Below are 133775 nucleotides of genomic sequence, written 5' to 3'. Positions count from 1 at the left end.
AGTCTCGGGCTACATTTTTCAAGCATGCTGAAATTGCATGGAGATGAAAAAGCAGATCTAGAAATGCTATTAAAAATGGAGATAACCTTTTTCTTGCACGGAGGATATGAAGGGTTATTACTGTACAGTTGAACGCAAATGTCTGGGAGGCTGGGGTGCTTAAACAGCAGGTCGTTCCCAGGCTGCCAATACGGGGTCACATGCTTCAGCTTAAGTAAGTAGCCGAGGATAATGGTGATGGAAGATGCCTTTCACAGGGCAGGGGTGCAGGAAAGATATAGCACTCTAGGACACACACACACACACCCTTCCTCCTGCTATTAAGACTTGGCGGAAGGGATTCTCTGAGTTGTTTTGCTGCAGCAGAAGAGGAGTCCCTTGTGTAAAATAAGGCTAATAAATGCACCCCGGTCCACTGAATTCCATACAATACAGCAGCATGGTCTATGAAGCCAAGGCAGAGATGCAAAGCATGAAACCTTTTTCAGGTATAACGCTATGCAAGAGTACATGCAGGTGTAAGTTGGGAAGTCCTTGCACAGAAGATGCTTCGCTTGCTGAGATTCCAAGTCATGTAACTGCCTTAGAGGGAAAGCAAATGGCATTGTTATGCTTGGAAACGAATCAACCCCCTTACCAATATGGAATGAATAGAGCTAAGTGCATAAAACAAGATGAGATTTTCCTTTTAATGTCTCCAATTTATTATACTTTGGCACGAAGTTTAGCTTGCCAACATATGCTCCAATTATATGCATTAAAAAGTGCATCTGAACATCCAAGGTTCAAGTTACAATGTTAGTTCCTTCCAATCAGTAGCCTCTCAAATGTTGCCACATTTTGAGATAACTACCAGACAGTATTATTGAAGACTGGTTGGTGAATTGGTTGGTGAATTGGACAGCTTTTGCTCAAACAGATAAACTGACTTCTTTGATTAGAGGAAAGAATCCCAACCAATTAAAGACTTTTATGGTATGCAAAGGATGCCTTGTTCCTACCTTTTCTACTGGAAAGATCTGTGATAAAATTCTACCTTCTTATTGCATCAGTAGAATAATCTGAGCAAACGCTTCTGATGCAGAGATGCTGGGAGATCATTCTTCATCAACAGATGCGGCACACTGCCTCCCTTCACAAATTACTATTCTGGGAGGGTCTTGCAGGAAGAATCTGTACACAATTTCTGCTACATTATTTTTCATATATAAAATACATGATCCTTTATTACATACTTAATGCATGTAACTCATTAAATACTTCACATACTGGCTTCATATACCCCATTAAGTGGTACTTGGAAATAAAATACAAAATCCTTGTGGTCGTCCTTCAACTGGTGCAGAATGCGGCCGCGCGAGTTGTAATGGGGGTCTCCCGATACTCCCATGTAACACCTCTACTCCGCGAGCTGCATTGGCTTCCGGTTGCCCTCTGGGTGAAATTCAAGGTGCTGGTTATCACCTATAAAGCCCTACATGGCCTGGGTCCGGGGTATTTGAGGGAACACCTGCTGCCGGCATCAAACGCCCTTCGCCCAGTGCGCTCCCACAGGGAGGGTCTGCTCAGGGTCCCGCCGGTAAGAGATTGCCGGCGGGTGACACCCAGGGATAGGGCCTTCTCAGTGGGAGCGCCTGCCCTCTGGAACCAGCTGCCGGTGGAGCTGAGGACTGCCCCCGACCTCCGATCATTCCGCCGGGGCCTGAAGACCTGGCTCTTTGAGCTCTCGGGCCCAGGCTGAGGAGAAATTTATTTTAATTGGGGTTTTTAATAGTACAGGGTTGATTTAATATTTTTTAAATTGGTTTTTAACTTTTGTACGGTTGATTTTTAACTCCCTGTAAACCGCCCTGAGTCCTCAGGGAAAGGGCGGTATATAAATGCAATAAAATAAATAAATAAATAAATAAACTGTTTATTTCAGGTGAATATATCCAAGAAACAGCAGGCCATGTAAAAAAAAGCAGTTCATCCCGAGATGGAGGCCATATTCCTGGCACGCTTTACTGTACTAATCTAAGAGTGGCCTTCTTACCAGATTCTTCTCCCAACGACGAGGTGGGTTTGGCAACTGATTCACAGCCACTAATAGCGATGCAGGTTAAGCCCAAATGCAGAGAGCAGCACGTGAGCCCCAGGAAAGGGCAGGTAGGAGAAAAAGGTGGTTTGCAAGCTGTGAAGGCCCTGAACTCAGAAGAGCAACACAGAATGCAAGAATTCTTGGGGGCTGCTCAGTCACAGAAGGAATATATTCTGTTGCGTTTCTGCTTTGGGTTTGAGTTATATTTCCATTTTAGATTCGGTCTATAGAATCAGTTGAAATCCAGTGAAAAAAGAATACCAGTCCTTCCAAAAAATCAGCCCCCTCCACTCCATTAACTCCACTGAGGCTGTTCAGTTCTTTTAAAACAGCAAAAAATCCTGACCATTATAATTGCTTTATGACAAGAAAACACATTGAAATCTAGCATTGTGGGTATGCCTATGAGGAGGAGATTCAGTATTCTAAGAATACGTGAGTGGCTCCTGCTGAAACTGTGTCTCAGGGAAGAGATCAGAAATAGAAAAAAAACAATTAAAAGTTCTTTCTTTTCCTTCTAGAATGACTCTTGCTATCTGTTTATGTGCAGTGACTATGAAGTGGCCCTACCGTGTATTGGGAAACTGGTGGCTGGTAGGTTTAGAGGAAAAATGCCTACATAATCTTTGTTTTTACAATAGCCAACTATTTTGTTCTTATAGAATTTTGCTCAGGGTGCAAGAATTTTTCTTTTGTTCATTTGAGGAACAGAGACAGAATCAGAATGTAAAGGTTGGGAGGGATTCATCCAGTTTCCGACTTGTAAATTGCCCAAGACACGGAAGTGTTGTCTTATTGCTCTGTAAATTGACACCACTCTTGGTCATTCTAATGAACAGTCTTTCCCTCACAACAGCCTTCCTCCTCCTAATAACATGATTTCTGTTCTCACCCCAGTGAACAGTTTCACGAAAGCTAAGGTGCTGACAAGCACGTCTACACTGAGGTTCACTCCTGAGGAGCTGATCATCTACTGCCGAGATTTCCGGGTTCTAAGGTTCCAGTTCCATGAAAATGGCTTAGAATCCCAGGCCTTCCGGGTAAGTTACGCAGGTAAATTCAGCAGAAAGGCATCTAGTCAAGGGTGAGTCTCAACACACCTTCTGCCAAAAGACAGTCTCACTCTGCTTTCAGAAATCAAATATTTGTGTGACCCACCTTTTCTACAACTAAGAGAATATGCAATTCTTTCCTCCTTCCTAATTCTGGCACTGGGAAATGCAAAATGGCATACACTGGTTCTTCTCATCACGGTATATAATATTTTAGGTACCAGAATCATTGGCTTCACTCATTGGCATACTTTATTAACTTATAATCCTTCTCTTTTTAAAAAAACAGATTATTATTTTTTACCCTCGGCCTGGATGCCACAGATGAGTGGCACAATAGACCTTGCTAGTCCCGCCTTAGACAGGAAGCCAGCTAGATGACCTTGGGTCAGCTAACTCTTCCATAACTTTGCGTTCCAGGTGACAATGGCCATTGTGCAAGCTCAGGAGAACAGTGGCAGGGATACCTGCTATGAGTACTTAGCTCTGAAGAATTTGGGTAAGTAGACACAGAACCCCTTGGGGGTCTTCAAGTCCAATGCCCTGCCCAAGGCAGGAGTCTTTACACCATCTCAGAGAGATGGTTATCTAATCTTTTCTTGAAAATCTCCAGCGATGAAGCACCTGCAACATCAAAGAAACAGGGAGATTTTATTGGAATACACATCTCAACACACTGACCTCTGTGTTGTAGAGAGCAGCTGCCTGGGCAGACAGGACACACAGCCACAGGAAGAATTCTCAGTAGTGCTTTTTGAGACCCTCTGTGACTGGGAGGAGGAGCTGAAGCGGCTCGGTGCCGCTAGCTGGCGAGTCAGCCCAGTCAATGAGCGCTTCGATATGTCTACCAGGTAAAGATCAGTTGCTTTTCAGGAGAATGGGAGGTACTTGCCCACCAACACGAAATGTTGCCTCGAGGGCAGATGATGGCGATGGAGAAATAACAGTGGAAAGAGGTGAAGCCAGGATGAATGGGAGAGACAAGTTGGAACCGAGTCCTTCTGTTGCTTAAGGCTTAAGCCAAGGAGCCTAGATCTGGAAGCTCTTGCAGCAATGGTAAAAAACTAGTTAGTATTAGTGCTGTAGTTACAAGTATTTGTCTCTTTTTTTAGTAGTATCTTCTTAAAGCCCAGTTATTTTAAAAGTATGCAGTCAGGTTCTAATGAATTTATATATGATGCTGACATGCTGCACCAAGAATCAGGCATGGAATTAACTAAGTGAAGGGTGTAGCGGTGAATACTTGATTATCCTTTCTGAACATGTACATTAAAAATCTGTTATCTGGCAACTGGGTTCCTTTCACACGTGTTAAACTAAGCCCTACCCTGCCTATCCTAGCTGGGGATGACGGAGTATAACTAAAAGGTGCCAGGTTGCAGAGATGTACTTTTAAAGATTTGATTTCAAATGTATTTGTTTCCTTTTAACAGCCTTCCCAAATACTTGTGGGTCCCCAGTCGATTTCTGGACAATGAGCTGAAAAGAGCCTTTGTGCATTTCAACGAAAGACGAATACCAGTTGAGTATAAGGCTGTGATGACAGTGTGCTGTGCTAGCCGCGCACAAGAACAAGAGGGCAAACGAGGGAGCCGTGGGAGGGGGCCTTTATCCCCCACAAAGGCTGGACACAGAATGCTTCCAATTTCCCACAACCTGAAAGGCTAGGTTAAAATGGAGTCAGGTTATTAGTGATTCAGTATACTGAGGAAACTCACCTATGATATTAGTATATTGTGTGAATCAGGCTAACATATTAAACCACAACAGAATTTATTTCTAAGAGCACAGCATGTTCTATGAAAATATAAGTTGTGCTTTGTTAACCTGTATTTAGCATCATATGCAAATCCACTCCGTGAGCATGAAAGAGGAAATGTTTGCATGTTAGAATACCTTCCTAAATAACGTGAAACCACTTAGAACAAAAAGAGAGAAGTCTGAATTTGAAGATCAGAAAATTCTTGTTTAGAACTCAGGATTTTTTCCTCTACTATGACCAGAGGCTCTGCTGGCATCACCCAAGAGGCAGTGATCTTCTTAGAGCAGCTAACTTCCACACTAACTCAGATCCAGAGAAGGAAGATATAAGGTACATGACAAAGAGAAACTCATAGCTAACAGTATGATGTGGAATTTTCTGGTCTTGAGAAACTGCTTGGGTGAAAGGCAGGGATGGCTGGGAATGGTGGGATGAATTATGCCAAAGGGTGGATTACCAAAAATTGTGGGACAGCTTGAGGGGAGGTGGAAAATGGGGACAGGACATCAGCAAAAACATGGGAGAAATTATTACTTCTACAGCTCAAAAACACTCTCCTGATTCCAATGTATGTATCACGTGGTTAATCTTGAGTAGGTCTTGACAAAAAACAACAACCAGGCTTGTATTTCAATATGGTACTGAATTCCATTCCATCTTTTTCACGGGAACCATATGTGAATTGCAGACACAAAGGATCCAGAGTGATATAATCACAGCACCTTTAGAGTTTCATTTTCACACAGCCAAAGCTCAAAAATATGTTAAATTTTGGCAGTGTTAAAATTGTGCAGTACCTTAGACTACTTTTTTTAAAGTCTCATTTTGTGGAGCATTACCTTCACCCTATTTCTCTCTGAAGGGCAATAGAAACACTACTGTTTGCTGGGCATTCTCAGTGTGTAATTGTAGAAGCAACTGCTGATCTTCCCAGCCTTCCCGAGATCTACCAGTCTTACTCCAAGCTGTGGAACCTGAGCTTCTGCCTGACCGGTAAGCAGAATCGGAAGACAAGTCTGTGCCACACATAAATATTAGCACTAGCAAGAACAGACCAGGATGTCGGAATGCCTATATGTGTGACTGAGAGATACAAGATGACAAGTGCTCTTCCAACATCAGACCATTAAGCAATTTTGTCAGGCGAGAAAAGTGTAAAATATCCCCTTTTCACAAAAAAATGGTGTCAGATTTAACTTCAGTGATACTTCTTGCTTCTCCTAGATACGTCTCTTGCGCCGTCTGATGAGAAATGGCTCTCAAGTCTGGAAAGTACACGGTGGCTGGATCACGTAAGGTAAGAGATCTCAGGCTTCTAGGGCAGCTGCCTGGACCAGAAGCTGTTATCCTGTGATTAACTCTCAATCACTGATTAGTAAAATTAAGAAACAGGTTAATTCTATTTTCAAATATGAAGCCTATATATACAGAAAATACGGTGGGAAAGTTCTGTTTCTTGCTTTCTTCCTGTCTCTTTTGAAAATGTAGTTTACAAAATGACTTCTAGCTTCCTTATGAATTTGAGAACTAGATCTTGCAAGATGAACCCTCCTAATTATTTCATTTTGTGTTTTAGGGGCTGTTTTTAGTTGAGAGATAATTTTACATTAGCCAAAGATCTGCTATGAAGAGACTGCAGGGAAGAACCACAATGCTGCCATTTTTACTTCATTTTTTAAACACTAATGTTAGCATACAGATATAAAAATCTTTCTAATGATTTATATTAAATATGATTAGTTATTCAGTATATAAAAAATTGCCACACAAAGCGTATTCTTCAGAAAGGCAGGAGGACAATTAGAAAAATAGGAAAGGCTACGTGAGACTTGTACTTTTTGCTTCCAACATCTTGAGAAGTTCTACCTTCCCCATCTAGATTATGCTTGAAGAAAGCCAGTGAAGTGACTCTGCTGTTAACAGAGAGGAGTCGATCAGTTATACTGCAAGGTAAAGGAAGTTCCTTGGTCTTTAATTCCATTTTCAAATAATTGCTTGAAAATTGTTGGACCATTGTTTACAAACTGTAATATATGGGTTCACACAATATGCTAAACCATAACTTCACAAACCATACCACAATTTGGAGCATCCTTCCTTGAAGATAATCAAGAAAACCACGCTGTTTTAGATTTTTGTTAGTAGTGTTTATATCAGGCACGTGTCGATATGGGAACTAGACAGAAGTCTCCAAGGACCCGAGTAATTGTCTTCTGTAAAAGCTGTAATAATTTCCAGATTTCAATGAATTTATCACTCTTTGTTATCTACAATCTGTTATGCAGCATCTGTTCCTTTATTCACAACTTTGTGGGGAGTGGTTTCTTTTCCCAGTACAGTGTTGCAATACAGGCAAACAGAACTGCCTACTTCGGAGAAAACACACTTCCCGACCTCATTTGATTCCTCTTACAAACAGGATTAGATAGCTGGATGACCAGGGTCAAAGTGAAGCTACAAGGAAAATTATTCAGATAAGCTGATCAATACTCCCCCACAAGCCCTATATAGTAAAGTTAAAAACAAAAACAAAACAGGTCACTAGCTACAAAGTCACTACAAAGCCCAGTGCAAGGAATTAAAACCAAGGAGATAAGGGGAAATCTTGTTGACAGGAAACTGACCCTTTCTCAAGGTCATGATACTAATTTGGGAGCGGTGTCAAAATCTCACATGGAAGTACCTTCAATCAGATTTCACTATATTATGTTTACCCGTGAGCTTTTAAACAAGATCTATGGTATGTTTCCTATTACATCTTCGTGAATATTATAATTTTTGTCTTCCTGCTATTCCTAGTAAGTAAAATCCACTTCTCTGCATATTAATAATTATGCAAAAATACCATAGCACACAACAGTCTTTTATCTGCTCCATTTCCTCCCAGAATCAGATGACAGAGATCTGAATTGCTTGCTGGCTTCCCTAGTGCAAGTTCTTTCAGATCCACATACGAGGACAATACCTGGATTCCAGAGCCTGATCCAGAAAGAATGGGTAGCAGCAGGCCATCCTTTCCTGCAGCGTCTCAATGTACTCCAGAAAAATGACCAGGACGAGGTAGGGTTCTTGTTCTGTGAGACAAGATGAAATTGTGCCTTTAGCTATTTGAAATAAAATGTGTATATATAAAATAAAACGAGAGCCATTTTGGTGTTGTAGCTAAGGTGCTGGCCCAGAAACCAGGAAGCTGCGAGTTCTAGGCCTCCCTTAGGCATGGAAGCCAGCTGGGGGGTGACTTCAGGCAGTTACTCCCTCTCAACCGTACCCACCTCACAGGACTGGTGATGTAGGAAAAATAGGAAGCAGGAATATCAGGTACGTTTGCAGCCTTCAGTGGACCAATCAGCAAAACAGGATAAAAATCTAATAAAAATAAATGAAATGGATTCACAAGGAATCCAAGAAGAGGCAGCCTGAACCACTTTCTGCTTTTTAAAAAACATGGCGTTAGTACCCACTGTTAAGCATTCATTTTACTTTAAAACTCATCCTCTTTTCAGAAAAAATGTTACATGCAAAAAAGGGACAAGTATTAGAGGAGGACAGAATCACTTCATTGTTTAATCTGTTCTAATCCTTTTTTTATAGTCACCAGTATTTTTTCTGTTCCTGGATTCTGTATGGCAACTGCTGCAGCAGTTCCCACAATCCTTTGAGTTTACGGAGGCCTACTTGATGGCCGTATACGATAGCTGCTTCATCCCATTTTCTAGCACTTTCCTTTTCAACTGCCAGTGGGAACGAAGTCGAAAGAATGAGGTGAGCTAAGACGGGGGGTTGTGAAAAATAATGGGAGTCAAGATTGTTGTCCTAATTCCTTGAATTTAAAAATCTATGAAAACAGGGGAGAGAAACATATATTGGACATTATTAGCTTCTCTTTCTTTGTATCCAGAATCGTTTTCTCAATCAAATTTACACTCCTATCAATGGCTGGCAAGAAAATCTCTGCTTAGAAATCCGGCAAAAGGGAGGCTGCCCTACGAAGAGTGTAGGGCACACAAATTTGTCTACAATTTGGAACTGGCCACTCAGATTCAACCCCTGGCAGACAGCACAGTTCAGGAACCCCTGGTACAATGAGAACAACTTCAGCAATGGAGGCACTTTAAATAAAAAATTTCTACTCACAAATAGTGACAAGGTGTGTATTAATAAACATAAGGTGTTATTTTTTAACCTTTGGCTTCCTAGATTCAAAGCCAACTATGTTTTCTACATTCTTTTCCTCTAGATGGAAAACGCTTCTTCAGAAAAATGGACCTTGTACATTTTTTCAAAAGGCTCTCTCAGTTTGCAAACCCACATTTTTCCTTGGAAATATGGGACCCTCTCCAAAAAGAGTTTTCATCGTGTTCAGGCACTGGAGACTTCTAGAGAACAAGAAAGGTCTTGGAAGGCCAAATCCAACGGCAGCTTCATTTATCATAATGGACTGCTGCTTCTCCCATCACATACAGGGACTTCAATACGTTTATGGAAAAGGTGTTATCTTCGGGGGAATCCAGAAGTTCAGGTACAAAAAAAATCCAACAGAAAAAAGACTCAGTTGAAATAATCAATTGCCAAATATAGCTTCTGAACTGTGAATTATTGATGGTCTGTAATAGCCTGTTTAACATCTCATTACTGGCTCAGTTCCAAACATTCCACAGTAATGAAAATTATTTTTCAAGTGGCCAATGCTACTAATTTGCACATTGTTCCTAAATCTTTTTAGCCCATTCAATTGTATGCCCAAAGCAATTAAAATCTAAACATGCACTAAGGCCTCAAAGATCTTGCACAATGTTAAAGGAGGACAGATGTGTGCTGCAGGAATTATTTGTGATTTAGTTCTATGTCTTGGTGCCACCCACAATCTGTTTCAGACATGTATGTCTCCTTCTGTCCTCTGGTTCAGCAGATGAGCCAATTTATTGCTGGTTCAGCCCTGATGTATATGAAAATTATTTATTAAAGGTTATACACTGCATACTCTTCTGATTCTGGTGAACTGGAGATATGGTAAAAGTTCCCATTCCATTTGAAACACTGAAGCTCCAGTGTTTGTAGGCAAACCATTGCTCTTGCCTCATCCTGCTTCCTGGCTCACAATGACTTTTCTTAAGCAGCTCCCCCAAAGAATTGCTCTAAGGGTAACAGTTGCCCCTCCCAAAAATGTTGGTGGGAAAGGAAATACTATCAACTTTTCCTTTGGTTGTGATAGGGGGATTTTTGTAGAAGTCAAGGACAGGCCTAGCCTCAACTGTGAAAACTAAAGTATATTTTCTGTCTTATGAAATTTTAAACTGCAGAAATTTTAACTGATTACAGTATTTGGATTAAAAGCGTATTTCTAGAAATCCTTCGTGTTGCATCCTCTTGGTGAGGAATTCGTGTCTATTGTTGAACACACACATGAAGTATAAGTGCAAAATATGATTAAAAATGGCATATATAGTAGCAGCAACTATTTTGTAACTTCAGTTTTTAATATCAATGTATGTCACCCTTCAGGTTGGCCTCTTTGCTTCCAACGTTGTTAAACTCAGCGAAGAACTGGATCTTCTTCAAAAGCGACTAACCTATTTGCAAGCAAGAGGAAGCTATAGCATAGCTCTGGAAAATGCGTAAGGCGGCACAACAGCTCATTAAAAATACAACCTTCATTTTTACTCTCCCATTGGTAATGGATGGGCTTCCTGAATATTCATGGCAAATGTGAACTATTGCTTCTCCTTCATATGAAACCACCTGCAGCAAGCTGGGTTTTAGAAACTTCTTAAATGAGGCACTGTACTTTATATAATTAGTGCAGGTTCGAGTCCCACCAGGCTCAAGGTTGACTCAGCCTTCCATCCTTCCGAGGTAGGTAAAATGAGGACCCAGATTGTTGGGGGCAATTAAGCTGACTTTGTAATAATGCCGCTTGGGGTGTGTGTGAAAGCCCTAATAAGCAGGCATATACATAGAATGAAGGCTACTGCTAAGCTTGTAAGCTGCCCTGAGTCTTCGGAGAAGGGCGGGATATAAATGGAATTAAAATAAAATAAATAAATAAATAAATATATTCCCATTCATATTTTTTCTAAAATGAACATCCTGCCAAATGAACTAATGTTCTTATGCTGCAGAGACAATGGCATGCTATCTATTTACAGCCCTGGAACACAGAAAAAAAAATCAATAGGAACTTTTTTTCTTATTGCCTAAGAGGTAACCTGCACAGTAAATATATTAATAATTGTTAAATAACACCAAAAGCTGATTATACATTCAGTAGACAAAAATAATCAAACCTGGAGCCACAGACACAACATGCCTGATAAACTGGTGCACAAAAACACAATCCTTTTAGCTTCCCTCTTCATGTATCAAGTTTACCGTTTATTCATTCAATGTCTACTATCCGCTGTGTGTGCATGTGTACTCTATATGCAAGTTTGTGTGTGTACAGACAGAGAAAGAAAAAAACCCCTCTTCCCTATCTCTATAAAGACAGAAGTTTGCTGTAACTTCAATTATATACTATTTCAGAAGCTTTGATTCAGAAGCCTTAACAGCAAACAGGAAATTGCCAATTTTGAACTAATGGCTTTTTAAATAAAATGAAAACCTCTGTAAACAGAATACAATAAAACTGTGGTTTGGGACATTTGTGCATTTGATGAAATGGGGATTGTTTTTTTCTTTGTCACAATGTTACAAGGACAGACTAGCTTGCCACAATCACAAGAACTTTATGCAAATTTCACTCTGTCAAACTGCAATCCAGAGTATATAGGATTCGTGCCATTATTTCATACTCTTCATTTGCTTGCTTGTGTGCTATTTACACCCTTTGCTCTTTACTGTCTTTCTTTGCACCTAGCCCAAAAAGAAAAGGGCAAAGCTTGTTTCACCCACCTTGGGCTAAATCACGATTTGCTGTCTGAGGTCGCCTTTCTTAGCCAGGTTTTGAAGCAACTGCAGATCCTTCATCCCTTCTCTGCCAGTGGCTTTTCCTTGGCCAGACTGGCATTGTACAAACACATAAGTGTGATCGCTGGAAAAAAAAGTGTAAAGGGTTACTATCTACATAAAGGCCTCCCACAGGAGCATTTGGGGTCTAAATAAAACACTCTGCATGAAGCACGTCAGCAACCCGCCTCTCCCAGTCGTGTGTTTGACGGAGGACTTCGATGCAAGGCTCGACCCCGTTCCCCGAGGGGCCCACAGGCCTTCCTCCCCTTTGCCCAGCCAGGCCGGCCCCCTGCGGGAAGGGGGGGAGGAGGCGCCCGCTTGCTGCTGCGACCCCAGCCGCGCTCCGCCTATGCTCAGAAGCACCTCCTGCGCTAGGCAAGCCGCAAAGCGCGGGAAGCAATTACTTTGCACTTTCTTCCCTGCCTGGCGATTCCGAGGAGGCCCCTGGCAGAGTCCTGCCCCGGAGAGGCCAAAGGCGGCCCGGAGAGAGCGGCTCCCTCCCTCCTTCCGCCTCCTTCCGAAAGGCAACGAAAGAATCGGCGCGTGAGTCGCTACTGCGCCTGCCTGGCGAAAGAAAAAAAGCGGGAAAGGGAGAAGAGGAGGAGTTTGGAAAAGGTTCGCGCTGATTGGCCAGACTCAGTTTGTCGCTTCTGGGCGGAAGTAGCATGACTGGTGGACGCCGGAAGTTCTGGTTTTATGCCACGTGATTGCTGTCGAAATGATGCACCTACGCAGTTGCGTCGTTGCGTCCGGGCTCTTAATGCGATTTATTTTTTTAATCTGAAGACCGACTTCCGCGAGGAGATGATGATGCGCGTGAGTTGCCCGGTAGCCCTTAAAGCCCAGTGCCTTTAACGGCGAGGCCTCCGAGCGTCCGCCCGGGAGCATAATGGCCGCGCCCAACCTAATTTCCGGCTAGGATCGGAAGTGCGAGAGAAAACCGGGGAGCGCCTGGGTCAAGATGGCGGCGGGCCCCATCTCGGAGCGGAACCAAGGTAACGGCGGCGGGCGCGGGGCGGCGCGGGGCGGCCGCTGCTCAGGCCCGAGCGAGGCGCGGCGCCTCCGTCCGCAGGAGGGGCCTCCCGGAGGGCTGGATTCTAGCCGCCCTCCTCTCTCTGCGCTCGCTCGGTCCGGAAGGGGTCGGAAGAGGGGCTGGAGGCCGTCCGGAGCCCCGCAAGGGCTGCCGCCGCCTGACCCCCATCCCCCCCGCTCCTCCCCCCCCAGATGCCACCGTCTACGTGGGCGGCCTGGACGAGAAGGTCAGCGAGCCGCTGCTGTGGGAGCTCTTCCTCCAGGCGGGCCCCGTGGTCAACACCCACATGCCCAAAGACCGCGTCACGGGCCAGCACCAAGGTGAGCGGGGGCGCCCCGGCCGGGCCCGGAGGGGGGAGCTAGCTTGGCCAGGAGGCCAGCCGCTGCTGGGGCGGGGAGGTGGCAGAGTGGAAACCGAGGCACAGCGGAGGGCCGCGGCCGGCTGCGAGCCCCTCTCCCGGTCGTGTCCTTTCAGGCTACGGGTTCGTGGAGTTCCTCAGTGAGGAGGATGCCGACTACGCTATCAAGATCATGAACATGATCAAACTCTACGGGAAGCCCATCCGGGTCAACAAGGCCTCAGCCCACAACAAAAACCTGGATGTGGGTGCCAACATCTTCATTGGCAACCTGGATCCGGAAATTGATGAGAAGCTGCTGTACGACACATTTAGCGCCTTCGGGGTCATCCTGCAGACTCCGAAGATCATGCGTGACCCTGACACGGGCAACTCCAAGGGTTATGCCTTCATCAATTTTGCCAGCTTTGATGCTTCAGATGCCGCCATTGAGGCGATGAATGGACAGTATCTGTGCAACCGCCCCATCACCGTCTCCTACGCCTTCAAGAAGGATTCCAAGGGGGAGAGGCACGGCTCCGCCGCTGAACGCCTCCTCGCGGCACAGAATCCCCTCTCCCAGGCCGACCGGCCACACCAACTCTTTGCAGATGCACCACCACCACCTTCGGTGCCTACGCCAGTGGTCACCACCTTGGGACCAGGAGTTACTCCTCCAGGTACACCAGCGCTGGGGCTGGTAGCTCCTTAGTTCTGGTTCCTTTCTGCCTTTTGCCTTCTGATGATTGTTTTTTCTCACTGCTTGAGTTCTTAATGTCTGAAAAGGTTGACGAGTGACTCAGCAACCAGCGGGTCATTGGGTGCTTTCCCCAATATTTCAGAGTGTTCTGTGATTTTCCATTGCAGGCATCCCCCCACCTGGATCGTTTCCTCCACCAGTACCCCCTCCAGGAGCTTTGCCACCAGGATTGCCTCCAGCCATGCCACCTCCACCCATGCCACCAGGGGCAGGTGCCCCAGGACCTCCTTCCACAGGAGCCCCCGGGGGGGCGCATCCTCCCCACCCACATCCTTTCCCTCCTGGTGGGATGCATCCAGGTATGTTCTGTGATTTGGACAACTTCATTCTCAGCAGAAGACAGGTTCTGCCTTTGTCACTATGAGAAATCTCAGTACTGGGGGCTGCGGGAGAGTTTGGGAAGAGTGGGATCCAGCTGTGGCCCCTGTAAACCAGTTGTATGATGTGGGTGAGGTCTTCCTGACAGTCTGTGTCTTTGGAACTGTGTGAATGCATGCATGAGAAATCCGTGCCTTTTGTTACTTTCCCAGGCATGCCGCAAATGCAAGTCCATCATGGAATGCCCGGGATGGGCCCACATCACCCTGGACCCCCAGGGGCAGGGGGGCAGCCACCTCCACGCCCACCCCCAGGCATGCCCCATCCTGGGCCACCCCCCATGGGCATGCCACCTAGGGGACCTCACTTTGGATCACCAATGGGTAAGTGTAAGGGTTTGGGGTATTCTCTCCTCTTCTGGTTTCGTGCCAAAAAGCCCACTGGAGTGTGAGGGCTATTGACTTTCCTAGAAATGGCTTCAAGCCAAAGAAGGGAAACGCAAGCAATTTTTATCAAATTCCCCCAACAGTCCTGCAGTTCTGATTCCTTTGTGCCTGAAGCAACTTATCTTCACAGCTTGATGCGGTCTTGGGCACCTTCTGGGTGCTGTTCTAATGCCCATGTGTTTTATTTCCCCAGGTCATCCTGGTCCCATGCCACCTCATGGGATGCGTGGGCCGCCTCCCTTGATGCCACCCCATGGATACAACGGCCCCCCTCGGCCCCCTCCCTACAGCTACCAGCGCATCCCTCTGCCGCCTCGTCCTGCCCAACGGCCCATGGTGCCTCCACGGGGACCTATGCGGGGGCCTCTCCCTCCCTAGGCCACAATAGGTCACTCGCCTGCCTGAAAAAACCACTTCCTGTGGGTCTCCCCTTTTCTGGGTTTTGTTTTGCGGGGGGGGGGGGGGAAACATTCCAGCAAGCAGCATCTCTCTCTTTAGTGAAAAACATACTCGTGTCTTTGACAGGATTGAGGGTTTGCTCATCCTATTATTAGGTTTTTCCCTTTTCCCTTTTTTTAATAATCCTTTTGTGAAATGCAACTGAAAAACTTGTTTTGAAATAAAAAATGAGAAGGTTTTCTGTAACTTTCTTCGTGGTCCTCCTGCCCTCACGGAGTTGGAAGAGGATTCGCTCCTTCCAGCAGGGAGGTAACCGAATTGGGTAGGGAGAGTCACACGGGGACTTAAGCATCCAGTTTAGTAGGGCCCTCCCTGAAAGCCAGCGTGATCATCACAAGCTGTATTATATGGATAAATATTTTAACGGTAGGTATGCTGCATTCTGCCATGGCAAGAGGCTGGCTGGTAATACTTCAGAGCCATGCTCAAAATAAGATGGCTGAGAAACCAGCTTATCAGTCAGATGCCGTTCCTGGAAATTCCTCATTGCCTACACCTGGCGTGCCCTCAGCTTGCATTCCCAAAAAACAGTTTGTGCCTCTTGGTACTTTTATAGTAAAGGTTCGTGCACTGGTTAAACATGGTGTTAGTTTGGTCCAGAGTCTATAGGATTGTCCTTCTCTTTATGGCCCCTGGGAGGAGGGGACCTGTGCAAAACAACTCATTTTGTACAACTAGATCTTGTGTCTCCCAAGTCAGTTTGCAGAGTGACATCCCCTCCCACAGGTAGCTATGAATCACCCCTTGAACCCAACCACAGAGCACTTTCCACGAGGCCTTAACCAAGGTGCCAAGCCTGAACGTCTCCCCCAGAGACGGATGAGCTGCATCTCATTGGAAACCGACGCCAAGCGCAGAACGTTAGAATTTTGCAGCCACTAGAGGGCGCCCGCTCCGACAAACTCCGCAGCGCTCGCCGAGGCTGCTGCTGAGAGCGTCGCGTGTGCCCAGCAGCCGCGCAGGCACCTAGCAGCTCATTTCGGCAGCAGGCGCAGAGGGCTCCCCCGGGGAGCAAAGCGGCAGCTTCCGGGTCCTCTGTTAGAGGAAAGTCTTCGTATGGGCTCACAACACCAACGCTGAAAGATATTTTGTGTGTGAATTAGGTTTGTCCTGGAAGAGGAGAGAAGAGAAGGGGACTCTGCTGCCTTGCCAAGAGACCCTCTGGAGCTCCTCAGGGCGGGAGATGAGCAGGCCAAGATGGGGGAGGGAGAAGCACAGCGCCTGATGGGAAGCAGGAGCTCCTGGGCAGCCCAGAGGGCGAATTGTGCGGCAATCCACACTCTTCTTGGGTTAGGCCTTGAAAGGGGCAGGGCAGAAGACGGTGAGCCCTTTCCTAGACAAAAACCACAAGGCTTCAGCTGGCTGGCATCCCGGAATCTCTCTCTGAAAGTGCTGGCTTTCCTTTGGCCACAGTTTGGGAACACCATGGAAGGAATTACAGCCAGACGCACTCTGGCTTTAAAGCATTCTCCTTCCTCCTGGCTTCTGACCTTGGGTTTCCTTTGGCTCACTCCCCCTTCCACTAAGCTGCACTTCACTTCTGGGTAGCAAGACCACCCCGGGAGACCCAAGCCCCGGCTCTCCCAGAGTTTTGCTATCTGAGCTCCTCCGAGACCCTTCAGCCAGCCTTGGCCCTCTCCTGGCACCACTATCAAACATGCCCCCCCCAGTCAAGCTGCCCGCCTGAGAGGGGAGCTGTGATCTGCTCCAGACAAAGCCCAGGTGCTCTGGGCATCCACACTAAGGGAAGGATGGCCGAAGCCCTTCCACACTGCTGGGTTGGGGTTACAGAGCCCAGAAATCAGTGGGCCATTCGCTTATGGGGTGGGTGGGTGTTGAATTGGTCTTTGGCCAGAAACTGGGGATGTAAAGAAAAAGAGGGTTGCGACAGAGACCCCCGCAAGGGAGATCATCGCTGCTGTTCCAGGCTTGCTGATGTGACTAGGGTCACTGGCCTCGCGGCTGCTTTTTTAAAAAGCCTGCTTCGAACAAGCGCCGCGGAAAAGACAGCGCAAGCGAGGACTTGGTAAGTCGTCTCTTCTGCGCTCCTGTTCCCGCGGGAGAGGCAGCCGCTTCCTCCTCGGACCGCTTTGCCTCTCTCGGTGCGCTGTGCTGGGATGCGGGGAAAGCGAGACTTGGGCGCAGCCCCCTCCTCGCGGAGCCACGGCCCGCTCCGGCCGGCTCGTCCCCCCGAGCGGGCTGTCATCCCCGTCCCCTTCCCCTCCGTGCCACAATGGACTCTCCCGTGACTGGAGGGGCGCAGCAACCTCTGCGCTCTGGCTCCGCCGCCGCTGCTCCCCCTGCGTCTCTCTGGCGGTTGCGGCGGCGGCGTGCGGCGGCGGCGGGAGCGAGCGCCTGCCTGCCTGCCTGCCGGCGAACGGGCTGGGTACCGCGGGAGCGAGGTGAGCCAAAGACAGACCTGGGGATGTGCAGGCCGGCCGCGGTGGATGCCAGCGCCGTTTCTCCCTTCGTGTAGCCATTTTGTCCTGGGAAAGCTTGGCCTTCCTCCCCGCCTTCGCGCACCGCGTCTTGTAGCCCCTTCCCCCCGCGGGCTCGCATTGCCGGCCTTGGCTGGTGAAGGACTGCGGGACGGTCCCTGAGGCGATGCTCCGCCGCCGCCGGGGCTGCACAGAGGAAGAAAACCGTAAGGGGGTGGCGTTGGTGGGAGAGAAAATGACCTTGGATGCCGGGGTGGGGGCGCGAGCCGGGGGAGGGGGCTGGGGCTCTTAACCTTTCGCTCATCATCATGTAGCCGGCTTTTTTTAGGCCGACTGAATAATTGGGGGGGCAAGCGGGCTCCCCCCCCCAAAGCGCACGAAGTCTGTTGTCTCTCTGGAGCAGCCAACGCGGAGAATGGGTTCCGTCGGGGCTGTAAATTAAAAATAGGTTCCGCGCGGGGAGGGGGGAGGGGAATGATGGTTATGAAAGAAGCCTCTCTCTGGTCTTCGAGGCCCCCACCCAAGGACGGAAAGGAAGAGATGGGCTCGGGAGTCCCAAATTTCCTCAGATCAGCCGATCGCTTGCTCGCCCCGAAAGGATTCCAGCCCCAATCAACTGGACTACACTCCCCATAGCTCACAGCCAGCGTGATCCCCGTTCGGAATCATGGGACCCGAGACGTAGCCCAACGTCTTTGCGTATTTAGATAGATTTGATCAGCTAATCAAGTGGGTTTTCGAGCGGACAAGGGCTTCCCGCCGCGCTGGTGAGGCAGCTGTCGCGCCGGATCGCTCGGGCTCTGCGAGAGGCTGTGGCTGGGCTGGCAACGAGGGTCCCTCTTTCTCCGGGGTTGGCGGCGAGGAACGCGGGCGCGGCTTCCCCAGCTATAGGTCTGCAGTTCCGGGGGAGGAGGGGGTTCCTTCCCTGCCAGGTTGGTACACCGGAGCTCCCTCCGCGCCCGGCTCGCGTGTTTGGTTCATTGTTGGGGGCAAACATTTGAAGGAGGCCGTGAAAATGCCAGGGCGGGAGGTGACCTTGCCCGAGTCCGGGGGCCGGGCTGTGCGCGAGCCTCAGGTTGCGCGAATGAGGCGAGGGATCCTGAGCCCCGCGCAAGGGCGAACAAGCGTTCCTCTTCGCTTAGGAGCGGCCCCTGGAATCCGGCCCGAGTCGTGTGGACAACGGCGCTCTGTACACGCTCAGAATGCGGCTACTAGGTAAAATAAGCCCCGGCATGGTACTGGAAGGGGGAGGGGGTCGGTCGGGTGGAAACGGCGTTGAAAGAAATGGTTCCTCCCTTCCCCCCTTTTGGAAAAATCTGCTCACCTAGGTGGAGCTATGCAAATGCCGATGCCGTTCCCGACCCTTTCGGTCAACTGCAGGGAACCAGAAAACGGGCGGAAATCGGGGGCCTTTCGGGAGCCGAAGTGCGCGCTGTGGCTGAAGGTTTCCCGGCCTGGAGGGAGCCAGTTCCCTTCCCCTTTATAGGTTGATAAAGGGTCCTCGTGGCGTGCCGGTTGCATGGCTGCTTCAGTGCTCCCCCCGCCCCGGCGCTCCTTCTTGGGCGAGAAAGAAGAAGGGGCCTGGGGGATGCTTCCACCTCCCTCCTCTGTGTTGGGGGCAGATTGGACACCCACCCCCGGCTGGTTCATGCCAGGCCCTGGAGGTCTCTCTGGGAGAGAGAGAGAGAGAGAGAACCTTTATTTTCCTGTGGGCACAATGGCATACATTAAAAATGAAATTTAGTTGCTTTCTCTCAAAGTGTACACATACATAACACATGTAAAGGATACTATATTTAACATATGTATAGACCTACACCCTTACATATAAGTAACATATAAATAATCCAGGATCCACTAAAGGAAGCCCAAGCTCCCCTTTGAAGGGCAATGCCGTAAGGCGGAGGCAAAAGAGATGGCATCCCATGGGAAATGTGCATTGTTTGTTTTTCAATCACAAACTGATGCAAAAGCAAATAAAAAAATCTGGACTGGAAAGATACGAAAGTGAGGCAAAATAAGTGAGGCTCACTTGCCCTCTGAGCCTCACAAATTAGGAAGAGGATCTCTGCTGATCCCTGGGCTTGTCAGATAGGAGCCTTGGGGAACCGTTGCCTTTCGCCCCCTGGTTCTCAGCCTCTCTCCTGCTTCCAGAGATTAAAAATAGCCTGCTGTGGAGAGGAGAGCACTTGGCAAGGAGACCGGGTTTTTCTTCCTTCTCCCCCCCACCAAGCCCCCTTTTACTCCTGTTCTTCCAAAGGCCCCTGGAGCAAGAAGTGGCTCTGTCCCGGGGTGTGTGTGTGTGTGTATGCTTCTGGAGGGTGCCAGCTTGGACAACTAGGATCCATTGCAAGGCCCCTCAACTTTGAGTTTCCTTATCTGGAAGTGGAGAGGGAAGAAGGACACGGGGCTCATTTGGGAGCAGCAGGGGGAGGTCACCAACTGATCACCTCAACTACCTGCATTTAACAAGAGTTTCAATCGGTGGCCCTTGTTTGTGGGGCTCATTTGGGAGCAGCAGGGGGAGGTCACCAACTGATCACCTCAACTACCTGCATTTAACAAGAGTTTCAATCGGTGGCCCTTGTTTGTTTGTTTAAACGTGTGCCTTCAAGTCACTCTTGATTCCTGGCAGTGCCTGGAGAAGCCTCTGCAGTTTTCTTGGCACCATTTTAAAAAAAGATTTCCCCTTTCCCCCCCCCCCCCGCCTTCCCAGGGTCGAGTGAGGGGACTGGCCTAGGGCCTTCAATCATCTCCCCCCCACAAAGCTGGCTCTCTCATTCATAAATACTGCGGCTTTAACTGCATGGAAGGATTACCCTCCGTGCAACTACCACAACTTCAGTGAACAGGGGAGAGGTTCTTGCAGCCCCTCCTGGCAGGTAAACTCAATAAAGACTCCAGGGAAAAAGTGTGCCAGTCTTCCTCTGCTCCTGGCCCTCTGACTTCTGGGCCTGCCAGGCTGAGAGGGCGCATGGTCTGGCACTCCTCCTGGGAACTGATCTGAAGGAAGCTGCTTCTTGCTTCTGACAGGGATACAATCTTCCCTTCCTCCTTGGGACGTGGAACTCCAGTGCCGCCCTCAGCCTCTCGGTGAGCAGGAAAGATGCAGGCCGTCCCTGCCAGGCTGGCCGCAGTTGGCGCAAGGGGGCTTTTCTCCACCTCATCTCCTTATCCTGCCAGCCAGTTCATGGCTGCAGAAACTGCGCCTAAGTTATGCCTTATAGCAGCCTAGGAATAAGTCACCTATTAAAGCATATATACAAAAGCACGGCAGCAGGTTTATTTCTCGCCTCAGGCTTTATTCCAAGAGCTTTTTAATGGTGGGGAAATGCCCTCGGATTTCTTTCTGCCAGCTTCTCTCCCTCTCTTTCTGTGCATGTGTTGGAGGGGGATGTACCTTGAACCTCGAGAAAGGAAGTGCTTAGTGAAGGGGCAGCTTTTGGTTCTGATCTTCCAAACTCCCTTCTTAACCTCTTGGCTGAGGCTTGGACAAACCGGCTGCAAATTCTGGCTCGGGAAAGCCTTGGGGTTTCCAAGTGGGACGTGTGGCACAAGCTCCCACATTGCACATGTGTGTGATTGCTGAGCAGGTGAGATATTATCCAAGCAAAACTGGGCCAGTCTCGGTATCCACCAGTTGCGATCAGAGAGAAAAATCTGTCTGGCTTAGAAGAGAATCAAAGAGGGGGTAAGAAGGTGGGAGGTCTGGATAAGATGGCAATGCCTGCACAGGACTCCCCTCTCACCCAGAATAGTCCCACCCAAGAGGGAGGGCTGGCTGTGCAGGGGGTGAGAGAAGCCGGAGACTGGGGGTGGGGTGGGGGTGGGTCAGCTAGAAAGACATCCAAGGCAGCGCTGGGGGGCAACCCTCCCTTTCCATTGGCTGGTTCTGTCCTCAAGTGGCTCGACTTCTTTTACTCTCTTCCACTGAATCTTGTCCCCATCTTGCCTGTTGGGTCAGCTGAGCTGCCCTTTGATGGCTGGGCTTCTACCTGACCGTATGTCTCCTTCCTTTGCAGGGCTGCATTGCTCCCCTTGGCAGGCACCGCCGCCTCCTCCAGAGCAGAAGCCAGGGCTCAGGCACATGGGTTGCCCCCCTCGAAGAGCTGGTCCTTGAAGGGGGAGTGTCTGCCAAAAGGAGGAGCTGCCTGCCTTGTCGGTGGGTGCTGAATACGGTGCCTCCCGCCCAGCCACCCACGCCTTCCTTCTCCTCTCATCTCCAGGCCCAAAGGGCTGGTGGGAACCATGGACGAAGGCTTTAGAGACCGGACCGCCTTCATCCGTGGCGCAAAGGACATCGCCAAGGAGGTGAAGAAGCAGGCGGCCAAGAAGGTGGGCAAGGGGGTGGACCGCGTGCAAGACGAGTACACCAAGCGCGCCTACGCTCGCTTTGAGGAAGAGGACGATGATGACTATCAGCCCCAAGATGGATACTACCGTGGGGAGCCCTCGGCCGAAGAGGAAGGGGCCTCCAGTGACGCCACGGAAGGCCACGATGAAGACGACGAGGTCTATGAGGGGGAGTACCAGGGGATCCCCCGGAACGATTCCCTGAAGGGTGGAGACCGGCTGACGGCCAGCCCGGAGGCAGCCAGCGAGTTCAGAGACTTCGATGACCTGGAAGGAGAGAAGAAGAAGGAGAAGGAGGAGCTTTCCCAGCAGTATGAGCTGATTCTGCAAGAGTGCGGACACGGGAGATTCCAGTGGACGCTCTACTTTGTGCTTGGACTGGCCCTCATGGCTGATGGAGTGGAGATTTTTGTGGTCGGCTTTGTCCTCCCTAGCGCTGAGAAGGACATGTGCTTGTCAGACTCCAATAAAGGCATGCTGGGTGAGTCCCCAGGGAGGCCTGATTTTCCTCTTGGGGTAATCTGGCAAAGGAGGCATGACCTTGGGAGGGGGGGCGGGGCTGGCCCGATAATGTGTTTGTGGTTGGAGATCCAGGTTTTTTTTAAAGTTTAAAGTTTCAGAAGACAGTAACTTTCCCAACCCCCTCTTGGAGTCCTAGAGCTTCACAGAGGATTGTAAAAAAAAAGAGGCTTTCTGGTAGTTGAGATGAAATAGGTTTTTAAAAAACAACAACAAAAAAATCCAGCTTAGAAAAGAGGCATAATAATTTTAGCAAGAAATTTGCAGCCCTGAAGGAAGTCACACCAGTTCACGTGGAATGAGTTGTGGAGTTGGTACTGCTGATTTTTCGGCAACAGAAAGTACTTGTAGCAAACTTTAATATTGCATAGTGCTCTCTTGCCACCGGTACAGTCTTTATGGGATCAGACAGATTGGGAGCACAGTTAAGGGTTTGACCACGTGGTGCGCAGGCGTCTCGGGAGAGAGCTGAGATTCTATAGAAACTGAGCTGCTGGGTTTGCACTGCTTTGGACTTTGGGATTGTATGACTGCTCTGCGTTGGATGCAAGCAGACAAATTCCATGCCCATGAAAAAGTAACAGAGCAGGGAGGACAATGCTGTAAGTTTTCATTTTTTCCTGAAATACTAGCTCTTGGCATTTAGGGATTCCTTAATTTTACTAAACCATGCCATTAGGGCCACCAGATGGTTTTGGGGGGAGAAAAAGTTGAATATATTCATGGAGGAAATGACTGCTCTCTGCACACAGGCCAAGATCAAGGTGATCAGGGTCCAGCCATCCAGCTGGCTGAGCTCCCACCGGTGCTCTGGGCCGGTGGCACCCTTGGCCTGATCCAGCAGGTTCTGCTCTGCTTAGCATTGTACATTTCCGGCCATCTCTCTGTTGAGGTAATCTGTGGGCCAAAGAGAGGATTCTGTGTCCATTTTAACAAAGAACACACTAAAGAAAGGCAGCAACTCTCCCCCAGGCAGTGAAAGTACGGGGGGGGGGGGGGAGATATCATCTCCTGAAAGGAGCGGAAGCCCCTTGGCTGCTGCAGGAACAGCAGCTCCCTGGCCGCTCTGTGACTCAGTCGGGGACGCGGCTGCTGCTGCTGCTGCTGGCTGACTCATCTTCCCCTTCTCCATCTTAGCGGCTCGTTGCAGAGAGACCAGCCCCCTCCCCAGCTTATCTCCTTGCTGCTTTGGGGCGCTGCAAGGAGGCCAGCGGGGGCGGGCAGGAGGAGAGAGAGCACAGCAGAATTAAATTCCCCAGAAAGGAAGAGCGGTGCCTGGGTGGAGGAAGCCTGGTGTGTGTGTGTGTGTGTGTGTGTGTGTGTGTGTGTGAGAGAGAGAGAGAGAGAGAGAGAGAGAGAGAGAGAGAAATCGGGGGAGGGGGAGCTTTTGAGGGAATAGCAGGGCCAGCTTTCCATGCGACACCACTGCAGTGCGGCAAAGCCAGCCTGCCTCCCCATTTCTGGTGGGGAAAGTCCGGGCAGGAATGGGGCAGCGAAAGCTCCACTTCCTTCTAGTTTGGGCCTTGCAGGTGTGCCAGGCCCTTTTCCACTGCTGTGGGTCTCCTACGTTTTGCCACTGATGAGGCTGCTTTCTGAAGGCCTTGGCCGGGACTCTCCAACAGCCAGGGTGGTTGGAGAAGATGGGCACTGAGGCCTCAGCAAAGGGTGGGAGAGGCTGCCCAGAGGGCGCATTGGCCCAGTAAGCAGAGCAAGGCCTGTCCGGGACCACATGGGGGCTCCTTGATGGCTGGTGCCTCCAGTGAACATGCAAATAGCCCATCAAGGAGCTCATGGGGGGGGGGTGTCTCCTAGCTCTTGGTCACTCCAACACTGGTTCAAGCCTGGGGCCCTTTGGTCAGCTGTCTGACAGCTCTAATTTTTGCTCTTATTTATTTGAGCAATCCGGCCTGGTTTGATGGGTTAACGGCTGGGTTTTTAACATGGTTTTAATTACTGTTTATATCGGGCATAATATTTAATTGTTTTTTTAATTTTTGTACTTCGTATTTATTTATTGCCCTGTACACCGCCTTGAGTCCTTCGGGAGAAGGGCGGTATAAAAATTTAATAAATATAATATAAATATAATAATATAAAAGCCAGAAACCCTCTCCCCCCCCCGCCAAGTCAAGTTCCTCCCAGAAAAGTGCAGGTGAAGCCACGGAGGAGCAGGGGTGCCTCTCCAGCAGGGAGCAGCGTACAGATCCACCCCAAGGGTGAGACGGAGCCATTGGAAATCTCCACAGCCCCCTCTTGCCTCACAGCAATGGAGATGCTGCCAGAAGCCTCCTGGCTCTCAGAGCCCAGGCCAGGCCAGCCGGGTGTCGGGCAGGAGGCACAATTGGCTGGTGTTGGAGAGGTTAATTCTGGACCACCAGCAGGTGGAAAGAGTCCCCACCCACTGAGCTTGCTTTGGAAGCCACGGGGCACCTTCCCCTCCTGGCCCTCAGCCTGGGTCACCAGCTGGGTTGGTGTTAATGCAAGCCCCTCCGTCCCCCAATAGCGCCAGGCTCTATCTGACTGCCAGTCCTTTCCCCAAGAATAAACAGAGGGTTGCCAAGCGCCCTCTAGAACCTGGCTGCTCTGCTATAACTCCTCCTCCTGTCTCTCTCCTCCAGGCCTGATCGTCTACCTGGGAATGATGGTGGGTGCCTTCCTGTGGGGCGGCCTGGCAGACCGGCTGGGGCGCAGGCAATGCCTGCTGATATCACTCTCGGTCAACAGCGTCTTTGCCTTCTTCTCCTCCTTCGTGCAGGGCTACGGCACTTTCCTCTTCTGCCGGCTGCTCTCTGGTGTGGGGTAAGGGGACCCCGGGGGCTTTAGTCTGGGGACAGCCTGCCTGTTCTCCCACCCTGAGGCCTTCCAGGGCGAGGGTGCAGTGGGCATCCACCTCCTCCCCCAGCAGAACAGAGCAGTGTGTCCGAGATCAGGCAGGGCCGGCTAAGGTTTGCAAAGACAGCGAGATGCAACTGGAAGGCATCTCCATTGGCCCCAGCGCAGGGGCTCTGAGAAAGGGACGGGGCTGCCCGAGTTGTTTTGGCCAGGAGGGTGGCGGGGTCTCCCCGTCCGTCTTCTGAAATTGCTCTCTCTCCCCCCCCCAGCATTGGGGGGTCCATCCCCATCGTTTTCTCCTACTACTCGGAGTTCCTGGCCCAGGAGAAGCGTGGTGAGCACCTCAGCTGGCTCTGCATGTTCTGGATGATCGGCGGCATCTACGCCTCCGCCATGGCCTGGGCCATCATCCCCCATTATGGTGAGTCCCAGAGGGCAGGGGGAAAGGAAGGATCAGGACGTCCACAGGCCGAAGGAGACCCACGTGGGGCTGAGCCCTTTCCAGATCAGCTGCAGGCCCCTGGCTGGCTGGCTGGCTGGCTTTCCAGCCCTGCAGCAAGGCAGTGGGATTTCCTCTTGGGCCCACGGAAATTGGCCCTCTTTTATACACGTTGACCCATTTGTCCTCCCAAGTCGGGCAGCCTCCGACCCAGCAAGCAGGAGGGTTTGTCCCTCCTTCCCAATCCATAGGGGTCTGCCATGTGTGCCCTCATGGGGCTTGGAAGCTCGGGAGGAGAGCCAGGGTTCAGCCATTCTTCTCCCAATAGGCTGGACCTAGAGGCTTGGGGGGGGGAAGAGAGTTTTCATAGGCAGTGAAGAAGACATTCCCCTTTTGTAAAGCCCTCTTCTCCATCACACACACACACAACCTCCCCCCGTCACACAGGGTGGAGCTTCCAAATGGGATCTGCCTACCAGTTCCACAGCTGGCGCGTCTTTGTCTTGGTCTGCGCCTTTCCGTCGGTTTTTGCCATCGGAGCACTTACCAGCATGCCGGAAAGCCCCCGCTTCTTCCTGGAGGTAAGAAGACCCCAGTGCCCCCTTTCAAGGGACGGAGAGGGCTGCTAGATGCCCACAGAGCGAGCCCTAGGCCGGTGTTGGGCCAACTCTGCTTCCCCGTTGCCTGTCCCCCAGCAGCTGATGCGGGAAGGGCCCAAGAGCTGAGCCTCCGAGGGGTGAGGGGCAGAGGAAGACCCTCAGGGAGCAAGTGGGTGGACACCTCCCTGTTTCTCTCTTTCTAGAACGGCAAGCATGACGAGGCCTGGATGGTTCTGAAGCAGGTCCATGACACCAACATGAGGGCAAAAGGCCACCCTGAACGGGTCTTCTCGGTAGGACCTTTCCTCCTTCTCCCCATCCCCCTCTTCCTGGCGACCCGCCCACCACCAGGTCTCTTTGCATCTGTTAGCAGGGACCCTCCCTGTTACCCTCTTGGCTGGGGGGGGGGCTCTGCATGACTTTCAAGCTGGGAAGGCTGAGGACCCTCACTGCTCCTTGCACGTTCCATTGGCAGGTGACTCACATCAAGACAATCAAACAGGAGGACGAATTGGTCGAGATCCAGTCGGACACAGGGACCTGGTACCGGCGCTGGATGGTCCGCTTCCTGAATCTTTCTCAGCAGGTCAGTTGTCCAGGGTGGGGGGTGGGGGCTGGGGGCAGGGTTTCTTGGACTGCTGGGTTCCCTTCATGGGAGCCGTGCTGGGCAACCACACCAGCCGGGGGAGGCTGCAATTCAACCGCGGCCTCCCCAAAAGGCTTTTGGGCCAGGGACCACCTCCCAAAGGATGCGCGGGAGAAGCCGCCCAAGTCCCTTGTGCCCCTTGCTGCGTCCCAGACCTGGGAAGCTCCAAGCGCCTCCCCTCCGCTTCCACAGGTCTGGGCAAATTTTCACCAGTGCTTTGCTCCCGAGTATCGTCGGGTCACGTTGATGATGATGGCAGTTTGGTTCACCATGTCCTTCAGGTGAGCCATGCTGGGGGAGAGCCAAGCGACCTGGTGCTGGATCCACAGATCTCCCGGGAGGGAGGGAGGGATGTGCATTGGTCCCTTCTCTGAAAAACAAGAGGAGCCCAAACCCCTCTGGGCTGGGCTGACAATGGAAAAGCCCCCCCATTTCCCCTGGCCTAAAATCCCTGGGTTATTTCCTCTTCCATCACAAGCCCCCCGAGATGATTGGCAGAGAAGAGCCCAGGGCTCCTATAATGAAATGTTGAATTGACATTCATGGAGCCATGAGGATCGAGCCCCTGGTCTATGCGGGGATGCAAAGAGGAATAACGTTGAGCCTTTAAGTAACAAAGAGCAAACCTCGCATCGCTCCTGCCCACGAGCAACGCCACCAAAGACAGTACAAGCCACAGCCACGTTGTAGCCGAGGGTCCCAGCATTTCCCTCAGTTGGAGTTGGAAGGACCAGCACCCTGACAGGAGGAGCTGTGGGCTGGGCAGCTGGACTTAGGGAGGCTGCTTGGACCCACGGCCTCCTTGCCCCACCAGGGTCCTTGCCCAGTGAGGAATTCTGGGAGTCGGTGCCCCAACGCCCCAGGTGTCATCAAGTTGGGAAGAAGGGTGTTCTGGAAAACCAGCCCTTCTCTCTAGTTGAAGGTCCTCCAAACCTTTCTGGTTCTTTCTCTCCCCTCTTCCTCCACCTGCCTTGGCCATTGGGCAGCTACTACGGTCTGACCGTCTGGTTCCCAGACATGATTAAACACCTCCAGAATGTGGAATACGCCTCCCGCACAAAGGTCTTTAAGAACGAGACGTTCAGACACATCACCTTCAACTTCACCCTGGAGAACCAGGTCCATCGCCAGGGGGAATACTTCAATGACAAGTAGGTGTCAACCCGGCTCTGCTTCAGAGGCTGGCCCTGTGACGAGCCCAGTGGGGCTTCAGTTGGGGCAGAGATGAGATGCTTCCTTGAGCAGCGTCGTCTCTGGGCTGTCCCCTTCTGGGTTTTTTTCATGACAAGGAAAGGGCTGGGCTATCTCAACACCCCACACTGCAAAGTCTCCCAAAGCAGAGATACTTTTCAGGTGGATTTTTGTAGCCTGGCCGAGCATGGCCTGCAACCCACTGTAGGCAGAGAGCCGCGTCATGCCGAGTCTGAAGGAGCCACCTTAGAGGGCTCAGCAGCCTGCATGAATTAAGCAGTGGACCTTCAACCTCCTCTCTCTCCCCCTGGACAGGTTTATTGGCCTCAAGATGAAGTCAGTCACCTTCATCGACTCTTTGTTTGAAGAGTGCTACTTTGAGGACGTCACATCGAGCAATACTTTCTTCAGGAACTGCACTTTTCTGGCCACTGTCTTCTACAACACAGGTAACATGTCTGAGGCGGCCGGAGCTGCTCCCGGGCACCTCTGGGTGGGTGGGTGTCCTTGGGGAGTCTCCGTCATCCCTCCCGCCTCAGCTGGGCTTTCTCAAAGACCTCTGAGCGCTTGCCTGCTGCTGAGCCCACCTCACGTCCCCCGTGAAGAAGTCACAGCCTTTGCAGTTCCTGACTTCAGACCAACTGAAGACAGAAAAAGGAGGCTCCAAAGCAGCTCTCGGCCTTGGAAGACACCGGCAGGCAGGCCCAGTCGGGTGGGGGGAGCGGTTAGCACCGAGGAGCCTGCAACAGGCCATTCAGAAAAAGGGCTGTCCTGAGACAGCAGCCATAACCAGACGGTTCCTGGGTGGGCTCCTGGCTTGAGCAGACGGAGGGGAGGGGGGGCTTAAGGGTTGGGACCCGGCCCCTATGGGGGGATCTGCCTGGTTTCTTTAGGGAATGGGCCTAAGCCCTGCCTCTCGCCCCCAGACCTCTTTGAATACAAGTTCATCGACAGCCGGATCGTCAACAGCACCTTCCTGCACTACAAAGAAGGCTGCCAGCTGGATTTCAGTGACGACAACAATGCTTACATGATCTACTTTGTCAGCTTCCTGGGCACCCTGGCAGTGCTGCCGGGCAACATCGTCTCTGCGCTCCTGATGGACAAGATCGGGCGTCTTCGCATGTTGGGTGAGGGGGCCCCCCTTTTGGCAAGTGCTTGGCAGGGATCAGCCCCCCATCTCAGCAGGTCGTCCTGGGAGACGGGGAGTGGAAGCCGCCCGAGAGACGTGGGTGGCCCCTTTTCAGCCCTGGGACTGGCTGTCAAGGGGCCGGTTTAGGATCTGGTGTGGCGCTGGACCCCTTCTGAGCTCTGCATTGCTCTGACTCTGGATGCCCGATGCCCTGGTGGGATCTGTCTGGATCAGAGGCTTTGAAACCAGCCACGGGGATTCCTGGTCTGGGCAGGACTTCATAGTGGAGGCAAAAAGGTTTCTGAGCCTGCCCGTTTTTCACAATGAGGTCTAGAAACGGACCACGGTGAGCTAATGCTTGTCTTCCTCCTTCGCTGCTCCTCCGACCAACGCAGCCGGCTCGAGTGTCATGTCTTGCATCAGCTGCTTCTTTTTGTCCTTCGGCAAAAGTGAGTCAGCCATGATTGCCCTCCTCTGCTTGTTTGGCGGGGTCAGCATTGCCTCCTGGAACGCCCTGGACGTCCTCACGGTGGAGCTGTACCCTTCGGACAGAAGGTGAGACTCTCCCGACTTGCCTTCCAGGTGGGGGGAGCAACGGGATAGCTGGGCAATGGGTCTCGCCTACACAGTGTGTGTGTGTGTGTGTGTACACAAGGGTTGTCTTGGTGAAAATAACTGCCCCCGTGAGCCTGTTTGGGGAGCCGGCTCCTTCGGGCATCTTCTGTGCTTCTGCCCCTGATGGGCTCCTGGTGGCCTCGCTCTTGAATGGATGGTGATCCCGCCCAGCCACTGAAACCAGAAGGGATGGGGGGACTCGGTCAGAGCTCTGCACCCACAAAAGCTTCCCACTGTCCCTTCCTCCTCCTCCTTCTCCTCATGGCCTCCCCCTCACTGCTTCCAGGACCACCGCGTTTGGGTTCCTCAATGCTCTCTGCAAGCTGGCGGCGGTTTTGGGCATCAGCATCTTCACGTCGTTTGTGGGCATCACAAAAGCCGTGCCCATTTTACTGGCATCAGTGGCCCTGGCCGTGGGCAGCTCTCTGGCCCTGAAGCTGCCGGAGACCAGGGGGCAGGTGCTGCAATGAGAGTGAGCCCCCCGGCTCTTCTGCCCCCGCTCCTGCCTGGGGGAGATTTAGCGTTGTAGACACTGTGACTGTCTTGTTGTACCATTTCAATGGGAAATCTGTCTTCGCTTGGGTTTTCTTCTGCAAGCTCACTTGTTCTTTGAGTTCTCCTCACGCTCCTTTCTCCCACGGTGCTGAGGTGGACATGAAGGTGGGGAGGCCAGAGAAGCCGGAGGAGGGCAGGCCAAGCCGTGGGAGATGGGTGGCATTTACAAGTTAGGCATTAGCAAACATAACCCCAAATCTTGTATTCTGCAATCTATTTTCCTGCTTCTAGATCATGGTTTCCGCAAGTCTGTGAATATGTGAATATGTCTTCTATTTGTCCAGTAAACTAAGACTACAACTCCCAGCAGCCATAGCTAGCTAGCAGTGAGAGCTAGAAGCAGGGATCCACATAGTACAAGCACACAAGCAGACAGATTGGGGCTCTGCTGGCATTTGAATTGGAGGTGTAACCTCGCTTTCCTCAAACCTGGTGGGCATGAGCCCCCCATAGCACAATTGTCTTTGGAAAAGATTTTATAAGGAGTTCTTTAACTTGCAACTGTTTGCAATGGTGCTTTTGAAGGGGTGGCCCCTCCCTCGGGGCTTATCTAGGACCCCCTTGGGCCTTGGCCATTCCTGGCTGTGGGTGAGTCAACCCAGTGGGGAGGGGGAGGGGAGGGCGAATACAACAGTTTTAATTCCTGAAGGAAAGGAGGAAGCTCTTCCTTCTTTCTTCCCCCTGAACATTGAAACTTGGATTTTGTGCATCCGAGTGCAATTTGTGAGGAGTTAACCAGAAATGCCTAATTGCATTTGTCATGAACAGCCCAAAAGAGCACAACATAAGCGGCTGGGTGCCGGAGCAAAGAGCGACAGGCAGATCTTGGACCAAATGAAGCAAGTTTTTATGTGGCCTCTGATATTTTGCCATCTTGTACCAAAAAGGGAGCCCCCCTCCTTGCACCCTAACCCTTCTCTCCCCTAATTGATGGCGGGACCACTGGGGGGGCGGCCCCATTTCCTTTTGCCCCTGTAGCAATGATGATGGTTCCTCCTTTATTGGGAAGAATGGCTGGGTGTCTTGTCTTCCTCTTCCTTGAATCTCTCCAGATGGAGAAAGCCACATTTTCTTGCAGGGTGAGGAAACTGACAGCCCCCCACCCCCACCCACGCTGAAGAAACCTTAGCGGGTGAAATGGCATCCTCCCTGCTGCTTCCAGACCTCGACCTGCCCCGGCTTTAGTTCCCCTCCCTCGTTTTGGTGCAGGTGGGCTTCTGAACAAAACCAAGACACAAACCATATGTAGCTCTATCTGTGTGCAAAACCAACTGACAAACACTTTGTGCTGTGGTGTAGTTTTTAGATGTTTGTAAAGAACAATTTAAAAAAACCTGGAAAAAAAACAACCCATCTCAACTGTAGTCTCTGGGTCATTTCATTTTGTATAAACAGAAAAGCCAAGAATGATGATTAGACAGGAGTTATTTTAAATGTCATTGTGAGAAACAGTGATTTTTTAAAAAAAGATGCTTTGGCTAATGTGTACAGATTGTTCAGCAGGAAAAGGAAATCTGGATGTTTGGCTGAATTGAGCCGTGTTCCCAAGACCACCATAATGAACTTGTAGTTAACAATAATCCATGTAAAAAATGGAGGGAAATAAAAGTTTGAAAAATTTAATGATTTTTCCTGCTTGAACTGTGCTTTTTAATAACCTGAGATTAACGTCCATTCCACAGGCCACCTTTTTTGTGGGAGCTGCAAGACCTTTTTAAAGAAAGCCAAATCAGTTTGGGGGGAGGGGGTGTGTGAGGGGTGTGAGACCGGAAGGGAGCCTCCCCCTGCAGGCAGGGTCTCTCTGATGGGGGGTGGCAAGCGGCAGGCAGTAAGGCTGGGGTTCGGGCTCTCCTGTCATCTGGGGGGGGTTTCCCAGTGCCAGCCGAGTGGGGGCCCCTCTAAGGGTCGATTGAGCCCCTCCTACCTGATGAGGGATGCTGTTTTTAGCGCACGCTATGGCCTCCCTGCCAACCTGGCAGCGTCCTGGGGTGGAGCCTGGCTTGAGCTGCAATCTCCACTGGAGGCCATTTAGCCAACATGTCCGCCAGGGCGAGTGCCAGGAGCAAATGGACATTTGACCCTGCTGTCATTTCAGCCAATGCTCTTTCCTCTGAATCCTTTGCCGAGGGGAGGGGAAGAAATTGCGGCCCTCTTTTCTTCATCTGCCCCACCCCCCCAGCTATCTTCCTTCCCCCCAAAGTGAGCAGACACAGGGAGGAAAGCCCAAGGCATTTAATACACTTCAGCAGACACCAGGCAGAGGAGCAAGCTGGAGGGGCACCAAGGGCTGCTCTGGGCAGCTCAAACCGGAAGGAGGTCTGGAGGTCAGGGCCCACCCGCACCGGCTTGCGTGAGCCCCGTCTTCCCCAACTTGCCAGCCGCGGGCGGGTCGTGCTTGGCCCCTCCCAGGCACCGGGGGCTCTGGCCGACGTGCGAGCCCTTCTCCCACTGCTGCGGGGTCTTGGCCTGGATGGAGAGCGAGTGGACGGGGCCGGCCAGCTCTTCCTGGAGAAGGTCGTTGACCAGGCGGTGCCGATGGATGAGCGAGAGGCCCTCGAAGCGCCGGCTGGCCACCACCACCCGGAAGTGGGTCTCCGCGCCGCGCGGCACGGCGTGCAGGTGGCTGTCGTTGATGACCTCCAGGTGGAGGGGCTCGAGGGCCGCCTGCAGCTTGGCCCGGATGCCCGACTCCACGGGCTTCTCCATGGCCGACCCGCTCAGCGCCGCGCGTCCGGCGGCGGAGGCTGGGCAGCGGAGGGCACGGCCGAGCACCAGCAGGCTGGAGGAGAGCATCGGAGAGCCGGCTGGTAGAGCTGTAACACAAACGCCGGGGAGGGGGGAGTCTCGGCGCCCGGGTTCCCCACCGCCCGGGGCGCGCGGGCATCGAGGCCCTCGTCCCTGTGGGCAGCCCGAGGCTGGAAGGACCGCGAGCGGAGAGCGGACCGAAGGTTTGCAGCCCCCCCTCCCCGGCTTCGGAAGGGCAAGGGGGCTCTGCGCCGGCCCGGCGCCTCCCGAGGACTCACCTGCCGCGCCCGACCTCCGAGATCGACCCCCCAAACCGCGCCCCTCCCTGGGCTGCGCGCCGACCGCCTTCCTTAGCTCGCCCAGTTGCCGCCGGCCCGGCTGTCGGGAAAGCGAGACCCTGCCAGCCCGAGGGAAGCCAGCGGCATTACACTTCCCGGCAGCCGCGAGGACCCTTCTCGTCTTTTCGCGCTGTTGCATTCTGGGAGCCGTAGTCTTTGCGCGCCGTACGCGATTTTGCAAACGGTCGCTGCCGGGCGCGGTGGGGAAAAGCAGGTTTCTGGCCGCGGAGGCCCCGGTCCTCTCGCGGCCGCCCAGAGTGGGTCAATGGGAACCCCACACCGCGTAGCCTTTGCGGCCGGCTGCCGCGAACTACATCTCCCATCATGCTCAGCCAGCTATAGGGCTGTCTCTCCCTTCCCTTTGTCTCACCTGTGTCGGAAGCGCGGGTCCGCCGCTCTTTTCTTCCTGAGCGCGCGGCGTCTCCGCGAAGGGGCAATTATGACCTCACCGCGCAGCCTCCTCCAGCGGGAAGCGCCTAGCTAGCATCCGCCCCTAGTCTCCAGGTGTGCGGCAGGTAGATTTTCCTTCTACCCCGGCTGTCAGCGCGCCTCCTGGTCCTGAGCAGCAGATTCCCGCACCGAGGGATCCTGAGCCGGCGCGGGCCCGGATTTGCCCACCAGGTGGCGGGCGAGCCATTCTTCCGCTTTCGGCCAGGCTGGTGGGACCAAACGGCTTGTCCGGCAGGAGAAAAGGGGTGATTCCTTCCTGCTCCTGCCCCCCCCCAGCCTGGATTTCCAGGGCTCCTTTTATCAAGGTGGTCTGTTTTTCACTTCACTGGCTGGGGTGTGTGTGTGTGATGGTGCTCTGTGCAAAGAGATCAAGACCTTTCTTTCCACATAGCTGGTGCTGGACTCCTCACTTGTCCTAGTCGTGGTGTGGGAACTCCTTTCGGAGCCCACCCAGCTTGGCCTCCATTCCAGCCTCCATATGCTGTGCCCACCCCCTGCCCCCTTTTGGCTGCCCCCTCACCCAGGCCAGGTGTAATCCCTTTGGCCCCTGGCCCTATTGGATCCTCTGCTGTCAGTGGGGCCCAGTGGTTGGGGGTACATGGGGATTGTGGGGGAAAGAAGGTGGGTGCTTCCGGTTGGCCCAGCTTCTCGTCCAGCAAAGGCATCAGAGCAAGCCGCTCTCCCGCTCTGGGCCTCTCAGTCTCCCAAGACTCCTGAGGAGGAGAAAATGAATGCCCTCTTTCTGTTCTTTTAATATGCTCTTCAAGGGTTTGAGCTAGGATGCCTTCGGCTTTTCCAGCTGGCCTTCTCGGGTGCTGAAGTGAGTGAGGATGGCACTGCAGATGTCCTCCAGCTCCTTCTTCCGCTCCTCATAGGCCTTCTTGGGCGCAAGCTGGTTGTCATCCATCCACGCGGCTGTCTCCTCACACATTTCCAGCAGCCTCCGCTTGGCCCGGTCGTCCAGGGACTTCTCTGCCGCCGTCCTCTTGAGCTGGAGGGTGCTGGCCTCCAGGGCGTTGAGGGCTTCCAGCTTCTCCTCCTGCAGTTTCTCCTGCACTCGATGCTCCTCCTCCTCCTGGAGGATCCTCTCCATCTCTTCCCGATCCAGCCGGGCCCGGGTGTCGATGACGGTGAGCTCTTCCTTCTTGCCCGTGTTTCTCTCCATGGCTGAAACAGTAAGGATGTTGTTGTGGTCAATCTGAAAGGTGACCACAATAATTGGGACACCCCGTGGTGCTGGTTGAAGGCCGCTCAGGGTGATAGTGCCCAGGAGACGGTTGTGCTTGGTCAGCATCCGCTCCCCTTCGTAGATCTGCAGGAAGAGGCTCCCCTGGTTGTCCTCCGTGGTGGAGAAGTTCCTGCTTTCTTTTGTGGGAATGGGAGAGTTGCGCTTGACCAGTACATCCATCACGCCTCCCACCGTCTCCAGCCCCAAGGAGACAGGGGTCACGTCCAGGAGGAGAAGGTTCTGCAGGTTTTGGTATCGGTGGCCTGTCAGAATGGCGGCTTGGATGGCTGCCCCATGGGCCACCACCTCCTCGGGGCTGATGCTTTTGCACAACCGCTGTCCATCAAAGAATTTGGACAGGAGCCTCTGGATCATGGGGATGTGTGTGGAGCCTCCCCCGAGGCCAATCTCGTGCACCTGGCTCTTCTTGAGCCCTGCTTCCTCCAGCACCTGCTGCACCTGAACAAGGGTTGCCTGAAAGAGGTCACCACACAAATCTTCAAAGCAGGCCCGTGTGACCGTGGTGTGGAAGTCAATTCCCTTGTAGAGCGAGTCAATGGAGACTGTGGCTGTCATGCTCGAACTCAGGCTCTGCTTGGCCTTCTTGCAGGCCTCCTTCAGCCTCTGCATGGCCTTCCTGCTCTCGGTGGGATCCTCCTGGAATTTGTTCCTGAACTCTTGGGCGAGCTGGTTGGCCAGCCTTTGGTCAAAATCCTCTCCCCCCAAGTGGGTATCCCCTGCTGTAGCGACAACTTCAAAGACGCCATCCTGTGCGGTGAGGATGGAGACATCAAAGGTGCCACCACCCAGATCAAAGATGAGGATGTTTCTCTTCCCCTTGCGTTGGTGGGTCTCCTTGAGCCCATAAGCCACTGCAGCTGCAGTGGGTTCGCTGACTAAACTCAGGACGCGGAGCCCTGCAATTGCCCCCGCATCAATAGTGGCCTGGCGCTGAGCATCATTGAAGTACGCTGGGACCGTGATGACGGCCTGGGTGACCGGGCGGCCTAAGGAAGTCTCAGCTACCTGCTTCAGCTTGTAGAGCACCATGGCGGAGATCTCCTCAGGGTACAACTCCTTCTCCACCCCTCGGTAGGACACCCGGATCTTTGCCTTGCCATTGCCAGCCTCCACCAGGTGGTTCGGCCTGTTCTTCAGGTCCGACTGCACTGAGGGGTCGTCGTACCTGCGGCCGATCAGCCGCTTCACGTTATAGACGGTGTTTTCTGGGTTGAGGCTGGCCTGGAGCTCTGCTGGTTCCCCCACTAGGCGCTCCCTGTGGGTGAAAGCCACGCAGCTGGGAGTGGTGCGGCTGTTGTGGTCATTGGCCAGGATCTCCACCCTCCCCCTCTGGCAGACTGCCACGCAGGATTTTGTGGTGCCCAGGTCAATTCCCACGGCTGGACCTTTGGGGCAAATTCTGGCCGTGTCTGGTCTCAGTGTGGAGGGAGTGTCTGGTCTGGAGGTGGGCCCGGGCGCGTCTGCATGGCTGAGGTCAGCTCCCATAGGTGGCTCTTTTCCTGAGCAGCCCTGGCCTTCTGCCAAAGATGGAAAATTGGCAATCCCAGGGGGTAGCTCTCTTAGGTCTGCGCCCCCCACTTCTCCTTCTGGCCTTTTCTTCAGAGGACAGACACCCCTCCCCCATCACTGTGCATGTCACAATGGGCCCCTGGGACCTGTTGGGAGGCTCGGCGTCCCCAGCAGACGGCAGGCCCTTTCCTCTTCTGTGTCCCAGTGGAGATTCTGCTGCAGAGCCCACCACTGTTTCCACCTGGAGAAGATGGGGCGAGGGGCTTTTCTCTTGGGACAGCATCTTGACCTCCTGCTTCCAGCCACGTTTGGGGAAGCAGACAGTGCTGGGCCTCCTGGGTAAGTGCAGATTGCCTTTGGGCAGGCTGTCTGGTTTTATTTTTTGTCCCTGATCTAGATCCCTTTTATGGTGGGTTTCAGAGCCGGACAAACCAACAGAAGCCTTAAACAGGATAGAGAACCCAGCCCATAACTGGAGAATGTGAACACTGTTCAAATAAATCTAGAGAAAATAAGGATTCTCTGACATAAAGTAAGACTTTTGAAAGTCCAGATGGGCTTCATCCTTGAGCTCTGGTGGCTGTCATCCAAGGACCACCTCTGAGTCATTAACTTCTCCATGGCCTTCTAGACCGTGTCAAGAGCCAGACAAGGGGCGAGCAGGCCGAGCTGTGTGGCTCTTGTGTTCCTGCACTTTTGAGAATGCGCCTTGTGGTGCTCAAAAGAGGTTACAAGAGGGAGAAGCCACCTTGGAGCTGACGGCCACTCAGATGATCCCGGCCTGGTCTGCCCTTAACGCCTCTTCTCTTTAGTCGTCCTGCTAAGCCTTAACTTGTATTTGGACTCTGGCCATGTGACTTGCTCATGGGCTGGTCGGGGCCTAAAAACCATTAGTGAAACTAAATGGTTGTAATCAGAGAAGGACTCATTTTTTACCCATAGTTTTAATGTGCCCTTTGGGTGGAACAGTGTACTCTGGCACTCAGCCGATTCACTCCATGTCTTCCTTTGGCTCGGCGGCCTCAGCGTCTCCTTCCGCCCGCTCTTCTGCCAGCTCGCCTGGGCTGAGACGGGTGTAGACTGAGTCCCAGGCTTCCTCCAGGTCCTTCTGCTGCTTCTGGTACTCTTCTTTCTCTGCCAGGGGGTTCTCCTCTAGCCAAGAGGCAGCACCGTCGCACATTTCCAACATCCTCCGTTTGGCCTTCCCGTCCAGGAGCTGCTCTTCCGCCACCCTCTTGAGCTCCAGGGTGCAGGATTCCAAGGAGTTCATGGCTTCAATCTTCTCCTGCAGGCTCAGGTCGTTTGCCCGGAATTCCTCTGCTGTCTGCACGATTGTCTCTATTTCCTCCTTGCCCAGACGTCCGCGTGTGTCCGAGATGGTCAGGTGGCCTGTGTTGCCTGTTTCCACATCCTTGGCTGAGACGGTCAGAATATTGTTCTCGTCAATGGAGAAGGTGACCAGAATGACCGGGACCCCACAGGGGGCTGGGGGGATGCCTTTCAAGGTGAACATGCCCAAGAGGTGGTTGTGTTTGGTCAGGGCCCGCTCTCCTTCATACACCATGAACAAGATGGTGTCTTGGTCATCCTCAGTCGTGGTGAACTCCATGACCTCTTTTGTTGGGACAGGTGAGTTGCGTTTTATGATGGTTGCCATGACACCTCCTTGAGTATTGATCCCCAGAGACAAAGGGGTGACGTCCAGAAGAAACATATTCTGCATCTTGGGCGTTCGGTTGCCCGTCAAGATGGCAGCCTGGATAGCTGCCCCATAGGCCACAGCTTCATCAGGGTTAATGCCTTTGTTCAGCTCCTTGCCATTGAAGAAGTCCTTCAGCAACTTCTGGATCTTGGGGATGCGGGTGGAGCCCCCAACCAAAATAATGTCCTCGATGTCCCCTTTGCTCATCTTGGCGTCTCTCAAGGCTCGCTCGAGGGGCTTCAGGGTGGCTCGGAACAGGTCGGAGCACAGGTCCTCGAACCGTGCCCGGGTGAGGGTGGTGTGGAAGTCAATCCCTTGGAAGAGGGAATCCACAGAGATGCTGGCACTAGTGGAGGAACTCAAGGTGCATTTGGCCCGCTCGGCGGCCGTCTTCAACCTCTGCAGAGACTTCTTGTCCTGATGGAGGTCTCTCCTGTGCTTTTTCTTGAACTCCTCTGCAAGGTGGGCCACCAACCTCTTGTCAAAGTCCTCCCCGCCCAAGTGGGTATCACCTGCGGTGGCCTTGACTTCAAAGATGCCGTCTTCCATGGAAAGGATAGAAACATCAAAGGTGCCCCCACCCAGGTCAAAAATGAGGATGTTTCGGCTGCCAGCCTCTTGATTCCTGGCATCCAGGCCATAGGCAATGGCAGCTGCTGTGGGCTCATTCAGGAGCTTTAGGATCTGGAGGCCCGCAATGACTCCAGCATCAATGGTGGCCTGCCGCTGGGCATCGCTGAAGTAGGCGGGCACCGTGACAATGGCTTGGGAGATGGAGGAGCCCAGGTAGGCCTCAGCTGTTTGCTTCATCTTAGCCAGGACCATGGCAGAGATCTCCTCCGGGTAGAAGGTCCGTTGTTTACCTTTGTGGGAGACTTGGACCTTTAGCTTCTCCTCACGGCACACCACAGTAAATGGCCAGTGTTTCATGTCCTCCTGTACAGCGGCATCCTCATACTTGCGGCCAATCAGGCGCTTGGCATCAAACACCGTGTTCTGGGGGTTGAGAGAAGCCTGGCTCTTGGCTGGGTCTCCAATCAGGTGTTCTGTGTTGGTGAAGGCCACGTAGCTGGGTGTGGTCCGCTTCCCTTGGTCATTGGCAATGATCTCTACTTTGTCATGTTGACAGACGGCCACGCAGGAGAAGGTGGTTCCAAGGTCAATCCCAATAGCCAGGTCATTTTGCTTAGGCATGGTGATGTCCCAGAGGGTGACCGACTCAGGAGTGGAAGGAGGTGACCGTTCTCATGAGAGATGCAGGTGTCTCCCCTTTTCTTTTGCCCCTTTTCCTCTTCTAGGACCAAGCAGCTGGACGACCAGGGCTTAGATTTTCCTCAGGGATCACGGCATCATCTTCCTTGCCTAGAGCTGGGCACTTGGGCCTGTCCTTGATCTGAGGGGCCCAGCCTTCCTTTCCTACCAACGCGATGACTTCACTGTCAGACATCACAATGGGGTTTGAACTGACAGCACTTCTTAAGCCTGAGCCATCTCCTTCTATGGCTCACCTGCTTCCTGGGTGGGATCCAAGGCCCCATTGATCTCAGGCTCTGGCTTCCAGAGGAATCAGCTGCAGAGGTGCTGGGGAAGCCCTAGGACTGGATACGGGGATACCAGTGTCCTCCTCGCAGCCAGTCCTTTGTCCTATGTTGCTTGGCCGGGGAAAGAAAGCGCTCTGGATGGGGAGGATCGGCAGCCAGGGGACGAGGCAAATCCTGTAAAGCAAAGGCTGAAGGAAAGGTATTTCCCCAGGCATTCGATGCACACTCAGTGGCCCTGCCGGTCCTCAGTGAAGAGCCCGCTCAGGCCATTGGTTCTGTGCTCCCGCTGGAAGCCGTTCAAGCTGAGCAACAATCCGGAGGCTCCAGCTTTGCAGTAATGCTGACTACGGAGTTCCTGTGTCAGTCGTGACCTCTGGGGTGGAAAAGGAACGGTTTCCCAGGAGTGGCCTTGATGGAGACGTCTTCAGTGGGAGAGGGGCCTCTACAGAGGCTCAGCCCTTGCCATTGGAATTTGGGGCAGACCCCCTCCAAGCCGAGAGGGAGAAACAAACTCCTCCGGATGGGACCACAGAGGCTACGTGGCAGTGCAAGGCTGCATGTGCGTTTGCGTGTGTGCCTGAGGTTGGAAAAACCCTTGTTCTGACCATTTCCTCCTTTGAATACAGGCCTCAGCCCCATAGTGGAAACTCAGTGTTCCTCTTCGGAAGAAGATCGGGCTATGCATGGCGGTGCACCACCTGCTCAGCCCTCGGGAGCTGGCCGGGACGGTTCTCCAGAGACACCGGGTGGCTGCCGTGTGCCCGAATCTCAGCCTGGCTCCATCGACACAGTCTTTTTTCGGCTCTCTCCTCGCCCACCCCCACCCCCAGGGCTTGGGCTGCCCCCACCCAGGGACGCCAGCCACAGAGGAACAGGTGCGCCTGTCTCTTGATTTATCTGTTGCAGCCCCCTCCTCTCAAAAGTGAGGGGGGTGGAGGGTCATGTGGGTTTGCAGCCGGCTTTCACAAGTTCTGCAAAAACTTTCTAGCCAGGGGTGTGAACCAGCTCCTGCCCCACATCTTTGGTGAATGGAAAGGACCACCGAGGGTTGGGGGAGGGTCTCTGTCATTTGACGCCCAACCAAGAACTCTGGGCTGCCTGCGACCTCCAGAGCGTCCTGCCCACCCTCTCCAAAACATCCTTTCGCCTTGAGAGGAAGTGCTGGGTGACGATGGCCTGAAGGGGGATCCCCAAACTCCACGCTGCTCAGAAGAAGAACTCGAGGTTCGCCACTAGGTAAGAAGACTCCAGCCTCCGGCCATTTTGCGACCCAGAAGCAGACAAATCCTTTCCTGGCCAGATCTCATCCCTTCTTGGGGAGAGCTGATGGGGAGATTGGGTCCGGGGCTGGGTGGGTCGGTGGCAGGAAGGAGAGCTGCAGTCACACACAAAATGGGCATCAGAGGATTGTGCGCTCTGCTTGCCTGCAGTCAGCCCTGTGACCGAGGGAAGAAGAGGTTCCCCCCCCAGCTTCTCCATTGAAGTAGTTTCTGTTTCAAATGCTTAAATCCCATCGGTGTCTTCTAGTCAAATCGAACCTCGTCTCTCACTGTCCCAAAGGTAGTTTGGGGGAGACAATCTACCTGAGGATGGGCGGTCCCCTCCTTTCATCGCGTGACCCAGATGCCCGGAAACGCACACCCAGAGCAGAAGAAAACTCTGCTTAAGGGCACAATGGAGTTCCTGAGAGCATTCACTTCCTCATGTGTATTCTGCACACACCTATCCGCATATGTGCAAATATGCAAGAGGGTTTGGCCTAAAATACCCCCCCCCATTCCTCTTAGGGGATCTGAAATAGCAAGGCCTATTTACAGCCTCTGCCTCGGTTGCTGCCTGTGGAGGACGGATCGGGTTGCAGGGCCTGCAGCCACTGCCAAAGGTCCTTCTCTCTCCCTTCCACAAAATGCCCATAGCCGGAGCTCTGAGGAAGACGCAAGGTGCCCGCGCAGGAGGCTGGCCGAGGCACTGTCCAGAGAAGGGCTGGGATCCTCCCGCTGCTCTCTGATGTTCTGGACCAGGTGCGGGGAAGGCCTTCCTGGCAATCGGGGTCTTTTCCGGTGTGGGCGAGCAGATTCCCTCCAAGGCCGTATGGATTGGAGTGGGGGACCCCCTTGCTTGCCAAGGCTGCCACACCTCCCGGGCACAGGCTTCCTCCTCAAGACTCTCTTCCTCCTCCTGTGCTGCAGATACGGTAAGAGAAGGCGGGAGGGGTGGGGTCTTTGCCACTCCTGGGGGGCTTTATTGCAGGAGGCACATGGGTGCCTGGCCCTGTGCACTCACTCACCCCAGCTGCTCTTTGCTCCGCACAGTGCAAGCCCGCTGCAGGATCCTGCGCTGCAACTCGGAGTATGTGGCCTCCACCCTCCCCCTGAGGGGTCCTGGCAGGAGGGCAGCCCACTGCCTGGCCTTGCGCGCCTATGCCCGCTGCACCCGCCACAAAGCCCGCGCCTGCCGCGGAGACCTAGCCTTCCACCTGGCCGTCCATGGCATTGAGGACCTCATGGCCCAACACAACTGCTCCAAGGAGGGGCCCAGCCCGGCAGCCCATCACCCCCTTCCTCCCAGGGCTGGGTCCCCAGACTTCTGTGACTATGAAAAGGCCTTTGCCCACAAGCGCAGCAGGCCACCCGCCTATCAGCACTGCGCTTCCTTCGGGGACCCCCACATCCGGACCTTCACGGACGAATTCCACACCTGCCGTGTGGAGGGCTCGTGGCCATTGCTTGACAACTACTACTTGTTTGCCCAGGCCACCAACTCTCCCATGGCCAAAGGATCGAACGCTACAGCCACGAGCAAGGTGACCTGGGGGCTGCTGCTGCTCTGGAAGGGGTGGGGTGGGAGAAGGGGGAACCTGGAGGCTGGAGGGAACTGCCCAAGAGAGTTTGGGGCTTGGGCCTGCAGTCTGAAAAGGCTTCAAGCAGCTGAATTGGGAGACCCTCGGGGTAACATCCAGGAGTCCCAAGGGTGGAGATGGATGTCCAGGGATCGGGGCCTTTGGGACAAGCTGGAGGGGTTGAGGGAAGCCTCCCTCTGCTCAGCCAAATGCGGCTCTTCCTGACTCCAGGGAAGGGGTGCTGTGGGCCGTCTCCTGCTGCTGCTGACCTTCCCCTTTTTCCAGATCACCATCATCTTCAAGAACATGAAGGAGTGCATTGATCAGAAAGTCTACCAAGCCGAGGCGGACAACCTCCCGGCGGCATTTGTGGATGGCTCCGTGAACGGGGGGGAGCGGCCTGGCGGGGACAGCCTCAGCATCCTTGAGCGGGCTCCCGGGCAGCATGTGGAGATCCGGGCGGCCTACATTGGCACCATCATTGCGGTACGCCGGGCAGGGAAGCAACTGTCCTTCTCCATCCGTGTGGCTGAGGAGGTGGCCAGCTCCTTCACCGAGGAGCAGGACCTGCAGCTGTGTGTGGGCGGCTGTCCTCCCAGCCAGCGCATCTCCCGGCAGCATGGCTGCTGCGGCCGTGGCACTGTCACTACCGAGAAGGCCTACCAGCTGTGCAAGGAGAAGCTGCCGGTGGAGGACGTCTACTTCCAGTCGTGCGTCTTCGATGTGGTGGCCTCGGGGGACAGCAACTTCACCCTTGCGGCACAAGGCGCCTTGGAGGATGCCAGGCTCTTCCATCCAGATGCCAAGAAGCTTCACCTCTTCCAGCGTGATGCTGCCCGCCAGGCCACCGCTAGCCCCTTCCCCTGCCTCACCCTGGCATTGATTCTGGTGCTTGCCTGGGAGATCCGAATTCTGCCAGCATTGGCTGCATCTGGAGCGTTTTCCTCCTGAGGCGCCAGATACGAAGGCCGGGGGGGGGGGGCTCCCTGGGGGTGGCAGAGCCCAAACCAGCCGCTGCAGCAACTGAGACTGCTGGGCGGCTGGTGATATCCGTGGTTTGTTTTTTTTAAAAAGTGCTTAATATATGAAGTGGGAGACTTTGAAGAGAAGGCCTTGATGCTGCAAATGTTTTTCCCTGGAGGCAGAGAGAGGGGCCTGCTCCTTCCCCCCCCCCCGGCCCTCTGGGTGGGAGGCAGCGACGTGTCCAGGCTCAAGCTGCCTTCAGTCACCAGGGCTCTTGGCCCCTGGCGGGGAGGGTGCCTGAAGTGCAGAAGTGCCCTTTGAGAACAAAGGACTGAAATTCAACTGGGACCTTTACCTGCACATGAGAATGCAGTTAGGGAGACCAAGTTGCCCTTAGCCAGCCTCTGGCCCACCACCATCACTCTGGCCTGGGCAGCTTCCCCTGCTGAGCGGCCTTTCCATCCTCACCTGCAGAGCTCGGTTAATCTGCCACTCATGCTCAGCATCTATTTCTGCAGAAACCACACACACACACACAAACATACCCCCGCCCCCCCCCCCCGCCAGGCCCTGTCATTTGTTTCTCATGCAGCTTTGCTGCTTCTCAACAGGTGAAGCTCAAAATAACGGAGCGGCCTTCCCCAAGAATTGCAAAGACCAAGCCTGGTGTGTGTGTGTGTGGGGGGGGGGGAGTCACATTGATCCTGCCCCCTCCCAGTCCCTGGTTGGGGGCCAGGCTGTTGCGCCCCCTTGTGGCAACTGACTGCATCTGACTGAGAAGCTGCATCTGGCTGGAAGGATGGATTCAGTGAAATCTTGGGGAGAACAGGCTGGGGAACTTCAGGGTTCCCAGCCCCCCCCCCCCGAACATGCAGGTCCCCCCTACCTCCCATCTGGCTCCTGGGAAGGGGCTTCTTCAGAAAGAGCAGCTGTGCCTCCGGCTGCCGCTTGAGGTCACCCGACACAAAAATTTGGTGCTGGGATTTTGCTCTCTGCTTTGGGTCCAGATTGCGAGAAGGAAGGCCATTTGCTCGCTCCTTCCCAGGCAGCCGTTTTCAAACCTTTGGGGTGAGTGCGGATGCCATCAAATGCACTGGAGGGAGGGTCATCCCTGCCAAGGAGACTTGCCGTTTCCTCCGGCACGACATCCGGTCTTCTATCAGCTGCAATTCCTGCATTAAATGGTGAGATGGGATGTCTTCGCCTTGATTTTTAGTTCTGTAGAAACTGGACTATGCACAGAATGATGTCCCTTCAGAAGATGGATGTTTGTATCTGACTGTGGTCTGAGAAAGCAGAGTCACGACCTAGGATCGCCTGAGTAAACAACCTTGGCAGAGTCGCTAATATGTCTAAAGAAAATATGCATTAAGTACCTCTTCCATTCTGTTCTTCTCCCCTCCTTCCTCCTGTTGCCTTTGGCTGTGTGTTCTTCTATGAAAAGAGAAAACATCTTACTAGGGTTTCTATGCATTCTTCCCAGAATATTTGCATCGGTATAGTTATCCAAATGCAACTGAGGAATAAAATTATAATAAATAAATGCTTTTCCTTCATTTTTAAAAAATATTTTGCTAAAGCAAAAGCTTTGGGTTGTTCCTATCATCCTTGTAGAAACATCTAGACTATTTGCAAACCAAGAAGTCCCAGGGAAGCATGTGAGGAGTTTGGACAGCCACCTTCTCCATGTGTGGCAACCCTCTGGCTTGCCTAGAAATCAGCCCCTGGATACGTGGGAGGATCCTGAGCTGCTTGGCCTGTGAGGTAAACTAGCACAGAGGAAAGGGAAGGCATGTTTTCTTTAACTGCAAACACCGGCCAAGCCTGTCAACCATCTGGAGAGGCCGCTGTGCAAGTGCTCTTACGGCATTCTTCTTTTGTGTCTGGGGAAGGACTTCCTTTTACAACTTTTGGCATAGTTTAACATGAATTTATGGCATCTCTCTCTCTCTCTCTCTCTCTCTCTCTCTCTCTCTCTCTGTGTGTGTGTGTGTGTGTGTGTGTGTGTGTGTGTACGCTTGTGTGAGATTCTCAAACCAGCTGGCATGTTTCTGGATGTAAGCAACTTGCAGATGGGAAGTAATGAGAGCCATTCACATCAAGATGCCAATGGAAGTCCTTCAGCCTCCTTGCTGGGCATGTATTCAGCTCAAAATGTACCTTGCCAAGCCGCCTTTTCAGGGTAAATGCATTAACTCACCCATGTTTTGCAAGAAAAAGATACACAGAGAGAACAAAGTGTGTCAAACTATTTGCCAACTCATTTTACTGTGAATTTGCATGAAGATATCTATTTTTTTAAAGGAAGAGAGATGCCTGCAGGAAAAAGGGTGGGATTGATGAAAGGGGGAAAGGAATGAGGCAGGGGCTTGTGTCCCCTTTTTCTCCCCAAATCCCCATTCCAGGAACAGAAGTTGATTCACGCCAGAATGTCTTCCCTAGCCCCCAGGGGAGCTAAGGGCCACAGACGGTCCCTCACGGAGGAATTTTACTCTTGAGTCCTGCCAGCTTTGGATCTAATCATTGTTTAATCAGGGAATGATGGTTTACCTTCCCTGGGAGTGAGTCCTGGAGGATCTGTCTGCCTCCAGAGCTTTCCTTCAAAGGCAGCTTTCAAGAGATCCAGCACTGCCATCAAACAAATAAGGAAAAACTGGAATGGCTGAAGGCTGTTTTTCTCTAACAATAAAATTAGGGATTTGTTTAGCAGAAGGGAACTGCCTGCCCCTTAGGGTTCAAGTGACATCTTTTCTCCCTCAGCCCTGGACAGGCACGCAAGTTCTCTTCCGCCATGTGATTTTAAAATACATGTGCGCGCGCGCACGCACACGCATGCCCACCAAGCGTGGACTTTATAGTCTTTCCACACCTGAATGTTGTGATGTCTCTTTGTTCTTCTGCTGCCCTGAATTGCCTGCCTACAGCCATTGGCCGACTCGCCACAGGACAGCAGGCTGCCTGGGTGCTTCCCCTGCCTCTATCCAACAGCCACAAGGGAACCACGTTCCGAGCCCTGGAATGGCATTTTCTGCAAAGGGCCTCTCCAAGCTAGCAGGACACAAGCCAACAGAGTGGCCCAGGGGTGCCACAAATGCTGCCCCTTCCTCCTTTGCCTCCTCTGGAACCACACAACGGATCCCGCAGCAGATGATGGAGCTGGGGGGCCCTTCCACGGCCAGCCCAAAGCACCCACTCCTCCCGAGGGGTCCCTCTTGTGCAGGAGATGGCAATCGCCTCTCCCCAGGCCTCTGAGCAGAGGCTCTCTGGCCCGGCCTCTCCCGCCCTCCTCTGGCCCTGCCACGGCCTCTTTAGCACCAGCTCTGCGAGGCTCCGGGATCCACCTGCTTAATTAAAAGGAGCCTCTGTTTCTGCACGACTGAAATCCTGAGAGAGAGGGGATAATTAAATGAAAAATGTGTCCTCTAAGAGTCCTAAATAAATAAGAGGCCACACTAAGTCAGACTCGCCCAACAGACTCGCCCAACAAATTCATTTGGTAGCGATTTGGGGCAAGAACTCAGCAAGACCAAAGATGCAGACGTCTCCCTCCCACTCCCCAAAGAGGGGGCAACCTTCAGCCAGTGCCCAAATGCCCAGAGGCGCTTCTTTCATCCCCAGCCCAAATCTCCTCCAGGAGCAAAGGGGCTCCTTCTCTGTTGGGCAGCAGACTGAAAGCCTTCACTTGGGGGTTCGTCTGCAGTGCTGGAGACTGGCTGCTGCATGCAAAATCTCCCTCTCCTTTAGGAAGGAGGGTGGCCAGGAGCTGTCATCTTACGAGGCCCCACCTGCTTTCAGACAACCACAGACCGTCCCTGGGCCCTCTTGCAGGAAATAAGGGGAAGAGCTGCTGAAGGCACCTTTTGAGGGTCATTTCTTCAAATAATTCAGTGTTTAAACTATTGTAGCACACATGACAACAAGGTCAAACATGGTTACAAAAAGTACCGATTGCAGTTACTACCAAGATGTTTCCCTTCATTTAAACTCTATCGCAAAACTATGTAGCAGAAACTAGGTAAACAAAAGTGAAAAGAAGAGGAAAAACGGGAAAGGGAGAATTCAAGGCCTTGAACTGCTCAGGGCTGGACTACTGCAAAGCAAGAGAGCGGCTTCTCCCTTGGCCCCGTCTGCGAGCCTGCAGAACCGCTTCGCCCCATCCGGGTGGCCATGGAGAAAAGCAGCCCAGGCACCCGGGGAGAGGCAGACACCGAGGCCGGCACAGATTTGGCATCCTCGGCTTGAGCTAATGAAGGTGTTGCGTTAATGCGGATTCAGAATTATGCAGTGATAATCTACGGATGTTGCAGAAAAGAAAACGTTCATTTGATAATCTTCTTTGCAACATGGGGTGGGGAGAGGCATTTAATGGCCTCTTGATGTGAGCTGTCCTGTGATTTAATTAAACTGCTATCCTTCAGCGCTGGTGCTTCACGCTCCAAAAATAGGTGACATTGAGGTTTGTGAGAAAAAGGCTATTCCTTTTGCATAAAAAAATTGTTCTGATCAGCAAAAGCCATGCTCAGCAAATAAAAGCGCCTATTTGCTCACAATAGGAAAATGTAAAAAGGAAAGAGGGAAAAAAAATTCACCGTACGTCAGAGTCCTGCAGGGATGGATGACAGGGACCTGCCTCTAAACACGGCCACAGACTTTCTCCCAGCCGGGAATGCCAGAAAAGGCTCCCTGAGGCTCCACTTTTGGGCAGGAGTGCCGTTCGTGCAGAGGGGAGGAGGGGGCCTTGCTTCCCCCTAAACCGGCTCCCTCTGAAAGATCAATAACAGTTTGCTTCATTCCCAACCTGCAAGCCTTCCCTGCTTTGGGCAGTTTCCTTGGCCTTCCCGTGGGTGTTTCTTTCAAACATCTCCCAAAATAAGGGCAGCGATTCTGCTCTTCCTCCCCAGCTGCTCCAACAATAGAGCAGAGTGAAGGAATGAAAGAGGTTTGAGGGAGGAGAGAGGGAAGTGGTGCATGTGGAAGGCCAGCCTCCCTTTGGCCCGAAGGGAGGGACGGGAGGCTGCAGACGGCCCCCAAAATGGCAGCTGTGAATGGGAGGGGGAGTTTCTACACTATGTTATAATAGCAACTACAGTAACGGGCCACTTCCTTAGTATTCAGATTAGGCTCCTCACCCACATTCTGCAGGTTAAATCACAAGTCAAAATATCAGCAACGGAATGTCCTGCAGCCGAGGGCTGTGTCTGCCTATGCTGGACCAAGGCATGTGGGCCGGTGCCGGGTGAGGCCGGGCAGGTGCCAGGAAGCGGCCACGCTTGGTGAGCTGCAACATCCAGCAAGGCTGCTTAGAGGGTGCCCAGCGCCAAGCCAGTCCCCACTTCCCAGAGGCTCCCAGGTGTATCTTTAGCTGCTTTATTGGAAAGGAAATCAAATCACACTTTATCATCACTGCCACCAGCGTGAAGAGAGCAAGATTAGCCTCTACCCAACCTGCTGCAGCTACAATATTGCTGATTATCAGCCTCGCAAAGCCATAAATCACAGTGGTGCCACTGCTTGGTGGGCTTCTCTCCCCTCTCCCGTTCTCACAAAAACAGCAAGGTGACAAAGGGGCAGCTCAGTTTCCTCCATTTTGGCCCTTTGGCCTCTTCACGCTCCTCAGCTCTGGCCAACTGGTCCAGAGTGGAAGGAGAAGCAGCATTTTCAAGACGCCGTTCCACAACCTCCCTCGCCTGGTGCTGGCGTTGCTCCCATTGCTCCTGAGCCTTAAAAGGGAGGCACGCAGGGGCCCTTGCCCCCCCAAATGAAGAAAGGGCTGGAGTCACCCCCCCTCCTCCTAAAAGCAGAGGGAATTGAAGGTAATGTGAAGGAGGCTTATAATGGGGGCGCTTGAGAAAAAAAAGCAAAGCAGCACCTTGAACCATTTTGCAAAGGAAGTTTTAATTCATGCTATCCAGATCAAAGCCCCCCCCCCCCGTTCCTCCTGCATTCAGATCACACACACACACACACACACACACACACACCAGTTCCTCCTGCATTCAGGGTAACCTGCTGTCCTTCTCTGGCAGATGCTGGGTTGGCTGCTCTCAGCCACCTCGAACTTTGTACCACACAGTTTGTATCAAAAGAGAGGAGAACACGTCCCATTTTTTTAAACATTTATCTTTATATATATAAAAATTAAATATATATTTATATATAATATATTGTGTTTTGAGACTAAAAATATAGTACATATTTTTTAAGAATGAGAAAAGGAACATTTTTTTCTTAAAAAATGAGGCGAGGGAAGGAAGTTATCAATCACGAATGTATGTCTCGGGGGGGGGGAGAGAGAAAACACGCTGGGGGCACCCTCTCCCCCAAGCCATTACCTGGTGCCCAAAGATTCAGAGGGGCCCATGCGCTCTGATTGCAAAGCCCATTTTGGAGCTGTAATTAGTTATTGCTCAAATTCTGGATGTCCATGAAGTGGGTGGTGGTGGTGGAAGAGAGCAGGGAGGGAGGCACCTTCTCCTTTTGAATGATGGCTGAGACTACCTGCGTTCACACGACCGTTGAGGATCCAGCAGTTGCATTCATACATGGCAAGCTTGGCTAATGTTAATGCTGATTTGCTTGCAAGCAATTTGTACGAACCCAGGCTGTTGGGCCTTTCAAACTGACAATGGGAATGGGCTCATTCAGGAATGAGGCTATGCGCATGGCGGGTTGTGTGAATGCAGCCACGGGCTTAGAATTGGTGGGCTATCTTGTTGCTTTTGGCGCAGAGCCCTGTCCCCCCTCTTCAACTCTCCTATCTCCCCGCTTCCTGGTGAGCAGAGGGCAGATGCTGCAGGAGCTCCATTCCTGGCACCTCTGGCGAAAAAGGGAGGTGGGGCGGATGGCTCAGGTGCCCAACTCAGCATACAGCAACTTCCCTGCAAGTTGCAACGTGAGACCGATCTGCACCTCCCTCACCCTCTCCAGGAGAGATGGGAGAAGTGCAACATGAGCAGCAGTTCTGGTAGATTTTGCACCCTGAACCACCAATCTCACTTCTCTTGTTCCCCGAGGAGAGCAGAGCAGAAGGTGCCTCTAAAGGGGGCACCCTGATAATCTTAGAAAGAAGCACTGCAAACACCCCTTGGAAAGTGCCCTTAAATCCAACGGAGGCATTTCCTGGATTTTCCAGCCCCATTGCACTGGGGGTGGCAGGGGACTGATGAAGCGGGACCCCAAATAGCACCAACATCCACTAGGCTGCAGCAAGAGACACTTCCCAGAATCAGCCAGAAGAGGGCGCTCTCTCAACGCACTTCTTCAGAGAGATGTTCCCAGGCCAGTGCAGAGGGCTCCAGAGTACCAGAATAGGCAGCATGCAAAGGAGATTGGTACCATTGATTTGGAAAGGGGGGAGGGGGGGGAGAGGTGGATTCCTAGTTATGTGTCCTACTATACACCTGAGATATGAACTGTGCCAAGGAGCCCCCTCCTCCGACTTGCTTTGCCTTCTTAGTGGGTGCACCAGAGCAAGTTTTAAGGCACAGGAGACCGAAGGGCTTGCAGTCACCCCCTAGCAAGGAGGACAGGACAATGCCGGTGGGGGTGAAATGTCTGCACAGACACACAACGGCCCACAGAATGCTTTTACCAGCCCTCTGCAGCAGCTGGGGGTCCAGGCCAGAGACGGAAAGAAGCCATGAGCCCTCCTGCCGGGGATGAGACAGGCCTCTAAGATCTTGCCACTCAGGATGTGGCCATGTGGGAGAACGGAGGGTGTGCCCAGCACTGCCCTCCCACCCAAAGGCCAGTCTCCAGCAGGGGCCTCCTCCTTCTCCTGCAACCAGGCTGCCCCAGAGGAGGGGGCTCAAGCAAGAGGGTGGGGGGAGGGTGCAGAAGAGGCTTCCTCCAGGCTTGGGGGAGGGACCCACAGTGCCACATCTTGAAAAGGCCTCCTGACTGGCAGGCAGGTTCGCTTGGGGCTGAGACCCTCTTGTGGGTGGGTGGGTGGGGGCACCTGAGAGCAGCCCCATCCTTCCCCCTCATAACTGCCTGTCCAGGAGCCACACAGGGTGCAGGTTTTATGAACACCTTCCTGAAAGTGGAAGGGGGGGAGGAATCGCTCCCAAGGAGTCCATTTCGTACCAAAATTTGCACAATGCACAGCTATGGTCCAGCTGGGCAACACTTTCACTCCATCAGCCTTCAGCAAAAGGGGGTCCAGAAGGGATGCGGACTTCAGTTTTGATCATTCCCAGCCAGCGTCACCCCAAGTGCAAACCAGTTCTCTTAAGAGGGGGTTTAAGGAGGCAGCTGTTGCACCCAAGGCCGGCCTGATCCTGGCTTCTCCAAAAAAACAGGGCTGAAACTCAACCGATGCCCCCTATTTGGTGGCTACCTCCAACCGCTAGGCCTTACTGTACCGAATTGGGCTGGCCTCCTGTTAATGCAATGAGTGGAAGGCTGCCCGCTGTTTTTGCCTGGGGTTGCCAATGGATGCCTCTTCTGTGGGTAAGATGGAGAATGAGTTTCAACAGAGGCAGGATGGAGATAATTACTGCTCTGTGGGGGCTCCACTGCCCTCCCCACTTATCTCTCTTTTGCAAAGAGGAAAGGGGGAGCCCTTGAGGATGAGGCATCTGGAGAATCTGTAGCCTCATAAAAGAACCATCAGAGAGTTAAAGCAGCAAGGAAGAAACTGCAAAAGAGCAGCTGGACCGGTGGCCACCGCATTATCCTCAACTGGGCAGCAGGTGCCACGCTCTGCATTGTCCACAAGTCGAGCCTGGAAAGAGGCTGGGGAGGGGGAGAGGGAAAGAGCCCCCTGAATATCAGGGGGCAGTCACGAGGTACCTGCACCCATCAGGATGCAACACTTCAGACATGAGTCTGCATGCGCTGCTGGAAACGCTGCCCATAGTCTGAGGAGCTGTACGAAAAGCGGGTTGATGTGGTGTACTTTCCCAGGGGGTCGTATGTGTCATAGGCTGCCCGGTCCAGGGTGGGCGGTGGAGGCTGGCTGTAGCCTAGGCGGTAGGTGGCATAGCTGGCACTTGGGGGAAAGCCCGAATGACCCCCATAGTTTTCGTACGACAGCTGGCTGGCCGTGTCGGCAGTGGCCGTGCCCGGTGTGGGTCCCGGGACCGGGTCTCCACTGTAGTCAGAGGCAGGGCCGCGGCCGTAGCTGCTAAGTTGAGCGTAGCCACTGGAATGGGAGAGGCGTGAAGACGGCCGCCCATCGTAGCGAGCAGGGCCAGGGGCGCGGTAGTCTGTATAGAGCACCGTGCGGGAAGACGGCCTGTCCTCGTGGGCACGGACGTTGTAGTAGCCATTGGTGGGATCCTGGAGGACCAACCGGGAGAGAAATACAGCAGCTGTTTACATGGCAGCTTCACAATCACTGCCGAACACAAAGAATGAAAAGAGGAAAGGAAAACCCCTCCAGAAGCAAAGCTCTGCCTGGCAGTGGGAGCCCCCCCTCAAGCATTTGACTGCTGCTGTAGATGCCACTGGCTGGAGGGAGGGCCTCTGAGGTGACCCCTTCAGTGGAGCTCTTCTGCCTCACAGCAACAAGGGCCCTGGGAGCCCAAAGAAAAGGCCCAAACTCTTCCAGGTTCCACCGCAGGCAATGGACTGCAGCCCCCCCCCCCGTACAAACACTCCTGGGCTGCCCCATGGCAGAGCGCCTGGCTCCCTCCCTGCAAGGCAGGCCTCCCTCTCACCTTCAGCTCGTATTCTTCCCGTGTGTCCACCGTGTCACAACGCAAGTCCTGCTTCAGGTCCACGTCGTCCTTGAAGGACTGCAGGAGGCAGATGGGGGGACAGGGAAAGACCCAAACTTCAGCCAGGCAATACCTGGTTGTCGTGCTTTGCAACATCCCAAAGTACCATTCTGTCCCTATGACTCTCTTGTGGGCATCCTGAGGAAATCCTACAGCCCAGCAGTTTCCCAGGGAGTTTGTGTTAGGTCATCAGCCTGTCAGGCTCACCACGTCTCTTTGCTCCATTGATCTCTCTCTCTCTCTGATACCACCTCCCACAGCTCACCCATAACCCTCAACACATTCCCAGCCACAAACACTCCCACCGTCTCCTCAATCTGAGCCATAATGTCAAAAGGGCCAAGAGAAAAACATGACTTGCATGCCTTCTGACCCAGCCAGTAGTTGAGCTAAAGAAGGAATGGCAGTGAGCAGGTCCCCCCTCAGGCTTTTGGGTGTGGAGGCCCCCTCACCGAGTAAATGGCTTTCATAACCCGCGTTGCGGTGGAGACGCTGGCCGTGTCCTCCTCGCGGTCCGTGTGCAGCGTCAGGGGTTCCCGGTTCACTGTCTCCACCTTGATGTCTAGCTTACGCAGGGTCACGTCCTTTCGGCCTGGGCAAGAGAGAAAATTCAGGGCATTTTTGATTCCCGGCAGGAGGAGAACCCCAGGGATTTCTCGGGCTGAGCCACCAGCGCTAAGCTATGCTTCCCTCAAGGACAGTTCTTGTGCCGAGGGACCGGAAGAGTTCCCAACCAATTTTCCTAGGGGAATAAAAAGTCCAAGGTCTCATCTGATGTGCCCCGGAAAGAGCTTAGGAAGAGCTTAGGAAGCAGATAGTCCTCCCTGGGCTCGGCTTGAAAAGGCAGTGTAGGAAACTGAGTTTCAGCCAAATGAGTAAATGGAGCTTCCCCAGCTAGGAGCAGTACCCTGCTTAATAAATACCAGTTGGCCCTCTGTAAAGCAGATCATGCCCCAATTATCCCATGCACACCAGACACTCACTCCCTTTGCGACGTCGGTACAGGAAACAGCCCAGCGCGATGAAGCAGAAGATGAGCAAAATAGCAGCTCCAATGGTGGCACCGGCAATTATGCCCACGGGCAGAACTTCTGCAAAAGGGGAAAATGGCTCTCTCCAAGGATCAGTCAAGCTTTGACACGTTGAGACTTTGTCCTTTTACCTCTGAGTCAAAGCCATGCCATCTCCTTGCGGGGGGTGGGGAACAGCAAGCAAAGAGGGGCAGCCCCAGCCCCATTAGCGAGAAACCCAAGAGGAACCTCCTGGCTGTCAGAATTGGCAGCAGCCTTCAAACCCAGCAGCACCCCCAACGGGCAGGAGGTTACCTGGAACTGGAATGGGCAGAGGACCGCAGAATTTGCACACTCAACCCCCACTTCTGCCCGCCCCCCCCCACACACACTGGCCTTCCCTGGGGCACAAGGGCAGCCGCTGGCCATGAAAGCTAGTGAGAGGCCTTCCTGGCACTTGCCAGCTCCCCCCTTCTGACTGCCCACCTTTCTCCTCCAACTGAATGATGGCTGTCCGTGGCCCGAAGGCATTCCAGGCGGTGCAGTTGTAGCGTGTCTGGAAATCCACCTCCATCACGTTGTTGATGGTGAGGGTGGAGAGCACCCCGTCACGCGTGTTGCTCCGCTCGACGGTGTAGCGCTCCAAGGTCCCCGTCTCCAAGATGTTCTCCTTCCAGCCCCAGGCCTTCGAGAGAGAAGAGGAAACAGCTCTTGACATCCACCCATCCGCCAGCCAGGCGGGTCTCCTTCAAGAGCCATAAATACATCCTGCGCCAAGCCAGTATCTTCACGCTGCCCTCAGGACTCACGATTCGGTCGGGGAGGGGCGTGCTCCCAATGAAGCATTCCACTTTCCCTCGGTCTCCCCGCACAGCGTACTGGATGGAATCGCTGGAGATGATCGGCGGACCTGGAAAGACATGGAGGAAGGACAGAAAAGGTGTTAGGAGACCAAGACAGACAAAGACCCAGGAGGGCCAGCTGAAGTGGTCAGCAGCCTCCCCTCTTCTCTGGGAAGGCCCAGACAAAGCAGCTGCCACCTGCAGCTGGGCCCAGTTGGTGAGGGGGTTTCCCTGCTTTCGCTCACCATTGACAACAAGGGCCACTTCGCGCTCGCCCACCCCGATCCGTGGCACGATGGCCTTGCAGACGTACAGCCCTGCATCTGCCTGCGTGACAGACTTGAGGTACAGCTGATTGCTGTTGCCGAGTATCTGGGGGTGAAAAAAGATGCAGGATGACTTTGGAGGGGGGAGAGAGAGCAGTCCAACATGGAGCAGCACTTTCCCTCCCTTCCTCCTGAGAAAACCCAGTCAAGACATGGGTGCAACGCCCCATCCCAAAGTGGAGCTGAAGATTGCTGGCCACACACACACACACACCAATCTGGTCCACTAGGGCAAGGAGGGAACACACCATGTTGGATTCCTTCTTGGCCCAGGTGAGGGTCAGCGGAGGATTCCCAGTCCATACACAGGTCAAGGTGACATCCGAGCCAATATCAGTGGTCAGGGGCTTTGGATCCACCACGATGCGAGGAGCGACTGGCAGAGGAGAGCAGGGTAAGAGATGGTACGGAAGTGGCCCCTCTTCCCTCAAGGGCCCCAGGTGGCGACCAAAGGCTTTGGGGTCCTCTCATCTCAGCCTTGGCAGCTATGCCCCCCACTCACAATGGACGTCCACCAGGGTGCTGACGTTGGTGCTGCCCACGTCGTTGCGCACTTCGCAAGAGACAGGCTCTGTGAAGAAGGTGTAATCCACCTGCGTCTCATATTTGCTCTCCTTGGCGTCCTCGATAATCATTCCGCCTTTGGCCCACCTGGCAGGATTCGAGAAGAGATATCCCATCAGGCCAAGCATGGGGGGAGTCAGAGGAACCACCGTGCAAGAGCAGGTGAGGGTCCGGAGGTCCATCGTTCCCACCTGGTCAGTGCCTAGCTCACCTGTAGCCTTTGATCTCTGGATTGGCACTGGCCAAGCAGGTGAAGGTGACTCTTTCTCCTTCCTGCACCGTCTGTGGCTGAATGGACAGCGTCACCGTTGGAGGATCTGCCACGCAGAAGGAACGGTTAACAGCCATGTAGCCGATGGCTACTTCTTTTCTTTGAACTGACCACCAGTTGGGAGCAGCACCCCCAGATTTCTTGACCCCATCAAGCTCTTCCTCTGCATCCTACATGCCAATGCTGTTGGCATCCTCTTTTGCCAAATTTTGCCAAGGGGTCTACCACTAGGCTGTCACACACCAGCTGGTCATTGTCCCAGCCAGGGTGAATTCAGAAACCAAAATATTAACCAGACCCCAGACCCCAAGCCACGGCCAGCAAGTCAGCCGTGCCCCCCCTTCTGAACAAAAAGACTGGGGTCCCCTTATAGCCCAAAGTGCAGCTCCTTACGGTGAACATTGAGCTTGATGGAGGCCTCCTTGCCCGCAGGGATGGCGTCGTTGCTGCAACGGCACACGTAGACTCTCCCAATGTCCAGGTCGGTGGGTGTGATGAGCAGTTGGCTGATGGTGGTCTCTCTCTTTCCATCCATTAAGACTTCCTGGAGAGGCAACAGAAGCTGAAAGTCTGGGGACACGGCCAAGGGGAGCCGTCAGAACCGAGACCGCAACTCTCTCCTCGTCAGAAAAGCACGGCTGAGCCGTACAGGTTCCCTCCCTGCCCTCAGGATGTTGGCTGGGCTCTCGTGAATAAGGTGCCACCCCCCCCCCCGTATAAAGGACCCCAGAATGTTCTCTGGTGTCCCCAAGGGAGGCTTCTGCACGGGTGCCAGAACTGAAGCAGCAACACAGCCTTTTGTTAGAAAGATTCCCAGCAGAGAAACCTGCTCCGGTGGCAGCAACCCTCAACGTGCCCTGCCCTGAATCTGGGGGTAACTGCACCGATCAAATTAGCCTGGAACCAAAACATTCCAGCCATGCCTATTAAATACCCAACGAGGTTGCCCAAATTAATGTCAATGCACCATAAACTGCTTGGGGATTAATGAGTGAAAAACAGCCTCGCCAGAGCGAGGAGGCTGCCAGCGCTGCCAGTGGGACGGTTATTCTGGATTTTGGTGGAAATGAAGTAAGAATTGGGGGAGGAGGAGGAAAGCACTCCCAGGAGGAAAGAGCAGGTGGAGAGAAACCATTTGCAGCTGAGCAGGATTCGCCCTTCGCACAAGGCACTGCAGGCACAGAGGCTGAAATCTGCAACGCCTCTGAACACTCGAGAGAGGCTGGGAATTAGGGGAGCTGCAGTTTGATACGCCCGAGGGGCAGTGGGTTGGGCAGGCTTGGATTCTGCATGGCTTCCATGGCAGATCTTGGCCCCTCATGGTGTCTGGGGATCGGTTTCCTCACGGTACCTGCAGACCCCAAGCAGCCCTCCCACCGACGTCGCCCAGCGTACCGTTGCAGTAGCGGCCTCGGACTGTGGCAACCCATCGCGGAGCCAGACGATTGTGGCCGCGGGCTTGGCATTTTGCGCCCGGCAGGTGAGGTTGTGCGGTGTGCCCGCACGGAGCAAGATCTCAGGGGCCCCATCAATCACCGGGTCTTCAGGAGGAACTGCAAGGGAAGCAGACAGAGCTAGCCACAGGTCAGGATCCTGAATAGAAGCTCAACACTTGGGCAGAGCCTCCAGCCCCCAATGGGAAAAGCAGGGAGATAACAGGCACCCCCATTCCTCATTCTGTTTAGAAAGCACTCAAGTGTCTGGAAGAGAGCCACTGGGAGTGTCCCTGGCCACGATAGCTATTAACGAAGGATCGGGGGACGCAACTTGAGAACGTGGGACAGGGAGGCAGCAGGAGGGGAGGAGGGACCAGGTTGCTGAGGCTCCAGCCATGTTTTTCCAAGAGGGAACCTCCCCCACTCACTGAGGACTGTTAGCTTGGCACGCCGTGATCGCAGGGCAGCCTCTGTGGCCTGGCATTCGTATAAGGCATCGTCGGAGAGAGCTGCGTCGGTGATCTCCAGATTGAACTGGCCAGAATCCGTCGCCCCGATGATCCGGTAACGTGGCCAGGCTGAGGAGGGAGAGGCAGGTGAGTGGGGCCAGGTGCCCAGCTGGCATCACCCTGCCTGGGCTTGGCGAAGCTCTGCAAAGCCACTGGCTGCCCACTTACAAACTCTGCCATTTGCCTGTAGCAATGTCCTTCTGCTCTGAGAAGGGGAAGTCTGTGGGGTAGCCCCGTCTCCACCACAGATCTGGGGGGGGGGGATACTCCATCCCCTCCCCCTGCACCCTCTGCAAGATTTGGACTGAACATAGCCCAGGCCTCATCAGTCAATGGCAGAAGGTAAACTTTGTCCTTAGGGGGACAAAGTGGGGGGAGTGTGGGGCCATTCCCAGTGGCCAAGAGATGGGGGGGTCAATGGCCCCACCCAGCAAATTGCCCCACCCCACGAAATACAGGGCAAGGAGTGCAACAGGCTCCCAAAGCAGCCTTTTCTTCTGCATCGAGTTGGGTCACCTTGCTGTAAAATTTGAGTGTCTTAAACGGTGGATGATCACTTGTGAGGAATGAAAGCAGGCTAGGCAGACGTCTGCAGAATAAAAAATCACGGAAAACTGCCACATTAATTAATAAGAGGCGGCAAATGAAGGGGGGTGTCCGTCCTCGGTGCTCTGTGCTGGAGAGGTGGCGCTGTTGGGCTGCCCGGAGCGAAGCCCCTTGGAAGGAGGCCAGCTGATGCTGGGAGGGGGGAGGACGCCCCCAGCGCTGTCCCTGAGGGCAGCTGGCATTTTCAGAGATGATGCCTTCTGGCGGGCAGGGGGTGGGCAAGGGTGGGAGGCGGACAATTTCCAGAGAAGATGTGCTGGGAAGAGAGTCCCACCTTTGAGGCCTTGTCCCATCCCCAGAGCCAGGCCATCTTTGGTCCACTGGACGATCCCGGAGTAGTTCAGCACCACACAGGACAGCACTCCCTTCTGCCCGGCAACCACCGTCTGGTCCTCCGGTTCCTCGATGAATCGGGTCTGGAGGACTGAGGGGAGGGGGAGAACAGGGTGGGCTGAGTTCTTCTGCAACAATTCATGGGAATTGGATCTGCAGAACTGCCATGAACATTGGCAGTCCGCCTGAGAGAGGCTGAGGATGGCGACAAGCAAAAGAGCCTCAGGAACCTCCTTTGTGAGCCACAGTCAAGGTGAGTCCCTGTGGATTTCAGGACCGCAGATGCACGCCCGGCAGAGGTTCGCTCAGTCCCTCAGGGCTCCATGGCACCAGCTGAAGCTCCGAGATCCAGGAGGGCCACCCCTCAAAGCAGGACTGCTTTCCTCTCCTCTCCCCCCAAACTCCCCCCCCCAGGAACTCCTCTTTACTATTTGTATCCACCATCTGGGGGAGCCTCTTCTTTTCTGAAGGATTTGTTGAAATAATCATTAATTTGTTACAAATTTGTCACCTAATTAATTGGTGTTTCCTTCCAAGTTTGATTTTTTTAAAAAAAAATAAGGGGGGGCGGGTTTCCAGTCAATGGATTAACCAGCCAAAGGCTTCTCTTGCAGCCCCAGAGCATTGAGAACATGGCACAATTAAGGGGGGGGGGAAATGACAGACACAGGAGGCACTTTCTGGCACCCAAAATACACGACTGAACGCCCCCAATTCCAGGCACAGCTTTAAATCAACTCAGCAGTGCTAGCAAAACCACTAGAGTTTGACTGCAACATCCGTAAATACTCCGACACGCAAGGCATCCATCCTTTGCTCTTGGCATCCAAAGCCTAGGGCCCCAAGGCAACCCCCCAGGAGAGGGTCCCTTGGGGCCCTCAAGCCAACTACCCCCCCTGCCCCCCCAGCAGAGGATCCCTTGGGCATCCCCCTTTTCCATCCTCAGGAGGGAAGCCAAACCCACTGAACAGTTTGACAAAGGCTGGTCCCTCCTTGCCTCTCTCTGCTTCTTTGTTATCCTGTCTGTACTGACTTGATTTGAAAGCAGCAACAAAACCACTCAGAAAACTGAATAACACTTTTATAAATGACAATACACAACAGGAATGACTGTGTCTACTTGGCAGGGCTGCTGCGATGTGCACGCTTAAAACTTGCAGGGTGGTGTTATCTTCTGAATCCTGGCAAGACTCTGCCTCCCCCTCGCCACAGCCGCAGGCACGGTGTGAGCACAGGTGTGCACACCCACTGAGGCAGAGCGGCTGGGAAAAGGTGATAGTCATGATAAGCAGGCACTGCAGAGATTTCATTTAAGGTTGCTGTCACTTCTCTCCAGATAAGAGAAAGAGCTGCAGTCCTATTGATTGTTGAGCCAGGAAGGAAAAAAATGCCAGCACACGTCACAAGAAATAATTTGTGTATGGAGAGAAAATATTTGTGGGGCCAAGAGCCCCCTTCCCTCACAGCCCCTCTCCTCCTGGAGCGCCTACGCCTCCCTCAACGCCTGGCTCGGCACTTGGCCCCAGATCAGGGGCAAACTGTGGCAGGGTTTGTGGGGTGCAAGAAAAACAGCTGCCTGCCTGGTGGGAGAGAAGACTGGACTTGGAGGCTGCAACGTTCCTCCCAATCTGGAAACTGGGAATAAAATTTTTGGGAAAACCATCTCCACATGGTTAGGAGCAAACCAGAAAAATGGGTGAGCACTTCCCCCTTCTGGAGTTGCCTTCTAGCCTAGCCAGCTGGGTCTCCAAAGTACTCAGCCGCTTCAGGAGACCCAGACCCATCCCCCTTCCCAGGAGAGGCTGGAAATCCCAGGCCCTTTGGAGAAAGAAGAAGTAGGGGGCTGGAGAAAGAGGGGGTAGTTCAGTCCCAATCACTGAAGGCCTTGCCCTTCCCCAGAGCACAGCAGCTTAAAACGCTGGTCTTGTTCTGCCTCCTTCTCCAAAAGTGAGAGGGATGATTCATGGTACTTGGTCCCAGCTGCCCCTCTGTCAGGCACTTGCCTTGCCAGGAGCCCTGCCGTCCCTGGGCCTCTTGGACACTTGTCTCTTGGGGCTTTTTCTTGGGATGCAGGAAAGGACAACAGAGACGTCGTCACAGGCTGCCTGAAGCCAAGATTTGGGGATGCCCAGCAGATACTGAGTCCTGGATGGAGCTGCAGAAAGTGGGTCAGCAGCTAGTGCTGGAGGCTGAGCCTCTAGATGCTAATGGACTACAACTCCCATCCTCTCGCAAGACGAAGGTTGCTGGCAGCCATTGACAACGGAGTTTCAATCGCATGGATCACACAGGGCTTCGAAGGTCAAGTGCCCCATCGGGTTGGGGTGAACACCTGGGGGGCAGAAGGATGCCTTCCCTCCTTCCTCCAGGCGGGGAGAGGGGGAGGGAAGGGGCCCAGCCGCTCCCAGCTGAGGAAGACTAACGCAGCTCTAGAGCCAAGCAAAGGGGGCTCGCCTCAAGCCCATCCCTCCATTTATCAACAGGAAGGCTGGTGAGAGCCGCTGGCTGTTAAAGCAGGGCCCAAAGGAAAGCCTTTCATTTCCACCAACCGCTTTCGGAACTAAATCTCCCTGCTCAGACTTTGGGTTTCTATCGCCTTTTCTTCCTTCCCTGCGTTTCCTCCCCCTCTTTTGAATTTAAGCCTTTCCCCCAAGCCACTCCCTCCCTCCCTCCCTCCGTAAAAGCAACCTATGCATTGTGTCCTCCAAGGAACATGGAAGTAAAACAGTATTTTGGAGAGGAGGGGGAGGGTCCTGCGAAATGCCCTCCCTTGGGCACAAAAGAGGCGGCTGTGTGTGAATTTGGGAGGAGAGGGCTGGGCGCGAAGGAAAGCCACCCAGGGACAGGACAAACTGCTCTCCCCCCAGCTCCAGTTTGCCTCCTTGAGCCCCCCCCCCAGGATGTTAAGCAGCACCGAGGGGCTGCCCATCTGCTACAAAGCCCCCCCCTCGTAACCTGCCAGGGGCGTTGCGGTATGTTTGATGGCTGGCTGGAAACCGCTCCTTAGACTCCCTTGCCCCCCCCCAGCCCACTCACTCCGCCAAAAGCATTTCTCCAGCCTTGAAAAAGTGGAAACAAGACAGCCGACTCGCGTTCAAAGCAGCAAATGAGACGAACAAAGATCTGCCAACTAACTGACGGGGAACAAATTTAGGTCTGGGGAATGGAAAGAGGAAAGAGAGGAGGGGAGGAGGGGTTTTGACAGGCACAAAAGCTGCAAAAGACGACGCGATTGTCTCGGCAACCTCCAGAAGCAGCCAGACATCAAGATTTGGCAACATCAAAGTTCACGTCGGAGCCGTTACCCGTCGTGTGCCAGGGAAGCGGCTCTTCCTGCATCTGTCTGGCAGGCACTCTCTGTATGGGGGTCTCCAAGGGGCGCCCTTACTCTGACCGGCTGGCTCCTTGTTTGCAAACCTGGCTCCTGGCTGCCCTCAAATGCTGCCCTGGTTGGCATGCCCACCTTGTCAGGTCTGCTGGCGAAGGAAGAAAAGCCGGCAGCGTTCACATGGAATGAGGAGCCCTAAATCACAGTTTACAAACCACAATGACTGTTCCAGACATTAAACTAAAAACCACCACCTTGAAAAGGATTGTCTAATCTCTGTTCAAGGGTATTCAAATTGATGGAGGAGAAAAAAAGGGGGGGGGATTGTCAATTACCCAGGAAAGAGCCCAGTGAGCGTTAGATTCCCAATCCCAGGATATTCGTAGGTGGGTTAATCTGGGCTGTGGGACCCTTCTAGCATCTCAGCCTCTGAATGGAAGGTCTCAGGGGATGCCCGAGAGGGCTGCCCTCTGGCCTTGGGGAAGCCCTGCACTCACCCTGCAGTGTAGGCCATTTTAGTATCCTGATCATATCATCCCTGCAGAGAACTTTGCAGCTTCTCAAGAACTTTCTTCTAGTCAAGTGGCACCACTAAAAACCATACAATAAATCCAGAGGGGCCCCCAAAACTGTAGGGAGATCTGTTAAACTCCTGAAAATGACCGTAAATGTTGCTGGGAGACTGTTTCCAATCCCAGCACCCCAGAAAGACAGGCGGAGAAGGTTTCCCCAGCCACTCCCTGGCTTGAGTAAGGGCCCCACTTGGGTCTGGCAGGGTCTCGGTGCTCTGACCGTCTGGGATCGCGCACTTTGTGTGTGGCAGCCCTGAGCCAAAGCCCCTCTTGGCAAGCTGGTGCCGCCGGGCAGCCCTCCTCGCCAGTTCTCATTTAACCGTCTTTCCCGCAGGAGCAAAGGCCTCGATTGGTTTTGACACCAATCTCACAACAAATTTAGCACCTCATTTCCCAGTCCGATCAAATATTCCACCTTGATTATTTCAGAGCCACAAGACGGGGCTTTTCGCATCCAAACAAGCGGAAAACACCTTGGCTGGACGTCAGATTCCATCAGCCTCACTTTCCAGCCTCTTGGCAAAAAAAGAAGAAAAGGCTGGGAGGCAGAAGCCAGCCAGGCCCAGAACCAGGGTGGACTAGGAGGGGAGGAGACCCCCCCTTCCTCTTTCTGGCTCTGAGTGGGAAAGATGCGCCCTGGGGGAGAGGCAGACAAAGCAGCCTGGCTCTCTACAGGATCCCCAGGGACCCGCAGCTGCCTCCTGCCTGCCCCAGAGGCACCCAAGCTGGCATCGCATCCAGGAAGCCCAAAGATCCCGGAGGAGAAAACCCTTCAGGCAATGAGTTGGTTCCCACAAGATGCAGGACAACGTTCCACCAACAACCCATGCTAGTAAAGTCAAGTATGCTGTGTGAATGCAGAAGCTGGCTGGGGACTAGTCTCTCTGAATCGGTTGCTGCTGCTAACAGCTTCTGGATCCAAGGCTGGCAATCTGGCTGCTGCCTCTGACCAGCAGAAGCTCTCCTTGGCTTGGGGCGGGGGAGGTTGGGAGGGAAGCCCCCCCACTGCATTCCCAGCTGCCCTCCAGGAGCCCCGGAGCTAACTTCCAGCAGAGTCAACTCTTTCTCCAGCCTCTGAAGGAGGACAAATTCTTTTGGCACCCTCTGCTACTGCTCCTTGCAAATGTCCCTGTGTGTGTCGGGGGGGGGGGGAGACCCCCGTTTTGCACAGCCCCATTTTGGGGGTGGACAGCAGGAAGCCCCTCAGCTCCAGCTTTGCCCATTTCACAAGCGGGCCTCTGTGGCTTCCACTCTTTTTTCCCTGGGCTCCCGAATTCTTCTTCCAGGAGTCCAGTGATCTGCCAGACACGGAGAATAATTGGAAGAGACAGCTAATGAACAGGCATTCATCAAACTTCTCCCAGCCTCATCACCCCAATCAATTAAACGAGAAGGAAGCCGCCCGCCCTCCTACGTAGCACCCAGGGGGAGGAGAGGACGGAGCACCGAAAGGGGGAGAGCAAATTTCTGGCCCTGCTGGATGTGCAGGAGGGAACCATAATTAGTCCAGAGAAAACATAAGGAAAAATTTCAATTAAAATGATGTCAAGAGGAGCTATAAATACAGGCCTCGGCTGACACAAGGAAATTGACTCTTATTTTCCCTCCTCAAAGTTTCCTAAACATTTTTCACCTAATAAATAACATTATCATTATCAGAATTATTGTGAGGATTATTAAAAAGCTCCATCCAACCTCAGGCCTCAAAAAGCAATATATGTCCTCCCCCAAACAAATTATACTGTTTGCAGTGCACAAAGACAGGAATAGAACTGTGCCCGGAGGAAAGTCGCGGGGGGGGGGCAAGGAAGAGCCCCTAAAACTAATGAATAGCATTACTGCCTTACAGCAAACAGCTCCATCTTTCTGGAGAAACACAGGGAGACAGAGGAGGGGAAAAGACTGGCGCAGCTGAGCAGATAAAGGTCCAATGGGCAGCAGCTGAATCTGGGGCTTGGCTGGGGAGCTGGTCAAACCACGATCGAGCCAGGAGCTGAGAGGCTGAGCAGCAAAGCAGCAGCTACAATGCCCCAAAGGTCCCAAGATCAGAGGAGTGGCAATGGCTGGCGATCCAAGGAAGCGCCTTCCGATGCCAGATGCTGGGCAGAGGGCAACTCTTCCCTGCCCCTGGGGTCCCCACGGAGAAGCCTTGGCCCCTGGGAAAGCTGGGCACAGCCTGCCTCTAAAATTGGGAATGGTGCGCAGCCCTTGCCAGAGGCAGGAGAACCCACAGAGGACTGCTGCTTCCCATTCCAGCCCACTCCCCACATCTGCTTAACCCCGCTGAGCTGCCCTGGGTCCCCCTAGACAGCCTCAGAGCCAGGAAAGCCCCAGAGAAAAGAACGACGAAAACTTTCTCCTGCTTCCAGGCATCTCAAGAGAAGCACCTGCCAACATCCAGCAGCCCCCCCCCCCGCATTTAATTGGGCAGATGAGAAGCTGCAGGTAAAACACCTTTGAATGTTTACATAAAATCTGGGCCAAGTGCAAGATTTATTTTTCTGGATGTTCAGTGCAGAGGAGTTTTTGGTTGAGAAGCTACCTGGGGCTCCCAGCTCTCCCCCCAAATAGCCCAAGTGGGGCAAGGCAAGCTTAGGGGGCAGTCTGATCCAGGTCGATGAGAAGAAGCCAACTCAGAGCTCAGTTGTTTACTAGCATCCCAAAGTTCGTGTGTATCTTGAAAAACATCAGAAAAACAAATTTTGGGTTCTCTCAGGCAGTGCCCAAAGCCGTACCCTGGCCGGCTCCCCCTTTCTGGAATAATACTGCCAACTTTATGGGTTCATCTGGGTCTGCTGCCCCAAAGCCCCCCTCCTGGAAGAGATTTCTGGGTCAACTGGGCCCCACACCGGCCTCTCCGTTTTTGAAAAGCCCTTCAAGGGAACCCTTGGTCTCTTTTGCCCCAGCCCAGAAATGGTGCAAAGCTGTGGCAGCCCTGGAGGAATCTCAGAAAAAGGGGTGCCCCCAGCCCCTCCCCCAATGTCAGCAGGGGTGCAGCCCCAGCCCCTTTGTTCTGCCCTATGAGGGGGCAGCCCAGCTGCCTGAGCTGGAGTGGGGAGGGGTTAAGTAGACCCTCTCTGCTCTGCTGGAATCTGCCATTCTTTTTTCCTTCCTTTCTCTGCGGAGAGAATCCCTCCGCCCCCCCCCCACTTCATCTCCTTTTGTAAATCAGAGGCCCAAGGAATCCAATTATCTTGCAAGCCCCTCAGTGGCCACGGCAGCTGGAGCCCCCCCTCCTCCCGCCAAGCAGGGCTGCCAATTTGGAGGGCATCTTCCATGGCCCCGCCATCCCCCAGGTGCGCCCCAAAGAGCCTCAGGGGGGCCTTGGGGGCTCCCTAGAGTGGAGGGAGGCAGAGCAACCCCTCCAGTTCAGGGGACTTCCACCTACCTGGCTCCATCACTCCAGGGTGAAACCCTCCCCCCCCCCGACTTCTCTCCCCCCCCCAGGCAGGCAGAAAGACAAAGGGGCCGCTGGAGAAGGAAGGGGGGCACCTCTCTGGTGGGCAAGGACAGAGCAGCAAGCTCCTCTGGTCCAGCTTTCTCCCTAACAGCCCTGCAGGATAGGCCCAGAGCACACATACCAGTTCCATCTCCCATTTGCCAGGTGGGAAAGCTGAAAAGGGGCGCTTGCTTAACAGGAGGAAATAAAACTTTTAACCTAAAAGCTGGGCTCCTCTTTTTCTCCCCTCCCATGAAGAATTCCTGGGGGGGAGGGGCAGTGAGAAGACCGCCCCCCCTACAAAGATGAAAAGAGCAACGGTGACCCAGAGACTTGGGCTCTTCTGGGTTGAGAGCTGCCCCCTCAGCAGTGGCGTGCCTGGCGGGAGGGGCATATTTCTCTGATGGGCTTTGCCCAGTGGGTGCCAGGAGGAGCGGTCCCCATTGCTGGCCTGGCCGCCTCCCCCCTCCCCGATGTTCCCCCCTCCTCTTCTTCCTCTGTTGGGAAAGTAGGTCAGCACAGCCAGCTTCCCATTCAGTCCCCAAATCTCTCCTTCCTCAGCTCCCCCCCAGCAGCCAAGCGGCCTGGCAGGGTTGCCAGGGGACCCGCAGGTGCAGAAGACCCAGGTCTCGGGGTGGGGGGGCAGGGGGGAAGCCCCTGGGCAGTCTGAGTGGAGCTGCCAAATCCGCATGGCGGGCGAACATTCCCCTCGGGTGGGAACAAATCCCCTCACAGCCCTTAATAGAGGCAGGTGGAAGGGGGACGCGCCTTTCTGTGGGGCCAGGAAAGCAGAGGGAGGGAGGCCAAAGCGGTACAGGGGGCACGTGGTAGAGGAGGCAGTGTGTGTGTGTGTGTGTGTGTGTGTGTGTGAAATCATTCAAGGGCATCTGGATCCTTCAGAAGAGCACCCAAACCATTTCCCGTGGCAAGGCAGGTGCAACTGAAGCCGTTTTGCCCCCCAGGTGAGGGCAGAGCAGCCGGGGTGGAGGCAGAGGCGGCTCGGCCTCCCTGGGGCTGCCCGCTTGGTGAGTTACGGGAGCCGCACCAGGCACCGTAAGGTCTCCCTTTGGGAAGATGCCCCACATATCTTCTTCTGGAGGCCTGACTGGCCTTTCTGAATGCCCAGCTCCCTCTGATTTATAGGCTAACAGCTTGGAAACGAGGGATGAGCAGGTTCCCTCCTCGTTAGGCAACTCTGCTCTTTCTGCACCTGAGTGACTCTCCAGAGACAGAGAAAGTTGGACTCCCCCATTCCAACTTTGCCCACCCGGACCCCTGCATTTGTGTTGTTGGAGAACAGAGAGGCTTAAAGCAGCAAAGCATCTCCAGCACGTTGTTCCCAGCGAGAACTCGCCTCTGGGCAGCCGCAGCTGCACCCCAACGCCAACTGTCTTCTGCTGCTGCTGCCGCCGAAGGGCTCTCGTAAGAAGAGCAGCAGGGGACAGGAGAGCCGGCAAGCGCACACCATGGTGGAGAAAAAACCAGCCACCTGGGAAGTTAATTTCCAGGTTATTATTTCTCCTCCAATCCCTCCACCTGCCTTAGTTTAACTCTGTTTTATTCTTGGCAACATGGGAAATGTAAACGCCGCAGTTGCTTTGCTGGAAATATCTAATTGTCCATCCTGGCCTGGCTGCCAGCACAAGCCTCCTTCTTGTTTCCAAAGGGAGGTTCGAAGGGAAACCGAGTCAGCCTGGGAGGCGAGGCCGAAGCAGGAGATGCTAACACAAGGCAGCCTTTTGGCACCAAAGCTCTGGACCCGAGCTGGACCGGGCCTGCTGGAAGACTGCGGAGGACATCCATTCTGCCCCTCCTGCCCAGGCTGGGCCAGAGATCAGGAGGGTCTGCCAGCCTTCCAGGCCTCCACAGACAGGACGCAATGGAGGTGACCTCTCTTGCCCTCTTTCTGGGCTTCGACTTTCCCACCCCGAGAGAGCGGCTGCTTCCACCATGAACCCCAAGACTAGCAGTTGCCCCAAAAGGCGTTTTTAAGGAGGGCTGCCAAGAAGGCGCCTGCCTGGCCTTCCTTCCCCCTCCAGCACAGATCATCCCCATCTATCACTCTTATCATGCCCCACTGCCATCTTTGTTTGCATCTTTGCCCCGTCCCTCCCTGTCTGGCTGGAAGCCATGGAGGGAGCAGCGGCTGGCTGGCGTATCAGAGGCTGCCCGAAATGGCTCTTCCCCCCACCTGTCCATTCCCCAGAACCAGACCTAGAGACAGTTTTGTGAAGCTCCTTCAAGACAAAGAAATGCCGCATTCCAGAGGGGAGGGGAGGCCCTGCCTTCCGGGATGGGGGGTTTATAAAGGGGCGCATTTAAGAACAAGAAGTGGCTGGAATGAAGTCTGTGCCTGCTACGTGCCCATGGGCAGCGCAAGATCTGACTCTCAGAAGCATTATTAATACTTTTCGTATTAAAGTTAATATTTCATTAACCCACTCCATGCATGTAAATGTTTAATATCTGCCTTTCTATTGTCACAGCTTATCTCACTCTTGAATGAACACAAAGCTTTTAAGAAGTTCACTGCCCAAGAAGTGAGAACTGCGACCCATTTTCCCAACCCAACTAGAACCCAGTGAAGTATTAGCCCTTGGCATAGTCCATCCCTCAGAACCCCACTAGTGGACCATCCCGTGGGAAACAACTCACACCCTTAGAGGAGGAGGTCTTGGTCAGCGATCCCCACTCTGAGCCAGAGGAACTTTGGTGCTTCGTGAAGCGTTTCTCTCCTTTGCCTCCCAAATGGCAGAGGGGAAGACGGCCAGGAAGGTGCCTTGTTGTGGTCCTAAGGGGGCTGCTCCTTCCGCTCTGGGCCCACATGCTGGGCGTGGTGCTCTCCTGTGGGCCTCGACCAGATCAGCCTTGCTGAGGGGCACCAGCCAGGGCAGGAAGGGCAATGGAGAGGAGGCATTCAAGAGAGGTTCAGAGAAGGGCCACCCTACAATGGAGGAGAGGCCGACAGAAAAACTCCTTGGCACACTGCCAGCAAGACCTGTGGGGCACTTAATGGAAGCGGGGGGGGGGGAAGGTGTTCAGGGGTACTTGTTCATTTCAGAGGGTGCCAGGTGTGGGGCAGGATCAACACAGTTGCTGCCACTCCATCTTTCACCCCAGGGCTGCAGACAGAGCATGGCTGGCACATGTCAGAGCTGGGTACATGTCTCCATCCCTCTGGGTGGGGGCAAGTGGCCTGCAGATTGTGCGTGGGGGTCTGCCTGGAAGAGATGGGCGGGCCTCACCCGGTTGCACAGCAGGTTGCACAGCAGCACTTTGCACATGGTGTGGCTTCCCCGCGGGCAAAGCCCCACGGCTGGCAGGAAGCCAAAGGGCAGGTGGGGGCCACTTGCTGGGAATGGGGCTCTGCCTGGCAGGGCCACTTCCAAAGGCCCCAGTGCCGCAATGGGCCCTGCTGATCAGCAACCAGACAAACAGCTGCTCTGCCCGATGGTGATGTTTAAGCCCTTGGATCCTGTCCTGTAAAATAAAGCTGCTGGGCTGTTTTGGCCGAGTGATGTGAGGGGCTGAGCGAGGCCAGGCAAGGCCAGAGGGCAGGCTCCAGATGGGGAAGCCGGGGCCCAAACTGGTCCAAGCACAGCAGAGGCTGCCCAATGACGTCATCACAGAAGGCAGCCATCAGCTGGCGCCCTCCGTATCACGAAGCTTCCTCCTTTGCGTGGGTCCCCCGCTTCATCCCCCGGCCCCTGTTCACAGGAGCAGGGCAAACCTGCCTCCCCTGCCAGGGAGCCCCCAATGTCGGTTCCTCCCCCCCACATCAGTAGTCTTGCAAATTGCACCCTCCCAGCTACGGTTGCTGAAAATTGGGACCAAGGGGTGAACTACGGGGACTGTAGTTTGACTCCCCTGGCTTAAATGTCCCTCGTCCATGTTTTGATGGGTGAAATATGTTGGAAGAGGGCTGGGATTTGGGAATTTTGTCTGATTTCTGGCAAGAATCTACATCTCTGTGGCTGAAGGGAATACTAAGGGTGCTTGTTTATTAGCTCAAGTTTAATTAATTTGTATATTATCCCCGTTAAGAACAACGGCTAATTAAGATCTCTTTCCCCCTCCTCCTCAAAAAAGAGAGAAGAATCGGCAGTCATTAAGGAAGATGCTGGCAGCCGCCCCTCCAGCTGCTCCCCGCCTGCCTTGCTCTGAGGGTCTTTTGGCCGCTGAATTATCCTTCCCGGCTCCAGCAGATGTGAGGAGAGCGGGGCACTCCTTCCAGCCAGGCTGAGCAGATGTGGAATCCTGTCCCTTCCTCCTAGGCCTGATTCATAAGGCCTGGGGGGTCTGGGAAGGGGAAGCGGGCGAGGGACGGGTGGAGGAGGGGCGCCAGCCTTTGCCAGCCCAGCCCAGCCGAGGAGAAAATAAGCAGGGAGAGGAAAGGAGTGAAACTCAATTTGCACCAGCCCTTCTGACTGGCTGCCAGCCTCACTCGCCCTGTGCCCACCCAGCTTCTGCCACGCACAGAACAGGGGAAACCCTCTGGGGGCAAAACTTCCCCCTTCTAGAGGCCACATGCAGAGCTTCACCCCAACCCTGTGCCTGTGCCCCCCCCCCAATGGCAGGCAGCTGAAGCCTCTTTAAAGCCCTTTGGGGCTGACGTGGAGGGCATCTGAGAACCCCTCCATTCTTTGTCCCCGCCTTCAGCCGGCTGCACCCCAAGCCTCCTTGTTCTGCCAGCCTTCAGCTGCAACCTTGGCTCCCCCCACCCCCCTCAGTGCACAAGAAGGAATGCAAGGAGACCTCCTCCTCCAGCCTGCTTGGCCTTGAAGAGGGCCAGCAACATCTTGGGAGCCATGCGGGGGGGGGGGGACTTAAAAGGGCTGCTGCAAAACATTGCTTGGCAAATTTCCCTCCCACAGAGGGAGCCTACAGCAGGCTCCCTCCCGCAACCCGCCAGGCCAAACCAGTCCCTGCCTTTTTTATGCACAAGACTTTAAAAGGGACGGGAGTTTGGCCCATATGGAACAAATTAACTCCCCGCCCCCTTCCAGTTGGGCCGGGTTGGCAATACCTCCTCCCCCCCCCCCCCCCCGTGCAATCTGCAGAGAGCATTCCAGGCAGACAGGACGTGAACTCATCCTCACAACCAGGAGAGCCTGAGGCCAGCCCCAGAGCCCTGCGCTGTCCCTGGCCGGGCGCTTCAGGAAGACACCCCCCCCTCTGGACGGCACTGCCCAAGCCACAGCCAGTTCTGGGGGGGGGGAGGCTTCTTCCTTCAGCCACCCAGGCTTCTGCTACCTCTGGGGTGGGAGCAGTCCAGGCAGCCAGGGTGGGGAGGCCAGCACAGCAGTACCCCCACCTCCAGGCCCCGGGCGCCCTTGTGGTAGGGGGCTGTGCGGTGCAGCCCAGAAAGGCGGCCCCTCCGATTTTCAGCCAGGGCTTCTCCTTGCGGTCAATCCTGCTTGGGAGCCCCGGGAGGGGACTCTGGGAGCAGAGCCGGGCCTTCCTCTCCGCCTGCCTCCACGCTGGCTCTTGTGGTTGCAACACTGCAGTGATTCCACAAGCCCGGAATTCGAAGCATTTCCTGCCAGGCAGAGGGGAGGCAGGAGGAGCTGTGGGGGAGGGGAGGGAGCCTTCCAGCAGCCGCCCAGCCTCCCTTCCCCAGGAGATACAGCTCAGGAACAAGAGGAGGGAGACCCATTGGGCTGCCCCTCCCCACATCCTCTGACTGTGTCCGGGATGCCCAACCTCTTGTAGGGCGAGCAGGGCGTGTCTTTGGCCACCAAAGGGTCCCGGGGGGCCAGAGAGCAGAGAGCCTGGCTGAGCCCCACAATGGCAGGAGTCTGCCCCGCAGGAAGAAGCTCAGGGGAGCAAATCGCCAGCATCTGGTTGGGTGCAGAGGGGCAGAAGGCGCCGAGAAAAGTGGGCATCCTCAAAGCCCACCCCCCCCCGGCCAGGCGGGACCTCCTGGGACCTGCACTGGCAACCCAGAAGACTCTTTGCAAGCCACTTTCATGGGCTGCTCACAGTATAATCACCCCAGCGCAGCACAGGAAGCCAGAAGGCACCACAAAGCGCCTCCTGGACTGGTTGGGGAGATGAATTTGAGGTGGGGGAGGGTGGTGCCAGAGAGAGGGGGCCCAAAGCCTGGCCTCCTCCGCCATAGCTGCGTCTCAGCCGCTGAGCCTCTAGGAAACTCCGGGTGCAAACACAGCCGCCAAGTGCGCCAACCAACAAGTTGGCACTGGCCACCTTTGCCCCACGACATTGCTCACCCCGGCGAGTTTGAGGAAGAGCGGAGAGGGGAAGGCCCCAGCAGCAGAGCAAGAGCGCTCTCCCCCCCATCCCCCCTCCCTGGCTCAGGGCAGAAGCAAGCAAGACTAACCGTGTTGCTGAGTGTGCTTTTGGCACCAGCCCAGCGGGAGGCAGGGAGGGCAGGGGCTTTTTCTGAGGGGGATGCAACATGGAATCCAGGCAGGTTGACACAAGGCCCTGCAGGGTCAAGTGGTGACTTGCGCATGGAACGAAGCAACACCTCAATTGCAATGTCACGCGGAGGAATTTGCAAAGCCACGGCTGGCTGGGCCAGTTAATCTTAAAAACGAACTCTTGGAGGCATTTTGGTTGGGCCCAATAAACCCATTACCGTGTGGCGCCTTCCCCACTTGTTTGTGTAGCTGTCTTTTGAGTTGGCTGCAGCCCAAGAAGGTCAGTGACGGCGCGCTTGGCAACGCTTCCCAGGGCCCGCTTCTGGACCTCTCCTGCCAGGCTGCCCAGGTCATGCCCTTCCTCCCTGGCCTCCTGAAACTCCCCCCAGGCATCCCTAAAGAAGGTCGCTGCAAGGAGGGGGAGGTGGGAAGACCTCCGTCCCACATCTTCCGTGGGCTACGCCTGGCCCTCTCTATGCCACCTTGTCCCAGCTCTGGCTTAGTGCCGCCCCTGAGGGCCCGGACTCCACGTCTGCATGCAAACCAAGCCCTCCTTTTGTTACTAAGACAGAAAGCAACTTGTTTTAAAACAAAAACAAAAGTTCAAGAAACACTTAGTTACTTGTAAACAGTTCCCAAATGAAATTGACCAAGATTAGAAAAGGGCAAATCTATAACCAGACCCTGAAACGGCAGATTTCCCCATCCTTGCTTAGGTAAACCATGAGGGGGGCGGGGTGTTTCACCTTTGCCAGCTCTTTCAGCCTGGGCTGCAAAGGGCCACAGCAGCTTCTCAGCAAGGGGGAAGGTGGGGAAGAAGCCAGTGGGTTTGCCTGACTGATCAACTGGCCTTTGGGTCCAGAGGACAAGCATGTTCTTCTTCTTCTTCATCATCATCATCATCACCATCACAAGAGTCCTTTTTGCCTCAGCTCCTGGGGAAGAGGCTGGCATTCAGGAGTAGCTCCCTTGATAAACACGTAGGTCTCTTACTTAATTATCTCTGAATGGGTTTTTTGTTCAACCCTTTAAGCATTTACTCTGATTGGGTTGTTGCCTCCAACAGGTCTCTCACTCACACATACACAAACGACATAACACACACAGTCCCCATCTCCCTTTCTTTGGTGTTTCTATGGAAACACCTCCAGGCGTACAACTGTTCTCCAATTTTGCAATAAAAGTTGGATAGTGATATTTCAGCAGCCTCCTCCTCTTCCAGCGTTTCTCTCCCCCCCCATCATCTCCCCCCTCCTCCTGCGTACACAAACATACCCATCTGGATTCCCAGGAGACCCCAAATATTTCAGGCTTGGGCCCAACTTTAAGCCCCCTCCCAAATATGCACGCACAATTACAGCACTTTCATTTGAGTAAAAATGGAAGGAAGAAAAAGATGGGGGGGAGAGAGAGAGAGAGAGAAAGAGAGAGAGAGAGAGAGAGAGAAAGAAAGAAAGAAAGAAAGAAAGAAAGAAAGAAAGAAAGAAAGAAAGAAAGAAAGAAAGAAAGAAAGAAAGAAAGAAAGAAAGAAAGAAAGAAAGAAAGAAAGCCTTGAAGGACTCAGAGGCAGAAGCCCTTCCCCCTCTCGCTGGTTTGCTGTATTGCCAGGCAGCCCATCTGATTAACCCCTGCCTCATTGGAACCTCAGTTGGGCTCAGCCCCCCAAGCTGTGCCTTTAAAGCCCCCCAAGGGGGCTTTTCTCAGAGAATCATGGGAACTGTAGTTTGAGGAAGGTGCCCTCTTGGCCCCAGGATTCCTGGAAAACAGGCAGCCATAAGAGGAAACAAACTCCCGAAAAACCTTGGGGGACGAGTGACCTCTCCTTTCCACAGCTGCCAAACTGCCCCCTTCTTTAGGAAAAGGCCAGGAATTGGCCCCTTGGTGTGTTTTCCAGGGTCCCCTTCAAAGGCACTCCAGACAGGGAGCCGCTTGCTAATGCAAGCCACACTTCCTTGCCCATGGGCACGGGGGGGGGGGAGCAGGGTGCCAAGCTCACTTGCCAGGGAGGAGACCTGCCAGGTGAGGCCCCAGAGGAGGGGCCCAAGGGAGGACCTCTTCTGCTCCCTGCCCCCTCCCCCTCTCTCCCCAGAGCCAGAGGTTATGAAGATGAGCTCCCAGGCTCAAGGGACTCTAATTATCCTCTAAGTGTGAACGCCAGAGTGATTAATTAAGAGATAATAAAAAGAAAAGCAGGCTAGAGAGGAAATAACGGCTGCTTTGATGATAAAACCTGAGCTGAGCCAAGCAATTAGGGGAATCTTTAGGAAGAGTTAGCTCTAATCCCCTGGTACCCATTGCCAGGGAAGGAACCTGGAAGAAGGAAGGACCATACCTCCTCCAAGAAGACACCCAGCCCCACTCGCAAAGGACCTCCCTCCCGCTGCTTGCTCCATAGAGGTAGACTATTCCTGCTTGTGGAGTCTTGACCTTAGCCCCTTCCAGAGCCACACATGGCTGGGAAGCGCAGAGGAGCCTCTTTCCACTTGGACTCGCACATCCTGTAATCAGGTCCAGACCCCCACCTTGAAAGCAGGAGAGGCCACGACCAGAAGGAAGGGCAGCCCAGCAGCTGAAGGTCAGGGCAGGAAAAGGACTGGGCTGGATGCATCAGGATCCCCCTCTGGAGCCAAGAGGCCCCCACTCCAAAGGCCGTCCCTGAGATGGGTTTGCAAAGTCTTCCCTGAGGAGGGGGCACTCAAGCTGAGATCGGCCGGGGTCTGCTTGGTGCCTCACAAGGCTTCAATGCAGCGGCTGCATCCTTTCTCCAGGCTCCCCTTGGGAGGAGGAGGAGGAGGCCATTTCGCATGGGGTGGGGAGCAAGGAGGCTGGCTAGTCCCAGCCCCACCCCACAAGGCCGCTTTCTTCGCCTCTCCTCAGACGGCCAATCACCGCCACCTCCTCCCCTCTGGGAGGGACACAAAACACTGGAGTGAAGCACGCCAGGCTCAGAAAAGTGGACGGGTGAAAAAAAGATATACAGTTGGCGAAGCCCCCTGCCCTCTCCCCCCCCCCGCCACTCTGGCCATAGGGTGAGGGTTTAAAGCTCTTGAATCCCCAGGGACCCCAATTTCCTTAAGTGGCATCTAGAAGAGGGAAGGGCAGGGGCTCAGCTCTCTCCCCTCTTGGAGGAATTCTGCCCAAGCTCCCTCCCCTCCCCCACAAAGGTTGAAGGGGGGATGTGGGGGTGCTGGGGCTGAAGGAGGAGCAGCAGCCTGCTGGGGCCCTGGGAAGACTGTGGGGCTGGTTAAGGGCAGCCCTCCGGCGGGCCCTGGGGTTGGCCGGCCAGGCCTTCTGCTGAGCTGAGCTTCTGGGGGCGACCAGGCTGGACCCCAGGAAGGAGGGGCTCCCCGTCCCCCTTCTAAGCAGTTGCTGCAGCTGAGTTGCTCAGAGGGTCCTCCCTGCCATTCTCCTCACTCCCCATCATCCCCAGCCTGGGGGAGCCAGGAAGATGCTGTGGCCTAGACCTGGGACTGGATCTAGCACAGTTCAGCCCCTCCCTCCAGTCCCTTTGCCTATTCCCAGAAACTGTGATAGACTGCCCCTGTGGATGGAGGCTTTGCCCTGCTCTTCCCCTGGAGCCTCATCTCTCCCTCCCTCCCCTGACAATGAGCCTTAATCTTTTCCATTTCAGATGCTCCCCTTCTTCCTGTTGAGGAGGAGACGCAGAACGGCTCTGAAAATGAATGAATATTTCAGTTTGTGACTTGCCATCGTGGAAAGACCCCTGCCGGATGATTGAAAGAGGGTGGAGGGGAAGACAAATGACTTTCATTTAGATAAAATACAGACAATTATTTTGTGAAAAATGAACAGAGGCAGCACAGCATGCCCCCCCAATTCCAAGGAGGCGGATGTTGGCACGCCCCCCTTTCTAATTAAGTGTCTGCGTGTCCTTTGAGTGGGGGAGGGGGAGCACAAGGAGGTCCAGGCTCTCTTCCCTCACTCCCTTCCCCAGCCAGGGCCTTTGCAGACTTGCTGACTACAACTCCCACTGTCCTCAGCCAGAGCACCCATTGCAGCAGGAGAAAAGTCAAAAAGGAATGCAAAAAGAAAATCCATCAGTGGGGGGGGGAGCAAGCCCCCTTTCCCATTTGCCCCCTAATTGCCTGGGGAGGCCTCCTCCCACAAAGACCCATCTCTGCCTGCCCCTCCCCCAGGAATGCCGCTCTCCAGATCTTCTAAGGTCTGTTTGATTCTTTCCCTCTGAATCCCAGCAGAAGCCCCAGCCCCGCATGGATTGATGGAATGGGGCCCTGAGGGGAGGGGCTGCACCATCTGCGCCCTCCAGCTCCAAAGCTCATCCCCCCTATGAGGCCAATGGGGCAGTCAGCTTCTTTCACCCACAGCAAGTTAACCCCTCCTTTCCATGCCCCCTGCCCCGCCCAAGGGTGAATGCCCCCCCCAAAAAAAAGACACCCACACACAAGCCTGGAAAACACCCGGCTGCCCTCTGCCATCTCTCCTGGTACAGTGCCTCTGACTGTGGGAGATCCGCTGACCAGGGAGCAGTGGGGCTTTCCAGGCCAGGTTTAGGCAGGGCATCCAGTCTGGGGGGGAGGGGAGGGGAGGGGCAGAATGATCTTTTCCAAGTCCCCAGCCCACCCCAGAGGCCCCAGGTTGGGCCTTTGCTCTGACCCACGTCCAGATGCTCTCAAGCTTTTTCTTCCCCAGAAATCAGGATGTCCATGAGAAACCTTTGTGCAAGCCTCTAGTCCTCATGACTTAAAAAAACAAACAAAATACCAGAATTCTGTGAAATCATTCAAGGATTCAAGGAAGACTGTTTCCCTTTGCTATCTACATTTCCCTGCAAGATCCTGCAAATGCTGGAAAATCCACTGGAAGGGGCAGGAGCAGGTAGAGAGATCTTGGAAGGTGCTACCTCCCCCCACCCCTTGTGGACACGCTGCCTGAGGGAGCCCAGTTAAACACACACACAAACACACACACCGAGCATTTTATAACTATTAGTAACGCTAGCTGTTTACAGCACACGAGATGGGAAAGGGAGAATTACGTCAGGCTTTACCCCCCCCCCCAAGCCCTCCCCAGCACAGCCACCGCGCGCGGATTCTGCCTGGCCTCCGCCTCCTCCGGCAGCCCCGCCTTCCCCAAACGCCGGAGCCTGGGCTCCCCCCTCCGTGCCCGCCCCGGGGTGGGCGCCATATGCAAAACAAGGATGCCCGGGGCTCGAGGGGCCAGAACAACCTCCCCCCTCGCTCGACGACGCCCCCTCTGTAGGGATCCCCCGGTCCCTCTCGGGGGCTCTGGCTGCGGCGGTATCGCAGGCCCCGGCCCCGTCTGGTTGCAGAGGGAGAGGGGGCTGCGCTGTGTCCCAAGCACACCCGCCATCCGCCGAGCGCCCCATCAGCACGCGCCTGGACTCGGGCGCTTGGCAGGAGACCCCAGACCCCGCCCGCCCTGGGGACTCTTCCTGTACGGCTCCTCTGGCTGGTCCGCGGGGCGCCCCCCCGCCCAATCCTGGAACGCTCCTGCCTCCCCCTCCCCCCCTCCCCGTCTTAATTTCAACTCTACGCGGGACGTTGAAAGGAAGCGAGGCGAGGCCGCCCGAGGGAGGAGCGAACGGGGGGCAACGAGCCCCTTTTCCGCTCTGGCCGCCCCCTGCCTTCGCCCCCAGACCCGGCTCCTACCGAGGCGCCGCTCCTTCTCCCCCCGCCCTCCGGAGCCGAGGGGGTCGCGGTCCGAGTGCTAACAACTTTTGACTCCCGCCGCGGAGAGAACAAGGCAGCGAGGCAACGGTGCGCCGCCCGCCTCCGAAACGTCGGGCTCGGGGGCCTAGAGGAACGGCGGCGGGAGGAGGGGCGGCGGGGGCTCCGACTTCTGGCCGCTGCCAGGGCGACCCGCGCCGACGCCGACGCCGCTATTCCAAAGGCAGCCTCGCGGCGGGCTGGAGGCGGCGGGGCGGGCGCTGCTGCTCCCGCGGAGCGCAGCCCGGCCAAACTCCGCGGCGGGCTGTTGCTCAACAGTCGGCCACGCCGGAGGGGGCAGCCGCTCTGTCCCGCGACGCCTCGCCCGGTGAGCGAGCCCCCCCGTCCCGTCCCGAGAGGCGAACCGGAGCAGCGGGGCGGGCGCTAGGGCGCCGCCTCTCCCGCCCCTCCGGCCCCACCACCGCTGCGCCCCGAGCCGCGCGCCCTCTCCCGGCGGGGCCAGCGGGAGACCCTCCGGGCTGCGAGCTCGGCCGTCCGTCGGGGCGCCGCTTACCTTGCGCGGAGGCGTCCTCGACTCCCGAGAAGACGCACAAGACGGCCAGCAGCGGCAGCATCGCTCCCGGCGCGGCGGGGCTGAGTTCGGCGCTCGCCCGCCCGCTCGGGGCCTCCTGCTACCCCGCGCGCCCAGCGCCGTCTTCGCCGCTGCTCCTTCCAGAGAAGGGGAGGAGAAGGAGGAGAAAGAAGGAGGCGGGAGAGGAACCTCTGGGGGGTGGCGGGCGGGGGAGGGAGGGGGGAGGAGGCGGGCGGGCGGGCGGGCGGGGGGAAGGAGCGAGGAAGGGACCGTCGCCGGGGAGCGAGAGCGCGCCGGATTGGCCCAGCCGGGCGCAGGGAGGTCCGGAGACAGGGGGATGCCGCTGCGCCGCCAGCCGCGCCGCCCGCGCGCCCCGAGCGATGGGACTGGTAGTCCGGAGCTGCCCGATGCCTGGGTCGGAACTCGCGAGCAGGCAGGGCGGGCACAGCTGGCAGACGTGACTCCGAGACTCCGGCTTTCCCCAGCTGGGCGTGGGGCGCCTCCCCCTGTGGGCAAAGGGTCTCCCCTTGAGAGGATTCAGGGGGGCGAGACTGTAGGCATCCCTACGTTCATACAACACTCTCGCTGGGTGGGTTCACGCAAAACCGCAGGAGCCCAAGCAAACGACAAAACCCAGAGAGACTTCCCAGCTTTGCCGGGTTTGCCCTGGATTCGCACTCATTCCCGGCCAAGCCCCCCCCCCGGGCCCGACCGCCCCTTACCTCCCGGCGGGGCTGCACAAAGGCAGAAGCCGCAGCTTCCCGGGAGACGCTCCGCTTGCGCTGCCGCTGGCTTCGGCTCCCCCATCCTGCGGCCGCTGACATCCCTCTCCCACCTCGCACCTGCAGGATAGCAGGATGTTTCTGAACATGCGCAGAGTGCCTCTCCCTTGGCACGGACCAGCCCGGGCTTGTGTGGCTGATCTGCCACCCGCCGTTTCGGACGGCTGGTAGCTGGTGCCGCGACTGATTCGCAAGCCTAACGGGATGGGACGATGGCTGATGGGACGGGGAAACCCCAACATCCGAGGACCTGTGCCAACTCCTTCGCTTCTTAGAAGGGCCCAGGGCGCTTCGAGCAACCCTGCAAGGTAGACCGCCCTGAGCCGAGCCTTGCGTCCTGCGGGCTTAGAACGCCGTTTGGACACAGGCTGGGATCCACACAAACTACCGCTAGGGGCTTCCTGCTAGGTGACCCAGGCAGGCTTCGGCCCTAACCTGAGGAGTGGGATCCGGCGCTGGGAAGACTGGTGGGCTCCCCGAGCTAATGGGGGGGTGGGTAGCAGCTCTGGAGCCCCCCCCCCGCTTTGTGGCTGCCTAGAAGGCGCTGACAGGACATAGCGCCTCCCCAGGAGGAGACCGGCTGCGGGCCCTGGCTGGCGCTCCTCCCTTCTGGCCTTCGACCCCGCCCGGGCCTGCAAAGGGCTCCCCGCTGCCCCCTTGCTCAGCCCCCGGAACCGGGAGGGCTTTCAAGCCTGCTTCGCCCCAGGCAATTCAGGGGTCTCCATGGCAACACAGCACCCGCCCCTCCCCCAGCATTGAGCGAGAGGGGGAGAAGCGACGAGGAGGGGCGGATAACGTCCCCCCCATCGGTCCCCTTTGGACACAACGTCCGGGATCCGTGCAAAAACTTCCACCCTCTTTCGCTCCCTGTAAAGTTGGAAAGCGCTTTTCTGAAGCTCCCTGGCGCCCTCCGGTGGCGACAAGCCTTCAAAAAGACCGCTTTCCCTCGGCGGGACGGGACGAAGGGGGGACCCCGGTCTCGGGGCTGCTACACCCCAGAATAACTAGGGCTTCACCTGCACACTTGGAGATAGCTCCTTCATTAGCTGGAGGTACAAAAGGGGAAGCTGAAGCTCAGTGTGAGACATCTGAAGGAAAAGGAGACGGCAGGTTCCATCCAGCCTCAGCACTTGCATGCTATAGCCAGCCTCTCGGTGTAATTAACTTTTTAATTAATTAATCCATTAACAGTCTCTCTGAGCCGCCCCAAAGGCACCCTTCTCTGAGGTTGTTGCTCATGCAAGTGTGTGTCTTCCCCTCGGGCCTTGGGTGCTTTGGAATGGGACGTGATGGCCCCAGCTGGGGAGGTCAAGAGGCAACAGAGTCCCCACTTCGTAATCCACCTGGTTACAAGGCAACACACAGCTGTGGCTGGGGATCACGCCGGAAGACTAGTTTGCACAAACACAGGTGTGCACACCGCACCATGCCGGGCCTCCCTGTGCTTCCTCTTGGTGCACTTCCAGAGGGCCTGGAGACAGCCACGGTATTGTTCTCAGACAATTAGCTGTAGCTCTGGACCAATTCAGAGGTGAGCAGGAACAAGTGGCGGCTGAGCAAGGCAGGTGGGGGCACCTGGCCCCGTGCAGACGTCGCTCCATTGGGAGAACCGGAAGCTCGGGTGCAGCTGCTGCGACTGAATCCAGGGAGGATGGCTGCCACACCTGGACCCCTCTGGGTATGGGCTGTTTCCAGGCCCTCGGATCTGGGGTGCCCCTACCCTCCTTCCTGGACACAGCAGCGGCCCCCAGTCGGCCCGAGCCTCAGCTGCCTTTCCCCTCCAGAGAGCCCCATCTCCATTCCAAGGAGGAAAATCCAGGATGTTTGGACTTATTTATCGGCCACTGACATTGTTGCACCCAACTGCCCATCCTCTGCAACAAGGTAGACATGAATTTAGCAAGTTGCAAAGAAACCGCAAGGCTGAATTTGAGGAACTGGAGATTCCCTTCGTGTTGGGGCTTCTGCTCCCCAACTGGGAAGTAGCTGCAGGGGCGTTTAATGCCCCAGCAGGCTTTGTAGTGTGAAAGGAGCCCCCATTTGGCTGAGAGTAATCCGGTGCAGCTGCAGCCTCTGGCATGCCTTGTTTTTACTGATTTTTTTTTCTTTGTTGGCTGTCTTGACCTCTTCTGATTTGGCAGCCTTATTTATCTAAGCAACCACCGCCCCAGTAATCACTCTTCCATGGTTATCAGGAGCTGGAAAGTCTAAACAGTGTGAGACCTGGTTTGTCCTAGGAGACAAAACGCCAGCCCAGTGGCCCTCATCCTCCTGCTTCCCACTGTGGGCCTCCTTTTCTGTGACCATCGTAACAAGAATTATAATGGTGTTTCTCCTACGCTTCATGTCTCCACGCCGCCTGCAGAAACCCATTTCAAAGCAGCCCTGGGCCCTTGGCTTGTTAGGAGCCCCTTGGCGGCAGCTGCCTCAGAGCTCAGCCGCTCGCCCGCTCGCTCCTTGGGTCTCTGCTTGGAGGCTCGTCGCACAGCCATCCCCTCGTGACTGCCAGCCCCCTGGGCACTCCACACTCTTTGCCCCTTCTTCTGGAACTGGCCTCCTCAGCTCAATTTGGCAAAGGGAATTTCATGACTGTGGAGGGGAGCAAAGCCCAGACAGACGGACGGACAGCCCTGGGGGGGGGGATCTGCCCCATCTTGCTCTTCCTCTCCGAGGAGGCAGAGAGAAGCAGGGAAGGACGATCCGCCTATTCAAATAGTGCCTCCTTGGCAGGTTTTGGGTGGGGTGGGGTCTGCCAGGAACCCAGATGGGTGGAGATGGGTAAGACCTGCTCCCCAGGGCCCACCACCCACGAATGCCAAGGCTGAGGAGGAATCAGCACTGAGGGATGATGCTTCCATGCACAGGAGCAGTCTATCTGAAATCACCTGTGGGAATGAGCCACATAGGGGGCTCTCACTGCCCCACCGCTGTCCCCAGCTCCAGAGGCTGCTTCCCAAAGGATGGGCTGGACTTTCAAGGTTTCTCTGGAGCCTCCTATGGTCTTTGATGTCCCCTTCTTGAGCAGACTTTTTCACTCTGTGTGTGTGTGTGTCTGTCTGTCTGTCTGCCTGCCTGCCGGCAGTCCCCCTTTGCTCCTCCTCTTCTGCCTATCAATTCCCAAGCACCCCAAGGGGTGGCTTCTACTAGAAGCCTGGCCCAATTCACCAGCCAGCCGTGGGAGTCACATTCCCAAGAGGGCATTTAGACAGAAGCCTGAGTGAGTTATTTAGTAAGACCCTTTAGACGACAGAGGGTTACTTATTTATGAGAACTTCTTGGCAGATCTGTCACTCAATAATTTATACCACTCAGCATTTAGCGGCATCACCAGTAAATAATTCAGTTATTATAAACTAAGGGATGCTTTACGATATCTTGAATTACAGCTTCCCCTCTGATCCCGGACCATAAATACAAGGAGTGACAACCGTGCCCTGTGGTCTCAGTGCTCCTTCCAGGTGGATCGGAGAGCCTGGCACTGGCACCGCTGCTGGGGCTCCATGGCATCTCCCGGGCACCACTGTCTCAGGGAGAACACAAAGGCAGTTCCGTGAGGGGAGGGGAGTCCTGAGTGGAAAGGGCCCCTGCTTGCTCAAGGCAGAATCACTGGGGCAGAAGGCAGCCCCAGCAGCACTGTGGGTACAGAGAGGCCCCCCAGCCCCAGGCCCTGAAAGGGTCAAAAGGCTTGGCTGATCCTCTAGCCAGATCAATCTTTGCAATGTTTCAGGCCGGTGCACCTGCTTCTGGGACAGTCCGTTGCCCTCTCCCCGAAACGATGATGTTGAGGACCCAAAGGCAGCATCTCCGCCTTGCACACGTGGACACAGGCAGGTAGAACCAGCCCCGCAGGCGCGCTGAAGGAGGAACACTCCTGGCCAATTAGCTTCCTGAGTGATGTGAGGCCAGCCAATGGTGGCTTGCAAAAGAAATCAAGGCAAACCCTGAAGGGCTTAGATCCAGGTATGAGCCCAGTGTCTCTGAGTCCTGGGTTCAGCTTCTGCTAAGCCGGCCTCGAGTCAGGATCTGCCCCATGGGGCAGAGTTTGAGCAGCCATCAAGGGTTGTCCTTTGGGAGGCAGCAGGGGAGTTCACCCCTTCTTAGAAGCACAGGGGTGGGGGTGTTCTTCCTGCCTCCCCACCGGGACTGACCAGGGATGGGTGTTTAGGAAAACCTTCTTCTGTGCTTCTTCCACAGCCCCCCCCCAAGGAACCACACAGAAAGGTTTCACCATGTTTTTTAATGGGTAACAGCAGGAAATGTCCCGTCCTGAAGCACCTTAAACACAAAGGCTCCATCTGGGAAAGGGGAGAGAAGCGGCTTTTCCAGCACGGTGGCCCCCAACTGCCACCTGCTGGACAGGTTGCCCCCTCCCCCCCATCCTTGAGAACTGGCACTGCGGGAACCCCTGGGGCCAGCTTGTGGAAGTGTGGGGGAGCCTGGGGGTGGGCTGCCGGTGGAGATGCCTTGAGGGGTATTGAGACCCATGAAATAAGAAAAGGGGGCTGAAGCTGATCTAAGGGATTAAATCCTGGGAAATCAGAACCCGTCTTGGGAGAGACCTTGATTCCCTGGGATGTAAGAAGCGAGGATAAAACTCTCTTATTCCAGCTAATCTGAATGAAATAAGAGCTCTGGTCTTCCTTTGGAGCGTTGCTTGATGTGGTCTGCCGCAAAGGGTTGGTGCCATGATAAGATTTAATCAGGCCCCCTTGGCTGCCCCATTTAAGTGATTTGGGGGCCAGGGGGGAGGCCAAAGCGGCCCCGGTGCAGGAAGCAGCCGCCCAGCGTCTGCTCCGGTCACAGCAGCAGAGCGGCAGTCATGGTAGGCACCAGGAGTCCTCTGAGCAGGAGCGATGCCAGGCCCAGTGCCCAGGGTCCTAAGGTGGAAAAAGGAAGGGGGGGCATCAACACGAGGAAGCTCACAGCCATTGTCAGAGGAGGGTGGAGGTTGATCTGAGCCATGGCGGGGAGCTGGAAGTGGGGGATTGGCAAAGAGGAGGAGGGGGGGCAGGTTTTGCCAAGCCCTGAGCCTGGGGGCAAAAGAGCTGAGACTGATGCAAATCCCTGGATATTTGCATTTATCATGAAAAAACACAGTAACTTCACCACCCCAGGACTGGCAAAGTAGAGTTGGGCACCTCTGTCCTGCAGGGGGACAGTGAAGCCATGGTGCCCAACTGATGGCAGATTTCAGGTTGACCATTTCAGTACCCGGAGCCTTTTAGCAACATTAGCTGGCTTTCGTTTTGCTTGGTGCCCCAGGGCAGGGCAGCCTGGCGTCAGGAGACCCCTTTCCCTGGCCTTCCCCATTATCCTCTCCCAGTGGGGCTGATGGGAACTGCGGTACAACCGATCCAGAAGTTGCCCAGTTGCTCAGGGAAGATCTGGCTCCTGTTTCCTTGTGGTTTGCATTTGTCCCCCCCTTTTGTATTTTAGATGCCAAACTTTCTGGAGGCCCCACTTGATTCCCCCCCACCCCCGGGTAAAGGACTCTCCTTCTCTGACCTCCCCCCCTCGCTCACATCACTGCATGGCAGGCTTAGCCAAACAACGGCTTAAAGAACTTCAAAAAGAATGGCTGAATACCCACCAATGAAACCAATGAATAATGCAGAGGACAGCGGAAAGGAAGAGGGAATGTTTGCTTCTGCAAACTTCAGAAATGCAACTATTCTAAACACAGCTGACAAATTTGCTTAGATCTCAAAAATGGTAATTGGGCAGGCTGCGTTATTTGTAATATTCTTTACGTAGTCTGGGTATTGTGAGCTCCAGTGAGGGAAAGGGGCCAAGAGCTCCTTTACTCCCAAGTAGCCACCCTTGCACAGCCCAGGGTGAACCTGGCAACCACCCCATCTAGTTCGATGATGCCCCCAAAATGAGTATCTGCAGAAGATTTTGCCGAGGGCTGACTGGAAGATTTGGGGTCCTCTGCCAAAAAAGGGCTGAGGGCGGGGCCCCTGCACCGGGGGCAGACCCTGGTGCTGCGAGTCTGCACTCTGGCCGGGGTGGAAAAGGCAAGGGGGGGGGCAGGCAGAACAGCCTTGGCCATCCACAAGAGGCTCAGCTCAGCCACTGGGAGGGGCCCGTCTTGGACAGGTGCTGCCTTTTACCTGGGCTTGCAGTGCTGGGAGCGCACGGATGCCGGAGGATGACGCTGAAGGTGCTCTGGGCGGGGGGGGCCTGGGCGGTGCAGGTGTAGGCCTTTTCCTGGTTGGGGTGCACCAGCTGAGAGAGCCGGGCCTCCCGACTCAGGGTGGTGCCTGCCTTCGTGTCCTTCCAGGTGTAGGTCACCTTGTGGCCGGGCCCCATCCCTGCCTCACAGTCCAGGTCAATGTGGCAGGAATCATTCTCCAAGGAGATCCTTTGGGTGATGTCTGCGGGGGACACAGCAGGGATGCCACTCAGAGGGAGAGAAGATCTAGGATCCCAAAGCAGGAAGGGATCCTTGAGGCCACCCAGCCTAAGCCCCTGAACCCTTCCAGGGAAGCAGAGTCACCCTTCCTTCGAACGCAGAATCTGTCTCCTAGCTGCACTGCACAATGAACCAGCTTTGGGGCCAGATTTGTGGGTGTTACGTCACACCAACTTCATCTGTTGCAACCATGACATTCTGCTCTTTTGCACAATCTCACAAGAAGTGATTGAGGAACTGAAAGTTCCACGGAGGGAAAAAATAAAGAGAGCAGAGAAACTGCTGTTCAAAGCATTAACCGGGGCAAGGATTTGGCTAGAGAGATCACCGGGCCAGGTCAAGAGATCTGAAAGAGACCAAGCCAGGCTTGCCTTTGAGAGCATCCCCTTGCTCAGCCTAAAGTGGTGGGACCCCCTCCCCCAAGCCTCATATCTCTGTTTCATGCATTAACCGTCAAGAAATGGGCGGGATGCAAACGAGGCAATGTGGAACTTGATTTCCTGGAGACCACCTTAGTTCGTCCCTTACGTTGAGATTTCTGCTCTGAGTCCTGCCTTCTCCTACTTTCCGGTACCTAGAAAACTGCCTCACCCTCTCCGCTTCCTCCTGTTCCTCAGGGCAGCCTGATCGGAGGGACCCTCTCTGCAATGGCTACTTGTCTAGGATGCAGGGAAATTCCTTACTGAATATGGCCACCAGGAAGCGGCTGAGCAACTTTGGGGAGGCGGCGGTGAAGCCGGTGGAGATTTCGTAGGTGCCCCCATCGCCCAGGCTCAGGTTGGTGATTCTGAAGACCATCTCATCTTCCAGGAAGGCCACCCGGCCAGCATAGTGGATGCTTACAACACTGATCTCTTTTGAGTCCATCCAGATGGCGACGGCTTCTTCTCTCGAGCTGGCCCTCAGGAGGAGGTTGGTGAGGCGCTGCCCCTTGGGGATGGCCACGGGCAGCATGACGGCATTTCCCACACCAACCGACCTCAAGGTGGGCTCAGGTGAGGAGGCTGCTCCTGGAACACACGGGAAAGAGGAGCAAATTCCGACACCCCTCCCACCCAGGAAAGCCTCCTTGGAGACCCAGAGGGGCAATGGGGGACAGGAGGGGCAGCCAATCAGGGGGCCCGTTGATGTGCTTTTGTGGGGGGACAATTTGCAGAAATAAATACTCCCCCAACAGCTGTAAAACACCAGCCAGTTCTTTCTCTACCACCTCCTTACCCAGTTTCTTCAAGCCCACACCTGAGACGTGCTTTCCCCCTCCCCACCTGTGGTCAATCCCCCCCCAATACTGCATTACACTTTCTGTCCTCCTGTTGCTGGCCAAGAAACAGCGCCCTCTGCTGCTCAGCACCACAAATTGCAACCCCTCGGTCCCATCCCTTTCGCCTGGATTCGGTTTAAGCTGACAAAGTGGCCCTCGACTTGTTTGGCCCCTGGCCCCAAGGGACGTTGGGCTTTCCTGCTGGACAGAGACCCACCCAGAGGGGCATTGTGCCCATCTGTGTCCCAGGTGAAGAAGCCGAAGCAGGGGGAGGATTAAAAGGATGAAGGGCACAGCCACAAACAGCCACTTCTCGGAAAATCTCCAGGTTGGATCCTGCAACTTTTGAAAGCTGTCTTGCTGAGCAAAAAGCAAAGCCTATTCGAATCCAGAGGCTCCAAAGAAGAGCCCTTCTGAGCATGGGAAAAGTGTCCTTGGAGGAAGAACCCCAGCTGTGAGATCAGTTGCCCCTGGCCATCCCCAGCAGGAGAGGCACCTCGTGGGGCCCTTCCCGTGCCTCACCTCCCGAGCTGAGCAGCAGGAACGCCAGGAGGATGCCGGAGTTCATGTTGGCCCTTCGGAGACAAAAGTGCAAAGTGAGCCACCAGGAAAAGGGCGTCTCCTCTTCCTTTCCCACCTCTCAAGAGGAACTCCCTCATTTCTGGGGAGAAAATCACATGCCTCGGCTCTGCTTCTGGAGAAATGAAGCCTCTGCTGAAGGAGAAGCCCCCCCCCCCCGCTCCGCTTGGCCAAATGAAGAGGAAGTCTCTGAGAGGTTGAGAAAAACAGGCCCAGCCAAAGAGGGGCCTCTGGGCCGGGGCCTGGGCTGGGCAAGGCGAAGGGCCCTCTGGCTCGGCTCCGCACGCAGCTGGCTAGCCATCCCCACTGCTCTCCTGAGCTGAGGTTGTTAGTGTTTTTAAAATTGTTTTAAATGAATGTTTTGCCAAAGGTTTTATTTTTATTTCAAACAATTCCGATAAAACCTGAGAAAAAATTCTTCCAAGATTTAAACTCATTAATTTTGAACTTTGTCTGGCAAGGAAAGAAATCTAGAATTAAGATGAAAACGTTACAAGACGCTAAGGAAAATGGAGGTTTTGGGTTACCGGAGTGGGTTTTGTATTATCAAGCATCTGTTTTAACATGGGTGAAAGAATGGATAACTCTTAGGAATAAAAGGTTGCTATTTTTGGAGGGGCATGACTTACAGTTGGGATGGCACGCTTTTTTGTGGTATGGGAAAAATAGAGTTCATAAATATTTCCAAAATCACTATATAAGAAATGCTTTGTTAATAGTATGGAGAAAAATTAAAGCTAAAATATATTTAAAAATTCCAGGGTGGCTATCAACGATGGAAGCATTTGTACATCCAAACTTAGTAGACTTTGAAAAAAATTGGACATATAGAGATATTCTAAATATTGATGGGAATTTAAAATCCAAACAAGAACTGGAAAATCAGGGTTTCAACCTGTCGTGGTGGGCACATTTACAGATGCAAAACAGATATGAAAAAGACGTGAAATTGTATGGATTTTGTAAAGATCAAACTGTATTTGATAAGATTTTTGTTAACCTCAGATGAGAAATTAATTAAGAAAATGTATAATTTTTGTTAATTCTGGAAATGGAAAGTGAACAAATTAAAGAAACAATGATAAGATGGGCGAAAAACTTTGGTTATAATATAGAACTAGAAAAGTGGCAAAAGTTATGGGAGAGAAATTATAAATTAACAATGTCAACTTTGTATAAAGAAAATTTATATAAAATGTTTTATAGATGGCACTTGCCACCAGCAAGATTAGCAAAAATGTTTAAAAATATGTCAGATAGATGCTGAAAACGTAAGCATAACTCAGGCACGTACTATCATGTTTGGTGGACATGTGACAAAGCTATTGGAAAAAGATACACACTTGGTTAGAAAAAAATGTTGGGAGAACATGTTGATTTTAAACCTGAACTTTTATTAGGCATAATGCCAGAAAAGATAAACAAACAAAGCCTATATTTGATTTTACACATCACTACAGCAGCAAGAACAATCTTTGCGCACTATTGGGAAAAATGAAGGACTATCACCAGAGGAAGAAATAATCAGAAAAACACTTGAATGTGCAGAGATGGACAGATTATGAGATTGAAAGATAAAGAAGAAACAGAATATTATCAAACTTGGGATTTATTTTATCAATGGCTAGAGAAAAGAATGAAGGATTAGGAATTGAATATGTATTAGCATTGTTATACTCAGACAGCACGTTGGTTGAAAAATTAATATATGTATGTAAGAGAAAATTAATAAAATATATATATATTACTATGAGCTGCCCAGTGAGCCCCTAAAAATAGTTAACAAGCATTTGACATATATCTCCCCTTGCTTCTCAGCTAACAAAGCGAGAGAGATCCTGTGGCTTAGAGGTGAAAACAACTGCCTAATGTGCAATCAGCCCAGGTTCGAATCTCAGAAGGGTATGGCTGACTGATGAAAACTAATAAGTTTGAAATGCATATCAGTCTCCCTTAATTCTTTGTTAGCAATTTAAAATTTACACAAATATGAGCTGTCACCGGTGTGACTACTGCCTGTCGATGGCCTTCAGGTAGGCTGACACAGGAAATAAAGATTTGTCCCATGTTTGGGGCCTAGCAAGGTAAATAAATAAATAATGCCTGGGTTTAATTCTGGCATATAAATTTAACAAACAAATAATTCCCAGGGTCCAACTGGAGGGCTCAAACCCTCCCCAGAACCAAGAAGAAAGACGCCCCCCCCCCCCCGCACGTGAAGCTTCACTTCTGGGAAAAGCAGGCAGTTTGTACTGTTTGTACAATTTGAACACTTTGTGCAGCTTGTGGTTTGTAGGGTTTGTGCAATTTCCAGCTTAACACCTGAAAAACCTGTCCAAACTCATTGGCACTCTTTTCAAGCACAGCGTCGCACAGCCTGGGGGAGGGGGCAGGGAGGGGGGCTGCGTGGTTCTCCAGAACAGAGACAGCAGGTGACGTCACCTCCGGCCGAGCGTCTCTTCTCTCTCCTCGTTTAACGAAAGCGGAGCAGTCAGTCAAGCAATCTGAGTCCTCCAAGAGTTGCCATCGTCTGGGCGGTGTTTCGGGCTCCGGTTGGCAGGGCGTCTCCGGGGGTGGTGGTTAGGGGGGGAGGTAGCCTCACCCAGACCCTGGACCCTGCAAGGTCCCCTCCTCCCCCTGCCCCCCCCCGCCACGTTGGACTCAGTGCTGACCTCCGTGACCCCAGAGAGGCTTCCCGGGGCACAACGGGACCCTTCCTGCCGACCGCACTCTTTAGCGGCTCTGCCTTTGGCGGCCTTTGGGGCTCGTTCAGAGCCGAACCCGGCGCCGGGGCTGCTTTGCTGGGGACTCACTGTTCGCTAGACGGCGGGGCTGACCTGCCAGATAAATCTGCCGCTTACTGCAGCTTTATGCTTTCAGGTGGGGCCGGTGGGTGCTTTGCCACTCCGGAACGGGGCACCCCTGGCTCGGAGCGGAAACTGGCCGTGAATGAGGCCGCGGGAGAAATCGAGCGAGGGGGACGACGAGGTGCCGTCCAGGGCCTTGAGCCTGCCCAACCGGAGGCCCCTGACAGCAGAGAGGAGTTCGGAAGCTGCCGGAGCCCCGGGAGGCAGAGCGCGTCGGGGACCGAAGCCCCGCGGGAGCCTCGTCTTCCTCGCTCCGCGGCCGCGCTCATTCGGGTCGGGTCGGGCTGCACCGGGGCTGGGGCTGGGCGGGCAGGCGGACCGGAGCACCCCGCGGAGTCGGGAAAGGGCGCCCCCCCGGTGGCGGCGAAGCCTTGTCAGGTTTGGAAAGGGGGACGCGCGGGCTGTACCCGCTGGGGGCGCAGGGCGGGACGGCGCTCCCTGCGGGGAGTAAATGCTCGACCACGCGCGGAGGAAGAAGCCGAGACCGAAGCGGGGCAGCTCCCGGGGAGTCGAAGTCCCCCCCCTTCCCGCCTTTGCCGGCCTTGCTGGCGGACAGAGCCCTTCCTGGCCGCAGCCCGCTTGGCCCCGATGCCTCTTCGCCGAGGGCCACTCTCGCGTGGAAGGCGAGGAAGGGAGCGGGGAGGGGCCCCCAATTCCAGCCGGGACCAATTTGGGTCTGGGAAGAGCCGTTTGCTGCGCTCCCCCAAAACCTGCGGTTACTTTGCCGTTGTGCGTGTGAGCGGGTCGTTGTAGGAAGCTTCCCCGCTTGGAAAATGCTGGGACCCCCCCCCCCGCTTCAGAAACACCTCCGTGCCCTGCAAGACATTTGAAAATCTGACTCTTTAACTTGTCTTTATTTAGTGATTTCGTTCTAAACAGAAGAAAACAGCTCCCTTTTACCCGCCAATAAAATTGGACTTTTAGTGCAAAAAGTCTTCAGTGGATAAAAACCTTCATATTTATGAAGTACAGTACATAATTACTAGGCACAAAATAAACGTTTTAAAAAACGGGAATCAGATTAACATGCAGTTTGAACTCAGTCATCAAAACATCTGTCCTTATTGGTGTGTGTGTTTTTTTGTGTGTCACAAATTCCAGAGAATCATGTTGATTCAGCCACAGAAAGCTAAACCTAAGAGTGTCTGGTAGCATAAAGGGCCGGAGAAATGACCATTGGTCAGTGGTTATGGCCAGCTTGGACTTTGACCAGGAATCCTTTCCTTTGCTCCTTCTTTATTTGCTTCCCACACTTCTCAGCAAGTTTCACAACCCCCTCTGGGTGTGTTTGTTGGTACCTGGCCTGAGGCGTGACAGGACATCAACTGGATCTGGGCGGCTCATAGTAACTGCTTTGTTAAAATGCCCAGCCTTCTGACTCCGTGCCGCAAATGGCACCCAGGATGTTTCACAAAATGTGTAATGAAGAGGTATATTGCACAATCCCAGTTTTTGTATTGCATCAAATTTTTGTCTCTAAGCTCCCTTTCTGTTTTCCTGTCTGCGTGCGCGAACCCCAAATATCTGAAAGAAACACCGGGAAACCTTCCTCTACTCTGTCTTTCTTCTTCTGCGCAGCATCTTTGTTTCCAAAAAATAAAAATGTTCTTTCTTTATTCGAGGCCTGCAAATCTGGTGGGACCGACTTCACACAAGGCCCCTTCCTCCTACCTAGGGGGGAACTGGGGGGACAACTCACCCTGAAATATCCTGGGTTTAGAAGGAAGAGGAAGAAAGAAGAATTAAGTCAACCTCTTCCTCCTCCCTCCCGTGTCTCCCAAAGCTTTACAGCCGGATCTCCAGTAGATCCAAATGGATTTGAATGGCACATACTGATCCAGCTGGTCTCTCCAAATCTCCAGGTCTTGCATTTGCCTTGCATAGACTGAATGACTCTGTGAAATTGAGGGGGAGGGGTAGCAATTAGTTTTGTCGCTTAAACTCACCTGCAAGTAAGGAACGTGGATCTTAGGCCAAGACAGCACATCTCAATCTACCGATGAAGTGATGTTTGTTAGGTATATGTCCAGGGTGCAAACTTAAAAAAAGAAAAGAAGGAAGGAAGGAAGGAAGGAAGGAAGGAAGGAAGGAAGGAAGGAAGGAAGGAAGGATGGAAGGAAGGAAGGAAATCTCTGGATATTTGAAGCAGTGGGAGGGAGGGATGAGGACCGCAGAGTAACCTATGATTAACTTCCTTTTTTGGTGCTGACCACATTGTGTCTGCTCTTTCACTTGTTTTTGACAAAGTGCAACCTCACTCCTTCACTCTTTTCTTCTTTGCTTTGTGTTTTGAGTAGCAACATATAGATCATTTATATAAATAAACATATATAAATATCACAACAGACATTTACGTCCCAAGAGGAAGTTACACTCTCCCTCTGTCTTGATGTGCAAAACACCAGTCTGGGCTCTTCTGCTCCCCAGAGAAACCATCCAGGCCAGGCCAGGCCAGCTTGACTCCCTCCCAGAGCCAGCAGCTTTGACCCGCCTGCCCCACAGCCCGGTCGACCCCACTCTCCGTGGCTGCTGCAGATCAGAGGTTTCCCGCACCGCCTCGCTCCTCCAGCTCTGGGAGAGCCTCTGAAGACCCCAACAGGTTCCACTGCAAAGGCAGGAGACGGGCTCTTCTTGGGGGCGACCCTGACTGAAGTGGGCCTCCACCTGCAAACAGGTGTGTGCCCAGAGTGATTCCTTCTCCCCCTGAGCGGATTTTTTCTGGCACACTTTGGGGCGCTGGCACATTTCCCCCTCGATCAGGCACTTTGCAAACAGGCAGGATTCAAAGTCCATGAAGCATTTTGTGCCTGTTTTCCTTCCCCATTTGCTGAAATATTTATCTTACCTTTTGAAAGAAAATACTTGGATTGAGTTTGGCTGGATGAAAGTGACAAGGATGAAGCTTTATGTTAGCTTGAGGAAAAGGCACCACCAGCTGATTTTTAACTAGCATGGAATCAAGTGGGTTTCCCCAGCCGATGGTGCCCTTCTTCCTCTTCCCACTTTTATTTTTCTTTCCTGCTGCTCTCTGTCCTCGTAGTAGGGAGGGCCCACTTGCTCTGGGTTGCCGCCTCTCCTTCATCCTCCTTCCTGGGCTTAAAAAGTGCAGCATTTTGATGGTTTACAGTAATAGCAGAAAAACTGCAGCTCTGTGTGTGTCTGTGTGTGTGTGTGTGTGTGTGTGTGCGTGCGCGCAGAGGCCAGGACCCTTAGAGTTCCTCCTCAAGGCTCCAGCCACCTGTGGCTTGGGGTTCCCAAGCTTTTGGAGGTCCATAGCCAGGATCCCGTGACCCTACGTGGCCGGAGCAGAGCTGTATCCACAGAATCCTCACTCCCAGGCCACTTCAGCCACAGCCACTTTCGGGCCTGCCTGACTGGTGAGCCCAGCCTCCGCCACTCTGCCTGTTTTTAGAAAAGGGGAAAACAGAAGCGCAGAGGAGGAGGAAGAGTTCCTTTAGTTGGGGGCTCTTCTGTGGGAATAAAAGCAAGGCTGCCTTCTGTTTTGGGGAGCCTCTCCCCCCTCTGCAGCTGAAGAGGCTGGCAGGAGAGCAGGGGCCACCGTGGCCGGGGAGGAGGGAGGGAGGCTGCGAGGGACGCCTAGAAGCTACGGGGGACCAGTTCCCCCCAGGAGGGCTCAGACGTTGCTGATCCGCACACTCAGCGGGGCGCTTTCCCGCTCGGCTCTCCCCCGGAAGGATTCCTCCAGCTTCAGTTTTTCGGGGTCACCAAAACGCACAGTTTCGTGGAGGCAGCATGGAGGGGCCACCTTGATCACTTGCTCGAACAGGCTGAAGTCAGCCACGTACTTCCCGCTGGCTGAGAGAGAGATGACCGGGGTAAACTCGTAGCCCCATAGGATCTCCTCCGGCAGGTAAGAGGTGCGGACTTGGCAGGTGGCGCTGGTGGACTCCACGGTGCCGCTGAGGATGACCACCAGCTCAAAGTCGCCCTCCCCCGTGCTCAGGGCCAGGTCCCGGAAGGGGCTGCGCTCGTTCACCACGTGGTAGAAGATGAGCGGCAAGATGAGGAAGGGGCTGTCGGAAGACGTGTCCACTTGGAAGTCCACGTTGACCTGGTTCAGCCGGACATTCTCACCTTCCTTGGTGAGGTAGGTCTGAAGGAGTTTCCCCGTGACCTGGCAGCCGATCAAGAGGCTCTTCCGCATGTTGGCCACCCGGATCATCAGGCAGGTTTTGCCGTCGTGTTGAGCCACCACGGCGTTCTGGCTGAACTTGATGGTCTCGGCCCTCTTTTTGGGCCGAGCAATCTTGGCCAGGAAGGTGCCGGTGATGAAGATCTCCATGATGGTGGTGAGGACCAGCTGGCTGATGAGCAGGACGATGGCCAGCGGGCATTCCTCGCTGATGTAGCGGAAGCCATAGCCAATGGTCGTCTGGGACTCCAGGGAGAAAAGGAAGGCCCCGGTCAGCGTGTGGACCTGCATGACGCACGGCGTGTGGTTGGCTGGAGGGCTGAACTCCAGCAGGTCCCCGTGCAGCAGGGCCACCAGGTACCAGACGACCCCGAAGAGGAACCAGGTGCCGGCAAAGGAGGCCGAGAAGAGGACCAGCTTGTAGCGCCACTGCATGTCGATGAAGGTCGTCCAGAGGTCCTTCAGGTACAGGAAGCGCTTGTTCGTGATGTGCTCCATGCGCACGTTACTTCGTCCATCCTTGGTCATGACCCTCCTCTTCCGCAGCACTGGGCCAATCAGGGGGTGGCTGTCGGTTTGGGTGGTCTGGCTGTAGTACACCTTGGTGGCTGAGGTCATCTGGGCAGAGGAGAGAGCAAGAGGGAAAGAGGGGCAGGTAAGGAGGGCTCACACCAGAGGGATATGGGGGGGGAATCACACCTGCATTCGGGATGAACCACAAAAGAGCAGTAAATCCCCACAACTTCTGTCCCGGGGGGGGGGAGGGAGCATGAAATGGCACTCCTTGCCAACCCACTATTCTTCTGCAGCTCTACAGTCTTCTGACTTTTCTTGAGGGGCTCTTGACCCCCCTTTTCTATTACCCCACAGCCCCCCTCGTTCACAGTTTAATGGATTCCTAGCACTTTGACTTTATTGATATCCACCCCTCCTCCTCCTTCCTTCCCTGCATGTGAAGCCCAGTGAATTGTGGGGGAAAAACAAGGAGCTGAGTCTCCCCCTCCCTCCCTCCCTCCCTCTCACTCACACACAGAGTATGATGCCCATTGAATGGATTGTCCATTCTTCAAGCTCTCCCCCCCCCCTTTTAATCCTGTTCCCAGCAAAGAAGAAAATATCCTCCCGGTTGCTTGAAAAAGCCTTTTAACAATCAGTGAATGAACCACCATCCTGGGGGGTTTTTGTGGGAGGAAAGCAGCCCCCTCCACGGACCCCATTGTGCCTCTTCCCTTCCTAGAGCCACACCACGGAGGCCCCCTGCCCCTTGGCCAGAGCAAACTCCCAGTGGGCATCTGAGCCTTTATGGAGGGCGCCAGACGCCGTGAAGCTGCACCTGTTGGAACTCTGATTTTCTTTTCTGCCCAAAACAGTGCCTTCTCACCCTCACCCGCCCCCTGCCAATCCGGCCCCCACATGGCCCAAAGCGGTCCCTCAAAAGGCCCCATAAGTGGCTGCTGTTAACATCTTGGAGGCATTAAACATTAACTCAGTCTGCCTCAGCCTGCATTCATTAGGCAGGGAATGAGGCTGCCACAGTATGTAAAAGTTTACAGCCTGTTTTACAAGAAGAACATAATATATAACTATTTTTCCTCTAGAAAACCTGGCCAGGGCTTAATCTCCCGAAGATTGCCTTCTGCCTGAGATCCTGGCTGCCCCAGATCTGGATTGCCAAATAAATGGCCTCATGTTGTTTTCTAAGCACCTGGGATTTTCAGAGAGATGGATTTGGAAGGAGAGCGAAGGGGGGGGGGGAGTGCCAGCAAAATGCTCTCTGCTGAACCAGGGAGCGGGTTTTTTTTTGGGGGGGGGCTTACGCCTCTTTCTTAAGACTTCAGGCAGCTCCTGCCCGCCCCCCAATCTGGTGGTATCTGAGGAAGCCAACCAGCCACGCCTGGCATCCAGGAACTTTCTGAGGACGCCTTCCGAAGGCTGGGGAACAAACGCAGCAGCTCCTTCCTCGCCTTCAGCAAATGTGGTTAAACTGTAAACAGGGGTTGCCTTAAAAGCTGGTGCTGCACACACGTTTCTCCCTCCCGGGCAGCTGGGTAGCACTCAGAACAAGCATCAGCTTGTTAAAACTTGTGTTTGGGCATCGAGGGGTCTGGCCGGGGGCAGAGAACCCACCAAAGTGGGGCAAGGCCAGCCCACATCCCTCAGCCTCTCAGTCAAGGCTGGGCTGGACAATGTCCTGCATCCAAATGGCACTCAGAACAAGCATCAGCTTGTTAAAACTTGTGTTTGGGCATCGAGGGGTCTGGCCGGGGGCAGAGAACCCACCAAAGTGGGGCAAGGCCAGCCCACATCCCTCAGCCTCTCAGTCAAGGCTGGGCTGGACAATGTCCTGCATCCAAATGGCTCACCCTTTGCTTCCCAGACACTCTTGCGGCCGCACTGGCCCTGTGGAACTTTGGCAGCCTGGGATAATCATTCCCATCATGCTCAGCAGCCTGGCTGGCAGGTCAAGAATTGGGGAAACACAGGAGGTGCTTAAATACCAACCAGGCTACCAACCGGTGCAGCCGAACGGTGGAGCGTTACAGCTGCAGTGCCAGTTGGGCATCTTGTAGGGCTGCTGCAGGCCAGGCTGGGGGTTTCTCGGCCCCCAACTCCAATGGGACGCATGGGGTATCTGCCAGCTTAGGCCTTTCCCGGACATCAGCCCAAGGTCCGCCTCCATTGGCTGCAGTTGGTGAGGAAAGGGTTTTGTAGCCCTGCTCCCCTCCCTCTGGCCAATCGACCCCCTTTCTCCAGCCCCCAACGCTCTCTCCTGGGATACGGCTAGCCACATCCGTCCCTTCCATTGGCTCGGGCCCATTGCAAGGCCCAGGACGGGAGGGCAATGTGGGCCGAGGCTCCCCACTGGACCTCTGCAGATATTGGAAACCGCCAAGCTCAGTTGGCTGGATCCGGCCAGGCTTGTGGGGAGGGGGAAGAGATGGGGGGGAGTGAAAGCATTTGACTGTTTGGTAAGAAGAGCAGGCAGGACAGAAGCCCCATTGTCTGCCCCCCAGGAGAAGGCCTGAATGGAGCTTGCAAGAGACAAAAAGCGCTTTGAGAAGCCAGCTCGTTAGTATGCGAGGGGCAGTCGCGGTCTTCTCTCCTTGGCTCCCCTTCCCTCCTCTCTTGCCCACCCCAGAGGGCATGAGTCCTGCCACCGGAGCTCCTCTGGCCGTGTTCATGGCACCCCCCCTGGATTCACCTGTTCTGACCCCCACTCACTGCCAGCACAGGGGACACACCTGGGCCCTTGCCGCCTGCGCCTCTCTGCTTGCCAAGTGTGATGGGGGGGGCTTGGATTCCCCCCCTGCGGGAGGTCCAGGAAGAGCCAAGCTTACCACGTCGCCCAGTTCCCCTTCAGCTCCGCTTCGGAGTCTCTTGGGCGCTTCCGCGGCTCTTTTGGAGTTGGGGGCTTCTGGGCTGTGGCCGGTTCCTCCACCTCTCAGGGAAGCCAGGCGCACGCTTGCCTCACTCGGCCAAATCAATGCTTCACGCTGTTTAAATGATCTTAGCTTCCCCTAAAGTCAGGCAGGAAATCCGCAAAAAAACCCCTAAACCCCCAGTAGTTTTGCCTTATTTTAGTAGGAAAGAGAACGCTCCCCAGAATTTACACTCAGATATACAAAATACAAATACTCCTGGCCTTGGCATCCCTGCTCTGTCCGCCGCAACCTTTGCCCTGGCAAGGCAAAATGAAATGATTAAATTAGCTGCCTTGAGGCTACAAAATTTATCCAGGGAAAAAGAGGCGGCCTCGGGACTCGACCTCACCCCAGAATGCTGACAGAGAAAGACATCTTTTTTCCCAAAGGAGGAGAAATTTCAGGAAAGAGACCCTTTGCGTGAGGGTGAAGATTGGTTATCAAGAAAGACCAGCAGGGCAGCAAGAGAGCGTCTGAATGTGGCCCACCTGGAGGGTTTCCGGCTGGGAAGTGCCACGGCATCACTTAGGAAAGAATTTTGCAAAGCGGAGAGTTGGAATCAGAGACCTTGCGACTTCAGAGGGCTGCCTGGACGTCTCTGCCTGCCAAAATCCTCTCTCTGCTGCCTTCCTTCCACTTCTCTTTCTCCCTTTAACCACCACACACCCCTATTTTCTTCAGAGGACCCCCGTCCCCCTGTGGAAGGAGTGGCACCTTTCAAAAAGGGTCACCAAACCCAGACCAGGAGTTCAGCCCCAAAGCATCACCTTTTGGCACCTGTGGAGGTTTTTGGTCTTCTATTTTTGGGAAAGCCCAGCTGCGGGGTGGGGGGTGGGGGGCAATGCCTCTCCCCATCTAATTCCAGACAGAGAACTCAGGGCGGTGAGATTCCCTGCAAAGGTTTTGGGTTTCCCACATGGAACATCCGTGCGTGTCTCTTCTTCCACCCCTCCCTCAGGGAGCGGGATCTGAGCCCCTGGGAGGGATGACCTTGCTGAAAGACGAGGGGAAGGGAGAGACGTTTGTCCCCCAAGAAGGACCAAGGCAGGCACAGCTTGCTACGACCATCTAAAACAGAGAATTTTGTGCTTTTGTGCTGGTTGCCTTCATCACTATCACCTGCTGAAACTCCAGAAGGGACTACTTAGCAAACCCCCCACCATCACTCCGTCAGAAATGCCAGCAAGAGGGGGCCCGACCTGGGGGATGGGGGGCATTTTGAACCCTCCCATGTCCTCCTGTCCACGTTCAAGGCTAGACCGCCTTACCTTGAGCTTGGACTGCAAACTGGGGGACTCTCACCTCGAGAGACCTTCTCTCAGCACCCGCCTGATCAGGTTCTCCAACCGGCCGGTGGGCGAGTCCTTCTCCCCACAGGGCTGGAGGCGCAGAGGCTGCCAGGCTGCGCAGATCGTGGGGAAAAGAGGTGAGGCGCTTCCAGCATCAAATCAGCGTCGTCCTGCTCTGCAAGGCTGAGCCTCCCCCGTGGATTTTATGCCTCCTTTTCCCCCTCTCTGCGCCAGACAAAAGTTTGTTCAACTTCAAGTGAATGAAAGGATTATTTTTTTAAAGGAGGGGGCAGCTGAGGGAGGCAACTGACGTCCTCAGCTGGCCTATCAGTCGAGAGCCTTGCCAGAAATTGTGGAGAATGGAGAAGCAGAGGAGGAGGAAAAAGTGGAGAGTGAGAAAGAAAGGAAAAAAGGGACAGAAAAAGAAAGAAGGGAGAGAGGACTTGGCCATGGACCGGAGGGGAGGGGAGGGGGGGAGGGGCCCCCACTGGAAAAGCCAGGGGGTTAAAGTTTTAGTAGAGAGTTAATGAGGTGGAAATCAAGGCTCTCCATCCATGCTAAGGGTCACAAGGCAAGGCGGGCAGTGGCGGTGCAGCGGCCAGGCAGGACAGCAGGAGGAGGAAGTAGGCAGCAGGACAGCCAGAGAGACCAATAGGCTTTACAAGCCACTTCCCCTCTGCTTGCAGGGGGCCGTTCATCTCTGTCCAGGCGCCTTTGCTGGCGATGACAGCCGCCCCACAGGATGAGCATATAGCTGGGGGGCGGGGGGGCTGGGACTTCTGCGCACTTTGGGTCAATTCAGGCAGAGCCCTGCCTGCTTCTCCTTCCTGCTCTGCCACCCGCCCCAGTGGAGAGAGAGGCTGAACCTGCCTGGGACCGCCCTCCCTGTGTGCAGCCCCCGCCCCACAGGGGGCCTCCCCCCACTGCTCCCCACAAGCCAGAGTGAGCAGGAGCATCAGAGAAGGCTTCAAGTCTACAGGAAGGAGTTCATCTGGGTGGGAGCAGAGCGCCCACGTTCAGGGGGCTCCAAAGTCCTCGTTGCCTAGTCTGGAGCAGAGGGACCCCCAGGGGCCACTGCCCTGACTGGAGGCTGCAGAGCGTCTGGGAGCCCTTCCAGGCCCTCAGCAGGTCCTGCGCCCTCTGCCTGTAAAGCAGGGAACTGCTGGGGTGAGAAGGCAATGCAGGCCCAGCGCCTGACCTTACCAAGCAAAGACCTGACCCAGTTGGGTGGGGAAGCGGTTGGGGTGTTCTTGATGTGTTTCTCACACGATATATTTGCTGTTATCATTGATGTGCTATGCCGCCTTCTCTCGTGGGTTCCGCCCATCTTGGAACTGGCAGCTAAGCAACTGGATCAGTATATCCCCTGCGTGAGAGGAGCAGCTGGCCTCATCCTTCCTTGCTCTGCACAGCACCAGAGACCCTTTGGGTGTCCGGGGAGAATCGGGACCTTTTTCTGCCTTTGCCGTAGGAAACATTTTAAGCAAAAGTAACAGAGGATGCTGGGTGCAGCCATCTCACTGGACCCCCGTGCCTGAACACCTTTGTGGACAGGAACCAAATACTTCCAGTGAAAAACAGACTCTTCTTTAAATTAGGTGTTTTGGAAGCAAAAAGAGGGGAATTGCAATTCCTTTTTCCTGAATACTTTCTCAACTTCTCAGGCAAGCCCTCAGCCGCGGGATTTACCAGCGCTCTCCTACCCAAGCATTAACCCAATCCAACTCCACGACATTTTTTCAGGATCAGCCCAGGCTGACTAGGAGCTGTAGGGCAGCGCTGAGTTGGTGTCCCTCAGCAAGGACCCCTAAGGGCCACAGTTTGGGCAATGGGCCCTTGAAGTACTCAACCTCCCCTTGACCCCAATCACTGCTTTGGGTCAAAAGTTGGCATTGCTTCCATCACAGGCTGACCGTCCTTTTTTGCTTTGTGAGGGTCCTGCAAAGAAGATCCTCCCCCCTCCCACCCAGACCTCCCGCCTGGGCAGGCTGTGGGTGAGGGAAGGCTGCAGTCAGGAAAGCCCCATGGCCCAGGGGCCGAGGAACATCACTTTCCAAGGCAATATCTAGTCTCAACTCCCCAGATCCAAAAAATTTTAATTTTATTTTTTTTTAATTTTAATTCCATTTATATCCCGCCCTTCTCCAAAGACTCAGGGTGGCTTACAAGCTTAGCAGTAGCTAATAATAATAATAATAATAATAATAATAATAATAATAATAATAATAATAATAATAATAATAATAATAATAATAATAATAATAATAATAATAATGGAAGGCGAATCAGCTGCCTTTCTGCCTCTTTTAAGAGATGCCTCTTTCTCTTCCTTGTCTTGCATAGCTGGCAGGAGGCTATGCCAACTGGTGATTATGTCAGCTGGGAAGCATGGGTCTGGAGCTTTACTTGAGACCAATTGCCAGCAAGGACCCTGCTCCCCTCCATTGCCTGCTGGTCGAGGGATCTGTACACCGCAGGTTTTCACGCGCATCCCTGTGCAATTTCAGCATCCCAGCCGGAGGACGTCCAGAGCAGTTGCCTTGGTGACGGTAGGGAAGAAAGGCTGCCTGGGAAGGGGGTAGATGACACACATCGGGAGGGAGGGAGAGGAAGGGAGATCTGGCTCGGAGCTGAGCTAAATTTAGGAGGAGGAGGAGGAGGAGGAGGAGGAGGAGGAGGAGGAAGCAGGCCCGGGCGTCTGGTTCCGGGCTTCACCCCAGGCCAGGAATGTCCTGTGGGCGGCGGACGAGATGAGTGTGCGAGGCGGGGCCGCTGCAATCGCCCAGTCCGGAGCGCGGAGCCGTTTCAGCACCAGCAGGTGAGGACAGCTCCCCCGTTGCTGGCGCGGTAGGGGAGGGGGAGGGGAGGCTGGGGTCCCCGGCAGAGAGGCGGCTCTGCCCGAACGGGGGGCTTGCATGTCGGTCCTTCCTGTTCCGGGGGCTTCTGAGGTCCCCCGATTCGATGGAGCCTTCTTTTCAGGAATCAGGGACAGCTGAGGTCTGGCACCTTCTGGTGTGTCCTTCACTGGAATAGCAATCCTGTTGGATAGGCCGTGTTTGGTGAAATTTGGGGTAGGGGGTAGGATTTGGTGTACTCCCCCTAAAGTGTGTTGGGCTTGCAAAACAGCCTTGTGGAGTAGGAACAGGAAAAGCAAAGGTTGTGCTTGAGAAAAACCTGCAGTCTATGAACTTTACCAGGCTTTCTTTTCCATGTGGATGTCAACATAGTTATCGCTATTCATCTCATTTCCTAATAAGAACATCCTTAGGCTAAATAAATGATATTTCACTCAAACTCAGGAGACGCCTCCGGAGCCAGAGAGATTTGACCTGCAGATGGGACTATGCCTGCAGACTCAGCTCAGCAGAGGGATCATTTTGTGGGCTCCTGGCACGAGGGTTGAGTGTGTGGGACCCCCAGTGGCCAGTAGGACCCCCACCCAGGCCCTTTGTCCTCCAGGGGGAGAACAAGGTGCCTCAGCTAACCACTGCCTTCTTTTCTGACACACGAGGGCAGGGATGGGACCAGTAGGGCTGGAAGATCAGTGGGCTTGAGGTTGGGGACCCTGAAGAGCCGCCAACCTCCCTCTACCCAAAAGCACATTTCTGTTCCCTTTCTCTGACGGAACATGTGGCATGGAGGCCTGTCACTCAACAAGTTTACACCTGCCAACTCATTCCCTGCCCTCGAGGAGAAGGGGAGATAAATAGGGCTTCATGAATATCCTCCCCCCTCCAGCCCAGGAAAAAGGGAAATGGACCTGACTAGGGCAGAGAACAGGCCCTTGTCCCCACAGCAGTTCCCAAGCAGGTTCTCTTCCAAGGTCCCTGAAGAGGAGGAGGAGAAGCTGAAAACATTCCCCAGGCTCCCCCCCTCCGCTCCACCCCATCAAAGCAGGACTGCCCTCTTTCTCCTCCGTGGGTTTGCCCAGTTTCCACTTTATGAAACCAGCCATTTTTCCTGCACAAGAAGCTTGTCTAAAAGCAGGTGCTGTTCCTCCCATCCAGAGTCTGTGACCCAGCAGAGTCTCTAGATAAGCCAAGTTCAAGGAGGAGAGACAAAATCTCTTCCTGTCAGCCCAGTTCTCTCTTTTTCTCTCCCCCTGAATCTTCCAAGCTGGCTCAAGGGTCGCTGGCCTCCCAAGGAAACAGCCCAGAGAATATTTACAGAGGAGAACCTTTGCTCATTTTAATGGCACGACATCGATCAGTTTCACAGTGTGGGCACTGCTCAAAAATAGCCCGCCTGCTAATTGGGGAAGGCCCTCTGGGTATTCTCTTGGCTGCTGGAGGTGCCCTCCGCCGTCCCTTCTCCTACTTGCCTTGTGGGAATTGTGGTGGCAAGGGACGGCCCTGCAGCAGAGCAGCCTAGCCTAGCTCCTGGAGAACAACAGACTGAGCAAACATTTTAAGCCTCCTCCCCGCCCCGAGACCCTTAGTCGCTGTCTGGATTTGCTCTTTGCTCTGCCTCTGCTCTGGACTCCCAAACCATTTGCAGATTTTGAAATCCTCAGCAAAGATGGACATTACAAAAGGACTGTGTGTACGCAAAGGGTGGGGTCTGCCTGTGTGTTCTGTTTGCTTGCAATTGTGCAAAGCGAACACTTAAATGGTCAGCTGAGGGGTCGGTGTTTTACACAGACCCAGACAGTGTGTTTCCAAGGGCAAAGTTCACCCTGCGGAGCCTCCTGGGAACATGGCCCAATATCCAGGCTCTGCTTCCCAGGTGGGTGTCCACAAAGAGGGCTCACCACCCCTCTTGTCACACACCCCAACCAGCCCAGCTGTGGGCTTTAAGACGTCTGCTCCCCAGAACTCAGTTTTGCCACGGAGAGATTCTTTCTCTGCACCGTCTGTGGGCTTTCCCCATGCCGTCCTCCTCATTCTGTGCTCTGGCCTGGGTTTCCTTGCAGATCTGGAGGCCGCCCGGCACTACGATGGCCAAAGACAACTCAGCTTTCTCTGCTTTGCCCAAGACCCCCATCTCTGAGGGCAAAGCAGCCCTTTCCTCACAGCCGGTTAAGTCGGCGGCCTTGCGGCGCCTGGGCGAGGGCCCTGAGAAGGCCGAGAAGAAGCGTGGGCGCCAGCGCTACGTGGAGAAGGATGGCAAGTGCAACGTCCAGCACGGGAACGTGCGAGAGACCTACCGCTATCTCACTGACATCTTCACCACGCTGGTGGACCTGAAGTGGCGCTTCAGCCTGCTGGTCTTCATCCTGGCCTACGCGGTCACCTGGCTCTTCTTTGGCCTCATCTGGTGGCTCATTGCCTACTGCCGGGGTGACCTGGACCACCTGGGGGATGACGCCTGGACCCCCTGCGTCAACAACCTCAATGGCTTCGTCTCGGCCTTTCTCTTCTCCATCGAGACCGAGACCACCATCGGCTACGGGCACCGGGTCATCACCGACCAGTGCCCCGAGGGCATCGTGCTGCTCCTCCTCCAGGCCATCCTGGGCTCCATGGTGAATGCCTTCATGGTGGGCTGCATGTTCGTCAAGATCTCCCAGCCCAACAAGCGGGCAGAGACGCTGGTCTTTTCCTCCCACGCCGTCATCTCGCTGCGGGATGACCACCTCTGCCTCATGTTCAGGGTGGGGGACCTGCGCAACTCCCACATCGTGGAGGCCTCCATCAGGGCCAAGCTGATCAAGTCCAAGCAGACCCAAGAAGGGGAGTTCATCCCCCTCAACCAGACGGACCTCAGCGTGGGGTTCGAGACAGGCGATGACCGCCTCTTCCTGGTCTCCCCGCTGATCATCAGCCACGAGATCAACGAGCACAGCCCCTTCTGGGAGGTGTCCAAGGAGCAGCTGCGGAAGGAGGAGTTTGAGGTCGTGGTCATCCTGGAAGGGATGGTGGAGGCCACAGGTACGGTGGGTGGGTGGGGGCTGTGGGGTCCCTGGGATCCCTGCTGGGGACACTGCCAAAAGAGGGGCTGGAGGGGGAAGGGAGGAGAGCTGGCCATAGAAAGCAACTTCAGCTCAGGTGTACCCTTTTCAAGTGAGGGGTTTTTGGCTTGGTTGCCCCCCCTGCCAGTCCTAGCCAGGTGCCTGGGGTGACCCGTGGCACATTCATACCCTCCATCAAGAAAGCTTTGGGAAGAGCCCCCAGCCTCAGATGGGTGTGAGAAGAAGGGTCCATCCCACTGGATTCAGGACAGCAAAATTAGGATTAGGTAGGTGCTTTAGAAACTAATAGATTAACTGGTAGCTCATGGAAGAGGCCAATGCTGCTCTTGACCTGCTCCCACCTACCCAGCGTCCCCAATTCCCTTGCAGGGATGACGTGCCAAGCCCGGAGCTCCTACCTGGTGGACGAGGTCCTGTGGGGACATCGGTTCATGTCGGTCCTCACCTTGGAGGATGGATTTTACGAGGTGGACTACAACAGCTTCCACCAGACCTTCGAGGTGCCCACCCCCAGCTGCAGCGCCCGGGAGATGGCGGAGGCTGCAGCTCGCATGGATGCCCACCTGTACTGGTCCATCCCCAGCCGGCTGGATGAGAAGGTGGAGGAGGGGACAGAGAAGGGGGACAAGGGGGACAAAGAGAGGAATGGGAACCTCACCAGCACTGAGAGTGAGTCCAAGGTCTAACAGGCCTCCGGACGGGCAGAGCGAGCCAGGAGGCCTGGGCGGTGGCACAAGGTGGCCAGAGGGAGCAGAGGAGCCATCTGAGCAAGCGAAGCTGCCCTCCGGCTGGTTTGGGCCTTGGGGTTATCAGCACAGACCGCAAAAGAGAAACGCAACCGAGCAGCTGTTCTTGAAAGTGCCCGCGTGCAGGGAAGGCGGCAACTGGAGCCATCGGGAGGCAACGTGGAACTGGAAACCATATTCAATGGGGGTCCAGACCCACTGCTAGGAAAGACGAGGCCCTTGGACGGCAGTGGTTCCCCACAGATGTGCCCATGTGGCTTTCTCAGCAGTGAGACCAAGGAGGCTTTGGCCTTTCCTGATTCCTGGGCTTCCTAGCTGAGCCCTGAGTCCAGGGGGTCTCCCATGCAAGTCCTAGCCAGACCTGACCCTACTTAGCTTCCCGAGCTCAGATGGGTGAGGAGACTCACAGTGCGACAAACGAGCAGCCTGGGGGCAACTGGGGGCTGACCAGGGAAGGTGTGAAGAGGTGGCTGCATGAACAAGGAGGCAGTGAAGACCACAGGTGAGGACCATGAATACTCTGGCTGCTCTCCTTGCCCCCCACACCTGCTCAGCTCCCCCGGCCCCCCAGCAGACTATGCTGTTTCAAAGCAGGCACTTTTTTGCACAAGGCAACTTTTTTAAAAAAACACTGCAGAGTTCGTTTTGGGCATGCCAAAGACCCCAGAGACCCGGGGGGGGGGGATGCAGGGAGAGATGTGACCCCAGCACAAAGCTGCTTTGATTAGCAAGTTTCTTCACCCAGCAGACCCGGCATGGCTGGCTGTTTCCCCCACAGGAGAAGAAAAGAGGGTGGGGGAAGCTTGATCTATCATATGGACTATATTGACATTCCATATTTTGAAATAAACCTTACCAGATGAGTTGTGTAGTCAAGGAATTGTGTGTCTGCATATATTTGCATATGAAAGCCCAAATAGGGTCATCCAGAATAGGTTTTAGAGTGCAGAAAACACAGAAAGGCTATCGAACATTTTAGGGCTCCCGTTGTACCTTGAAGCCTCAGTGCAGCCGATGACACCTGGAATTCATTTTACTTTCAAATTGTTAGCAACCATCACACTCGGGATTCCTCAGATCCTGAAGACCTTAAAGGGGTCTTTATCCCTTTTTTTCCTCCAGGAGCCCAAAGCAGTGGAGGTGACCTGGCTTCCTCGCGCCTGTGGCGGATTGGGGGGAGGGGGAGAAATGCCTCCCCAGCGCATGGAGCGAACGGCGCTCATCTCTTTTCCTCCCGCAGTGTTTTATGCTCCAAAGTAGGCAGATCTTTTTGGAAACTGACCTTCTTTGGCAAAGGAAGATGGTTTACAGGAGAGTTTATGCTGGAAAATGCACTGTGTGTGTGTTTGTGTGTGAGAGAGAAGCATTTTGAGAAGCCTTCACAACTGCTTTGCTGCCCTGCCCTGGCTAGGGAAGGGTAGTGCAGCTCCTCCCAGGGAGCCCCACAGCAAGAGAGGTCAGGCCAGAGAGCCATGATGGGACCAAAGTTTGGGGCTGGCCCCCCCCGGGCCCCAAAGCCCTTGCAAGGCGATTCTAGGCCTGGAGGGTCCGAACAACTCCCTCATGCTAGGCGCCTCTGTGAGCAAAAGGCCGCCCAGAGTCCACCTCACTTCTCCTTTGGGGGAACCAGACTGCCCCTTCAGATACTGTTCAGCAGTTTTTCCCCCAGCGCCCTCTTGATGCCCAGGAACTGCAACTTCCATAGTTCCCAGCCAGCCCGTTTAGAAGCTGCCGCCTTTCCCTGCTCTGCTAGATCTTGTGCCTCTTGCTTTTGGGGCTTCAGAAAACTTGACACCTCCAGGAAGTGACTCTAGAATGAAGGCTACTGCTAAGCTTGTAAGCCGCCCTGAGTCTTCGAAGAAGGGCGGGATATAAATGGAATTAAAAAACTCTGTGGTTCACATTTTTATTAAAGTCCCATTTGGCCCCGTGAACATTATTTTCAAGTTTGAGGGCTTCTCCCCTCCGTGCACTGGGAGGGCCCCAGTATGAATTTCAGCACCATCAGGTGCTCCTGGCTGGGCAGGTCTCACCCTCTTCCCTCCGAGCCAGGCAGCGAAGCGCAGAAGTAAGTACAAGTGCAGAAGATGCCCGGTGGGATGCCAGGAACCCAAAGCTGCTCTCTCCGGGTAGGCACTGAGCTGTGGCCACAGCCTGGCGTTTCCTGCTGGCAACGGAATTTGGAAGGGGAGCCAAGTCAGGGTCTCCCCCTTGCATGCACACACAACACAAATGACACAAAAATGACTTGCTTCCCTTGATGGCACCGCTGGTTTCCTAGAGAGGCCCAGAAGTGCCTGCTGGTACCGAGTGCTGGGGACAGAAACAAAGCCCCCCTGGCTGGTGGACACAGAGCTGCTCTTCTTCGAAAGCCGAAAGGCAGACATTGACCGCTCGGCAGACATTGACCGCTCGGCTGCCGGGCTCCTCTGCTGGGCGGCCTCCATGGTGCCCGGCTCCCCTGTTGGATTGCAGCCTGTTGCTGCGGCGTCTCCCTGTGCCTGTCAGGGACTCCGGCAGCAGTTTCTGCACCAGGAAACCAACGCCAGGGGAGGGGGAGGCTGAGATCCTCAGGAGGGTGGGCGTGGGGTGGAATGGTCCCCCTGATCCCTCAAAAGGGCTTCCTTTGACACAATCCGGGTGTTGGAAGATGGCTGCCCACTGCTCTGGGGCTCCCGGTGGGTCTCCAGGACAGCCATCCATCTCATGTCCTCAGCTTCTCTGGGAGGAGGCCGACTCCTTCCGGTTGTCTTCCCCCCCTGGGGGAGGGGGGAGGAGTAGAGAGCTCCCAAAAGCCTCCAAGAGGATAGAGAGAAAAGCTGCACCCCGGACACACAGGGGCTCCTCCCTGGCTCAAGTGCGCCTCCTTTTGTAGCAGCCCTTCCGAAGTGCTGAGGACACAGCCTTGCTCCGCCAGAGCCCAAAGAGATGGAACAAGAAGACACATCTGCCTTGATGAGCAGGAAGCAGCTCCCATTGTTGTTAAGAGGACACAACAGAGCAGCAGGAGGGGTCTGCTAATGGAGGGGAGGGGGATGAAGGAAAGTCCATCTCCCCTGGCCCTCAAGCAAATTGAAAATGAGCACAGGGCAGAGAGATTTGGCTGAGAAGAAGCCATCTTGTTGACTGGCAGGACTGCAAATGAAATACAGAAAGAAGACACGGGTCAAACAGATTGGCCTAAAATACCAGCTGCCTCTTAGGGGGAAGAGAAGAGGTTCGGCAACTGGCTGAGACTCTCCTAAATTAGGCTAATTCCTTGCACCCCCCGGAAAGCAGCCTCTGGCAACATCCCTGGCACCGTCTTCGGAAGCCACGAAACGAGTTCGCTTTAGCCCTTCAGTCGGGGCTCCTTTTGACGCACCCCTCTTCTTGGGGCTGCCCGCTCACCTCACCCCAACACTCTGCAGGTGGCCCTGCCACAACTAATGGAGCCCCTCTTCTTGGGACCCCCCCGCCAATGGAGGTCTGCTCACCTATGTCCGCCCCGGCTGGTCAGTGTTCACCTCTTGCGCAGCCTCGCCATGAAGCAGCAGGTGACCGAGACGAGGATGGAGACCCCCATGAGGATGGCGCTGGAGATGCCGACTGCCAGAGGGACGAGGAGGGTGTCCATGGCTGAGGAAGCGAGGGGAGAAGGGGCGTCAGCCCTCAGGGTCAAAGGCAGGGGAGGGGAAGAGGAAGTGGAGCCCTGGCAGGAAGGCCCAAGCAGGGCAAGACTCGGGCCCAAAATGGTCTAGGCCCGTGGCATGCGTGCAACAGGTGGCACGAAGAGCTCTCTCTGTTGGCATGCACGCCATCACCCCAGTCCTAGGCCTTGAGCTGGGTTTCATAAAACCTTTTCGCTTTACACCTCTGCCACCATGTGCAAAAAAAATGCCAATGTCCATTTTGCTCTATGAGTTCATGGTTACCTAACCCTAACGCTAAGTGGAATTTTCCTCCGATGGGATTTTCCCATGTATTTTACCAGGAAACATAGATGGGGCAGCCTAGAAAAGTAAGCGCCCTCCTAACCATACCCAAGAGCTCCGAGTTTGTTGGTGATGTCCATTTTGCTCTATGAGTTCATGGTGACCTAACCCTAACGCTAAGTAGAATTTTCCTCCGATGGGATTTTCCCAGGTATTTTCCCAGGAAATATAGATAACCCAAAGTCCATGGTGGCGAATTTATGGGACGCATGCCACAGGTTGCATGCAGAGCCCTCTCTGTGGGCATGTATGCCATCGCCCCAGTCCTAGGCCTTCAGCTGAGTTTTATAAAACCTTTTTGCTTTAGGCCTCCGCAGCTGTGTTCCCCCCCCCAAAAAAAAAGGTTCTATCAATCGATCAATTTCAACTTCTCACGAGAAAAAGTCTCGCAAAGTTGGAATTAATTGAACTTTTTCGTCCCGCCTATTCTGCCATGACCACCGCAGCCACACCCTCCCAATGGGCCACGCCCACCCAATGAGGCACGCCCACCTGGCACCCCACAATACATAAGTGGGTTTTGGGTCGCAGTTTGGGCACTCGATCTCTAAAAGGTTCGCCATCATTGGTCTGGGCTCTACTCACCAAGCGGATACGGGTAGACAGTGACCATGTTGGACTTTGCTGAAGCGGCCTGATACCAGCTGTGGTCAGGAGAGTGCACCCAGGCGGTCACAGCGCAGTAGTAGCGCCCTTCGTCGGACGGCTGGATCGCGTGCAGGCGCAGCCGGTGGCTCTGTGGCCCCACTTTATCCACGCTCAGTGCCCCAGCAGACGGCCGCTTCTCCAGCTGGGCCACCCCCTCGCGGTCCACGGAGGCCAAGATGACCCCAAGCGGAGTGGAGCCCGGCTGTGGTAGCTCCGCCCACCAGCTGAGGGCCAGGTGGAGTTCCTGAGCCGATTCCACCGAGATGTTGCACCGGATGTCGGCTGTGCCACCGCGGTAGGTGGGGAAGGGCAGCCATGCAACGGCCCCCAGTACCACTGCTGTGGGGAGAAGGGGGCAGCCTGAGAAGGGGGCAAGAGCCCTTCCCACCCTCCCAGTGGTGCAAGAGCTCAGCATCGCTAAGAATTTCAGCCGGGAAAGAGGGGCTCCTTCCTCTAGAGGCAGATTTAAGAGATTAATGGCACTAATTATCGTGCGTGTAATTATGGGATGGCAGGCAGCACTGGGAAGATGAATGGCCTGTAGGGACTGTTTCTGTCTTCTCTTAATCAAAGCAGGAAAAGGCCCCTTTTTGCCACCCATTTTTAAAAATCAGCTGAAAGGGTGGTCCTACAGGCTGAAGAAGCTTCGGGAAATACAAGAAGCATGGGGCAAAATGCAGGGGCCGAGACAAGCGCATGGTAAGCCCCGCAAATTAAATGCCCTTTGAGCCCACCCCTAAGTTGTGGTGAGTGAAGTGGGGGGGGTCTCTTCCTTGGCAACAGTGTCTAAAATCCTTTTGAGGAGCCGCAAGGCCCAAACAGCAACGATATCAAGCCAGGGAACAGCAGCCCACAGAGGCCCCTGAAATTCAGCAGGTTATTATTATGATCCGTCTTTCTTTTCTGATTGATGGACTCGAATTATGGTTAATTACTGTGGAGTTATTTAGGTCTTTGCCAAATTCCAGAGGCTCTACAGCCTCCAGGAGAATTTGATCTCTGTAGATCCCAGCCAAAGAGAAAGTCAGAATGGCTCACCCACTGCATCAAACCTAGGACCTTTGCGGACTCCTTGGGAAATTAGCTTAGCCGGACTGGCAGTGGAAGCCGCCTTTAGAGGGATGGACGAGGGCCCCAAAGGCTATGTGGCCCAAGGAGGAAACCAGGCTACCTCTGCGGGGGGGGGGGGGAGAAAGGGCTACCTTGGGACTTGATCTGCACGATGACCGCCTCGGAGCTCAGGGTGGCCAACTGGCGCAACTCTGCACTCGGAGACCGTGAGAAGGCCTGAACCTCGCAGCGGTATGAGCCCACGTCTGCTGGCTGGGCCGACTCGATACGCAGCAGGAAAGTGCCCAGCAGGGAGGCCAGCTTCTGCAGGGAGACATGCCTTGTGCCCACGTCGCGGCTGGCGTAGTTCTGGCCCAGGACAAGTCCTCCGCTGGCCTCCAGTCGGGCGATGAGATGCCCCTGCCTGGCAGCCTCCTTCCTCATCTCCCAGCTCACCGCCCAGGCAACATGGGGCAAGAGGAGGACGGGGCCTCCAGAGATGTTGCAGAAGAGCTCCAGGGAATCTCGGGGGCTGAGCAGGACTCTGGGGGGACCGGCAGACACCGAGAGCTGGCTCGCTGGAAGCCAAGCACAGGAAAAAAGGGGGGTCACAGGCCCCTCCCTGCCTGTGGCGATCCCACATGCGCCGCACCCCACTGATCACCCCCCCACCATGGTCCCCCTGGAGCAGGATGGCAGAGCGGAGCGAAGGGAGAGACGCTGCCAGGATGGAGAAGGCTGGCGCCAACTCTGAGAGACGAGATTATGGGGGACGCCCAGCAGATCCCTTGGGAGAGACACAGTGCCCCCTTGGGAAATGAGGAACGGGGTTCCATGAGCCCCCCCCAAGATATAAAGGGGTGTTTGGGGAGGAGCAAACCCACCTATGCTTTGAACCGAGACATCAGCCAGCGCTACCCGCTTCTCAGTGATCTGCTGCCAGCTGCCGTCGGGATCCTGGATCCACTCCCCGGCTGTGCAGTGATAGGTCCCGGAGTCCTCTGGCCTAAGTCGTCCCAGTGCCATCTGGTACCGCCGGTCGCCCAGCTTGAGCAGGGAGAGCTCCCCGGCCGAGCGCCGTGGGGCAAAACGCCCGGCGGCCTCCAGGGCTAAGTCCCTCTGCAACCCAATCACCTCTTGCTGCAGCCGAGGGCTTCCGGGCGCGGAGACTGCAAAGGTGGCTGAGAGGTGGGTGTGCTGCTGGGTCCCGCTGGCCACGGAGCAGGTGAGCAGCAGGTCCTGGCTCTCCAGAAGCACCATCTGGGGAGGGGGAGCAGATTTGCCCCCCCGGCCCTGGACAGGGGCAGCGGAGACAGAGAGCTGGTCAGGGATAACTGGGGGGGGGGAGCAGAAGGAAAGGGACGCTGTCAGTTCCCTGAGCCAGGAGTGGGAGCCCCTTCCCACCATTCCCCTGGAAGATGAGCCAGAGCAGCCAGGGGTTCCCCCTCTTCTCAAACCCCGGGGTGAGCTGCGCAGCCACTCCGCAGCCAGTTCCTGGGGGCTGGGCCCCGCCCCACGCAGCTTGCACCCTGCCAGCTGTGCAGGAAGCAGCGCTGCTCATTCCTCCCCCCCCCCGGCTGTGCTGAACCGGCCCGGTCAGGACCCAGGCAGCCGGGCAGGTCTCGCCCCAGGTGGCATCCAGTGGACACACCTCTGACCTCCACCTTGGCACTATAGGTGCCCTGGTATTTGGAATCCGTGGTGGGCGTGTAGCACTCGTAGACCCCTGTGTCCTCCATCCGGACCGTCCTCACACGCAGTTCCACAGCATCGCCCCGAACGCGCACGATGGAGACGTTGCCAGCCTGCACTCGGGCCCCAAAAACGGCATAAGGGAAGCTGGGGTCTCGCGTGCTGACCATGCCAATGGAGATGTCGGGAGCCGACGGGCGATACAGAAACCACTCAAACTGCTGCAGAGAAGGACCCTCGAACTCAGAGACGCTGCAGGGAATGGCGAGGGTCGTGCCTTCCACGCGGTACAAGGGCCCCGGAGGCATCTGGACCTTCCTGGCGCCGCCGAGGGCTGGGCAGGCAACGAAGGCAGGTTAGCCAACAGCTCCGTGGCTCCGATCCGAGCGACAGAGGAGCAGAGCAAAGGAAGCCGAGAGCCTTGGCTGAGGAAGGGGCTCCGACTGAGGACAGTGCCCATTCCACCACCCTGGGGCCCTTCCAAGGGCCCGGCTGGAAGGGGGCAGGAGAGGGGCTTGGCAAACTGCACAGCAACCTGGAAAGTGCCATGGAAATTATTTGCAGGCTCTGCAGGCTGGGAGGCCTCATCCAGAACACGGGAAAGCTTCAGGAAGACCATCCTGGCTCTGTGGACTTTTGCAGGACTTTTACAAGAGAGCCCCCCCCCGCCCCGAAAATAACCGGAAGGCTCAGCCCGGATCTGGCCAGCCAAGAACCCCCCACCCCACCCCCAGGAGACCAAGGCGAGCCTGAATGCCTGCCTGCACCGAGGACTCCTGGGCGGCAGGAAGGCCTGTGGGAGGAAGGGGGTCAGCCGATCCTGGCGGCGAGGGGGGCGCCCATCTGACCGCCCCGTGGCAGCCCTCAAAAGCGCCGGATCTCAGCTGGGCGAGGCTCGTGTTCCCCCTGCCTTCCCAGGCGCCTCGCGTAGGCCGGGCTCCTCGCCCGGGACCAGATTCAGACGCCGAGCCCTCCAAGCCTGCAACGCTCCGCAGGGCACGGAAAATCGCCGCGCCATTCCGAGGCCGGGAGGGGAGGCGGAATGCCCCGGCCCGCCCGCCCCGGCCCAGCTGCAGGAGAGCAAGCCAAGGCCGGCTTTCGTCTCCAGCCCTGCACGGTCCGCCAACCAGCCCGCCCTTCCCGCCGCTGCGGCCGGCCGCGACCAAACCCAGCACGCGCCCGCCTGCCCGCGCGCACCCGGCGCCCCGACCAGCCCTTCCACGTACCGGCCAGCGGCAGGAGGAGAAAGCAGAGGAGGAGGAGGCGGCGGCGGCGGCTCAACGCCCGCGCGGGACCCTCCATGAGTGGCCGGGGAGGCGGCGGGACCCGCCAGGCGGCACCGCCCTGCCGTGCCCTCTCCGAGTGGCCGGGATCCGAGCCGCAACGGTTCTTGCCGGGGGTGGCGGCTCGCTCAGCCCGTCCGAGCCCAGGAGAAGCCGGCCTCCGCTGACTAGCCACGCCTCCGCCTCCGCCGCGCGCCCGCCAGCGAAGAGCGGGGCGCGCGCCCGGAGCTGTCCGGAGAGCCCAGGCACGGGCGGTCTGTGCGTGCCCGGGAACCTCGTACTCGTAGGGCGATAGTCGCTCGCCTTCCCCCCACGCCGGTGTAAACGGCCAGGGCGGACGGTGGACTCCGGAATGAGGCGGCGAGGTGGGGCGGGGGGCAGCCCGTAGCTCCGCGCGATGCCCGGTGCAGAGGAGCTCTTCTGGGCGGTGCAGCGGGTCCCGCGGCCCCCGGGGGGGGGCGCCAAACGCCACGGTAAGGGCAGCTGTTCTCCTGGAGGAACGGGGGACCCCGGCCAACATACTCAGAAATCCAGGAGTACCCTAAATATATCAGAGCGGGTGGCGGCCGAAGAAGGGACGAAGGGGACCCAGTCATCTGCGCTAATAGGAACTGCTGGCGGAACATTTGGCTGTGGAACTCACAGCCTCAAGGTGTCACTGTGGCCACCAGCTGGGCAGCAAATAGTAAAGTAGCCACAAGGCCTCTAGCCCTGCTGGCTCCCCAAAAGTATCCAGAGAGAGAGTGGACTAGAGGGGACGAAGCGCTCCATCTCTCTCCCAGACCCCTCGGCGTTTTGGCTTAAGACTGGCCCACTGACCGGTCTTAAAATCAGACCCGCAAATGGAGACCTATGTACTAAGGTTCTTTTAACGCCTCTCTCTTTCACAACAACCCTGTGAGGAAGGTAAGATGAGAAGTTGCCTGACTTGAGTCTTGCCCAGGCCTGAGGAGTCCTGCTGCTCCCATGGGTGGCCCCTCAGAATCGGGCCCCCTGCAGGGTCATGGTTAGCACCCAGATTGGCTTGGGGGGAGGCCCCGGGCCCAGCAGAAGGCCAGAGCGCCCCCCCCTCCGCCCCGTAGAGTGTGTCTTTGGAGAGGAAACTCAGTTTGTTCTTTGGAGAAGGAGGGAGCTGCTCTCTCTCACAAGCACACACAAACAGAGAGGCACACACACACACACACACACACACACACACACACGGATGCCAAAGAGCCTGTGGAGATGGGTCTCTCAGGCCCCTTCCCTGCGGTGGACTTGGCGCTCTTTCACAGCAGCATTTATTTACACAGCTTGGGAAGGGGGGTGGTGGAGGGACCAGCCCCCCCCTCCCAAGGCATTCTTTCCTCTCTCTCTCTCTCTCTCTCTTCCTCCCCCCCATTTACCCAGCCAGCCTGCAGCCTCTGCGTTTCCCAGGTTGCAGATGCGAAGGAACAAGGCGGCCATGTTCCCTTGGTGATGGGAATAGGCTGCCTGCCAAATTTGGGCCAGCGCGCTGCCCCACTTCCAGGGAGGAGAAGGGCCGAGGGGCCCCGGGGCAGCCCCAGCCTGGTGCCAGACTGCAGCAGAGAGCCGGCCAGAGGGGGCTGCCCAGCCCTGCCTGGAGCCTCCCAGCAAAGGGGGGCTGCCCCCCAATCCCAGGGAGACTCCTGGATCCCCCAAGAAGAGAGGAGGAAAGGGGCCCCCGAGGAGGTTCAGGGGCGATTTCTGGGCTTGGGGGCAGCCATCTCAGTGTGTAACGGAGTCTTTCTTGTCCTCACGCTTGCTTCTAACTCTGAGCCCTCTGCACACGCTCGCTTGCCACAATCTGCCCTTGCCAAGGGAGGACTGGCATCCAAGCTCCGGCTGTGGAGCTGCCCCCTTGCCTGGCAGGTGCAGCCGAGAGACTTCGGGCTTCTTCCAGCCTCGGTTTGGTTCATTCACTCATTTGACCCCGTCCTCTTTTCATTCCGGCCACTTGGGAACATTGGCAGGAGGAGCCGGGCTGGTGGCTGTCCTTTGCCTGCCAGATGAACCAGGTCTCCCCCGTTCCCCTCCTTGCCTTTTCCCATTCGGATTCCACGGCTTCCTCCTCGGAATTGCAATGGGGGCCCAGGTCCGCTCGGCTGAGCCCCTCCTCCACCCCACATTGGATCCCTCAGCCGTGGAAGGGTCAGGCAGGAAAAAATCCCTCTTCTCACAGACACGCGGGAAGCAAATATTTCGCATCCTTGACATAATATGGGGGGGGGGAAATGTCTCCTCCTTTCTGTACTCACAGGCGTGCAAAGGATCCCCGATCCTCCCACTGGGAATGTGGTTCAGGCTAAAGAGGGGCTCTGGGAGATTTCGGCCCCTCTTACAGCCCTTTCCGGGATCTGCCTGGCTGGCAGGGAGCCTCTTGAGCCTCTTTCAGGGAAATGGGTGCAGGACAGCCAACCCGCCATGGGGAGAGGCGTTTCCCCCTCTTTTTCAGTGCTGGAAACGTGATTGCTGTGGACGTGGGACAGGGAGACAGGAAGTCTGTGGCACAAGAACAACTTGCCATTCGACCACACAAGGCACTGCGAAGAAACGTTCCCGTTTCTGATGGCTTAAAAAGGGCTGGCTAAATGCAGAGAGGAATGAATTCACCGGTTTAACAGCTGCAGCTCCTGGGGCGACCTGCTCTTGCCCCCCAGTAGAGTTTTGCCTGGGGCTTGGTGGTCTGCGGAGATTCTCAGTCATCCAGGCCACAGTTGCCCCAAAGGTGCTTTTCCAAAAGGCAACTTTTGGAAAACTTCTGTTATTCCTTGAAGACGTTTTACTTCTCATGCAAGAAGCTGCTTCAGTTCTGACCCTCCCCAGTGTGGGCTCTGGGCAGGCAGGTGCCAGCCGAAGAAATGAGCGACTCTGGCATGTTTTTTCCGCTGACTCCGCAGGCCTTTGCGGGTCCCGATCGCACAAACAGTGACTGGGGGGCCTCCTGCAAGGAAGACAGCCAGAAGCCCAGGGCAAGGTAGCCGCTGGTGTCCGTCCGGCATGACTGTCCTGAACAAAACAGCAGGCGTTTCCGTGGCCAGGATGCCTGGCCAAGTTTGGTGGGATCTCAGTGTGGAAGGATGAAGCAGCGAAACGAGAGCCACTGTGTGCAGTTTTCATAGTCCCCCAGCTCCCCACCCCCACCCCGAGAACTTTCCAGCCTCTGCTCTTGATTCTCCTGCCTGGTTTCCACGTGAGCTGCTCCTTCCCTCCCCCAGCCCCCACCAGGTTTTGCAATGTACGAAAGCCAATCCCGATTCAGGAGGGGGGGCTGCCTTTGGTGCCTCCCTAGGCACAGACTAAGAACACAAAACCACCCCTCACCAGCACCCCATTGGGTTGCAGGAAGCCCCCCTCCCCCTGCTTTGCCTTGCTTGGCACAGAGGGACACGAAAGGCAACAAAAACACTGCACGGACAACAGCACACACAAAATGACTCTCCGTCCAGGACCACAGGCTGCTTTTGTAGGAGACGGAGCCTCTTTTCCTGCCCTCCCAACACCTGCCCCCAGCTTCCCGGCAGAGAACCTCCCGCGCTGCACGGCGAAGCTGGCCCCAAGGGGCCCCCTGAGCAAGTCTCTGGCTCAGCAAGGGCCCCGAAGCCTTGTGCTCTCAACATTCAACCCAGGGGACCCCAGTTCCCCAACGGCTGTGAAGCCGAGGGAGCCTGGGAGGATGAGGCTACAAGGGCCCTCCCCTCCCCCGCATCTCCCCCTCCCAGGAAGACCCTCTTTCCCACGGGAAGGAAGACCTGAGGCTGAAAGCAAAGGGAGAGAAGGTGGCGGGAGCAATTGTCAAATTGTTTGCAAACTCTTTGGGTTCATTTGTATCCAGCGGGATATTTGTTTGCTTGAAGCTTCATTTTAAAAAGCAGCGAAGTTTCTCTTTGGCAATTAGTTACACAGAAACGAAGCAATTTTCTAAAAGTAGCCACACACCCGATGCCTCCCCTCCCAAGTCCAGCTTAAAATCAAGGGGTGTTTGGAGATGCCCACACCATTGGTTGAGACACACAAACACACCCATAGCCCTCTCTGGGACACACAGGGCATCGCAGCACGGGTCTGGCCCCCAAACGAAATTTCAAGGCTTTTCTTTGCTGCCCTCCAAAGTCATATTAAAAAGAGATTTGGAAATAAATAACCCGGCCTCGCAGTCCCTGAAGCTAAATCCCTTCGGAGCAGCAGGGAAGGTCAGGTTTCATTAAAGTGAGGAAAACGGGGTCCCCCAGTGCTGCCTGGAGGCTTTCCGCCCTCTCCCTCCAGCCACGAGCCTCCCAACTCCCAGCTCCGGGGCTGGCGAGGGGCCCCCCAAAGCTAGCTGGCTTGCAGGGCAGCCATTCCAGAAGAGCTCCCCCCTTTTAGGCCAAGAAGGGACACGCATGCACACACACACACACACACACACACACACACACACACACACACACACACACACGCAGAAGCAGCCTTGATGCCTCGGATGTGGCCACTTCAAGCTGGGTCTCTCGTGGGCAGCTCAGGATCAGCCACGGGACCCTCTGCAGGTTTGCCCCGCTTGAAAACCTAGTTTCCTTTCCCTCCAGCAACCACCATCAACGAGGCAGAGATTGCGCTTTCCTGGGCTGCTCTTGCCTCAGTTTTCCTGCCAGATTACACTAATCGAGAACGTGGTTTATCAGCACAGCCTGAGGTTCGCAAACTGAAGACTCAGCATCCTGTAGAACAATCCCAGAGCTGATGGCTCTTGGAAGGGCTGGCCTTTGTGGGGCTTTGACTGAAGGACACAGCCAGGCCAGGGGAGACCCTGTGCAGAGGTCAGCACTGGGCCCATCAAAGGCCAGTCCAGAGGTTCTCCCCAGATCAGGGTCAGGTGCCGCTGATTCCCTGAACTGGGTTCTGCCAGCGTGGGGCATCCATGCAAGGCCAGCTGAGTCAGTCCAGAGTTGGCACACGGGGCATTCAGTTTGTGATTTGTGACAGTGGGCACTCCCCCCCTCTCTATCCAGCCCCCCTCTAATGCAGCAAGGGGGCTTTTCTGCTGCCAGTAACAGGCTAGTGTGCCCAGGGAGGCTTCTGTGCCAGGAGAGAGGGACTGAGCGGGGCCAGAGAGTGGGCAGAACCAACTCTCTGCTCTTAAAAACAGCCTGTGGCGGGGGGGGGGGGAGAGGGGAGAGGTTGGGAAAGCCTGAGAAAAGGGGGAGGGTCCATGAGGGGAGGAGCCTTCCTCCCTTCAAGATCCCCTTTCAGCCAGTGCCTCTACCCAGAGAAAGAGAGAGCGGAGCAGAGGGGAACCAGAGCTATTTAAGGAAAGGGGGACTCCACTGACATCCAGTTGGCCCTCTCACTCTGGGCACAATGGGCAAAGGGGTGAGTATCCTGGGGCAGGAAGGCCAGGCAGCAGTGGAGTGGTTGGGCAGACCAGTGGCACAGACCTGGTACCCAGCCCAAAGGAAAAATGGCTCCAGGCTGGGCCAGTGGGTGCAGCTGGGGGCCTGGACTGAGTGGGCCCAAAACTCCCCTCTCTTCTTTGGGAGCCCCGAGAATCCTGACCGCTCCTTCCAAACCCCTCTGCCTGCCGGTGTAGTCAGAGGTCACCAATTCAACTGGCAGCAAAGTCCGGCTGACCCCCTCCGACAGGGCCAGGGTGGCAGAGATGCCAGCTGGAGGCATGAGTGACACTGGCTGTTGGACTCTCGTCCCAGAGCCAGCCTTGGCTTCGCGGCCCACCGGGGGGGGGTGTCTCTGCTGGGCTCAGCTGCTGAAGCCCCAGGCCAGAGCTTTAGCAGTTGGGGGTGACGTTTGAAGCCTTTCGAGAGCACTTGGGGGTCTGTGGCAGCATCCCCACCCTTCAGTCTGGGGTCACTGGAAGCCCCTTTCCCGGTCTGCATGTGGGCGCAGGTCCCTGGGCCAGAAAGTGCAAAGGGTGACCCTTTTAGAGACGGGGGGAGAAAGGGGTGACTGTGGCATGTATAGGGGGGTTGGCCCTCTCCTCTTTGGATCGGAATCAGTGGGGAGTCAGCCGTGCCTTCAGAGGCCCTGTGCAAGATTAAAGCAGGACCGAATCTGGATGACTGGGGGTGGTGGTGGCTTAATTTCAAGCTCTGTGATGGGGAGATTTGAAAGCTTTGATCTTTTGAAAACTGGACACAGATTTTCTTCCCAAGCATTTTCCCAAGATCCACTTTCAGAATTAAACCCCCTTTCCTTGCATTGGGCCCCCATGATATCCACAGGTGAGGCTGGGTCTCAGCCTAAGGTAGAGAAAGATTGCAAACACCCTACTCCCCCCCACCCCAGATTGATGCACATTTCTGGCCCCCACCTGGGAAGTGGCGGGGCGGGAGCAGGTGCAGAGAAGCAGCCGAGAAAGAGCAAAGCAGCTCTGGAGAAAGTTTGGAACTTTTCCGCCTCGGGGAGGAGGATGCGGGAGGGGCTATGCTGGGAGAGGAATGTCAGAAAGGCTTTGCTCCCCCCCCCCCCGATGCTGGAATGCCCCCCCAGGAGTCGACGGCTTTAGCAGAGAGGGGGGCAAGTTCACAGCACGTACCTCCGCCCAGAAGGGTCTCCGTGCCCAGAGGCAGCGGCTTCTCCCTGCGGTTGGAACTGGGGGGGGGGCGCTCAGTGGGTAGACCTGGGCACTGCATCCAAGGAGGAAGGGGTGCATCCTGCTCCCATGTTGTTTTCAGAAGTTTGGCAACACGGGGGTGGGGGGGGCATCGGGTTTCAGCCTCAGGATTGCAGCTCCCGGCCCTTCCGGTGAGTCCTTTGGGGCCAGAGATACCAGGACAATAAAAGCCCCATAGGGGGTCACCAAGCAGAGCAAATTGTTCTGTGGTAATCCTGGCAGAAAGCAGGAACGCCCAAAGGCTGGGGAGGGCACAGCTCAGGAGCAGCAAAGGGGCATCCAGTCCTGACCCCGGCACAGACCCTTTGTGCTGCTGGAGATTCAGGGAAAGGGTGCCAAAGTGGGGCTTTGAGCCCCCACATTTTCGGCGCCCCTAGAGGTGAGCTAAGTTGCCACCCCAAAGCAGGCAGGCAGGCGGGAGGGACCCCCGAGGTTTGTGCTGCTCCTGGCCCAGCTTGTCAACGGCATCTCCCCCTCCCAGACCGGGCGAGAGTCGGCGCCCCAGGGCCCCACGGCCGAGAATGGCGGTGGGAAGAAGAAGCAGAAGGAGAAAGAGCTGGACGAGCTGAAGAAGGAAGTGAACCTGGTAAGGCCGGTCCTGGCCAGCATTGGGGGGGAGGCAGCTGGTGGCCCCCCCTTAGCAACCTCCATCACTTAGGCTTCAGACGAGCGCTTCTGGGGGCGACAGATGGTCAGGGTTTGCAGGGCGAGTCTGGGGGTGCCCGTCCACTCTGAGGCTCTCCGGGGCTTCTCTCTTTCACCAGGACGATCACAAGCTCTCTCTGGACGAGATCAGCCGGAAGTACCAGGTGGATCTCTCCAGGGTGAGTCCCATCCAGCTGTGTCTCAGCTCCCCACCCACTTTCCTGCTCCAGGGGCTCCTCGGAAACCTCCCCAAGGATATTTGCTGTGTGGGCCAGAGCAAACTGGGACATCGGAGGGCCTGGGTCCCTCCCCCCCCATTAAATCCCAGGAGGGGAACCAGAAAAACCATTTTGGCTGTAACTGAGCTGCAGCCCTGTGGAGGCTTTGCCCACTGGGGGAGGGGGAATCCTTCTCCTAGACTTTACTGTTGGCATTAACCTGCATGAATAGTTAAACCATTTATTATTTCACTGGGTGATTTTTCGCTGTGCTTCACGTGAACTCTGTCTGTTTTGTCTTGTGCGTAATGACTGAACTCCACCCCCCAACGGCCTTTGGCTTTACCCCAACCTGTATCTCTCTGTCCCCCCCCCCCGTGAATTCACCCCTTCCTCTGCCGTTCCCTTGCCTCTTCCTGGCCACGGCAGGGCTTAACCAACACCCGGGCAGCTGAGATCCTGGCCCAGGATGGCCCCAACGCCCTCACCCCCCCGCCCACCACCCCGGAGTGGGTCAAGTTCTTCCGGCAGCTCTTCGGGGGCTTCTCCATCCTCCTGTGGATCGGGGCCCTCCTTTGCTTCCTGGCCTACAGCATCCAGGCGGCCATGGAGGATGAGCCGGTCAACGACAACGTGAGTCCCCAGGCGCCCGCGAGCCGAGTGTGGGAGGCTTCCCTGGGCACCTTCCCTGCGCCTTGGGGGGGGCTGCGAGGGTTCTCCTCTAAAGTGGAGTTCTAAGGGGAGAGGCTGCCCCAGATGAGAACCCTGAAGGGCAGCTGAGCGGAGTGAAACACTGAATTTTCACGCAGGACCGGGGAGGGCGAAGCAGCCCCAGGGCCCTTTTTCACTGGACACACTGGGGGGGACAAGCAGGGAAGGGGGGGGGGTTGGGAGACAGCAAAGGGCTCCAGGCTCTAGTAGCTGTCTGACCCTGAAAGGTTCCTCTACTTGGAAACTATTCGGCCTCTCCACAAACAAAACAGCAACTCCCTCTGAGCTAGGGCGGGGGCAGCCAGACCAGGCCGTTTCTTCCCTGCCCCGCCTGGAAAACAGCTGCTAAAATAGCTGAAGGCTCTTTCAGGGGCAGGTGGAGCTGTGGGAACAGACGGTCCGAACCCAGGGGAAACCCTGGAGCAGGCGGGAAAGGAGCAGAGGGTCCCCCCAGGACCCAGCTCAAAGCCAGGCCAGTAGGAGGAGTCTCACACCGGCCCCTCCCTCACTGCAGCCCCAAGAGCAGCATTTGCCAGAGAATCCCCCCAGGGAAGGCCGGACTTCCTTCCGTGTATTTTTAATCTTCTCGTGTGTTTTTTCCTCCAAAAATGGCTTTTAACAGCTGCACTTATTTGGGAACATGGCTAGGATTGCAGCTCAGAGCCCAGTTCCAGCGCTGGGCTGGCAAATCCCTCCGCAGAGGCTGAGAAAGGACAGCAAGGGCACAGTCTTCGTTTGGGGAGGGGGTGTTCTCTCATTTTCAATCAGGTTTTGCTCCTGGGGCAAAGAACTGGTGATGAGAACTGGGGGTCAGAGAGGAAAGGGGGGGCACCGAAGAAAGAGCCCCTCTCAGCAAAATGCAGGACTGTCTGTCCTGGACCTGCAGGAGACGGTTTCATTCCTTTGAGGCAGACATTCCTTTATGGGGAGGAAGACCCCCTTTAGGAGCCACTAGGCAGCAAATCAATTCCAGCAACGATCAGAAGCCGAGTCAGCCTCCTGCTCCTTCACAAATGTCTCTTTTTGAAATGGAGGATACACACACACCTGGGAAGGCTTCCCTGAACCAGTTTTTCATAGGGAAAGAAGGAATGAACACGACGGTCAAACCACTTTGCTTAGGAGTCTGTCTGACCCATTTCTGTAAATAAAAGCCCAGCGGCTTCCGGGGAAGGCAAGAACACTCCGTGAGGCTGCAGCTGTCCGGCCCCACTTGCCCCTTACTTATTTTTCAAGGAGACTTTTCTCCCCCCCCTTCCAGGATGGGTCTGCAAGAGGCGAGGCCATCAAGACCACCGGCTCTAGAAGACAGAGGGCAGAGGGTCGCAGCCTCAGGGCTGCAGAGCAAGAGAGCACAAGGTCTTCCCTGAGACTGACCATTCCCCCCTGGACGCTGGCAGGTCAAGGGGAAAAGAGCTGGCTCGCCAACACAACCCCAGCAGACCACAAGCCTTCAATAGGCAGCCAGGGAGGATCACATGACTCACTCTGGGGTGACCTATCAGGGCGAAGGAGGACCTTTCCACTTGATTTATTGGTCCAACACAAGGAGGAACAAAAAAGGACCGTCAGGTGTGCGGCTGCACTACAGTTCCCAGCATCCCTTGGTGTTGACCATGCCAGCCGAGGAAGATGTGATAGGACCTCAATGAGACTTAGGAGAAACAGCCCCCCCCCCCCCGCTCTTTCCTGGTTCACTGCCACTATCGTTTCTGGAGGTTGAACCATTCCCCTCACTCCCTGGCTTATTCTTTGCGCTGTATAAAAGCAGCCAGATCCCCAACTGAAGAGCCTGCGGTTGTGCTTAGACTACAATTCCCAGCAACCTCAGCCCTTGTGCTCAGCCAAGAGCCATGCTGGGAGTTGCAGTTCAGGACCCCCTTGGGGTACCAGCGCACCCGCCTGGCTGGAGAAGCATCAAGGAATGAGATTTGTCGAGGCGGTTGGCCAGATCCCCCTGTTCACCCTGGATTTCCTCTCTTTCCAAACGCTTCTTCCCAGCTGTACCTGGGTGTGGTGCTGGCAGCCGTGGTCATCGTCACCGGCTGCTTCTCCTACTACCAGGAGGCCAAGAGCTCCAAAATTATGGACTCCTTCAAAAACATGGTGCCTCAGGTGAGCCGCCCTTCCTCCCTTTTGAAGGAAGGTGCGCGCGAGGGCCAGCGCTGGAGGCCTAGGGAACCCCCAAGCCCTCGTCAGCCCCTCGGGCCCTTGCCAGAGACCCTCTATTCCTGCCAAGGGAGGGCAACGGGTGGGGAGAGGAGCAGTGCCCCCCCCCAGGACGGTCTGTCTCCCCCAACAGCAAGCCCTGGTCATCCGGGAAGGTGAGAAGATCCAGATCAACGCGGAAGGTGTGGTGGTGGGGGATCTGGTGGAGGTGCGCGGCGGGGACCGGATTCCTGCTGACCTGAGGGTGATTTCCTCACATGGGTGCAAGGTGAGAGTGGCCAGTCTGGGGCTCCCCTGGGAGTCTGGGGAGGCCTCGCTCGGAGAAGGAGCCGAGGTCTTCTCCGCTCTGCCCTTCAGCTTCCTTGGCTTGGCCCAGGGCCGCTGCTGGTGCACTGCCACTCACGGGGGTGCCCCTTCCAGGAGGCCCCTGGCCCTCAGGCTTGGGCAGCCATTCTCACACTTCTCTCCTGGACAGGTGGACAACTCCTCCCTGACGGGCGAGTCGGAGCCTCAGACGCGGTCCCCGGAGTTCACCCACGAGAACCCCCTGGAGACGCGCAACATCTGCTTCTTCTCCACCAACTGTGTGGAAGGTGAAAGGCTCCGCGAGGCCAGAGGAGGTCCAGGTCGGTTGAGGGAGAGGCAGATAAGTAGGGGTCGATGGCTGCCCTCACCCTCCTCTCTCCCCCTGCCAGGCACTGCACGTGGCATCGTCATCTCCACCGGGGACCGGACCGTGATGGGGCGCATCGCCTCCCTGGCATCCGGTCTGTCGGTGGGCCGCACCCCCATCGCCATGGAGATCGAGCACTTCATCCGCATCATCACCGGGGTGGCCGTCTTCCTGGGCATGTCCTTCTTCATCCTGTCCCTCATCCTGGGCTACACCTGGCTGGAGGCGGTCATCTTCCTGATTGGCATCATAGTGGCCAATGTGCCCGAGGGCCTCTTGGCCACCGTCACGGTAGGTGGCACCAGTGGCTCATTGTGGGGGAGGAGGGGCCGTTCTCCAGAAAAATAGGGGAGATCCCACCGCATGGTGATGCAAAGGGGGAGGATCCTCCAAAGACGGGGCTGGTGTGGCGGAAGGAAAGGGAGAGATGCTGAAGACATTGTGGACCTCCAGAGGGCCGGAGTCCTGCCTTCCGTGCAGGTGTGGCTATTTCCTTGCCGTGAAGCCGTTTTTCTTGCAGTATCGGCCTTGAGGCCCTTGGGAAGGCCTGGCTGGGTTCCTGGAATATGGGAGATGCAAAGCGTCTCTGGTCTGGAGCACGGTGGCCCTGGACCCTCCCCAACCGATCTCCCCTCCCCCTTCTCGAACGACAGGTCTGCCTGACGCTGACCGCCAAGCGCATGGCACGGAAGAACTGCTTGGTGAAGAACCTGGAGGCCGTGGAGACACTGGGCTCCACCTCCACCATCTGCTCGGACAAGACCGGCACCCTCACCCAGAACCGCATGACTGTGGCCCACATGTGGTTTGACAACCAGATTCACGAGGCAGACACCACCGAGGACCAAACCGGTGAGGGCTCAGTGCCCGCCCAGACCGTCTCTGAGAGGCTGTGGCCTCCAGTCAGGGCAGGGTGGCTTTGGGGAGCGCACTCAAAATTGGACCTGAGCACAAGAATGAAAAAGCGTCTCTGAGCATCTGTAGAGGGCATGCTTACACTGATGAGGTTTAATCCCTGAAACACGAAGCCTGAAATCCTGAAGGGACCCCTTCTCTCCCCAGGGGCAACTTTTGACAAGCGCTCAGCCACCTGGACAGCTCTGGCCCGCATCGCAGGGCTGTGCAACAGGGCTGTCTTCAAGGCGGGACAGGACAAGATCCCCATTTCCAAGGTATGCCTGTCTTTGGCCACTAGAGGGCAGCCTAGTCAAGCTCTCCGTATTTTGAGAAAGCTGCTCAGGCCTAAACTTGGATGGAAGGCCACTGGGAGATCCCGAGGGTGGGAGGCTGGCAAAGGCCTTGAGCAGGGCAGTGCAAAAGGCACCCATTTCCTTGCCAAGAAAGCCCACCTGAGTCTTTCTGAAGTCAGCAGCAGCCAAGCTTGAGCTGAGGGAGACTTTCCCTTCCCTCCCTCTGAAGGTAGCAGGGCTGGGTTGGGAGTTGGGGCTGAGCTGGCCTGGGCAGCTCCTCTTCCCCCTTTTGCCAGAGAGACACGGCCGGGGATGCCTCCGAGTCCGCCCTCCTCAAGTGCATCGAGCTCTCTTGCGGCTCCGTCAAGAAGATGCGGGACAGGAACCCCAAAGTGACCGAGATCCCCTTCAACTCCACCAGCAAATACCAGGTGAGGCTCAGAAGGAAGGAAACGGGCCAGTGGGGGGCAGTTGGGAGGCCTCGGCTGTCCCAAAGAGCACCCAAGAAAATGGAGAATGGCGGGGGGTGTCCTTCACCTTCAGACCGAAGCCCAGGTCTCCCCCCACCCGGCCCTGCTAGCCTGCCTCTTTGGGGAGGGGGGCAGTGTGCTTCAGGCCCTCCAGGGCTCAGCAGCTTCTGCTCCCCCCTCCAGCTCTCCATCCATGAGCCAGAAGACAAGCCGAGCGGGTACGTGCTGGTGATGAAGGGGGCCCCCGAGCGCATCCTTGACCGCTGCTCCACCATCCTCCTCCAAGGACAGGAGGTGCCCCTGGACGAGGAGATGCGCGATGCCTTCCAGAACGCCTACCTGGAGCTGGGCGGGCTGGGCGAGAGGGTGCTGGGTGAGGCCTGCGCCCTGTTCACCTGGGGGGCTGTGCTCAGGAATACCCCTAGAGGGCTTGAGCAAAGAGGGCCGGGGAAGCTGCACCACGTGTCTCCGGCCTCTCACACAGCCTCCTCTGTCTCGCAGGCTTCTGCCAGTTCTACCTGCCGGAAGACCAGTTTCCTCGCGGCTTCAAGTTCGACGCGGATGAGGTCAACTTCCCGATCACCAACCTCTGCTTTGTGGGGCTCATGTCCATGATTGACCCCCCTCGAGCGGCCGTGCCAGATGCAGTGGGGAAATGCCGAAGCGCTGGGATCAAGGTGAGCCGACTGTGGGCACAGCACGCTCCCTCAGTTGCACGTGGCCCCTGCATTCCCCAGTGGGGGTGCGCTGGTAAGAGAGACCGGCCTGAGAGAGGAAACTCATGGGGCAGCCCCATAGCAGGGAGGAGACTCTGGACTGGAGGCTTCCTTTGAAGAAAGTCCTTGGAGATGCTTCAACTCTCTCCCGGCAGGTTATCATGGTGACGGGCGACCACCCCATCACAGCCAAGGCCATCGCCAAGGGGGTGGGCATCATCTCTGAAGGCAACGAGACTGTGGAAGACATCGCCATCCGGCTGAACATTCCCATCAACCAGGTCAACCCTCGGTAGGTCAGCCCCTCCTCCTCCAAGCTGCTCCATCCCTCGGGGTCCCTGTGCTGCCCCTGTTCACACTGCCGGGTGTCTCCACTTAGGGAAGCCAAAGCCTGTGTGGTCCATGGCTCTGATCTGAAGGACATGCCTCACGAACACCTGGACGATATCCTGAAGAACCACACGGAGATCGTCTTTGCCCGCACGTCCCCCCAGCAGAAGCTGATCATCGTGGAAGGGTGCCAGAGGCAGGTGGGGCCGCTTGGCTCTTTGGGGCAGCACACAGCGGGCAGGAGGGACCCATCAGCCAGGCAAGGCTCAGTGGATGTGTCCACACAAGGCGCCGCTTCATCAGGTCAATGAAGCCCAAGAGGTAGCCGTAGTGCTGGACTTTGTTATCATTGGCCTGGTCTTCTTATTGGGGACAGGGGTCTTGTCTGAAGCCAGAAATAGGGGGTTCGATGCTCCTAGGCTCAGCGAACTGGGAGAAGGATGTGGGGCATCATCCACCATTAACCCCCCCTTGGCCCTGTAGGGGGCCATAGTGGCCGTGACGGGGGATGGGGTGAACGACTCCCCCGCCCTCAAGAAAGCAGACATCGGGATTGCCATGGGCATCGCCGGCTCAGATGTCTCCAAGCAGGCAGCGGACATGATCCTCCTGGACGACAACTTTGCCTCCATCGTGACGGGGGTGGAGGAAGGTGTGTGTCCCACGGGAGCCAAAGGGGGGACACCAGGGGATTGCCTGCAGGGGTCCCACTCCGCTGCATCCCCCAACAGGCCGGCTGATCTTTGACAACCTGAAGAAATCCATCGCCTACACGCTCACCAGCAACATTCCCGAGATCACCCCCTTCCTCTTGTTCATCATTGCCAACATCCCGCTGCCCTTGGGCACCGTCACCATCCTGTGCATTGACCTGGGCACGGACATGGTGAGTCTGGCCGGCTTCCTTCGAGGGATTTCAAGCTGAACTCCCCGTCTGAAGGATCCACCGCATTCCTCCTCAGGTGCCTGCCATCTCCCTCGCCTACGAGGCAGCCGAGAGCGACATCATGAAAAGGCAGCCGAGGAACCCGAAGACGGACAAGCTGGTGAATGAGCGCCTGATCAGCATGGCCTACGGGCAGATTGGTGAGCCAGGCCTGCTTGGGCCAGGGGTGCCCGTGGCTCAGCGTCAGAGGAGGGGGCTCGGCCAAGAACCTAAGAGGACCCCGGTATGTCTCCCCAGGCATGATCCAGGCCCTGGGGGGCTTCTTCACCTATTTTGTCATCCTGGCTGAGAACGGGTTCCTGCCCACCACCTTGCTGGGCATCCGCTTAGACTGGGATGACCGTTCCAAAAATGACCTTGAGGACAGCTACGGCCAGGAGTGGGTGAGTCGGGAGGTCTCTGGCCTTGGCTGCCACTTCCTGTAGCATAAGGGGGCTTCCGTCTGCAGGAACAGCTTGGTGGGCCTCACTGGAGGCAGATGAGGGGGCCTTTGTGGGGAGGGGTCTGCCTCTCCAGATGTCCCCACTGGGCGGTGTGTGTTCCCTCCTGGCAGACGTACGAGCAGCGGAAGGTGGTGGAGTTCACCTGCCATACGGCCTTCTTCGCCAGCATCGTGGTGGTGCAGTGGGCCGACCTGATCATCTGCAAGACACGCCGGAATTCTGTCTTCCAGCAGGGCATGAAGTGAGCGCTGGGCGCCTTCCACAGATGAGGCAGGCTAGATGACCTTTGGGGAGCCCTCCTTCCTCCTTGGCTTGTAGGAATCCCTGTCCAGGCTTCAAGGCCACTAGAACAGCCCTTTCCCAGAAGTCATGTCCAGAGCTAGACTGCCCCTGCCATTGTCCACCGTGAACGACCCCCCCCCCCAGGGACACCTCTGAGCCTCCGTTTCTTCCTCCCTCCCAGGAACAAGATCCTGATCTTCGGGCTTCTGGAGGAAACCGCTCTGGCTGCCTTCCTGTCGTACTGCCCTGGGATGGGGGTGGCCCTCCGGATGTACCCCCTCAAGTGAGTGGGGCTGCTCTTCCCCCCCAAGCACGGGGGCTCCTTCCCACCCGCCTCCAGCCCCCGTGCCCTGCGTGCCGGGTGCCCCCTCCGTGCCAGCTCTCCCTCTCCTCTTGCAGGGTCACCTGGTGGTTCTGCGCCTTCCCCTACAGCCTCCTCATCTTCATCTATGACGAGGTCCGGAAGCTGCTCCTGCGGCGCTACCCAGGGGGTGAGTGCGCCCCCATGACTCCCCACCTCCCCCCAGGGGCTGGGCGTGGGGGGGGACTGGATTGGCATCTTTTGTGCTGGCCCACCAGAGGGGCAGGGGGGGCAGATGCAGCCCCCAAGGCACCTGGTCTTCCAGGTGCTGCTCTCAGCCTCTTCGCAGAACCATGGGCTTTGGAGTCCTGCCTCAGGAAGGAAGCAGCATAGAAATGGAGTGGGTTATGTAACCCGAGGGAAGACAGGCTGGTTGGATGGTGGTCTGGGGGCTCGGCTCTCTCTCTCTCCTGGGCTGTTGACCGCCTTTCCTTCCTTCCTTCCTTTCCAGGTTGGGTGGAGAAGGAGACCTATTATTAAGCCCAGAGCAGAAGGGCGCAGCCCCGCCCTCGGATCCAGCCCCTCACAGCCTGTAACCCAATGAGTAGCTGAAAGATGCAATAAACATAATCCTGCCATTCCCGCCCCCCAGGCTGCTTCATTCAGAAAGAACACTTGGGGTCTAGAAATGGGGGTCTGCCCCCCAGAAGGCAGCACCACGGTTGGCAAGGGGAGACCTGAGGAAAGAGGGCAGAGGTTGGGCAACTAAAAGTTTGGACCAAGGAAGTGACGGAGGCCGTGGAGCTGGCAGCCCCTTGGACCAGCTGGTGGGAGCGGTGTCTTCTTCAGCCCCGTCCTGGCCTGGGGGCCCCCATCCGAACCATCTCTGCCCCCGGATGGAAGAGGCTTGCCTCGCTTTCTCAGGAAAGGAGAAAAGGCAACTCCTCCATCATTTGGGGAGTGTGTGTGTGACTGCATCGACCACGGTGGATGGATTGCTGGGTGTCCACATTGCTGCTTGACCAAAGCAGAAGAGGCCCCTCCGGAGCAACGTTTGGGGGGCCCTTTGCTGACCCCCACAGAAGGGCCTTTTCCCCCAGAGCAGAGGTGATGGACGTATCCTCCCCCCTTCCCCAGCCATTTCATTCTGCCCCCCAGGTGTCCTGGGGCCAGGTGCCTCTGGGAAAGAACAGCCAGGCAGCGGATTAAAGGGAAGGTGGTGGGTCAGCAGAAAGGGCCAAAATAGCCCCGGCTGACTTCAGCTCAGCCCCAGCAGCATTTGGCACCGATTAAAACACGGATTAAAATAACGGCAGCTGCTGGACGGCCGGACTGGGCTAAAAATAGCCACCAGGACATAGCTTGCCTTAAAGACAGCCGAAAGCCCAGCCTTGCCTCACTGCACCAGGCAGGTCCCTCCCCCCGATTTTTAGAGGGGCAGTGCCCCAACTTGGGGGGTGTATTTCAGGAGGGTCCCAGACTTCCCACAGCCTTGGATGTGGTGATGGGAACTGGGAATACTGGAAAGAATCACCTCCCCATTAAAGTTCAACATCCATCAAGTGATGATTACCCCCCCCCCCATGTTTTGGACCATCTTCCCCTTTAGCCGCAGTAAATACGATGGGGGATTCTTGGGGCTGGACCCCAGGCATCTGGGGGTCTGGCTCTGCTCTTCTGCCCCACAGAGAAATTCCTGGGTTTTGCACCTAGCAAAGTCTCCAAAAGAGAGGGGAAGTCTTTCCCGGAAGGGTGGGCCCTTCGGGGCCCTTCGGGGACCTGAGGTGCAGTCAAAGGCTGCCCGGCGGAGGCAGTGACATTGGCCAGCCCCTCAAGAGGTTTGAAGGGGACGGGGGGGAAAGCAGGGGGACTTCCAGCCCCTGAGAGTGGTGGAGAGGCTGGCCCACTTTTGTTCTGCAGCTGAAGTGCATCTCCTGTGACGACATGCCCCCTCCCTTTACGGCACAGGGAGAAGGACGTGCCAGCTCTGCCGGCATCCGGCTGGCAATGTGGAGTGGAGGCTTCAGGTCACCTCAACGTTCCTGTCATCCTCCTGGGGACGGCGGGCAAAGGAGGCTCTAAATCACAAGTGACAGTACACACAGCCAGGAACAAGTGTGTTGTCTCGCTGGCAGGCGGAAGTGCTCACCTGCGGGGCAGGACACCAAGGGACCAAGGCCAGCTGGGCCGGGGCAGCAACTGGGGCCGAGGCTCAGCCCCACATTGGGCCAAGGCAGAGGCGAGAGCTAGCTGCCCACCCCGCTTTGCGACAGCGTCATCCTCTGAAGAGACTCACCCTTGGCCAAAGAAATGCCAGTGCTTGCCCTGCCAGCTGGGGTGTCTCCCCATCTGTGAGCCCAGCTTAGTTTCTCACTTGCAGAAGAAAATCTCTGCCTGCCCCACAACCCCCCTCCCCCCCAGAGGGCCTCTCCTGGAGCTGCTGACTCAAGGGGATGTAAAATGGGGGGGGGGGAACAGCAGCGGAGGAGGACTGAAGCAGCAGCCGGATGGAGGAGGGTTTGGGTTTTGCTCACTCTCCCGGGGCTGGGGGTATCAATGTCCACCTGGGAT

General features: G+C 55.4%; 13 protein-coding genes and 1 long non-coding RNA gene across 22 annotated transcripts in view; 6 read left to right on the top strand and 8 right to left on the bottom strand.

The window, feature by feature from the left end:
- The window catches only part of MTMR11 (myotubularin related protein 11), a 13465-nt gene extending 1999 nt beyond the window's left edge, over positions 1-11466 (top strand). For both annotated transcript variants that reach the window (XM_081340610.1, XM_081340611.1), the window contains exons 3-17: positions 1925-2058; positions 2602-2674; positions 2978-3120; positions 3553-3631; positions 3827-3983; positions 4566-4653; positions 5136-5224; positions 5757-5887; positions 6119-6191; positions 6774-6844; positions 7782-7954; positions 8486-8656; positions 8793-9041; positions 9132-9413; positions 10397-11466. In XM_081340610.1, the coding sequence (XP_081196736.1) occupies positions 1925-2058; positions 2602-2674; positions 2978-3120; positions 3553-3631; positions 3827-3983; positions 4566-4653; positions 5136-5224; positions 5757-5887; positions 6119-6191; positions 6774-6844; positions 7782-7954; positions 8486-8656; positions 8793-9041; positions 9132-9413; positions 10397-10513 (2030 nt within the window). In that variant the 3' untranslated portion in view covers positions 10514-11466. The remainder of the gene's footprint in view (positions 1-1924; positions 2059-2601; positions 2675-2977; positions 3121-3552; positions 3632-3826; positions 3984-4565; positions 4654-5135; positions 5225-5756; positions 5888-6118; positions 6192-6773; positions 6845-7781; positions 7955-8485; positions 8657-8792; positions 9042-9131; positions 9414-10396) is intronic.
- Positions 6910-12356, bottom strand: LOC308675442. 2 transcript variants are annotated; one of them, XR_014028122.1, is made up of 4 exons: positions 12247-12356; positions 11786-11924; positions 7860-7968; positions 6910-7116 (listed from the first exon to the last, which is right to left on the bottom strand). It is a non-coding gene; the product is annotated as an uncharacterized lncRNA (long non-coding RNA). The 2 variants fall into 2 exon arrangements; XR_014028123.1 differs by lacking the exon at positions 6910-7116 and adding an exon at positions 7157-7348.
- A 215-nt stretch (positions 12357-12571) lies between these two features.
- On the top strand, positions 12572-15373 carry SF3B4 (splicing factor 3b subunit 4). The gene is made up of 6 exons (XM_081340686.1): positions 12572-12837; positions 13067-13195; positions 13350-13892; positions 14080-14271; positions 14503-14673; positions 14930-15373. The coding sequence occupies exons 1-6, from the start codon at positions 12804-12806 to the stop codon at positions 15112-15114; spliced, it is 1254 nt and encodes a 417-aa protein (XP_081196812.1). The 5' UTR covers positions 12572-12803; the 3' UTR covers positions 15115-15373.
- A 6508-nt stretch (positions 15374-21881) lies between these two features.
- Positions 21882-30429, top strand: SV2A (synaptic vesicle glycoprotein 2A; the record flags this gene model as incomplete). Its single annotated transcript, XM_081340615.1, has 12 exons — positions 21882-22467; positions 25124-25304; positions 25607-25758; positions 26224-26357; positions 26579-26668; positions 26851-26961; positions 27214-27302; positions 28008-28172; positions 28528-28661; positions 29139-29342; positions 29740-29899; positions 30246-30429. 12 exons carry the CDS (start codon positions 21882-21884, stop codon positions 30427-30429), a joined length of 2190 nt encoding a protein of 729 aa, XP_081196741.1.
- Positions 30430-32737: 2308 nt separating this feature from the next.
- Positions 32738-34068, bottom strand: BOLA1 (bolA family member 1). The gene is made up of 2 exons (XM_081340762.1): positions 33538-34068; positions 32738-33327 (listed from the first exon to the last, which is right to left on the bottom strand). The coding sequence occupies exons 1-2, from the start codon at positions 33734-33736 to the stop codon at positions 32840-32842; spliced, it is 687 nt and encodes a 228-aa protein (XP_081196888.1). The 5' UTR covers positions 33737-34068; the 3' UTR covers positions 32738-32839.
- Positions 34069-34822: 754 nt separating this feature from the next.
- Positions 34823-36781, bottom strand: LOC308675156 (heat shock 70 kDa protein-like; the record flags this gene model as incomplete). The annotated part of the gene is made up of 1 exon (XM_081340172.1): positions 34823-36781. One exon carries the CDS (start codon positions 36779-36781, stop codon positions 34823-34825), a length of 1959 nt encoding a protein of 652 aa, XP_081196298.1.
- Positions 36782-37796: 1015 nt separating this feature from the next.
- Positions 37797-39701, bottom strand: LOC308675155 (heat shock 70 kDa protein 1-like; the record flags this gene model as incomplete). The annotated part of the gene is made up of 1 exon (XM_081340171.1): positions 37797-39701. The coding sequence occupies one exon, from the start codon at positions 39699-39701 to the stop codon at positions 37797-37799; it is 1905 nt and encodes a 634-aa protein (XP_081196297.1).
- Positions 39702-40777: 1076 nt separating this feature from the next.
- HJV (hemojuvelin BMP co-receptor) lies at positions 40778-45352 on the top strand. Of its 5 annotated transcripts, none has more exons than XM_081340632.1 (4): positions 40778-41284; positions 41965-42069; positions 42361-42851; positions 43173-45352. In XM_081340632.1, the coding sequence occupies exons 3-4, from the start codon at positions 42552-42554 to the stop codon at positions 43836-43838; spliced, it is 966 nt and encodes a 321-aa protein (XP_081196758.1). In that variant the 5' UTR covers positions 40778-41284; positions 41965-42069; positions 42361-42551; the 3' UTR covers positions 43839-45352. The 5 variants fall into 5 exon arrangements, with proteins under 5 accessions (XP_081196758.1, XP_081196756.1, XP_081196757.1 ...); XM_081340630.1 differs by having other exon boundaries at positions 41965-42242; XM_081340631.1 differs by having other exon boundaries at positions 41609-42069.
- Positions 45353-50026: 4674 nt separating this feature from the next.
- KIRREL1 (kirre like nephrin family adhesion molecule 1) lies at positions 50027-79553 on the bottom strand. Its single transcript, XM_081340609.1, has 15 exons — positions 79414-79553; positions 59411-59560; positions 58450-58599; positions 57981-58138; positions 56979-57129; positions 56526-56631; positions 56253-56401; positions 55999-56126; positions 55670-55796; positions 55392-55492; positions 55069-55267; positions 54556-54663; positions 54025-54164; positions 53513-53590; positions 50027-53132 (listed from the first exon to the last, which is right to left on the bottom strand). Exons 1-15 carry the CDS (start codon positions 79472-79474, stop codon positions 52668-52670), a joined length of 2271 nt encoding a protein of 756 aa, XP_081196735.1. The 5' UTR covers positions 79475-79553; the 3' UTR covers positions 50027-52667.
- Positions 79554-84468: 4915 nt separating this feature from the next.
- Positions 84469-88463, bottom strand: SLAMF9 (SLAM family member 9). The gene is made up of 4 exons (XM_081340760.1): positions 88412-88463; positions 87312-87638; positions 86327-86590; positions 84469-85090 (listed from the first exon to the last, which is right to left on the bottom strand). The coding sequence occupies exons 1-4, from the start codon at positions 88455-88457 to the stop codon at positions 85011-85013; spliced, it is 717 nt and encodes a 238-aa protein (XP_081196886.1). The 5' UTR covers positions 88458-88463; the 3' UTR covers positions 84469-85010.
- Positions 88464-94969: 6506 nt separating this feature from the next.
- Positions 94970-96106, bottom strand: KCNJ10 (potassium inwardly rectifying channel subfamily J member 10; the record flags this gene model as incomplete). Its single annotated transcript, XM_081340701.1, has 1 exon — positions 94970-96106. The coding sequence occupies one exon, from the start codon at positions 96104-96106 to the stop codon at positions 94970-94972; it is 1137 nt and encodes a 378-aa protein (XP_081196827.1).
- Positions 96107-105135: 9029 nt separating this feature from the next.
- KCNJ9 (potassium inwardly rectifying channel subfamily J member 9) lies at positions 105136-106796 on the top strand (the record flags this gene model as incomplete). The annotated part of the gene is made up of 2 exons (XM_081340691.1): positions 105136-106069; positions 106480-106796. 2 exons carry the CDS (start codon positions 105136-105138, stop codon positions 106794-106796), a joined length of 1251 nt encoding a protein of 416 aa, XP_081196817.1.
- A 3548-nt stretch (positions 106797-110344) lies between these two features.
- IGSF8 (immunoglobulin superfamily member 8) lies at positions 110345-115552 on the bottom strand. Its single transcript, XM_081340618.1, has 6 exons — positions 115447-115552; positions 114180-114554; positions 113413-113862; positions 112681-113106; positions 111416-111817; positions 110345-110474 (listed from the first exon to the last, which is right to left on the bottom strand). The coding sequence occupies exons 1-6, from the start codon at positions 115520-115522 to the stop codon at positions 110359-110361; spliced, it is 1845 nt and encodes a 614-aa protein (XP_081196744.1). The 5' UTR covers positions 115523-115552; the 3' UTR covers positions 110345-110358.
- A 5193-nt stretch (positions 115553-120745) lies between these two features.
- On the top strand, positions 120746-131848 carry LOC308675351 (sodium/potassium-transporting ATPase subunit alpha-2). 3 transcript variants are annotated; one of them, XM_081340599.1, is made up of 23 exons: positions 120746-120852; positions 122592-122696; positions 122875-122934; positions 123403-123606; positions 125686-125799; positions 125987-126121; positions 126329-126446; positions 126549-126817; positions 127180-127378; positions 127589-127698; positions 128013-128147; positions 128370-128559; positions 128688-128863; positions 129058-129194; positions 129282-129432; positions 129716-129884; positions 129964-130118; positions 130195-130318; positions 130416-130561; positions 130732-130862; positions 131085-131186; positions 131303-131394; positions 131716-131848. In XM_081340599.1, the coding sequence occupies exons 1-23, from the start codon at positions 120841-120843 to the stop codon at positions 131742-131744; spliced, it is 3063 nt and encodes a 1020-aa protein (XP_081196725.1). In that variant the 5' UTR covers positions 120746-120840; the 3' UTR covers positions 131745-131848. The 3 variants fall into 3 exon arrangements, with proteins under 3 accessions (XP_081196725.1, XP_081196726.1, XP_081196727.1); XM_081340600.1 differs by lacking the exon at positions 125987-126121; XM_081340601.1 differs by lacking the exon at positions 130732-130862.
- The last annotated feature ends 1927 nt before the right edge of the window (positions 131849-133775 follow it).

This window comes from Vipera berus (genome assembly GCF_964194415.1).
Source record: "Vipera berus genome assembly, chromosome: 16".
Classification (NCBI taxonomy): Eukaryota; Metazoa; Chordata; class Lepidosauria; order Squamata; family Viperidae; genus Vipera; species Vipera berus.
The sequence above is the reverse complement of the archived record's forward strand: the minus strand, read 5'-3'. Positions and strand labels throughout refer to the sequence as shown.

Coding starts and splice junctions, on each gene's coding strand:
- KIRREL1 (XM_081340609.1), bottom strand. CDS start 79,474: ATGCTGCCGCTGCTGGCCGTCTTGTGCGTCTTCTCGGGAGTCGAGGAC. Junction 54,664..55,068: donor CATTCAGTTGGAGGAGAAAG/GTGGGCAGTCAG, acceptor CCCCTTTTGCAG/AAGTTCTGCCCGTGGGCATA. Junction 54,165..54,555: donor GTACCGACGTCGCAAAGGGA/GTGAGTGTCTGG, acceptor TCTCTTGCCCAG/GCCGAAAGGACGTGACCCTG.
- IGSF8 (XM_081340618.1), bottom strand. CDS start 115,522: ATGGAGGGTCCCGCGCGGGCGTTGAGCCGCCGCCGCCGCCTCCTCCTC. Junction 113,107..113,412: donor TGTCTCGGTTCAAAGCATAG/GTGGGTTTGCTC, acceptor CTTGGCTTCCAG/CGAGCCAGCTCTCGGTGTCT. Junction 111,818..112,680: donor CGTGCAGATCAAGTCCCAAG/GTAGCCCTTTCT, acceptor TTCTCCCCACAG/CAGTGGTACTGGGGGCCGTT.
- LOC308675351 (XM_081340599.1), top strand. Junction 126,122..126,328: donor TTTCCTCACATGGGTGCAAG/GTGAGAGTGGCC, acceptor TCTCCTGGACAG/GTGGACAACTCCTCCCTGAC. Junction 130,863..131,084: donor GTCTTCCAGCAGGGCATGAA/GTGAGCGCTGGG, acceptor CCTCCCTCCCAG/GAACAAGATCCTGATCTTCG.
- HJV (XM_081340628.1), top strand. CDS start 41,672: ATGCCCGGAAACGCACACCCAGAGCAGAAGAAAACTCTGCTTAAGGGC. Junction 42,243..42,360: donor CCTCCTGTGCTGCAGATACG/GTAAGAGAAGGC, acceptor TGCTCCGCACAG/TGCAAGCCCGCTGCAGGATC. Junction 42,852..43,172: donor ACGCTACAGCCACGAGCAAG/GTGACCTGGGGG, acceptor CCCTTTTTCCAG/ATCACCATCATCTTCAAGAA.
- SF3B4 (XM_081340686.1), top strand. CDS start 12,804: ATGGCGGCGGGCCCCATCTCGGAGCGGAACCAAG. Junction 13,196..13,349: donor CGTCACGGGCCAGCACCAAG/GTGAGCGGGGGC, acceptor GTGTCCTTTCAG/GCTACGGGTTCGTGGAGTTC. Junction 13,893..14,079: donor ACCAGGAGTTACTCCTCCAG/GTACACCAGCGC, acceptor TTTCCATTGCAG/GCATCCCCCCACCTGGATCG.
- BOLA1 (XM_081340762.1), bottom strand. CDS start 33,736: ATGCAACAGCGCGAAAAGACGAGAAGGGTCCTCGCGGCTGCCGGGAAG. Junction 33,328..33,537: donor TCGGAGGTCGGGCGCGGCAG/GTGAGTCCTCGG, acceptor TTTGTGTTACAG/CTCTACCAGCCGGCTCTCCG.
- SLAMF9 (XM_081340760.1), bottom strand. CDS start 88,457: ATGAACTCCGGCATCCTCCTGGCGTTCCTGCTGCTCAGCTCGGGAG. Junction 87,639..88,411: donor CCTGCTGCTCAGCTCGGGAG/GTGAGGCACGGG, acceptor CGTGTGTTCCAG/GAGCAGCCTCCTCACCTGAG. Junction 85,091..86,326: donor TCCCAGCACTGCAAGCCCAG/GTAAAAGGCAGC, acceptor TTTCCACCTTAG/GACCCTGGGCACTGGGCCTG.